Source organism: Grammomys surdaster, unplaced genomic scaffold, assembly GCF_004785775.1.
Source record: "Grammomys surdaster isolate TR1022 unplaced genomic scaffold, NIH_TR_1.0 255, whole genome shotgun sequence".
Lineage (NCBI taxonomy): Eukaryota > Metazoa > Chordata > Mammalia > Rodentia > Muridae > Grammomys > Grammomys surdaster.
The window spans coordinates 4,017,112-4,135,064 of NW_021604696.1; the positions used below are offsets into that span (position 1 = coordinate 4,017,112).

At 41.9% G+C, this 117,953-nt stretch overlaps 3 protein-coding genes across 6 annotated transcripts in view; all 3 read right to left on the minus strand.

Annotated features, from left to right (window-relative positions):
* Window positions 1-6,335: 6,335 nt before the first annotated feature.
* Window positions 6,336-17,434, minus strand: Bag2 (BCL2 associated athanogene 2). Its single transcript, XM_028775458.1, has 3 exons — window positions 17,322-17,434; window positions 8,732-8,841; window positions 6,336-7,657 (listed from the first exon to the last, which is right to left on the minus strand). Exons 1-3 carry the CDS (start codon window positions 17,432-17,434, stop codon window positions 7,248-7,250), a joined length of 633 nt encoding a protein of 210 aa, XP_028631291.1. The 3' UTR covers window positions 6,336-7,247.
* A 4,160-nt stretch (window positions 17,435-21,594) lies between these two features.
* Window positions 21,595-75,460, minus strand: Znf451 (zinc finger protein 451). 4 transcript variants are annotated; one of them, XM_028775367.1, is made up of 15 exons: window positions 75,206-75,460; window positions 74,604-74,687; window positions 65,530-65,610; window positions 47,623-47,748; window positions 46,033-46,144; window positions 45,177-45,327; window positions 44,390-44,516; window positions 42,418-42,571; window positions 41,724-41,871; window positions 39,058-40,643; window positions 36,333-36,473; window positions 34,027-34,157; window positions 32,927-33,113; window positions 29,026-29,091; window positions 21,595-22,262 (listed from the first exon to the last, which is right to left on the minus strand). In XM_028775367.1, exons 1-15 carry the CDS (start codon window positions 75,224-75,226, stop codon window positions 22,216-22,218), a joined length of 3,162 nt encoding a protein of 1,053 aa, XP_028631200.1. In that variant the 5' UTR covers window positions 75,227-75,460; the 3' UTR covers window positions 21,595-22,215. The 4 variants fall into 4 exon arrangements, with proteins under 4 accessions (XP_028631200.1, XP_028631202.1, XP_028631203.1 ...); XM_028775369.1 differs by lacking the exon at window positions 29,026-29,091 and having other exon boundaries at window positions 75,206-75,303; XM_028775370.1 differs by lacking the exons at window positions 65,530-65,610; window positions 74,604-74,687; window positions 75,206-75,460 and adding an exon at window positions 49,545-49,648.
* Window positions 75,461-107,830: 32,370 nt separating this feature from the next.
* Window positions 107,831-117,953, minus strand: part of Bend6 (BEN domain containing 6) — a 67,734-nt gene continuing 57,611 nt past the window's right edge. Inside the window, exon 7 of the mRNA XM_028775476.1 lies at window positions 107,831-109,176. The gene's annotated coding sequence lies outside the window, so the exon portion shown is untranslated. The remainder of the gene's footprint in view (window positions 109,177-117,953) is intronic.

Consider the following 117,953-nt stretch of genomic DNA (forward strand, 5'->3'; position numbering starts at 1 on the left):
TTTCTTCCCTGTCTACTGTCAATCACCTGTTAGACTGCAGCTCCCATGGGCAGCGGCTGGCCTTGGAGTCTGTTTCCCTGATGGTGCCCATGCCAGGGTTTTGTGTAGCTTAATGCTCTGCAGTTCATGAGTTAGCGGTTCTGTTGTGTGCACAGCACATGTCAAGGTACGGATATAATAGCTTCCTCTCTCACCCACTGGTCACTCTACCTGTTGGCCAATTTGGGTTTTGGTGTTTAGCCTCAGGATGAAGTTACTGGAGATGGGTAGCAGTCAGTTATAGCAGCACTGAGTTATAGGACGTTGACCTGCATGCTCAGGCTGTTTCTGTTCTAGTAAAAATGAGAGCAACCAAGGTACTGAATTCTCTATCTCACGCTACTAATAAATGATATGCACACGACAGGTGACTTGGGGGTGGATCAGTCACTGTGCTTTCCCTGATTTATACAGGTGTCTTTAATGCATCTGTTGGAAGTCACTTGGGCCAGAATTCAAGTTCCCTTAATGGTGGAGATGTCATCAACCTTAGACCTAACAAACAAAGGACCAAGAAAAGCAGAAATCCTTTCAGCAGCTGTAGCATACCCTAAACTGCTTTAGGGAGGAGAAGGCTGAATGCATCGTGCAGTTAAAGGTACCGTGTAGTTAAAGGCACCGTGTGCGGGGTGTGTCCTGCGTGTATCAGTGGGCCTCGCACCTCGCTCTGAAAGCTGACATTGTAATGTTGTTCTGCCACGCTTCTCAGAATGTAGACGGAGCCCTCTGCTGGAAAATTACTGCCCTGTGGACTCACTCTAGTTTTTTACCTTAGACGAAGCTTCTCCTGTTTTTGAAGAGAGACCATAGGAAATGTCAAAAACAGGTTTTGCTGAATTTTAAATGCTGAAAACAAAACCAACATGACTAACTACATTGGTAACCATTTTACCCTGATAGACCAAGGAGAGATGGCGAGCATTCTTGTTCGGAAACTGGTTGTCAAGCTTTTCTGGAATGTTCAATCTAAATGCTTAAAGAACATACTGAAGGGGAAACCCGGACTTTGTCAGACTGCCCCGGTGTGTGTGTTGTTAGAAGTACTCGTGCAATATCCGTGAGGTGTGGACTGTGGGGGGGTGTGCATGCAGACGCTTGGCTTGGACAGAAGGCCTGTGCCCTGGGAAAGGGTGTGCAGATTCTAATTAGTTCACTCGTACAACTATTGTGTATGTTTCTGGTCTCACATGAGACTTTGGGACACACTACAGAACGAACTTGGACGCAAGTGTACCGTGTGCCAAACACTACCCCTAATTTTTACAGTCCTTTCCTATTAGACTTTGTATTTATGGCATCTTGTAAAGGCAGTTCCTCTCCGACAGGTAGGTGAAGGGAATATAAACATCTGAGTGCTAGGTCCTGTCCCTCGTAGGATTTTCCAGAATCTTCTCCATGGTCACTGTAAGCACAGTGAGCTTGTGCCTGGTACACACAGCAGCCTGCAGCCACTCAGAAGACCCCATGGAGTGTGCACACTAGCTTCTGGCTGCTGACTTGAGACCAAACTCTGAACTTCGGAGATGAAGGGAACCGTCTTTGGTCCTGATGACAGATTTTCTGAAGCCCTGCAACTCAAAAGCATCCTTTTGTTTACATACTTGGTATAGCATTTTACGATTATTGCTTGAATTTTTCTGTGGCCTTTGGATCAGAAAGAAGCATCTGTAAAGAACTGACCCAGTATGTAAGTGAAGGTCAAAATGAGTTGGATACTAGCCTGCCAAAGAGAGAATGTCATGAATTCTATTAAAAACTCATTATTCTTAATCAGTAATTTTGCTTTGAAAGTATCAAAACCCATTTCCACAGTAGTGATTTTTTCTTGGAACATGTGCTATGAAGTCCTTTTCTTTTCTTTCTTCCTTTCTCCTTTCTTTCTTTCTTTCTTTCTTTTTTTAACTAAAATATAGAAATAGTTCCTGTATTTCTCTTGTCTTTTTTTTTACATTTACCCTCGTCGTCCCACCCCTCCTGCCCAGATTCCTGTTTTGTGCACAGAGGTCACTTGGCACCCTTGCTCCATGGTGGGCTGCATGCTTGCTTTTCACACTGCGCATCCCAAGCCATCCAGGTGAGCTGTGCAGTCAGCCTTAGCGCCCCCACTGCCGGGGTGAGGCGAGGGGCTGGGCTCCTCACGGTGGTGCCACTGTGAGTCACCAGTTTTCTCTTCAAATACAGACTCTTCAGTTTTTGCACAAAGTAAATTGGTTGGTAAATAAATCAGTTGCCACTTTTAGTGGCATTGGCAGAAAATTCATTCCTTATAGAACACCGTAGCTTTATGTACAGTCACTAAACGGGTGGTAAAAAGGTGTGTGCTGTGTCTCTATAAATAGTGTCTGGTGACCGCTGCAGTTTCCTTAATGTTTGTTATTTTGTCTCCGCGCTTGGAACCAAGGACCAAACCCAGGGCTAGGCAGACGCTCTGCCACTGAGCTAAATCCTCAACGCCTTCCTTAATATTTGTAACAGAAGTTTATGTGTTTTGTTTTACCCATCTCTTTTATGGAAGTGTTCATTACACATTTGAATTTTTACTTTGCATTACTGTGTTTTATACCTAACTTTAAAAGGTCTAAAATCAGCCACAAGTAATATTAATTTGTCAATACATTCAATTCTGAAATCTTCAAAAGTCACATTATCGGTTTCTTCTATGACTGTAATGCTGAAGAACTTTAATATGAAATTCTAGAGTCACCTTCTTGTTGATGAAGGCTGTCCAGGACTCTGGGCCATTGGATATTTTGTGCTCAGTTAACTTTTTTGCAGTATCACCAGTTTTTAGTGTCAGGCACATAGCTGTGGAATAATTGCCATATCTAAGAGTTCCTCAGGTTTCGTCCAGTCTCTGCCTATGAATGAAATAGATATAAAACAACCCAGATACGGCAGTTCAAATAAAAGCAGGTTGAACTGTTTCCTCTTGTCCATTCAAGGTGACAGTACACATGGAGATTTCAAATTCCAGCTAGCACTAACACAGAGAGGATGTGTGACCCCTTCCTTGCCGGGTGAAGTTGGGGGAATACTCCTGACTTGTGTAGGCAGTGCTGAGAACTCAGGTGTGGCCCTACTGTGCCTGCCACTAGGGACTGGGGTCTTTCGGAGGACATAGGATGAGAAGTTGGCCTGATGCAGCACCCTGAAGTGCTCTTGTAGTCTGAGATGTTACTTGCCTTTGGAGGATTCTGGTGGCTACTGTGAGGTGCCCTGGGAGCACCTCAGAGAAAATTGCTGCTGACTGGCTGCAGGGAGCCCCGGGGGTGGGGGGATAGGGGGAGTGGGAGAGGGAGCTTTGACCTCCACCGCCCTAGGTGAGCAGGTGGCTTTATTCACACTAACAGTTACTATGAACATCGTGTTGCTCTTAAGAGTTTCACATATAAAACCTAAAAAAAATCTGTCATACAAATGAAGTTATCTGCACACAGGTAAACAAAACCCCAGCAGGGTCTGAAATGCCCAGGCAGCCAACGCCCAGATGGCAGAATAATTCGGCCACAAGAGTTACTACTTTTCTGTTGTCTCTTGAAATACCTATAGTAAGATGTTGACAAATGGTATTTTAAAAATAAAAAAAAAAAAACTTTGGATCAAAGGAAAAATTTAACCCCTTCTATATTTTTGTTACTAATAATGCTTTTGTAAATCCAAATGGAAAACTACTTGTATGTATTCCTATTGAGTGGTACTTAACACCTTTGGGGTTAATCGAAAAATGTACTACTTGATTAAAATTTCCACAAAGATGAATTCCAGTAACCAAAAAAAAATAAACCATTTCAAAGCTAGAATTACTGTGTGTGGTGTGTGTGATATGAGCCAGCAGTGTGGGGCGGAATGGTCAAAGGAGCCAGGTGTGGGGCAGTGCTAGGCTATCCTTGGCTACAGAGTTCACTGGCATGTTCCACCTAGCTACTTTGAACACTGATGTGCTCACGGTCTGGGTGCCGGTTACTCCGTGTCACCTAATAGTCACGCTTTAAATGATTTTGCTACAAACACTTTCACTACTAGCCTTTAAAAGAGTCATGTTCTTGTTTTGAGGCTTTGGGTCTCCCATCTGTTATTGTACCTTCTGGTGTAAATTAACCATAGAGCTTACTTTAGTTCATTGTGTCAGACACCTCGTTCAGACACCCTCTCTCATTGATACCTCTCTCACAAACCAGCATCACCTCCTTATGGATGGGAGGGCAAGATCTCAACCACTCGCCCTCTGCTGGCCAAAAGGTGCCTTGGCTGTTCACACCGTCGTCCCTGCAGAACATTCTGCTCTGTCCGTTTCGTCTCATTTCCTTTTATAAACAAACAAAGAACAGCTAAGTTTAAACTCATTCATGTCCCTGATGCTACCCCCTGCACATCTGCAGCTAGCTGCTTCTACCTCATTTTGCATGCTTGGGTATTTGTATTGCCCAGCTTTTCAAAATAGCATCGTATAGACAGACTTGAGATGTATCAGCATTTGTCAAGAATTGGGCTTTTGAAAATGACCAATCGTGACACTCAAACCCCTCTGTGCTTTCAGTTCATCAACTACTCTGTTGCTGTAACAGCCGTGGCTGGTAAATTCTTTGCTGTTTTTCCAGTTTCAAAATGGAACTCAGGCTGGAGTGATGGTTCACTGCTTAAGCACACTGGCTGCTCTTGCAAAGGACCCCAGCTTGATTCCCTGAACCCACACAACTGTCTGTAATGTCAGTCCTAGGGGATCAGTGCGCTCCAAAGACACAGGCCTATACATTCAGGCAAAACACCCAGGCTCATAAGAGATAATAATGATCATGGAAAATGAAACTCCACAAGAGTTGACCACTTCTCACTACGTAGCCCTGACTAGCCTGGAACTCACTATGTAGACCAGGCTGACCTTCAACTCAGTATAGGTCTGCCTGTTTCTACCTCCTAAGTGCTGAGATTAAAGGCCTGTACCATCATACCCATGAGCCAATCACTTCTAGGGTGAAGTCTAAACACTTTAATGAGGGCATGGACCGACCTCCATTCTGTACTTCATGCTCCTGTGAACAATTTATATATATATATAAAATATATTGGATTTGGAGTGTTTGTTTATACTGTATTAGCTGCTCTAATGTAGACCCTGGAGCTGCCTCACACCCTCTACTCCTCCCCTCCCAGGGAGTCAGGCTTTCTCTGGAGCCCCTGCCCCTGCCCCTGCAGCCTGAGCCCGATGGAACTCTTGCTCCACCCCTCAAGGTCCCAAGAAGGCTGAGAACCACAGCTTAAGTGGTTAATTTGTGGTACAGTCTAGCATCTTCCCCACTGTGGCCCGAGCCTCCCCCGGCTCCCATTTGACAACCCCGGGGGACACGGAAGCCTAAAGACCACTCTGCGGATCGTAGATGAGTCTGCATGGGCTGCTCCCAGCATCTCTTGTAGGTCCTGCGAGCTCCCACACTACAGAGCCGTCCTTAACAGTAAAGGCAGAGAGCAGCTTCATAAGAGCAAGGTCTGTAGAGAGGAGTCTTGGGAAGCAGAACTAATGGGGCTAGCCGAAGACTGTCCTACAGTCACGTCGGGCAACTCACAACTGCCTGTAACTCCAACTCCAGGATATCGCATGCCTTCTTCTGGTCTCTGTGGGTATGGGTGTATACCACACACACACACACACACACACAGAGGGGGGGGAGAGAGAGGAGGGGGGGGGGGGATAGGCAGGGGGGGGGGGGGGGGGGGGGGGGGGGGGGGGGGGGGGGGGGGGGGGGGAGGGAATGAAAAATAATGCTGCAGGAAATACAAAGGTCAAGGAGGTGGGCAGACTTTGTGATGGAAACTCGGATGGGTACGGGGTGAGTGAACTGGAGAGCTGGGCATATCTTACCAGGGTGCAAGGGAATCAGACGCTGACGTTTGAGAACCTAAGGGAAATATGTGTACTCTTTTAAAGATTAAGAAGCTGGTGAAGGACCGGATGACAGGCATCAAGCCTGCTAGCCTCGGGTTGGGACAGCTTTCCATCGAGACTTAGCATTTCGGGACAGAAAGTTCAGCTCAGTAATGTCCACATGGATAACAGTCCATATAAGACTTTGTCTTTGGTATGAAAAATGTCAACGTCCCAATAGAAGTTGAGTTAGAAATGGTTCATTTCAATGTAGGAGGTCCGAGTAGCTGAGGGCTTGGTGCATCGCCAGCATATTTACTTTTAATTAGAACTCAGGAAGATGACCATGCTAGCCGGCCTTCTTAGGAAACAAGGGACCCATGAAATAGAGGGCTTTGTAGTCTGATGGTAGAAAAATGATGCCCAGTGCTAGAAGTTCAGCGAAATGGATTCTTTTAATTACTGAAGACAGTACAAATTGATATAACTTATAAAAGTTTAGAAATATGTTTCTAGGCCATGAAAATGTATATATCCTTTGGCCCGATGAACCCATTAATGGAATTTTATACAAAGAAGACCAAGAACCGAATAGAGCTCAGCGGACATAAGTATGTTGAAGTCACAGCAACAAATTGAAACCACCCAACTGTCCACAGAGAAGTGGCTGGGTAAGTGCTCCCGCTGCACACGCATGAGCTCAAGGCGGCACGTAAAGGCAGTCAGCCCTGGCCCTGGAGAGATGCCCTGCGGCACACAGGGTGGGGGGGGCCCAGAGCTTCACAGTGGTAAAATGAAGGCAGGCTCCTCATATTTCGTCATGCTTCCACGCACACCTAAAATTACATGGTATGAGCTGCATAGAGAAAACAGATGCCCAAAACATGGAGAACATGCAGGGTGAAGTTCTGATGTGTTTATCCTTCTAGGCACACTGTGGGTTGTGAGTACACTGCTCCAGGGCTGGGTGCTCTGTTCACACTGTGGTGTGAGTGCACTGCCCCAGGGTCTGGGTACCCTGTGCTGAAGTCAAGGAAAGGGCAGTGGTATTTTTGCTGCCCCTACCCGTTTTATTTCCCCCCACACACACTGCGCGTGCATCTTCAGAAGTTAGATATACAGTGCTAGAGTCCAGTTCAAGACGGGAACACTGTCCAAAACGTCAAAGTAGGTGACTGAAATACTCCTAGTGTTAAGTGTTATTGGTGTGTCTGCTGACACTGGAATACTTCCCAACTGAAATAATTACCAGTATCAATTAAGTGGTTATGCCTAACATAAAGACGGAGCTATTTAAAATAGTAGTTTTCTTTTCTACATCTTTTGTAAGGGCCTGTGGATTTGAAGGCTAGTTAAATTTGCTGTCGGTGTTTTGCAGGCTTTTGGAACCAACTCCTTTAGCATGCTCTAACAGTTTAATGGCCTTGTCGGAGTTGTCAATGTTCCTCAGCAGAGTCTCCAGGCGCCTCTTGATTTTCTTCTGATCCTCCAGAGCACAACCGATGACTATTGATTGAAATTTCTGATCAACCGGCCCAGGTGGCACCTCAGAGGAGCACGCACTGTAAAGTGACATTAAGTGGCTCTTGGCATTCCCCAGATCATCCAGGAACTTACTGACTACCTCGTCTATTATCTTCGTGGCGTGCTTTAAGGATTCCTCCTGCTGGGGGTTTCGGATCGTTTCCACTGAGACCTCAACAGTGAGGGTCCGGCCCATCAGACGGTTGGCAGTCAGGTTTAGTTCCTCTCTTTCTCCTAAACACGAAACATCAGTCAGTATGAGGCAGCAGTGTCGAGGCGTGCACTTGCACTATCTTTATTCTCTGCAAGCACATCTGTGAATTTTTCGAAAGGTAAGAGCCATAAATACTACAGCATATCAGCATAGCCAAGGAAGTGTTGGATTACAGAGCGGAGAATTCCTTCCCCGGAAGTCTTCACACAGAAAGGGCCAGCTATCATCCTGAGTCTGTATGTCCACACAAGCCAGAGGCACGGACAGCTGGGATGGAGTAAATACTGAGCAAGCACAGTTTAGTTAGGAGGATGGCTAGGGCTCATGGTGGGGGCACTAGGGGCTTGACGCTGCACATAGCCCGTGCATGTTTGCCAGAACACACTACCCACTGTCAGCCAAGAAGGAACAATGACAATAGAGGGCCAGTAGGCTCCCCAGCAAGTCCTGGCCTTCTCCCCTGCAGACATACTCAGGCTGACCCTGAGTGTGATCTTTGCCAGTGACCGGAAGCTGTGGTGGCCATGAACTCTGGGAACATTTCAAGATTTACACAAAACCATCAACAGCTCCTTTCTTTTCCCGTTCCAGAACTCTCTAACCCGTTGGTCTTTCATCACGCTGGTGAATAGACAGGCTGGGCAGGACCCATTGTGGATGGAGAGCATTTTGGGTCTGGGAGTTGAGCTGCTTATTTCCACGGCTCATTAGCCCACTCTCTCCAGATGCCTTCCTGCTCAGAGGACCGTGACAGTGCATTTGCCTGCCACACCTCAGATCGTCCTGATCCGTCTTTACTTTCACCTAGTCACTCAGCGTTTACTGTACCTGTAGTCCAGGACCTTGTAAAAGGCTGTGTTCCTGAGGTGAGCTGCAAGGCCATACTACCTGCCCGCCCTGCTGGAGCTCGCAGGCCTTCTCCCACCACCCCTGCCAGTGTGGGAAGCACACTAAAACGAAGATCACTGACAGACAGCGGAATGACAGCCGCAGCCGCCACTCCAGCTGCCATTAATGCTGAATGGGGCTAGGCACACCGAACGAAGACAGGCAAGCTTATCCCAGACTCCCTAGGCTCACAAGGCAGCCCTCACCGTCGCTGATCTGCCGCATGTCCTGGCTGTTCTGGATGCTGTGGATCATCTCCAGAAGGATTTCTTTCTCTTGTTCAACAGCAGTAGCTGCGTCTCTCAAAGCTTCAACCCTGTGTGAATTGGCAGAACAAGACGGTCATTATAGGGACAGTGTCCTTCCTGTTCATTTTCCTCAGCTGCCGTCTAAATCAGCTCAAGTATGAAGGACAGCAAGAGTGCTGTTTAAAAAAATGTATCACTCAGTTGCCAGGTGAGATGACACGTGCCTTTAATCGGAGGAAGGTGGACCTCTGAGTTTGGGGTCACCCCGGTCTACAGAGAGAATTCAAGGGCAGCCAGGGCTACCAGAGAAACCTTGTCTCAGAAGGAAGAAAAGTAAATGGTATAACTTTAAAAAAAAAATTTCTTCCCTGGGTGTTAATTGTTTTGTCAAAGGCAAGCCTAGAACTTGCAGCAATCCTCCTGACTCAGTGGTTGGGCCTCAGGCACGAGCTATTCTTTCTCGCTCCTGTTTGCTCAGCTGTTTCCTGTTGAGGGCAACGTTAGAGCCCATTTTCATTTATGTGGACTTGTTCTTTAAAAATCTGTGTTTGTTCTTTTGCATTTTGAATTTGTATCCGCCCCTCTCTCTCTCTCTGTCTCCCTCTTGATCTCTCTCCAACTTACTCTTCAGAACCACCTGGTTCCTGGGTATCGTTGCTGCGTTCTGTGTCTTGTGTAGATCGTCTGATTCTCTTCACTCTGACCACTCAGAGACAGCCACTCACGCTTACACTGAGCCGGAGTCTGTATGCTCAACACATTGACTCCTTACTGGTCAGACACAATAAGCCATAATCAACTGCCCTGTGAGCTTTGTTCAGGATGGCCCTCGACAAAGAGATACTGCCCCTGCCCCCCGAGATAAACTCATAACTGTATTACCCAGGGTGGCCCTGTGCTCTGTTTCAGTCTCAAGCTCTGGGATATCCTGCATATGTTAGCCTACCCAGTTAAGGGAGCCTCAATTTACTTAATTACAGATTTGTTGTTATGTGCCTGAGTGGTTTAGCTGCATGCATGCAAGTGCATTGTATATGTGCCTTCAGAGAGCAGACGAGGGCTTTGACTCCCCTGGAACTGGGGTTATGGATGGTTATGATAGGTGCTGGGAACCAAACCAGACCCTCTACAATGGCAGCCAGTGCTCTTAACCACTGAACCATCTCTCAAATCCTGTTGTTGTTGTTGTTGCTGTTGTTGTTGCTGCTGCTGCTGCTACTATTACTATTATTTTGCAACAGGATTTCCCAGCATGCTGCAGGCTAGCCTTCCTGCCTCTGATTCCTGAAGATAGGAAGAGTTTCTAGCCTACTGTGGCTTTGTGTGGAGTTTATACCTTTGAAGTTTTAGTTGCCTTTCTCATATTCTGGTCATAGTATTTTCCCATATTCTGTAATACTTTTACCTTCCTAGTATTTGTTAGTCCACCAAAATAGATTCTGGCATTATATCAGATCCTGTGCTACCTATACAAAGTGCACTTTTAAACCTCTCCCGTCAGTACACTGGCTATCCTCACGGCTCACCTGCTTTACAGCACTGTGGGCTCCATCCCCTGCAATAACTGGTAGAACAGCCTCCCCCAAAATCTTCTGTAAAGATAACATAGATATTTATTCCTCCATATAAACTGTACAAAGTTTGATTTCTTTTTTTAAAATGGGGGGAAATTTGACATCCTTTATGACAATGTAATTTAATTTACATCTTGTTTTCTTCAGTTTTTTTTTTTTAAGATTTATTTAATTTATGTGAGTACACAGTTGCTCTCCTTCAGATACACCAGAAGAGGGCTTCAGATCCCATTACAGATGGTTGTGAGCCACCATGTGGTTGCTAGAAATTGAACTTAGGACTTCTGGAAGAGCAATCAGTATTCTTAACCACTGAGCCATCTCTCCAGCCCTCGTTTTCTTCAGTTTTATATATTATTTATTAGCTTTTAAATATTCTTTACAGAAGCCTTATGGATTTCTGAGTGCTCTAGAGACCTGGTGGATATCGCTGCAGAAGACTGTAATTACACTTCTAGTCTGGTCAATTATTACCGCTTGAGACGTGCTGTTTTTGCGGGCTCAGCTTACAGCTGGCAGTATCGATAGCATTAAATACTAACAGTTGTCCTGTCGTGACTATCATTTCTTCTTAGATGATCATACCATCCTTAAATTAAAAAAAAAAACAACCTTTGTGTCTTTAATACAGTTGTCGTCTCTTTATGGCACTGACTGATGCCTTCTGGTTCTATACTAGACAGCTGCAGGGATGGGGTTTTTGCCTTTTCTCAAATTTACAGGGAAAGCCTCTTAAAGATTTTGGTGTAAAACCCGGATTATAACATAGAACACTTTATTCATTACTGCACACGCACACACACACACACTTATTGCATGCAGAGAACAAACCTAGGGCATTTGAATCATGAAAAGCAAAAGAAGAACATCTCACCTATGTAAGAGATTTCTCTCTCAAGGTCACTTTTCTTACAGGTTAAAGTGACCACATTTCCAGCTTTTGTAAAGAAATAGTGACAGATGACCTCAGAGCATGAGGCCACGGGCAGGCATTCTAACACAGACCACTGGCCATGGACCCCAGGACCCCCCCATTCTCATCCCCATCACCCACCTGTCAACCCCCAAAATAGCATGCAGCTATTAGGGGTGACACTGTGACACTCACGGCCTGTCTCTAAGAACCAGTAAAAGTAATTGTATGAACAAACCTGGCCACAACATAAGGCAGGGCAAGAGCTTCCCCCAGTTCCCCTGGATTACAGTACTGTCCTCCGGCAGATACATGAGCCCAGTAGGTACAAAGGAGGCCCAGCTGGCACGAGTGAGAGATGTCTATAATTAGAAACTCTAATTATGACTCCCGTGTTTAGAGAAATGATGCACAGATGCTCACAGACCAGATTCCATTCTAACACTCGAGCTCGTATTAAATGTGAGATGACTGAGGGATGAGGGCTGTTCTAAAAAGGGCTCGTTTACAGTAATCGGTTAAGGCAGTGAGTCTGTGGAGCTAACACAACAGATGAAAAGGGACACATCCTTGGGGGGGGGGAACACCTTTCATCTGTGTATAAAAAGGCTGTTTTGAGCTAGGGATAGGGCTTTGCCATACAGAATGCACTTCAGTTTGTAAAACCTTGGGTATGATGTCCAGCAGGGGTGGGGTGTGTGTGTTTGTGTGTGTGTGTGTGTGTGTGGAGAGAGAGAGAGAGAGAGAGAGAGAGAGAGAGAGAGAGAGAGAGAGAGAGAGAGAGAGCGCAAGCAAGTAGGCAAGCAAGCAACGGGGGCGGGGAGCATCAGAAAAACTTCTTTATACATAATACAAGTTGCCAGTGCGATACATATTTCTATTTACCATGGGTCTTTCATTTGCTGCTCTTACAGCTTTCTTCCTTATACATAGGATCTTTTAGCAAACCCTTTCCCCTGGGTAGAAACTGTTCACAGCTTCCCCCTTCCTTTCGGTTAAGGAGATTAATACCTCCTCTGGAGCTTGTTTTAATCATGGTTTCTATTGCTGTGATACATCACCATCACCAAAAGCAACCTGGGGAGGGAAGGGTTTGTTTTCCAGACTCTTCCATATCACAATTCATCACATCAGGAAGTTCCGGTGCTGAGACAGGGCAGGGACCTGGAGGCAGGAGCTGACGCAGAGGCCACAGGGCAGGGACCTGGAGGCAGGAGCTGACGCAGAGGCCGCAGGGAATGCTGCTTCCTTGCTTGCTCATTCACAGCTTGCTCAGCCTGACCCAGGACTCCCAGCCTAAGCATGGCACCACCCACAATGCACTGCTTTCTTACACACAGATCACTAATTAAAAAAAGAAAAGACCTAACGCAATTGGTCTAAACCTGTGGGTCACAGCCCCTCTAGGGATCAAACAACCCTTTCACAGGGGTCCTCTAAAACTATTGGAAAACACAGATTTATACGACATTTCATAACAGTAGCAAAACTAAGAGTCTATGTTTGTGGGGGTGGGAGGGTCACCACAACGTGAGGAATTGTATGAAAGGGTTCCAGCAGCATTAGGAAGGTGGAGATCTTGCCTACAGCTTGATTTTTTTTTTAAGATTTATTTATTTTATATATATGAGTATTCTATACACGTGTATACCCAAATGCCAGAAGAGGGCATCAGACCCCATTACAGATGGTTGTGAGCCACCACATGGTTGCTGGGAATTGAACTCAGGACCTAGGGAAGAGCAAGCAGTGCTCTTAACCTCTGAGCCATCTCTCCAGCTCCCTACAGCTTCATCTTAATAGAGGTATTTTCACAATGAGAGTCCCTTTTCTCACATGGCTGTAACTTGTGTCGTTTTCTTTAAAACTAGCCAGGACAACACTGTTTTGTTACACACACACACACACACACACACACACACACCTACCTCTTCTTTTTTGAGACAGGACCTCTTCCTGTAGCTCAAGCTAGCTTGGAATACACTTGAACTTTTCTGCTCTGTCTGCTTCTCCCTCCTGAGTGCTGGCATTACAAACATAGCCCATGCCTGGTTTGTCAGTCCTGGTGATGGAACCTAGAGCTTCATGCATACTAAGCCAGCATTCTTCATTGCTTGGCTTGTTTAAGACCATTGGCACTGTTTATCGACTATCGCTGTACTTAAAACTCGATTCACAAAATGTTACCGACGTAGCTTTCCTGTTGGTTTGCATTAGAGACTGAACCTTAAATACTGCCTGCCTCTCTATCACTTCTCCAGTAGTTGGGATAGACATATATAAACACAATTTCAATAAACTCAGGTGATGACTCTTCTCTTGTTGGCAGTTCTGAATGGACTAGGATCCAAGGAACAGCCAACATGTGTTACCTGTTCGAACTGGAAAAGAACACACCCTCACAATGCAGCTGACTGGGCGGAGCTTCTAGACAATTTCACAGCACCCTAAGCAGGCTTTGGCAGAGGCATTGTAGTAAGAATTTTCATAAGCATAAAACTGGAGCATCTCCGCCTGTCTCCCAGCCTGCAGGTGTCTCATGAGCCTGCCGTGGCGGTGGAAATATAAAATGTCAGGTGCGGGCAGTCGTCCCTAACCAGCAGCTCACAAAACTGCAAACCACCCACCAGCTGTGTGAGGAACTGACTTTGCAGAAATTTCCTTCCCCCGAGACACCAATGATAAGGAGATCTCTGCTGTGGCCGAACAAATGAAGCAAAGCAGGACTGGAGTTTAGCAAGGTGACTTGACTGACCGAACTGACTGAGAAATTCAGCATGAGTCAACCGATACATGTGATGTCAGCATGCGCTGGTTTCATGGCAGTCATCCTGTGCTTACTGTCATGAACGCAGGCTCATTTGCCAATGACAAAATCACATGCTTTCGTAAACAGGGAGGCGGCAGCCACTCATCTCCATGGATTTATGTGAAGGAAACTTTTTCTAAAACACAATCTTAAACTCATAGACCAGGCTCCATGTGAGACCCTGGACATCCGATACCGTCAGGAATTGGTTTTCCCAGTCACCAAAACGCTGTGTTTCATTCACACTCACTGTGAATAAACCACTGACTAGCAAGGCAAGGCACTAGTCCTAGTCCCTTATTCCCCCACCCCCACCCCCGCCATCCCCCTACAGCGTCTCCTGTATCCCAGGCTAACACAGAACTCACTGTGTAACCCAGGATGACCAAATCCTCATGACTCTAGGATTTGAACTATAGGCATGGACCACCATGCTGGTTTTCTGAAGCCAGAGATCAAACCTAGGGTGATGAACATGCTAGACAAACATCCTTCCAACCAAGTCCCATCACAGCCCAGAGTTCTCACTGCTAAAAGATAACGCCCTCCTCTCCCAGGGGTTTTGTAAAGATTCAGAATTACAGTGTACACAAAAAATGTTCTTTCTAAATTACAGACTGTTACTCCAAATTAAATATGGTGTCAACTTGCTTTGTGGGTTCTGGAACACTGGCACATCCTAACAGGAACCTTAAACAGTAAGAAACCAAAGTGTGGGGGTTGGGGGTGGCTCGTTTCCCTGGCCCCTGCTGGAATCATTTCCTGGCTGAGTGAACTGGAAAGGAGCTGGTCACTGTGCGATGGATCGGTTTGGGGAGATGCGTAAGCAGCCAGTCTCCCAAAGTCCTGCCACTCATTTATACCTCCTTGGCCAATGTCCAAACCCCAGCCCTCGAACAGCTTCCTTATGACCCACAGCTTCTAGAAGCTTCTCAATAACTGTCATGGTCTAGGTCTTCAGGGTTTACTGAATCAAAGGCTAAATTGATTTTCTTCTCTTTTTGTAAAATCATATTCATTCATATGTCAGCTGGACAGTTTGAAAAGTGATATTCAAGACCAGGACACATGGCGCTGATCTAAGCAGCCTGTCTTGCCATGTTCGTATGTGAAGCCCGCTGCACCGGACTGAGACACACTGTGAATAGCTGAGCTTCGGTTTCTCATCTGTGTAATACAGATAGTGGTAACTTCCACAGAGACTTGAGGCCTAGGCTACAGACAGATGCTAACGTGGATTATTTATAAACTAGGATAACCACTAAAAAGGAAGGTACTTAGCCTCGACAAGCACAGAATCCCCATAAACTAACTGGTCAGGAAAAACTGGAAAGGACAGGATTATCTTTTTAGAGAAAGTACCGTAGGAGAGGAGATGTAGTTAAAAAAAAAATTTTTTTTTATATGTAAGATGATGTAGTTAATATTATAAGCCATTGAAACAAATGACATCCGTTACCAGTTTGTAAAACAGGGCTAAACATTTCAAAGCATTTTAGACACCCCAGAGGTCGGTTCATCCTGAAGGAAGCAAAGCCTTTGGTGTGGTTTCAGTTTCACGAGGATACAGTGGTTTTTTTGCTGTTCACAGAACCCATTCAACTGAATGGAAGATGCGCACTGGCTACAAGCCAGTGATTTACAGTACCACTGCTCTCCTCAGACACTTACACTAAGAGAGCTGAGGGAAGTCACAGGAGCAGCATCTATTCTCTACCCATACTTAAAAAGTCTAATTTTGATAGTGTCGTGCTCTGTGGCACTGTCCAGGTGGCTTCTAAAAAGGGCCCTCAAACCTTAAGAGGCAGCATATCTCTCATTTCTTTGCACCTTCTGCCATAATTACTTCTAAGTGTGCATTACATTTTTAAGGGAGAAACAAGGCTTACAGAAATTTGCAGTTACTGGTAAAGGCCTCAAACCATTAAACATAGTAATAAACCCCCTTCAGCACAACTGTTAATCTTATTAATAAGTAATATAATTTAATCGCTTATGTACCCTAATCAGGATTCCTTTGATAGTAATCAGACATTAGAATGTAACACTATGCAAACCCCAGAATTTCAAGCGCCCCCCCCCCCCCAAGGAGGAGAGGGCGGACTCAGCACGTGGGCAGGATTAGAGTTTCAGAACAATGACTCAGCTTGAAGAAGAGTAACAACTTCCTGAAGCCTTTGAAGGGGAAAAAAAAAAATCGGAGCAGTTGAGCATATACTGTCAAAGGTCAGAGCCTACCTCACAGACCATTGCCCTCTCTTCAGAGGAGCTTTAGGGCTGAGGCCCTTTTCTCAGCGCAGGTCCCTTTGTCTCCCTCCGGGTTGGGGAACATAGGGTTGAGGCTTCTCTTGTGGCTACTCCACAGACTGTGAAAGTTTTTTTTATCATCTTCTGGCTCTAATAGCAATAGTAATAACAATGAACGCCTCACTTGTAGCAAACACTGCACTTCCCTGTGTTTGGTGGATGCAGGGAGCCAGATGAAGACACACAAGACTCTAAGATTTTGGCTCATATCCTCCTGCTTACGCAGAACCTGGAGAAAACTAGGGAACGGAGTGTGTTAGGGCGTCTTGATATGATTTTCATGGAACAACACCTGCACACAATCGAAACTTGCACGACTTTGGAGACGTTAACGTTCCCACCAGACACACAAGGGCGCCACCAGACACATAAGTGGTTAAAGCCAACCAAGTGTTCACAGCATTTGCTAGCAGTAGTCATGATTTAGAAATTGTACTACAAGGCTGTCCCCGTGACAGAATCTTAGGGAGAGTGTGACTCCAGCCTTTGGTGTTTTCAGGCCTGCGACTGGCACTTCCAAGGTGTCGGCCGTGTCTTCTAAATGCACAGCAAACAGGGACAGACTGCAGAGGGCACCGCACGTGCTTTGCTTAAGAGCATGAAAGATAGTATCCAACTTCGGTACCTCGCGCGGCCCCCCATCCCCCGGGAGTCTGATTCTCGCTGGTCCCCAGGAGGGGCAGTCCTGGATTTTTGTTTTCTCTTTACTCTCTGTTACTATGAAGTGATCTAGGGCCAAGAAACTTACTACAGTGTGTGGTGAGAGGGGGGACCACACCAACCTGCTGCCTCTCTCCTGGAAACAGGAAAGTTAAAGGCAGAGGAGGACACGGCAGAAGGTTCTGGAAGTTCTGCAAGCCGCACTGGCTCGCAGGTCCTCCGGCCCGGGGGAGGGGAGCCCACCCGGAGCGCGCCCCTGGCCGCGCGCGTCCCCGCCGCCCTCACCTGAGCTCCAGTTGGTCCAGACTCTCCAGCAGGCGGCTGGAGCGGTCGGCCATGGACGACGAGCGGCAGAAGCGGCCCTCGTGGGCCTTGGCGCTGATCTTCGCCTGGGCCATGAGCTCCGGGGGTCCTCGGCGTCCGCGGGCAGCAGTGGCGCGGGCCGCACGTCGCCGTCACCGCGGGCGCCGCTGACGCGGACGGCACCGCCCCCACCTCCCCACCCCCGAGGCCGCGCGGCCAAACAAGGGCAGGCGCGGGCGCAGCCGCCAGCAGCCAGGGTGGGGGACCCTGCCCCGGCGCACCGAGGGCCTCCGCCGGTCCACCCAGCACCCACGATTCACTGCAAGGATGGAGTGGGTGCAGCCCGTGACGTGGCGAGAGCAGGAGACAATCCAGTATGCCCTGAGGGCAGTCTCTACTAGTCCGACCTGTCCGGTGACCAGGCGGGCTCCGGAGAGGACAGGGAAAGCCTGGACCACAAGCTCCAAATAAGGAGAAGCCAAGTGCATCTGTGTTGTCTCGCCTTTCCTATGAAAGGATTATTACTTTCGCACATAACTTGTTTAAATCCTCTGCGGATGATATTCAATAGGCTCATATGGCAGAAGCTGTAGAGGTCAGTAGGGCTGAAATGCAAAGCCGCATCTACTTAAAGTTCTGTTTTGTCCTCTCAATGCACAGGGTACAGAAAATGGGAAACAAAGTTCATTTATATCCTTTACTCAGAACTCAAAGCCATTGGATACTGAACAGAGACAAGCCCTTTAAGTAAGGCTGGCTTCTAGTCCCGTCCCCCAACCCCCAACCCCACCCCGAACTCATCTTAATACCAATGAACGGTGGATTGATTATCTTGGTATCATTCAACACTGTCATCTAACGACACAACCGTGAAATCTGAACATTTTGTAGACTTGAAAGTCTGAGCTTGGACAGGTCTCAGGTCTAATGCTAACCTGAAGGCTGAGACAGGGTTGTGTAACTTGGGCCTGTGTGAATTCAAGGCTAGTCTGGGTAGCTTCAACAAGCGCCTTGTCAAAAGGAAAAATAAAAGGGGCTTCAGACATAGCTCTGTGGTATAGCATCTGCCTCTGTGCTTTGAATGAGATGCCCCCTCTGGCACTTGAACACTTGGTCCTCCGTCACTGAGAATTGCTCAAAGAAGTGTGTCACTGTGGGCAGGTTTGAAAAGACTCAAGAATATTCCTAGTGGAATATTCTGCTGCCATCACTGACCCAGACCCTCTGTATCTAAGCCCAATTAAACGGTTTCTTTAATAAGTTCCCTTGGTCATGGAGTTTTATCACAGCAGTAGGAAAGTAAAATAGCAGGTATCTTTAAATACGTTTGTCTTAATGTCTCACAAGTTGAGCACCCATAGAAGGCATTTCCAGACTAAATTGCTACAGGTATGTTCCTGTCTAAAGACGTGTCTATGCTCTTTTCCTTATATAAATTACGACCTTAAACTGAGCATGATTTGGAATGGGCAGGCTCCTTTATGAAAATATATGGGATCCCTGAAAAGAAAAATCCCTCAGTGCTTCTGGAAAGCTTTCCTCTTCCTGCTTGGTGCAGGTTGCAAATCTTTTGTCTTCTACTTCCCTGCTGTGCCTACTTTGGCTTCACAAGCAGGAGGGCAGATAATTTTCAGGCACCTAGCCTAAAATCACCCTGGACTCTTTCACTCTTGTACCCTAGATACAATCCATTAATAAGTACCAGTTCTATCCTCAGAATCCATCTTGACTGGACAATACACCATCATCTGGTCAGTCTTCACGGGGATGACCGCAGAGCCCCATCTGCTCTCTCAAGCATATGTCTTGCCTCTCCCATGGACCCTCAGTACAGTATTCAAACACAGTAGACTGTACCATAAACTTTCGAAAACCTCCAATAGCTCATCAGAGTAAACAAGGAAGCATCTCCCAAGGTCAGGGGCTACCTTGTTTGCTCTTCACATGCCTCTTTCCTTAGCCTCCTCCCAATCTCTGCTTAAGCTCACTATCAGTGAAAATGTTCCTGGATGTTAAAAATATCTTCTGAGTTGAGCACAGTGGTGCCTATCTGTAATCCCTGCAAGCTGGAGGCTAACCTGGGCTGTACAGCAAGACAGTGCCCCAGATGTGAGATTCCCAGAGCTGCAGGTAGGCTCAGTCCCATCCCTGTACGTTACCCTCCCTTCTCCAGTCGGCACATTATCCCTAACAGATACGGTTTTATCTGCTTACTTATCTAACACTGTCCATATAGCCCTCTCTCCACGTCTGAGCAGCAGAGGGACAGGAGCACTTAGGATCACAGTCACATCTCAGGTACTTCGAGAAGTTGCTGTCACATAGTAGATTCACAGTTGTTAGCATTCTAAGCTATGCCTCACAGTTACCTGGCAACAGCCAGGTAGGCCTGACCCACTACAAAAGGAGCTGCTTGCCCCCTCCTCCCTCTCTTATTTTCTCTTACTCTTGCTTTCTCTTCCCCTTTCTTTCCCCATTCCCTCCCCACCCCACCCCCCTTCTCTCTCCATGTGCTCATGGCCGGGCTCTCTCTCTCTCTCTCTCTCTCTCTCTCTCTCTCTCTCTCTCCCGTTCTCTCTCTCTCTCTCTCTCTCTCTCTCTCTCTCTCTCTCTCCCTTGGCTACCCTCTTAACTCCCCTCCCCATGCCCTTAATAAACTCTATTCTACCCAATACCGTCCTGTGGCTGGTCTATCAGGCAGAAGGGATGCTTTATCATGGACCTGCTGAGGCACACCCTTCCCCCATACCTGACTACACCTCCATAGAACATACTCCCCCTCTCTTTATCTTTTTATAAACACAACAGTAACTTGTGAAAAAAATGAATGATGGCATAAAAAAATCAGTATTATAAATATACTTGTGTTAGTAATCTACAACTTTGTTATTAATGACTTGTCTAAATTACAACGCAGTTTTATGTTTTAAATCACGTAGTGAGTAGAAATGCAGTGATAACATTACCTCTTCTTAGAAGCCTCAGTGAAATACTCCTTTCTTGTCAAACCACAATGTCCAGCGGTTGTCTATTACAGCCCAAGATGTTGTGCACGCCCTGTGAACTGCTGGAGTGAGTCCCTGACAGCCTGCAGTGAGTGCTGGGCACATGCTGAGCCACATACTTACCCCAGAAGCTCCCTAAGAAACCATCAGCATACACCATGCTCGGCTGAGCTCCAGTGCTTTAGTGGTGCTATTTAGCAAGCTCCTACAGATGTGTTTAAGGTCTGAGGAGTACCATTTATGGCCTTGACACCTTAACATAAAATGTCAAAGCAGCTTGGGATGTACAGTGACACCACCTTAAAGCCAAAAATAGGGGGCTGGAGAGAATGACTGCTCTTCCACAGGTTCTGAGTTTAATTCCCAGCAACTACATGGTGGCTCACACCCATCTGTAATGGGATCTGATGCCCTCCTCTGCTGTGTCTGAAGATAGCTACAGTGTTCTCATATACATAAAATAAGAAAACAAACACAGAACTATGAATAACAAATTCTGAAGTTATAATATCTAATAAAAAGTCTGTGGAGGGCTACTCAGAAAGTAGAAGAGTGACAGCCAGAGGCCATGCTAGGAGCCGTTCGCCTCCTGGAGAGCCCGAGGAAGGGACATGAAAAGACCAGACATTCGATTCCAGACTAAATTATCCAGTGTTGCAGAGAAAGGACAAAATTCAAGCCACATCTTTCTGTCTTAACCAAAAAGAAAAGCTTCATATTTAGAAATTTGTTACTTCGTCTTTCTGTGGCAGAGTCTCACCACAGAGTGGTCCTCCTGCCTCAGACTGAGTGCTGGAATCACAGGTATGCCTGGCTAGAGAAATATATTTAATATTGACAAATCATGTCTCAAATATTTTATATGACATTTCTGCCCAAATAACATGAAACCTACAAATCAAGGCAATATGAGATGCTGCTTCTCCCACTGATGTAAGGTTTTTACTCTCAATGAAGCCTCAATCCTTAAGAACTACATATACCATTCCAGATGTAACTCAATGAAGAACTAAACTAGACAGTCCACATAAAGCTGAATTTTTAAGGAGTTAGGAATTATTCCTGAGTAGACTAGACTTTAACATTATTTCTTCAAAAGTATATTTACAAAAAAATCAGATAATGATTAAAAAGGTTTGCATGAAATATAAAAAAAGAACTTATATTAAAGTAAGCTTAATTCTGTGTATATACTTTGATATTCCAAATCATACAAAAATCTGAAAGGGATAGAAAAGGTTTCATCTGAGTTGTTTTAAAGATGTTTTTATTGTAGCAACGTGCAACTGTAATCAGAGCAAGCATACAGCTGCATGATAGCACAGGGAACCTTGCTGACTTGAATCTGTTTCTGTGATCAATGTCCATTCCTCTCTTGTAATAATTATAAACAACGATCTCCAAGGTATATTATACATTAGGGTCACATAACACACAGAATTTCTGGAAAAAACTGAGTTATGGCACCTTTTATTTATATTCATTTTCATTCCTAAAAAAATAAAACAGAGCCATTTGTAAAGTACAGAAAAAGATGCAATGCTAAGGAGAGACAGAACTTACATACTTTTCCTTCTAGAAAATGACTGTAACCTAAATGCATGAATTCTAAGTTAGTTGGAGAAATGTGTCACCCATTATTAGACTATGATTTATGTTTCCATTGGTATGCGTTGTTCCTTCCATTCATTTTTTTATATTATAGCACAAAATACAAAGCAACATAGAGATTCTGAACATAGAAAAGAATAAGACGTGTTTTTGATAAATTTATCCTAGTAGATTTCTGGTCTCCTTTAGAAAACAAAGTCAAGAATTCATTTTCCTGAGTCTCTTCAAGGCCACTTGATGTTGTGTGGTAATATCTTTAATTACATTTCCTCAAGACTTCTTCTAATAGCTTCTTCTAATTCCACATCTGCATTTAAAAAAAGAAAAGATTTTAAAACAGGGCAGACAGCAGACAACTAATCCTGTGCTGTCTGAGTTTTATTAGCATATTTCTTTCCAAGTAGCAAACTTCCAATGCAGTAGAGTTCCTCAGTAAAGTCTCAGTATTCTGAAATAGCACTTACATGTTACTAACTTCAACACTGACCAATACCTTTATTTCCTAAAAGATTCATGACGATACATACAAGAAACGGAGACAGTGGGCTGGTGGGATGGCTCAGGGGTAAAGGCACCAGACACCAAGCCTAGTGAGCACAGGTCAACTCCCTGGACCCACATGGTAGGAGAGAAGCAACTGCCCCAAATTGTCCTCTGGCCTCCACAGGCAACACACAGTGGTATACATAGATACACAGTAAAGACAATGCAACATTAAAAAAATAGAATCCAGATGTAGTGGCATGAGCAGTTAACACCAGCACCTGAGAGGCAGAGACAGGTGGAGCTCTGTGAGCCTAGCAGCTAGGGCTACAACAGTAAGAGATCCCTCACCTGGTGGAGTTGGGGGTGATGACAAAGAGCGAGTCAATAAAAATAGGCAGATCTCTTGAGTTTAGGACCAGCCTGGTTACGTAGCATGTCCCAGGCTAGCCAAGGTTACAGATCCTGTCTTAAAACACAAAAGAAAAGGAACGAGGGGGGTGAAGGGAGGTAATGAAGGAGGGATGGAGAGGAGGGAAGAAGAGAAGGAGGGAGGGAGGGAGGGGGGGGGGCGGGGAGGTCCGGAGGGAGGGAGGGAGGGAGGGAGGGAGGGAGGGAGATAGAAACAGAAAGGTAATACTATGAACAACTATTAAATTTACTTTCTATTTGTCAACCATACCTCAATAAAGCTGGGGGAAGTGAGCTTAGATTTGTAGCATCTAAGGCAGAATGAGGCTCTCTGCTACATGGCATCTGAGAAGTGTGTGTGTGTGAGACTAATATTCACTAACTAACTGCATATCATATACCAGCAACAAGAATACAGTACTAGAAAGGTGGGGAGAGATCCGGTGAGTAATGTTACTGTCACAGGCATGAGGATGTGAGATTACATCCCCACGACCCACACAAAATGAGGGCATGATGGGATGAGCTTGCAGCCCCAGCACTGGGAAGCAGACAGAATGATAGTGTAGCCTAAAGAGCAATTTCAGTTCGGATTCAGTGAGATAGCCTGTCTCAAAAAACAAACACAAGCAAAAGAACGTGGAATATTAACCTCTGGCTTTGAGACATGCACACATAGGGACACCTGTGCGCGCTCGTGTGTGTGCACACACACACACACACACATACACACACACACAACAGGGGTGGGGGGTGGAGATGCAACAGTGAACAGGACAAGCATTCCTAGGTTACACACTGGTCTTTTCCTGTGTTCCCACTGGGACTTAGGCTAAGATCAAGAGGGTGGGACTATAAACTCACAGTAAGAATGTGGTATTACTGATACAGAGCAAAAGAACAGAAAAGCTGCCTCAGACACAGAACCATGAATATACAGGCAACTGACTATAACAAAAGTAAATAGGAAAATGCTCTTTTCAGTAAATGGAGGTAAATCAACTAATAGGCCATGTAGGAAAATAGGGATTTATCTCTATCTTAATGGAATAAAAAAAAATTCCCAATATACTATATAGATAATTATAAAAGCAAAAACAATGCAAGAAAATACACATTAATGATGTAATGACAATTCACAAAATCATGGCAAAGATCAGTAAGAGAAGCAAACTAAAATGATGTTTATCAATCAGAAGGTGCCATAGCTCTGTGGAGGCTAAGACAGAAGGATGTCCAGAGTGTGGGGAGTCTGAGGTCGGCCTGCATGGTACAGCGTGGTCCTGTCACAAAGCCAGCAGGCTAGGGAGAAGGATGCCTGGTGATTAGGAATTTATGTTGCTCTTTCCGAGGACCTGGCCGAGATTCCCAGCGTACACATGGTGCCTCACAACCATTGGTGCCTCACAACCATCCGTAACTTCAGTTCCAGGGGACCGGACATACTTCTGACTTCCAGAGGCAAGAGGCAGGCTTGTGATGCACATACATAAAATAAATTCTACAAACAAACAAACAAACAAACAAAAAAACCAAAAAACAAGAAAACGGAGACAGACTACATGGCACCATTCAATGAGCAAAAAAGGCAATCAGAGTCCAGAATGGGAGCAAATATTTGCCACCCACAAGATTAGTGCCCAGGAAAGGGGGAGGGGCGATATTAACCCATAAATGTCAAGTGGATCCACAGGAAAAAGATACTTGAAAGGGTGTCCAGAAAATGATATTTATGTAGTTAGGAAACATTTCTCACTGAGAGGTAGGGGTGGTGTGCCTAGGAAGCGTGAGGCCTTGGGTCTGATAGCTAGCACTGCATCCAGCACACAGTTATCTGACTAGTTAAGAATAAAAGCACTAAATGACCATGTGTGGTGGCTCATGCCTTTTATCCACTCAGGAGACTGAGGCAGGACTGACTGAGGTTCAAAGCCAGCATGGATAACATAGTAAGTTTCAGACTTGCCTAAACTGTAGCATGAGACACTGTCTCAAAACAAAACTAAAACCAAACAAATCCCTTTGATGATTGATTAGTCAGCGGGTTCAGATCGGCAAAAACAGGATATGTTGTCACAATTAGTAACAACTAACCCCACCACACTGGAAAATGTTTTATTAATACGTCAAATAAACCTCAGCAATACCTATCCTAAGTTCATATTCCCAGAAACAAGAGAGAACACAGAAAATCACTTCTGTCAAAATATATACAGAAATCAACTGTCAGCAAACAACAGGCAGATGTGGTGGATACATAAAATACTGTACACTTTAAAAATAAAGCACAACGGTATCCTAAACTACAGAGAATCTCTAAAAAAATGTTGATTAATCAATAAGACCCAACTGAAGTATAGTAGAAAAGCCCTGTAATGTCAACATTCAAGAGGCTGAGGCAGGAGGATCTTATGTTTGAGAACACTCTATAGAATGAGACCCCATGGCAAACAATCAAAATACTACAATAAAAAGAATAGCTAAAGTCCATACAAATGAACCCTGATCTACAATAGGCTGATACAAATTAAAACTACCAACTAACAGAGGAAGCAGGTGGGCACGGAGGCTTATGTCTCCATCCAGGACTTATGAGACTGAGGTGGCAGGCCTGCTGTGAGTCTGTGTGCATCCTGGGCTAGACAGTGATTTCTCACACAGCCTGGACCATACACAGTCTCTTAATACAGACTCTTAATAACATAAAAATTTTAAAGGCAATATTAGTGGAACAAATCCATCTTAAGTCCTGCAAGGCAGCAGAAAGCCATGAAAAGGTAGAAACAAGACAAAGCTGATCCCTGAAAGAAGAAAACTGCAGACACAGGGTCAACTTTACAGCTTTATTGTTTTGCCTTTCTAATCCATGTATATAAGATGGCTGGACTTTGAAACTAAAAAAATAGCTTAGAAATTAAGAGCCCTGACTGCTTTTCCAGAGGATCCAGGTTTGATTCCCAATACCCGTAGGTCCAGTTCCAGGGGATCTGAAACACTCTACTAGCCTCAGACACGCACGCGGTACACAGACATACATGCGGGCAAAATACTAATAGGCATAAAACAAAAAAATTTAAAAAGATGACTCCAGACTTCACTCTGAAGGACACACACTTAATGCCTTCAGGAATTAATAGATAGGGTTCTGGTCTTCCCGAAATGCTCGACCGTGTAGACTGGGAGTGAAAAGCAAGAGCCACAAAATAAGAATCCCTGAAGCTAAGTCCTTGGGAAACTTCTTAGTGCAACACACATGGAGAGTTCCCATATGTGTTGTAGGCCCAGAAAGATACCTTGGTGGGTGTGGTGAGCACTTGAGGGCCTAAGTTTTGACTCCTGGAGTCCACAAGAGTCCTCGACCATCACATGCATGCAGGGATGCACTCTCATCCTCCAACACATACACACGCCCACACACAACAAACCATCAGAGGGAAACCTAAAAGATGTAAGAAAGCGTAAGTGCTGACTATGGAATAGGGAAGAAGGAAAGATGACAGCATAAGAACGGGAGAGCATTGTGGGATTTTTACTGCCGCTCCTCACTGACCATACCCTGACTAGCAGTAAGTACTGTTAGGTAGACAGTAGTCTCTGCTCTCAGTGTGGGATCCTGGACCCAGATTTCAGAAAGAACACAGCAGACCTTACATATTAGTTTGTCTATTTTAATCCTTGGCTACCTGAAATGTTAATGAAATGTAACCAGTCATCTACGCCCCTAACTTAGAACCCTCTCGGGACAAAACATGGAGCATGCTCTGTGGGGCAGGGGGATGTGCTGTAAGCCAGAAATAATAGCCCGACACAGACTGCAACAAAATGTGATTTTTGCTCATACAATCAACCAATAAATCCTGGGAAGAAAACTCAGTGACAGGGTCTCTCTGGGAAGTTAGGGCACCCAAAGGTATCTGGTGTAAGAAAGATTTATAAAGCCATGCATGTGTCTGGACAGGGTATAAGATGGGAAGCCATATCAAGAGAGTTTCACCACTAACTCATCTGCAGGCTTGACATATACCTGGCAGGCTGGAGGGGTCTAGCACAAAGTAATCTGCAGAGAGAGGGAGAGGTGGGCTTTTAGTTCCTGGAATTCAGGAAAAACTAGTCAAAAAAAACCCAAACCACCAATTAGGAATATAGTTTGTAAAACTTAAATGGCTAGCTGCCTACTCTGTATCAAGAATGGAAGAGGTAACACTTGATTTCCAGTGGTTTCATTCTATCACTCCAGCACCATCAACAGCAAAAGAACATGAACACGAGAAAGTGTGAAGGAAGGGCCTGCCCACTGCTATACAGCCTCTAACGCAGGCAACTGGATCCAGTGTTTGCATAGCCATTGCATGTCACGTGGCTGTCTGGGTGGTCAGCATGTGGTACTGGTTCACGGAGAGCAACCATCACAGGAGGGAACAGCTTAGGTCACCCCAACAAAGCAAAAGCAAAAGCCACAAGCAAATTTACCTGCTTTTGACATGATCTGTCAACAGAGTGTTGGGAGAAATTAATTTAAGAGGATTCCTAAACTTTTTGAGTTCGCCTCAAACAGATCATGGTAATTATCCAGCCAGCAGGAAGATAGGCCCTGGAGAATCTAACAACTTAAGTTCTTACTATAACTTCATCTATCCAACAAGCTCATGCCTGTTGCTTACTGCTCATGCTCTGCTAGGTTCTGGTGAGCAAACAGATGAGCATGACCTTAACTCATCATCAGGGGCTCAGCAGAGATGAGAAGTTAACTATTCCAAGTGAACCTGGTCTGTACAGTCGAAGCTCTCACAGATAGCAGCTATAGCTCTGCCCACGACCAGAGAAATGTATCTGTGTATGTGGTGTTTACCTGTAACCTCAGCTACTAGGGAGACTGAGGCAGGAAGATTGAACTAAACAGCATGAAAGACAACCATCTCAGCCAAACAGATAAAAGCAAAACCAGTAAATCAAACAGAAATGACATTTGAGCTATTTATCACGTAGAGTAGCCGGTTCTCAACCTGCGGGTCATGACCCGTTTGGGTGCCAAACGACCCTTCCTCAAGGGTTGCCTAAGACCATCAGAAAGCAGATATTTGCAGTACAATTCATAGGAGTGGCAGAATTACAGCTAAGAAGTAGCAGGAAAATAATTTTATGGTTGGGGTCACCACAGCATGAGAAACCTATTAAAGGGTGGCAGCATCAGGAAGGGAGAAAACACTGTACAGAGGAAAAGGGAAGAAAAGGTGACTAGAGGAAAGTACAGGGATCGGATCCCTGCCTTGGCAGCGGACACTGTGGGCTGAATACTGGACAGAGGGCACCATCAGGAAATAAACAAATCAAACTGTCTCACCCGTGATTGTCTGTGGACATAATGCTGGCATTTCAATTTTTTTTTGTTTTTGTTTTTCAAGACAGGGTTTCTCTGTGTAGCCCTGGCTGTCCTGGAATTCTGTGGACCAGGCTGGCCTCAAACTCAGAAATCCGCCTGCCTCTGCCTCCCAAGTGCTGGGGTTAAAGGCGTGCACCACCACTGCCCAGCAGCATTTAAAATTTAGTGAAAATTTAAGGTATCTTTTTCTGGATTCTTTGATTTAGTAAATGTTTGAGACAGGGTCTCATGTAACCCAGACTAGCTTCCAGATTACTAGAGCGCCAAAGACGACCTTAAATGTCTGATTCTCCTGTCTCTGTTAACCTCCACATCTGGCTTTATGCAGCACACTGGACAAGCACTTCACCAACTGAGCTATGACCCCAGCACGTTACCTGAAATCCTTAATGATAATTCTTTCCCTAAACTAAGAACCATAAAAACATCAATGTCTTAACTATAAAACAGATTGCAAAAATAACAAAATGGGGGAGGTTCTGAAATATACTCAGTTATACACAATGCAAATTTACCAGGGTAGCCAGAAACTGACAAATCTCAAGCATCCCAATATATGGGTAGTTAAAATTTACAATTTTGATCAGCACTTCCTGGACATACTCAGAGGTTTTTAAATAAAGGTTGCAAAAACATGCTACTACGTTCTAGCCTTCGACAACTAGGTCTACTTTTCAATCATCTTACAGAAGGAAGTATGTTTAGAGGAAGGAACACTCAGACAGTGAAGGCACAGGGAGTTAAAGACAACATGACACACACTCCAGAGCGCCTGGGTGGCGGGATGCGCTCTTACCCTCCGTGGCCCTGAGCTCCTCGGTTGGAGAGCCTTTTACCCCCGAGCTGTCATCGCTGTCACACTCTGTGAGAGAGAAACGCAAAGACAGTTCTGAAAACCCTGTGTCCTGCACTTCAAACTCACAGCAATTCTCCTGCTCCAGGTGTAAACCACCATGCTTAGCCAAACAATGTATTTTCAAAGACTTTCCATACCGAGCTTATTCAGTAGTGCCCCATTGCTAGCCCAGCAGGGCTTGCTAATGATTATTATTTTCAAACCAGAGGCACTCATCGCTATAAAGAAGCAATAAAAAGCCTTAATTGATTGACAATAGCAATACCCGGCACAAAGTCACCTAGTGCCATAATGGCTTTCATAACGAACCTCAAGTTTCTATAAACTGCTATAATACACCAGGCATTGGGGGGAAAAATCATTTCTGGTATAACCAGTGACCTTGTTATTTACTTGGCTAATTACTTTTAATCGAAATTTAAATGAACATATATCAATGTGCCAACATACAACTGTATGTAAAAAAGACACGCACAGCACACAAATATATCATTGGGTCTGAATTAAAGCCAAAATAACTAAATATAACTAGTACTTGCCTCTGCAAAAGCACAGTAAAATACCAAGAATTAAGATTTTACTCACAATTTGAGTAAATTCTGTACTTCATTATAGTTTCTGCAGAAATTTATTTTGCTATTTAAGCATACTGCTTTAAATACTTCAAGCAACATCTTAGAGAAACATTTTATTTAGTTTTAAAAACAAAATCCAGTCTCTAGAGTACAGACATTAAAAACAGAGAAGGAGCTGATGAGACGGCTAGGCTGCTAACTCGGCTGCTCCTGGCACCTGCCACCACATCCTCCTGAGCACACGGGAGAGGAGAGCCGAAGCCTGCACATGGTTCTGTACCTCCACGGGTGCAAATGAGTATGAAAGTGCAATGAACAATGTTTGTTTTAACAGAGAACAAAGAAAAAAACGAAAAACCAATGAACAAAAAAACTACAAAAGAAAAAAAAATGTTCCTACAGTGTAACGCCTAGGCCAGCCAACAGAACACGTCCAGACTGACGCCAGCGCTCCGCCTCTTGGTGGAGGTCCTAATCTTGGTGCTGTTGGTGTGAACAGTGAACCAAGTGTAGCATACACTAGGCTGCAGAGCAGGTTCTTCTGCTTCAACCAACAGATCCGCACAAATTGAGAAAATCGTTAGCATTCTTCTCCTTTCAGTCCTCTGTACAGAATTAACTGGTCTATAAAGACCTGGATATAACTGATTAACGTAAGGCCTATTCTACAGGAATGACACTGCCTCAACTGTCTGCATGCTCACAGCACAGGGCAATATCTATATCCACTTTCTAAGATGGACTTCAAAGTCTCTGTATCTTTGGATCCACAGACACAAATTCCACTTAATACTTTGATCTTACTCATTTAAAGTTATGCCACAACCAAATGCATACAGCAAAGTCTTAGGTAGGTCCACATAGCAGACTGTTACAAAGTATCTGGTAACAATTATCTGTGGCAAACTCTTTCTCATTACTTCTCATTCTCAAGAGAGGACACTGGTAAGGTGGAGGTAAGGTGGATGGCCAGCCGGCCAGGGTTGCTACTGCACTTCTCAGAGCTGTAGGCTACGTACATACACCCTGAGATGCCTGAAAGACAGGGAGGATTAGTTTAATGGCTCAACACAGATCCTAGGGCATTTACAACGCTGACTGCTTTCCCAGACTGTGTTCAGTATCAGGTCCACTTTATTTCTGAGGCACTAGAACTCTCACAACTAATTTCTATCTTCTGACAAAAATAAATAGAAATTCCTTAACATTGCTTCAAAAAGAAAATCTAATATATACCTTTATGTAAACAAAATGCAGTATTTTTGTTCTATAGCAAAATACATCTCCTCTTCACTCTTAAAGCACATGGCTAGAGCCAATAAGTTACAGTGCATGTGAGTGAGTGGAGAATCCACCTCTATACGACGGAAGCTGGCTTGTAACAAGCAGGGTGGTACTGACGAAAAGACAAGCAGAGCCCATAGGTAGGTAACTAAATCTTCCTAAATCATTGCTTCCTCACCCATAAGGATTCAGAATCCAATATATCTAACCCTTAGCATATAAAAAAAGAGGACTGAAAGACATCAGAAGTTATTTAAATGTGTCTAAACTCTAAATGTTTGAACAAGACTATAAAAATTACAGCATATTGGTTGTAAAACAGTATGCCCTCAATAAAAGCCATTTTACTGAAAACTTTGGTGATAAGTATAATGTTCACCTCTGAAACATGAAACTTGGATTAAAGATTTCATAAAAGGACTTAGATGCCTGTGGGGAACCTCTGATTAAGTGGATGAAAATAAAAATTACAGAGTAGGAGAAAATATTGAGAACTGAAGCATGGTATAAAGAGGAAAGGATTTGCTTTCCTTTATAAACTTGCGTTTTGTGTACACATCAGGCAAAGCTGGACTCACAACTCTCTTTGGCTCTGCTTCCCTAGGGGTGGCTAATGGCCATGTGCCTCCACGCCCAGCTTCATTACTGCTTCAAAACGGATAGTTGAGTGCTAAGCATGGTGGCACATGACATTGAACCCTGCACTTCAGAGGTGGAGGCAAGAGTACCTGGAGCTCAAAGCCAGTTTGGGCCATGAGGGACTATTTTAAAATAGAAAAGAGAGAGGGAAAGTAAATGAAATCATAATTTGTAGAATCAACTGATCCACTGTAATTGCTGATTAGAGTAACATTCTTGTGCATTTTTACTAAAAATATAGTTTCAAATATATTAGAAGAAAACAGAAAGAAAAGAAAAATGCTAATCCATCTAGTAACACTCTGAGAAGTAGCCAGTTCTCTGTCACTGAGGCCATTTGCCAAAATCTTCAAATCTTTTTTCTTTTATTTATTTATTTTTTAAATTTGATACAGGTTTCATGTACCTCATTATTAGGACCTTTTTTTGGGTTGTTATCCTTAGAAACAGGGTCTCATTTTGTAAACAAAGCCCAAGGTGTCCTCCAACTCATAGCTCTCTTCCTTCTTCAGTCTCTGAACCACTAGAAAGACTAAGTGTGACTCACTAGAGCTGTGTATTACATTTAAATATCACTCTTATATTTTCTGTTTCATATCAGAAATTAGGGAAACCAAAACTACTTTCTTTTTCAAATACTGGGTGGTAAAACTGAACTCCTAACCGTGGACACACTTGGAGGTGGGTAGCCCAGTAAGCAAGCAGGGCAACAGAGTAGGAGGACCCCAACCCCTCCCCAGGACTGACAGGCTCATCAGCATTTCACTGTGTCCCAGGCAACCTCTCACATGGTCTCTACACTTGTTTTCTAGGGATTGCTTTCTTGTTTATCTACTAACATCTGAAGATAAATTTGCAATCTTATAAACAGTGATGATCTGAATTCTGAGCTTTAATATGTTTTATGACATTAATACATATTTTATACAAGTGGAAACTGATTTTTATCTATTAGAATAAATAAAGGCTGTGGAAAATTACTGTGATTAATCCTCATTCTAAAACACTAAAGAATGAAAGTAATAATACCAGGCATGACAGCATAGGGCTAGAATTTCAGCACTTGGGAGGAAGAGACAGGAGGATTAGGTGTTCAAGGCTAGCCTCTGCTATATCAGCTTCTTCCAGACAGAAGTTCAAGACTAGCCTGGGCTATAAGAGATCCTGCTCAAAGCAACAAACAAGATGTAAGTACATAAGAAAGGACAAGCAAGACAGACGGATAAAGGCACAAAGGTTTAGGAAACAGACAGCAGTTCACTAGCAGACAGCAGTTTATTGGTTTTCTCAGCAGTGAAATCTCCTCCTCTTGGGTGGTTTGCACCGTGCCGGCAGCTCCATACCTTTGGTAGTATCAGATATGCTATTTAACAAGGCACACATCATGTCTCCCTCTAAGTGGTGAGGGTTCAGTATATGAGCTGGCCTCTGGGTCTTCTTGAATTGATTCTCTAGCTCCAGAAAGCCCTGGTCTCCCGAGAGGATGGTGAAAGGAATTTGTTTGGGCAGTTGTTCATCTAGACGGCCAGCCTAAGGTAGAACAAATGACACAGGTTGTTACACATCTACAAGAGTTTCAAATCAAGTAGCATCTATGTCACAAAGAGCACATATCTAGGAAAGTATGTTATACTCATTCCCTAGTGAGCTTCGTAGTTGACATATGGCACCTATGTCAAAAGTCAAATGTAGGATGTCAACAATTACAAGACAACCTACAGAGGCAGCACTGAGGAAAAAGCAGCAGACAAACTACAGCTACACAGGAGGCACCTGCATGATGGAGGGACCTAAACGCCACCTACTCAAGAAAGAACACACAAACCCTCGCAGGAAACATGCTCAGAAGGCAAATTGTATGACTCAATCAAAGGAAGAAGGACTCTCCTGAGGCTGAAGCAGCAAGTGATACATTTGCAAAAGCATTCATTCACATGATCTGAGTGACACAGAAATGTTCACACAGAGGACTTAATATAAAGTGAGTCCTGGCTCAGTCAGTAGTTTCATGAAGTGATGGGCAGAGACAGAGGTAAATGCAAATTCTACCTAAGACAACAGCAGTTAATCCAGTGCCTCTCAATTTCAGATATGCAATGTAAAAGAATATTGTACACAGCAAGTACAGAACCATCTTGACTATTTACTCCACACATAACTAAGTTTGCTATATACAGATGAAGTCTTCTGGAGGACTGCCATAAAAAGCATAAAAAGTATGTGTGTGGTGGGGTCTTAACCAGACCATACAAGCAGTGTGCAGGACTTAACACACTAAGGTTTATATGAAATCAGCTCTGAATAATGATCTACGCTGCCATTACAGTCAAAAAGGCAAAAATCCAAATGCATCCTAGATTGCCATCACATCTTTAGTAACACACCTACTTACATGCAGACATATGGAGACTGACATCAGGTCTTTAATAAAACACCTACTTACATGCATACATATGGCAAAGTCAGCAGCATCTTTTCTTTTACTACAGCGAGGATGAAGAAAGAAGCATCCAATCCTGTTCAAGTAATTATAGACCTTACAGCTGAGTGGAGGCTTCCAATTGGTGTTTCCCCCTATTAATTTTAGAAAAAAAATATAAATGATAGTCAAGTAAGGAACAAAGAGACTGGGAACTTTATCAAGGTAAACTATAACCTCTATTTTTCTTCCTGAAAGTACGAAATTAATATGTGAGGGAACTGGCCTGCAGATGTAGCTCACTTATCAGAGTAGATGCCTAGAATGCACAAAGCCTGGGGTCTGACTCCAGCACCTCATAAACCAGGGCTGGGGTGCATAGGCATGCGGGGTGGAGACAGGGTGACCAAGAGTTCAGTTACAATGCCTACAGCTACAAGACATGCTGTCTCAGTCCTGAAACAGGCATCACCATCTTGTCACTTTACAATCTTGGGAACAGAGTCTGACTTCCTTTCATCTGCCTACACATGTAAAAGTTCATAGGGTGAGGGGTGGAGAGATGTCTCCATAGTTGCTGGCAACACTGGCTGCTCTTCCGGAGAACTGGGGTTTGATTCCCAGTACTCACAGGTAGCTCACAACTGTCTATAACCTGTCCAGGGAATCTGATACCGTCTCTTGGTCTCCATGAGCAGCTCATGCACAACATACAAAGAGGCAAAACATCCATTTGCATAAAAAATAACTTTTCTTAGAAGTTCATATGGATAGTGAGAAGAGTAAAAAACTAAAGTTAACATTCTTCTACTGGTGTCATTCTACATAAATTCGAAGTTTGGTAGGTTTTACAAATATGCCAAAGTCAGTGGTTAAGAAACAATACATACGCATTCTAAATATTTCTGTTTATATTCGAAGTTAGTGCTGCTCTTGCTCTCTGTCCTTCTCAGACTGGCTTCTCTTGTGTGTGCAAAAGTCAAATCAGACTCCTGAGTAGTCAGAGTGCTGAGGTAACTGCTGTTGAATGCTCAGCCCTAACTCCCTCCAATGCCCAGGAAACACAAGGAAAGAGGGGGCAGAAGAATGTAAGAGGCAGTGGACAGAGGTGTGCTCTGAAGCACAGTCTGTAGGACACAGCATGGCTGCTGAAACTGTGAACTCACGGTGACTGTGCTAACTTGCACAGGGTGGGCCTATCCACATTCCACAGTGGACGGCTGATGAGCTCACGGTTGCTGGAGGCAGTCACTGGCTTTAGTGATGCAGTCAGTGCTAAGACTACCCATGCTCACTAAGCAACCTCTCACCCACACTCATGCCAGCAAGAGACACATGAAAACAGAAGGTGGAAATTCTGTGAAGAAGGGGTTCAGGGGAGAAGTGAGATCACAATGGGGGTAAAAAGGACTATATATATGTATACATACATACATATATGAAATCAAGAATTTTTAAAAACTAAAAAGTATGACAGCAGAACTAGACTTAATAAAACATTAGTAAAACATTAGTTTGGCCAACTTTTCCAGATCAGTATGTTTCTATCTTTAATGCCAATCCTTACCTTTTTATGCCATTTCCTCTAAAAATGCATCCGATACTCACTACACTAAATCTCAGTAAATCAAAGTATTCTTTCCCTGTAGTCAGGCCAGTGGTTTAGAGAAGTATGTAGAGATGTGGTACTTCATAATGAACTAAAGAGGTAACTACAGCATACTGGAAATCACAACACTCCCATAGCTACAAGAACACAGTTCAAGAGGTAACACTATTTTCTAGTGATTCTATAACAAATACAAGTCTCTCAGCCTGCTTCCTTAAATTTTGTTTTTAAGTTATTGTTAAAATGTTAAACACATACAACTAGTAAAACACAATCCTCCCTACCTGCTTTCTTGCATTTTAAAAGCCTGACACATCATAGGTGTTGAATGACTCTTACTTCAATGTGTATCGACAGATACATCAATTTGGGGTTAGCAAACAGAGCTAATACCACAGAAATATGTTAACAACAGCAGCAAAATCCCTAGCTCCAGCTGTCCAGACAGCTCAGTGGGTAAAGGTGCTTGTCACCAAGGCTAATGACTTAAGAATGATCCCTGAAACCTACATAATGTAGGAAGAGAATCATTCCCACAGATTGTCCTCTGACCTCTACACACATAACAGGTAAAAAATAAACAAGTAACCTAGCAGAGTAGTGCACAATAGTAACACTCAAACTATGTTTCCATGTTCTATTCGGGAAGGTTCAAAGGATCCTTCTTAAGTGAATCACATCCTCAGAAGAGGTGCTTTAATGCTTTCCTTCTTAACCATACCTTGAAAGCCCCAAATAAACGTTCCTTGATTAAGATGCCCAGGTAGATGGCCAAAAAAGTTCGACCAGTTATCAAAATCTACAAAGACGATATGAGTCATGGTTCGCAGGTAGTCCACGTCTGGAAGCTCAACTTCTTCCTCTAAGGAAAACAAACAAACAAACAAACAAAATAACATGAATTCAGTAAGAATCATTAGATGTCCTAAATGCAAAACTGTCCATTGCTCCTACTGTCCATCTCCACTGAAACCTTTTCAAGGATCCAATCTGTACAGAGCCGTTTAGACTTAAGCCAAGTAGACACTTGATCCTATCCTTCTTAAGCTCTCTTCCCTTGACTGTAAAGCCTTTGTGGTTTTGATCTGAGACAGGAGGATCTTATTTATTTAGCCCAGAATGGACTCAAAATCACTATGCTCTCATGACTGGCCTTGAACTTCTGATTCTCCTCCTTTCACATCCTAAGTGCAGAGTCTGCAAGCATGCACGACCATGACTGGCTAAGGTTTTCTTTTTAAAGAACCATAAAAATTTGTTATTGAAAATAAAGTTACTTTTAACAAATTAATGTACTAGGTCAAATAGAAGTTCAAAATTTAAGACTAAATAGAATTTCACTATCCATAAATATTCAATGTGCATAAAAAGACTTGTGAACTTATATCAACACAGACATAAAAATAATCTAGTAGAATAATACAATGCATAGTAACAACATTCAAATTAGGTCCTAACATTCTGTCTAGGAAGGCTCAAAGGGAACTTGTAAAACCAATAAAGTAGAAGTACAAGGTAGGGCACACACTTTAACCCAAGATTCTTGAGGCAGGATGGAGGATCACAGTTTGAAGGCAGCCTGGGTGACATAATAAAACCCCACAAACATAATTTTCAAGATAATTTACCAAGAATGCTCTTTGTCATGAGAATCTGCTTTTCTCTAATAAATTTACTATTCTACTAATGAATCTCGATGGATTTATTAGTAGCTCTCTGGCTTGAGGATCAAATACCCAAGAAAGCATAAATAAGGGAACTTCAAAGGCCGATCCCACGGGTGCTAGAAAGAGGTGCTGGTAGACTTACACCCTATTTCTTGGTTCTCTCAGGTTCTCCTTTCATCTCCCATACTTCCCTTCTTACACAACCCCACTTTCAAGCTTTTCCACCATGACAGGGCCTTACAGTTTCTAGTGGTTCTCAGGCAAGCCTTGGGATATTTTTAAATGAGTAGTTTCTACCAGGACTAACAGAGAGCCCTTTAGTGTGTTACTATCATCCTCTCCTATCTCCAAGCCATGCTGCGTCTTCAGATTCTTAAATGCTACTGTCATTTTCTACTGAACACAGACAAACACAACATTCCCCAGAAGTAATGAGAAAACCACAGAAGAACATAAAACACTGGGGCTACTGTTTTACTTTTTTGGAACTAGAATTAACTAGACCATGAAAAGATTTAATGCTTTCTTACTGAAAACTGACAACTAAGCATCAAGACTTATGTACACTACAGATCAAACCTGTGAAGTCAATGGCCCATAGCCTGGAGTGGTGGTGCACACCTATAGTCCAAAGGCTGAGTTGGGAGGGTCACTTGAGCCCAAGAGTATGACAACAGTCTGAATAACAGTGTAAGACTCCATGTCAAAAAAATAGATGAATGGCAAGTAATCGAAGTCTAACTAGAGCCCAGCTTGCCAACCTCAGCTGCTGGGACTCCACACATGACTACTTTACACATGCCGCCAGCCAGCTCTGAGCCTAGCTACCTCCTGGTCCACCACCGGCTGTGTATCGCCAGGAGAGGCTGAGGGAAGGTGCTCTACTCTAGATAAACATCTTGGAGGCTAGCAGGTGCTGTAGCAGGGGCAAGAACCAAGGGGCTTCTTTGTTCCTCAGCTGAAACCAGGAGACTCTAGGTACAGGCCCATGGGGAGGGCTTTGCAGGCCTTACATCAGGCAACCACACGTAATGTGTAAGACCTGGTCTTAAAAAAACAAAACCAAAGCAAATAAAAATTTTAAACTTTAAAATTTATTTAAATTATGTATTTTTATTTGATGTTCATTGGTGTTTTGCCTGCATGTATGTCTGTGTGAAAGTGTCAAGTCCCCTGGAACTGGAGTCACAGACAGGTGTAAACTGCCATGTGGGTGCTGGGAATTAAACCTGGGTCCTCAGGAAGAGCAGGCAGTGCTCTTAACCACTGAGCCATCTCTCCAGCCCCAACTTTTTTTATTTGAAAACAAACAAACAAATGAGAACAAGACTGAAGAGATACAAAAGGATTTACCGGTAGCTGGTGATGCAGCTCAATGACAATGCATGTGCTTGGCATGCACAAAACTAAGCACAACACACACAGACAGACATAAACACACATTCACACACAAAGGGAACCTTCATAGTTTAAGGAAAATATGATTTTATGGTTCGGAATAACTCTCAAATCTTTTAGAAAAAGTATCACGACCTGTCATTTCTCAAAACTCTCATTTCTTTGTAAACAGAAAGAGATCTACTCTATTATTTAAAGACAGCATAAGCACAAATCCCTGAAAGCGCACACTGGCTGCTGTCATCAGTGATACTTCTGAGGTCATCAGCAGATGCTGCTGATGTCAGCACTCACTCAGCTTTTACTGGTGGGTCCATACATATGTATGTGCATACATTCTAGCGTGGGTGTGCTACACTTGCCCCCACTGAAGAGCCATACCTATGTTCTGGCACCGTGAGTCCTGCTCAGCTCCCTTTTCCACATCTGAATGTTTCTGACAGTTTGTCTGTTTCAGGTTTTTCTCAGCATGTGAAACACTAGCAGCAAGCTGGCACGTGCTTCCTCTGTCAGCCCCACCATGGGTCACAGCGGGTTTCTGGAAGGCAGCGTGCTTCCTGTGGAAGTGCTGCTGAGCACTCTCCGTGTTAAGAAACGCTTTGGTGCAGACGCCACACTTGATCACATACTGCTGCTCCTCATCGCTGCTCTCCTTTCTGTGCGCTTGACAGACGTGAGCAGTAATGTCGGCCACGTTCTGTGCTGTGGCTGAGCACGAGCTGCAGCGAAACCACAGCTTACCTTTCTCCAGCATGACTTGAAGACATCTGTCATAATCTTCCCTTCGGTTGACTTTACAGATATAAGTTTCATGACAGCCACAGCTTAGTAAATTACTGGTCTCTACTATCTTAAAATCGCTTTCAGTTTTAATTGAGGTTTTTGTTTTTTCTGACACAAACACATAATCTATACTGTGGTGCTCCTTATAGTGACTCAGAAATGCTTCTTCCTTGTTAAAAATGAGATCACAAAGCCCACAGAAGTACCTCATCTTGATCTCATTGTCATGCTCGTCCTGGCAATGTCGGGACAGAGTTTCCAGCTTATGGAACGTCTTCCTGCAGTGGGCACAGCTGTATCTATGAAACCGGTGGCTTGTCAAGGACATGCAGTGCTGCTTCACACACTCCTGGGAATCAAACATGTCCTCACAGATGCGGCACTGCCACCTGCCCCTGGGAGGACTGGTTGTCAGGCAGTGATCAACAGCAGCAATGGGTGAAGGTGGCTTGTCAGCATTCCAACGGCTCTCTGCAGAGGACGACGGCACGGCCTCCTCCTCTACCTCATCCGTCTCATAAAAATACCTATGCCCAGTATGAAACTCAGTAATGTGTGCCATGATGGCATCTTTCTTTATTAACTCCCTTCTGCAAGTCCGACACCAAAATAGAAAGTTATTTAAATGCGCCCCTCCATGAAACCGGCTCATGTGTAAACGCATGACCCCTGAATCTTCACAAACCTTTCCACAGACCACACACTTGTAACACATTGTGTTTGCTGAGAAAACATGCTTTTCTACTGCATCTTCACTTGGAAACCGCCGACTGCATTCACAGACCCAGGCTGTGACTGCTGAACTCTGACTCTGCACACGAGTCGTACCTCCATGGCTTTCAACTCCCAAGTTCACCTTCTTTGTTGGAATGACACAATCCTCTGCACTGGACTCTTTAATAGACAGAATTCGTTTAAGTGGTGAAATTTTTGGTTGACTGAATAAATGTAAATCACAAGGAGGCCTACTCCCTTCACTGATGTGGCAATAAAGCAAGACAGATTCTTCCATTGAGTTCGCAAGTGTGACTCTGTGTCCTGAATTCTTGTGACTTTGGGTGCTGGCTTCATCCATAAAGACCTGGAGGCAATCTGAGCAATAACCTCTTACTAGGAATTCTTTTGCAACCTGAGTAATGCTTTTCTCAGCTATAGCTACAGGTCCAGCATTTCGACAACGAACCCTAATTTGGATTTAAAAAACAAGTATAAGTTTTCTCTGCTTTGTATGACAAGAATTTTAAAATAACAATACAAATAAGCACTAAAAGTTATCTTTTCAATAATGCAGTTACCCTATCATCTTAAAGTACTTTTATATTACCCCTACTTTATTTTTCTCATCCACATACAAGAGTTAAAAGTAGAAGATTCAAAATATGAAGGCAAACTTCAGAAAACATCAACCAGTATCAAATGCACTGATATAGGGGCCTTGAAGCAAATTAGATTCGCAAGGTCATTCGAATATGTGAATGACCATTATACATTTCTAGATAATATTCCACTTTTTGTTGCTGTTTTCTGGTTTCATTGTAAGTTTTTTTAATTGATTAACTTACTTAACTGTATTTATTTATTTAACAAGTATGGCTGTTCTGTCTACATAGCTGTATACTTCTTGTGGATCCTGAGTTTTCAGAGTTATCTGACCCCTGCAATCGGAGGGGTCAGACCGTGGTGAGCTGCCATGTGGGTACTGAGAATTAAGCCCAGGCTTTCTGCAAGAGCAGCCATAACATGCTCTTAATCACTGACCATCTCTCCAGCCCATTTTGTTCCATTCCCCCTTTGTATGCAAGTTCACCGTGTAATGGAGGCTGGCCTTTAACTTGTGACCCTTCCGCAGCCTATAGTGGTAGGGTCATAGGTAGCCACCACAACTCCCAGAACTACTTGTTAATAGTTGATTAACTTATGTCAAGAATATGTCCCACCCACATTTCTTTTCTGCTAGAGAACAATTTTCATTAAGAACCGCATCACAATAGGCTGGACCATCTGAGAAGCTATCCACACGCATCGATAGGCTGGGGAGTCTGAGAAGCTGACTCACATGTAAGGACCCCTGCCTTTGGCTACACATCCCCATGCTTCCATCCACACTTCTCCCTGTGCCTCTCGCTTCTCTCTTTATGCTAGGTTTGTGCATCCTTATTCTAAAGGAGAGACACCTTGAATAGAAAATACTTGCTGAACCCTTGCACTAGTGAAGACATCACGAGGAGCTCCATCCAGCCTAAGACTAGAAGAGCTGTACAAACCTGAAATGAGCAGTGAGCTCCAAGTGGGAACGCAGAGTCTGGTGACAGGCCACACACTTAACCTGAAATGGAACATCTTTGCACAGAGAGACCAAAAGCTTCTTTGCAAAAGATGGAAATGATATTGGGCGGGCTGTTCCCTTATCATCTAAAAGACAAAATGAACCACAAATCGCAAAGTAATCTGAACAAACGGAAACCCAATCTCTCTCTTCCTTCCCTTCTTGATCTCATCAGTTAAGTAAAAGTGTACAGGAGACCATTTTTTAGACTTAAATATAAAGAATGCTTTCTCACGCAACTCCCCAGACCTCCCAGATGTAACAAAAACACTGTTCTGAATATGTGCTTTCCTTCCCAAGTTTCTTGTCATCCCTCAAATAGATAAGACATAGCTGGGTGCAGGTGGCTCATGTTTTTAATCTCATCACTCAGAAGGCTGAAAAAAACAGATCTCTGTGAGTTCAAGGCCAGCTAGAGCTACAAAGTAAGACCTTGTCTAAAAAGAAGGAAGGGGGTTTAAAACATACAGATACAAATAAGCATTTTTGAAAAATTAAGAATTTAAATAAAAACAGTTAATTTTTATGATTCTAAACTGAGAAGTATAGCTAACTTAGAAGAGTATTTTGAAAGGTATAAATTTGCCAATGTAACTCATTTACAAAGTTTTAGCAGCAATATATTGACATACCACCCAGTTTGAAGCTCTTATGGAAATGATTCTTTGCAGACATATGCTTCAAACACTCATCCTTGGTACTAAACAGAAGAAAGCAATGTGGACAAGCAAAACATTGAATAATCTGAGGAAGAAGGCTATTGTTATGTCCATCAGCTGCAGCTGCCTAAAATAAAAAGGAAAGCCATGTCACAACTAAAATCAGTATACAAAAGGACACAGTAAAAAAACAAAACAAAACAAAAAACTTTACAATTTCCAATTTATTATTTGGAAAATGTCATACCAATGTTACAACTAAAATCAATATTCTATATACTTTCTAAAAACTAATTTTAAAACTTCTAACTTTATTTAAATAATTTGGAAAATTTCATACCAATTTTTTACTTTTCTGAGTATAAATTACACAATTTCTACCGTAAGCTAGATACCATAGGTAAAATGTAACTTTTCCCTAAAAATCAATTTATAAGCATCTTTCTTTCACACTAAAGGACATTGTTCCTCTACACAGTTCTCGTTTCTGATACAGTTATGTATAGTATTCTATTAACACATAAAGGCGACCTCAGAACACAAGACTGATTAGAGCACACAGGGATGCACCACCATGCCTGGCTACATGTTTCCAAAAGTGGTCTAGAGCTTCCTCTACCCTAAAATTAAAATTTGTACATTTGTATGAATAGGTATGTGTGCTTGCTAGAAATTTACCTTCCTACTATCTGTCCTTATAGTAATAATCTTTAATGTATACTGTATCTTAAAGGTGCTACCAGTAAGACCAGGAACTCAGCAATAGGAAATTGACATTTGTACTGATAACATGTCGAAGGCACACACACTCAGATTCTGAACGTGTTTATCTGAACTGTCTCGACAACTCCAGGAGGTACTGTTCTCATCCCATCAAGGATCACCACTGCCACCACATCAACAAGTTACTCCTAACACCAACAAATCAGAGACTTAAAACTAGCTTCACATCGCCACTCTTCATTACTCCTCACACCCTCCTGATTGTGTTTTAACTTGATAAATTCCACAGGAGAAAAATCTAGGAGGACATTCTGAATTACATGATAAGAACAATAAGGAAATCTACAAGTTTCTCCTAATTTGAGAAACTCTTAAAAAATTTTTTTTTGTATTTTAAGACCTTTAAGTAAAGAAAACATTTTAGTTTGATTCCACATTATAAGCAGATCCAAAGTAAAAGCTCTTAAAGGATCTGCTCACTAGAATCAAAGTACAATTCTACATAACATGTTATTATACTGTGTCTACTTCAAAAGAATGGCAGGTTTGCAAGAATCATCAAAACTTGGGAGAAGGAATAGGAAGTAGAATGTACAGTAAGTTAAACCAGAAAGGTTCATCTTATCATGTTTCTGGTACACATACAAGGGACAGTGATATGTGATATGGCTTGAGTTTGATCCCTGGACACCATGTAAATCAGAGAGGAGAGAACCAACTGAATGTGAGGGCCGCAGAACCCGCTCGGTGGGTGAGCGAGTACAGTGTTCTTTCCAGGAGCAGGCGCGTCCTCAGCACCTACACTGCACAGCACACAAACACTTACAGCTTCAGCGCTAGAGCATCCAACACAGGTTTTTTTCTGAATTCTGTGAGTATATGCATGGGCACACATGAGTTAAAATAAGTTTTTAATAGGATAAGATGCAATTTCCTATCACTGACTGAAATTTCATTGACTGAAGTTATGAGCATGTTGAGTAAGGTTGTTTCAAACATCAACACCACAGAAGAGTTTAATGGTAATCTCGAGGACTGCTGGACTTTAGCTATGAAGCTTAAGTCTCCAAAGTAACCTGCACCCCAGTCATTTTATTTTCAATAATTAAATTTCTATCTTTATGTACATCATTAGCGACTGCAAGATTAAGAGCAACAGGAAAAACAAACCTACACAAGCTCCATGGTTCAAAGCACAGCTCCTCCCAGAGCACGCTCTTACCCTGGAGAGAAGATGATCCTTGTACTGCTGTTGAGTGACGAAATGCTCATAGCACACTGCACATGCAAGCGAATTGGCGAGGGGTCCATGTAACGTAATCGTGGGATCACATGGGGAGTGATCAAACCTATACACCGAGAGAAATCCAGTCAGGAGAGAAGTCAGGAGGACCTCTCTCCCAGGAGACAACCCAGTTTGCCTTGCTTGTGAAGCCGATCTACATGAACACACACACAAGCACATGATGCATTGTATGTCTCTCTGAGACATCTGTAAAGGAAAACGGCTGGAAGCCCCATCTTCCAGCTATCTGAAAAGGAGGCTACAAAGCCCTCTGCTTTCTCATGACCTACTAGAAAGCTCAGCAATCAGTACAATGAGACACAGCAGAGCATGTCACTGTAAAGACTGACTTACATGCTTTAGAAGGCCATGCTAGATTACATAGGATAGACACAGTATCTTCGAATGCTCTGTCTCCTCCAATTTACATTTATAGGCTGGATGTCTCTACAACTATTTCAACTGCACTAGAATGCTGAAAAACAACCTAAAATCTTACCCAGTTTTTTAGAAAACCTAAATATAAATTCCAAATAACACATCAAAATAGTAAAAAAACAAGTTGAGTTTTAAATCATAAGCTAAAACTACACTGGTAAAGGTATGTCACATTTCACTGAACAAAAATCACTGAGGACTGTTCGCACTTGAATGAGACCCTGGATTGGCTCTCCATGCCTAGATGACTAACCTTTAACCTTTGAATCCAGAGTGCCCTACTTACCTTTTCAAATGTCCCAACAGAAGGTGCCCATTGTCAAATTCCTTGTTACAGTGCATTATAGGACACAAAATTGGCTTCTCAGACCTCCGCATCCTGCCTCCACTTTGGAATGATCTTTTTGTTCCAGAATTAACTGCACTTGTTCTGAGTCCTACATCATCATAACACAAATTCCTAGGTTACTATCTCAGAGACTTGTGCACTGGGCTGATCATCAGAATAACAGAACGGTGGGAATGAGAGCAAAGCATCAAGGAGAGGGTCCCAGTTACAATCAGGTGTTCGCAATCTTAGACTCACAAACACAATCAGGCTCCCTTAAAGTAAACATCAATGGGAAAAACTCTTTCCCTTGAATTCTTACTGAATTCTTATTTAAGCTAAACTCTTCAACTGGTTGATCTAACTTCTAATAAATATCTAAAGAGCTCAGGAGCCAAAGAAGTCAACAGCAAAGCAGAACACTGGAAAACAGTATTATTAGTGACTAAGACTCTGTGTGTGTGTGTGTCTGTGTACACGCACGTACATGTTCAGATATGTGCACATAACATGTGGAGAAAGTCTTGGGTGTCGTTTAAGTGTCATCTCTTTGGGACTGTAGAGCTTTTGGGAAACAAGGTCTCTCCCTTGCCTGAGCTTGCTGAGCAGGCTAGGCTGGCGGGCCAGTGAGCCTTGGGACTCTCCTGTCTCTGTCTCCAGAGCACCAGGATTACAAACACATGCACTGTTGATGTGAGGTCCAGGGATCAAATCCTCAATGCTTGCATCAGACTGTCCATCCACCTGTCTACGCTCATAGCAATGGAATCAAACCCACACCCTCTGAACTGTGATGTGTGTGTCTAACAAATACCTGACATTTTTAGCCACTGGTCCACACACTGTCTTGCTGCTTCTGTTTCTGAATGTCCTTGAATAAATTCCAATTCTTGTAAACCATGAGCATGCTGAAAATCAATTGTTTCCTAAAGACAAGAAAAAATTCAGTTGATTTATGGTAGCTACTGTTTCTTGGGTGAAAAGATCTTGATTTATCAGTGATCAGAAAATACTGAATACTCTTTATCCCAAGAGCTCCACATGTAGATATTTTTAACCAAAGATTATACATCTGTCAAAATCAAGTTTTATGTACTGTACAAAGATGTTGAGCCCAGAGTTATTCGCTGGAAGTTGCTACATATTTACATCAACAACAGGAGGGTAGGTAAACTACAACGCAAACATCTGATGCAAGAGCATATATCTGTAGGTCACCAAATGATGCTCAACAGTAAGAACCAAATGAAGGAGTCGTCTCGAATTATGTGAACTGTATCAAAAAGGATAGTAACTAACTAAACACTATTAAGGCAATACTGGACTGTAAATATAGAGGATCACTTACATCTTTAAAATTTTAGGTTTTTTTCAAATTTAATAGATTTATATATATATATAAAAAAGCACTCAGTGAATACTTGTCTAATGAATACTATTAATATTAGGCCCTCAGTAGCATTTACTATATAGCAGCACAAAGTGTCTGTCACTACCTACACTGAGAGTTGGCCTGCACTTTGAACACAGTCACAGAGGAGACGTTTTTTGGCTTGCTCAGTGTGCAGCCTCCACTAGTACCTCTCACCCCTGCGGCTGCGGCGTCAGAGCACCCACATATAGTATGTGAATGAGCTTTGTAGCATCTAACACAACTTTAAACATAAAAAAGCTTCATTTACAAAACTCCATGTACAAATAAATACATTGTGACTCCTGAAAAGATGGATATATACTTAGCTCTTCCTATCCACACTTAATACATGTATGTGACCAACCATGTGCTACCATGTATTTAACTTCTTTCTTAGTCTCTAAACAATATAGAGTCATACCTATTGTGCAGCACTTAACATTGTATTGGGTATAATTAACCAGAGCCAGTGACTCTAGATTTTTCAAAACCTATTTAGCCATATAATGAGATTTTTTCCATAAGAAAGAGCGTGCAGGATAGTTTCATGTCAACTGACACAAGCTAGAGTCATCAGAGAGGAGGGAACCTTAAATGAGAACATGGCTCCCTCATCAGACCAGCTGTAGGACATTTTCTTAATTAGTGATTGATAGAGAAGGGCCCAGTCTATTGTGGGTGCTGCCATCCCTGGGCTGGTGGTCCTGGGTTCTACAAGAAAGCAGGCTGATCCTTGAGCACCAGGCCAATATCAGCCTTGTCTCAAAATGCAAGGTGGAGAGCCCAAGGGCAACCTCTCTTCCCCACAGGCATGCCCATGCACATACAAATTATAAAACACAGAAAGCCACAAACACCAAAAATAACTAGAAGACATTTTCTGTATGTCTTTAAGTAGAATAATTACTCAATTCTTTCTTTTTTGGAAATATCTTTACATCTTTAATACTTCTATACATTTAAAAAATATCGATTAAAACACACCCATACCCTGAATGCCCTATTCTTCTCTTCTTTTTGTTGTTTTTCCACTTCAACATGGCGGGCCAGGCGAGCTAATGTTAAAGCAACTTTATCCTTCTGATGGTCTATATAGTCTTTGCGTTTAAAATTCTCCTACAGTACAAACAAAACAGAAAAATTTTCATTTTATTTAATACAAAATTAGCACACAGCCAAAAAACATTCAGTTACCAGTTACTATATTCAAGAAACATTTACTTGTTAGAGTTCTAAAAATCTTAATGTGTGTGTGTGTGGGGGTGTCCTGTCTTTGTCTTCAGAGTATATTTTGTATTTTACTGTAATATTTTATAATTGACATGCTAACAGAAGACAAAAATAGAATCAAATAAAACACTCAATTAAGGGGCTAGAGATACTGCACAGTGGTTAAGAGCACTGGCTGCTCTCCTGGGTTTGATTCCCAGCACCACACTGTGGCTCACGACTGTCTGTAACTACAGTTCCACGGCATCTGATGCCCTCTTCTGGCCTCCAAGGGCATTAAGAAAGCCCCATTCTGTCTCTTCACACACACGCTCCCTCCCAACCTCCCCCACTCCTTCTGACTCCTTTCCTTCCCAATTTCTCCCTCTCCTGCTTTATCTTTTGTTCTTTGCCACTCACTAGGTCTTATTCTTAGTAATAAGGATTCTTATTTGATTCTTAGTAATAAAAAGGAACTCTGGCTTCCAATATTGAGGGTAGATTTGAGAGGCACTGCTGCAAACTTGGGGAAAATCTTAGTAAATGAAGCAAGCACACAGTGTAACTTTGAACCTTTCCAATTTTGAAGTTAGCAATTTGAAAATGAAAAAATATTTAAGTGTTTTCTCTGTAACTTAGGAAAAATAAGTATATGTGGCAGTTTAATAGTTACATGGCATCATCATCATCATCATCATCATCATGAACCAATCACAAATCTTCTGTTTGAGGGTCGGAAGAGCTAGCTAATACTGCAGACAGGGCACAATGGTAAGGCACTTACCCACCCAGAATTGCAAAACAAAATAAGGCAAGCTGCTGATTAAAGCCAGGTATGAGTGATGTTACCATTCTCTCAAGAATGCTAAATCCCATGTCTAGAGGTGCACAGCGAGGACTGGCCACTAGACCTTATTGGATTATACTCTTCTGTGCCTCTAGGACAGAACACTGACTCTGGAAAACACTGGTTAAAAGCTGACCCAGAGACCAAAGGGAATCCTATTCTGTACTGCAGCACAGCAGCTAATCCAAGGAATAAAACAACCTAGATACAAATTTTAAATTATCACAACGCTGGGGGAAGAAAACTCTGCATTAGCTTGTTAACAACTGAGATACTTTACTCTTCACTGTGGACTTGAATGGATTTGGAATCCCCATGGAAACATACCCCTGCATATGTCTACAAGGGTGTTTCCAGCCCTTCCTGTTAGGACTGTGACAGCTGTTTCATGTTCCTGACATCATGGACTGTGCATTCAACTAGAGAGCCAGACAAGCCTTCCCTTTAAGTTGCTTTGTACAGCAACGAGGAAAGTGGTCCAGCCCAATGTCAGAAAAAGTGTATAGTAGTGAGGGGTACGAGCAGAAAGCAAATACTGAATTCCAGAGCAGATAGATGGAAATTCTTAAATGTTTCCTGTAAAATTAAGGTAAATGAGCCACAATTTCTAAGGAATGGAAATGTTTGCCATTCACTAATGCCCAAATGCTATTGTGATTTAATTTATTGTGATTTAAGCCACAGACACAGATTATAACTCTTGGAACTTCCCATACAATGAGGCTTGGTTTGCCACTGGCTTACCAAGGCCACACTAAACTAGCTCTGAATCCATGTGAGAATGATAGGCTCTAAGATCTGTTTGAAACATTAGCAGCTGGAGCATCTCCAGGACCATCCATCTTGAAATACTCACCATGGTCACTTAGGACTAACTTCTGTGTAAGATACACAGTACAACTGGAGAGTCCACGTGGACAGCAAATGAGAAGACTCGGTAGAGCAGTGGGGTAAGCCAGGAAACCCTGAGGGAGGTCCTGGTGAGGAGTCTCTAGAAGCAGGGAGGTAAGCAACAGTACACCCTGCTCCCAGGACTCGGGATTAAAGGACGGCCCTGTGCTCCACCACCTAAGTAACATCTACCCCTCTCTCTTTACTCATCCTGAGACACAGCCTGAGCTGGCCTCAAATCCTCAAGCTTTCTACTTTAGACTCCTGAGAAACAGGCTTATCTGTATTTTTGACCAATCTGTTTCCTTCATATGCAGAACTGCATAGAACTAACAAAGGACAGTGCAAAGCCAAGAGGTTAAAAGGCAGACACATCTTTAGCCACTATGAAATTCTTAGACTTGCCTCTAAGAGGGTCTCCTAAAGGTTAGGTTGTCCTCAAACTTTCTATGTAGTTAAAGATGACTTGCTTCACTTGCCAAGTGCTGGGATTTCAGGTCTGAGCCACCATAACTGGTTTTTCTCTTTTAAACTTGGTTAAACATGTTCAAAATACCCTGTATCCTAGAAATGGCAATCAAATTTAGGATACTAGTTAAACCTGACTATTCTTGCCCATGAAGTTTAAGCAGGGACAGATGCCAGGATAACTTTTAATCTAAAGAACACCTGTAATCCTAACACTCCAGAGACAAAGGCAGGAAGATCTAGAATCCAAGACCAGTTTTGGCTACACTGTGAGTTTGAGAGTTTGAGATCGGTACAGGCTACATTAAGAACCCATAGTAGGGCTAGGTGGTAGTGGCACATGCTCAGCACTCAGGAGGCTGGGGTAGGCATATCTCTGAGTTTGAGGGTAGCCTGGTCTACAAAACAAGTTTCAGGACACTCAAGGCTAAAAAGAGAAACCCTATCTTGAAAAAAAAACTAAAAAGAGTCGAGTGCGATTAATTAGCAAGCATACATCTCTGAGTTCACTGGATAGCACCACAAACATCAAAAAGTTTATCCTTCAATACAGCTCTGCAAATCCACAAACAGAGTACAGGGTATAAATTTAGCTTTGCAACAAACTACCTACACTATCCTTTTCCTTTTATTGCAGATCAATAACCTTTTCACCAGAAACCAGTTTAGACTATAAACTTAAATTCTGCATTCTAATGGCAACAGACTCATTAATAATTAACTCCAATGAAAATTCTACCACTCTGACAAAAATCTCACCAAAAGGTTTATCTAATTTAATGCACAAGGATTCCCTAGAAATTATCAGAACCTGCAACACTGCTAGAAATTGTGACCTGCTATGCATGTAAACTATGCAATAAACAAAGTACGAGCATTAAATAGACTAGCCAATGAACTGACACAAAATCCTACAGATCAATAGTCATACTAAATTACATTTCTATCTTTTCTATTACATACATATATGTGAAAATAATCACAAAGGGTAAAATCTAGGAAAGTAGTGGAAATCTGTTGGTGAGTCTCTTACTTCCTTATTTCCTCATTTTCCCACAAGCAGTACATGCATTAAAATTGGTACCAAGCCTACAAATGATCAAGAGTAAATAAAGGCAAAGTGTGTTAAAGCTCTTAACCTTTTGTTGTTTGGAAATATCCTTGAGGTAAAATGGTTGGATTACAACTTCCCCACATACAACAGAAGCGTATTAATGAGTCTAGGTGTAGTGGTGCACACGTGGTAGCCCCAGCTACTTGACTAGTGGTGAGAAGCACGCCTAAGACCATGCCTTGGATATCAAACTGAGTGATACAGGAGGTACATGAAAAAAACAAGGTAAGTGACTTCCACATAGTAGGCTGGCTTATTGGCTCCTGTTGAGAAAAGATTGTCACAGTTTTGAGACCAAGTACCATTATCATTTTAAAGCAAAAACTATTCGGCCAACACCAATTAGAATTATTTTTATTTACTTAAATATGTGTCTTTCTAGTATACGTTGGTTTTTAAAGAGACTGGTTCCCACTATGATCTCCATGTAAGTCCCCACACTCCTAGCTCTACTGTAAAAGTATCTCTTATTCACCTGGAGTAATTGTTGTCTCTGAGGCTCACTGCCTCTGTCTGCTAACCCAGGCCTAGTGCAGGAAGCTTCTAGCCTCTGTACAATCTTATCTAGGCCTAGAATGTCTTCAGCCTTGACACTTACTGCTGAATAAGCTCATTCTTCCTTGTTCTTTCTGAGCTCTGGCTGGCTGGTCAACTCGGCTATTGTGGCTCAAAGACCTCTTCACACTGATACAATCTGGCTTTTCTCTCTAAGCCTCTCTTAAATTGCTCTGCTTTGCAGCAAACTACCCTTGACAGTCTGTTCTAATCTTCTGGCTCCTGCTCATTCTCTAGCTCCTTCTCTCTTCACCTGTGTCTAGCTTGTTCTCTCTGCAACCTGTTTTTGTACAACTGTCCCCATAAAACTGCCTCCTTCCTCCTGTTCTCCCTCCACAATTCTCTCTCATAGCCTCCCCTTCCTCCCTCTTCTCATGAGAGTTGGGTATAGCATATTCTAACAAATCTTTCTGATTCGTCACTTTGACTGCATTAACCACCTAACTATCACAGGAGATTGGGAAGATTCCCTAAAACAAAGGCATTAATAATTCAGAGCCTTTGTCACTACCATTCTAAAGCTCCAAGTTCAGTTTGTAACCCCAAAGTTCTGGGGACCAGAAGCCCCTTTTTGCCCAATTTATGATTTAAACCTCATCCCAAAGAAAACAGTTTGAAAGGCAGCAAGTTTTCTCAAGAATTTTATATCAAATACAGATAAAGCAGGAGATAAGCACAATGCAGTACAATATATATATTCACGATCCCCAGCAATAATTCTGAAACCAAGAAACCCTTGTTACAAAGCCATCTCCCTTACACTCCAGTTGTTCACAAATACAAAGTACACATATTATCTGCTTTATATAAACAACGTCAAAAACACACATGCAGATATACCCCATTCTGTTCTATATACCACTAAGGAAGTCGGCAACACCAAACTTGTTAAATAAGATTCTATCCGTTTTGTCTTTTGAGCAAACTGTTAGTATCTTTCTATTATCTTTTTTCTAATGACAGACCCTCTTAGCACAGGAAACACATGTATGTTCAGTTTATACAACTTTGGGATTTAAGGAGGACTTTCTAACTATCGTGAATATGTAAAATTGTGATAAAGGAGAGCTACTTCTCAACCCTGAGTGCCACTATGATGCCTCTGACAGAGAAAAGGAAAGATGGGGAGAAAGCAAGCCAGGAAGAAAAGACAGAGGAGAGTATGCAGGATAGGCACACTCTTGCCAATGATTCCCACACTCAGGAGGCTGAAGCAGAAGGACCACTGCAGACCTGAGGTTAGCCTGGGCTATAATGTGGACCCTGTCTCAAAAAGGAAAAAGGGCTTGGAATGTATGAACTGGTAAGGTGCTTACCTGCTTATCTGCAATGAACAAAGCCCAGGTTTAAGCCTCAGCACAGCATAAACCAAGCATGGTTCCTCTAGTCCGTTACCCTAGCACTCAAGAGGTGGAGGCAGGAGAATAAAAAAATTCTAGATCATCCTCAGCTATACAGTGTGCTCAAAGCCAGCATGGGCTACAAGAGATTCTGTATCAGGAAAAAGTAATAATAATAAAAAGAAGGAGGAAGAAGAAGAGGAGAAAGAGGAAGAAGAAGAGGAGGAAGAAGAGAAGGAGGAAGAGGAGGAGGAGGGGGAGGAGGAGGAGGAGGAAGAGGAGGAGGAGGAAACAACGGTTGGTAAAAAGTGGTTGGGGCTACCAGAATTACCACTAGCACCAGGTTTACAGTTCCTATAAAAGACTCACAGATGTCAATTACAACAGTCTTACAAATGTTCATTTTCTCTTCTCCAAGTCTACTGGAAACTTCCTAAGTCAACACTAAGAGATGTTAGCCACATGCAGCTGCTCTGAGGAAGGTGCTGGCTGAGGAAGGTGCTGGCTGAAGGAACCCTGTGGAGCTGTAGTCATGATGGACAACCACACTCTTTGTCTCCAGTGCTTTTGCTCCAATAGCCCTAAATTCTCTCTCATGGTTTACGCTGCTGGAAAGGCAATGCTAAGGTCTTTCTTTGAGCTTAAATTGTTTTAGATGTCCACAGCAGACAGAGTATAAAACAATTTCTGGACTACTTCCATAACCTCCATTGAAACACTACTTTGAGCCTTAAGAACCAAAACATTTTTATGTGTAACTTACCCTTTCCATAGTTTAGCTTCCTCCATTTCTGTCCCCTAACAGCTGTTCTTAACAATTCTTGGCCAGGCACACTCAAGGCCATCTCGCCTGTGCATGAATCAGTTCTTCCACCTAAAGGAATGGCTGGCTGGCGCTCTCTCTCTCTCTCTCTCTCTCTCTCTCTCTCTCTCTCTCCAGCAGACCAACTACACTGACATCTCCGAAGCCAGTTGGTAGAAAAGCTCTCTGACCTCTCTAACTGGCCTTTTCCTCCAACATCACCACAGGCTTTCCTCGGAATTAAGTAGTTTCTACACTGCACTGGTATTTGGCTTGCTCAAGAGAATACCTGGTACTCTCTTGGTTTTAGTTTTGAGACAGGGTTCCCGTGAGACCATAACCAGTCCTCAGTATATACCCATGCCTTTCTCTGCCCTTGCCTGCACACAATGGGTACTGAAGGCTGACTACTGGTGGGCTGCCTATGCCCAATGGATGACCTCATACAGTGGGAAATGTTTTTAAAGAACCATTAAGTTGGAGGTGGCAGGAAGGCTCAGAATAACAGGAGGGAGTTGGGTAAATAGGATCAAGATACATGATATGCATGTAAAAAAAAATCTTAAAAAAAAAAAAAGTATTCATCCATTTTTATCCAATATCATCCCAGTCATAGAAATTCTAAGACTGTGGAACATCAAAATTAGTTATAAAATTAAATCTGCATTGGGCTTTAGTGTTTTTCCAAGTATTCCAGTTATTACTTTATACTTATTTATTTTACTTTGAGACAAGGTCTTTCTATGTAGCTCTGGTTGTCCTGGAACTCACTATGCAGAGCTGCCTGTAACTGCCTCCCAGTGCTGGCATGTAAAGGTATCTGCCACCACTCGCAGTTTGTACCTACCTTAAAGTAGGGAAACAGGCTGAGACAGTAGATGACTTGCTAACACTGAGGTCAAAGCTTTTAATGTTTTAAAAATCAATCCTTTGCACCATTCCACCTTTGTTTCAACAAACAGAAATGGTACAAAAAGCAGGCAGTAAGAATTATGGCCAGAACAACCGGTTATGCTAGTAGTCTATGAGTGCCTTGTTGAACAGAAGCCTTGAGCACTGTAAGAACAGCCTTAGTCCAGAACAAGGACACCTCAACAGAAGAGCGAGGAAGACGCGGCTCATCTGACAAATACCAAGTAACAAGAGTGCATGTACAGCCACAGACAGAAAAAGATTTGCCTACAAAGACATGGCAGCACCTGCCCTGAGGCCTGGGGGAGTCTACATCAACATGGAGGCACACCACTTGAATAAATCACTTAATGACTCGTAAGTAAGCTTCTTGTCCACATCTGCAGAGATGAAGGTGTGGGTAAAGAATACTTAGTACACACAGGATACATCCTTTCTCTCCCTTTCTTCCCGGACAGGAAGGTGACAATTAAACTCAATGCAATCAAAATCAAGGAGATCCAACACACAGAGCTATTTCAGGTCATTAAAGAACTATCAACACACACAAGCACACACACATTCTGTGCTAAGAAGCTGAATGAGGCTATTTACATAGTAACTGTATTTTACTTAGCAAGGAATGGGCTGCATTCCAAACAGAAAAACTGCCACTAGGAAAAAGTATTTTGTTATTGTTGATTTTCTATTGTTTCTTGAAACAGCATTTCACTATGTAACCTTGGATGACCTAGAACTGATCATGTGGACCAAGCTGGCCAGAGAGAGCTACCTGCATCTGCCTCCAGAATGCTGTGAGTTAAAGGTATGGGCCACCACACCTAGCTAGCAATCAAATATTTTCTCAAACAAGACTTAGAATCCCAGCACTTGGAAGCTGGAGGACTGTACCAAGTCCTAAGCCAGTCTGGGTGATACAATGAGACCAAAACACATGATGGATGAAAACACATCCACCACTCCACACAAAGCAACAAGAATACAACTTGTATCTTAAAGACTGGGGTCATTTCACTCCACCATTATTCAGGGCAATGTTGCCTCACTAACGGAGAGAGATGGAAAGGGTCCACAAGCATGACAGTTACTTAACACAAACTGCATTTTAAATCCAAGGAGTGTGAATCAGCTCTCACAGACAAAAGCGGGAGTTCTAACTGTCCCTTCAAAGTGAATGCTGTGATAGTCACTCTTCCAGGTAATACAAGAAAACAAGAGGCACAGAATATAGTTCATGGGAAAGGAGCATATGAGAAGCTAGCCTTGTAAAAGGACTAAGAGAGCCTCTAATAGAAACACTTAAGACATCTGCAATAAAATCAAAACAAAAATCACCAAATATACCAACATTTACTTTTACGTATACCAAAGAGATGAGTCAAGGATATCAGACATACTATAATACTGGAAAACAAGGCCTGGGGTCTTCAAAGTTCTAAGAGAAACCCGAGAACTCTGACCTCGAAGCACCCAATATACCATCTGCACTAGCTCCCTCAAAACAACTAGTAAAGCCCTTAAAACCCAAAGATTGGTTAACTTTAAGGAGCAAAATATTAGAGCTATGCTATAAATTAATTGCATGATACTAAATTCAACTGTATTAGTATATACAGAATACATCTGTGAAAACTACACAATGGCTCACTCCTGTAACCCCAGGACTTAAGAAAGTGAGGTGGACTCATTTTGAATTCAGAGCCAACCTAGACTAGAGACACTGTATCAAAAGACAAAACCAACAGCAGTGACAACAAAATAAATAAATAAAAATACATTTGAACATTAAATGAGTTATTAAAAATAATTAAAGTTCAACAGTCAGATATCACTTCTGAGACTGGATTGGCTACACGATTTTTTTCTTTCCTTTTTGAGACAAGGTCTCATGTCAACCATAAAAACCATGAGTCTAATGTAAGTCTGATCCTCCTGCACCTACATCCTAAGTGCTAGGTTTACAGACATTTATCACCATTACTGGTTTATGCGATTTGAGCCCAGAGCTTTCTGGACATTAGGCAAGAACTATCCCCAAAGAACTATATTCATAGGCCCTGTATATTTTTAAGGATTTTAGGGAAAACTAAAAACATTCTTTTCACAAATGCTTATGACTACTAAGCATACAAATTAAATGACATTTAAACATACAAATTCATATCAAAGGCTTGGCTAGTAGGACATAGTGGCTCACACTTGAATTCCAGCATTTAGGAACACAAAGTAAGATTGGTGGGGTGTTTGGGGAAGAAAAGAGGAGAGAGGGAGAGGGAAACTTGAACAAGCAAGCAAGGAAGAGGTGGGGAAATGGCTCAATAGATAAAGTGCTTGCCTCATAAGTATGAGGACCCCAGTACTGCAATACCTATGTAAAATATGGGGCACAGCTGTATGCATCTGTAACCCAGTATGAAGTGGAGATGGGGTAGGAAATTCTTGGACCTCCCTGGCTAAACAGTCTAGCCAACCCTGTGAACTCACTGTTCAGTAAAAGACCCTGTCTTAAACAAAGAAACAAAAAAACCATGCCAAGTATATAAAGAAAACAACTGATATCAACCTCTGGTCTCTACATGCTATGTACACATCCTATACGCAGACATATTCCACCACCCACCACACACACACATAACATTTCTGTTAAGTATATAATGGTAAAATTAAAAATATCAACATCAACAAGATTAAGGGAGAATCAGACTTCCCAGAAGGAAAAGGATTTTGATCTGAGGAAAGACAGATCAAAATCACAAACCCTCACCAAGAGGATGGGACTAAAAGCCCAGCATGATGCTACACCCCTGAAGTCCCTGCCCCCAGGAGCAGACATGAAAATCATGTTTGGGGCAGCTTGAGAAGCTACATAAAGCTCCACTCAAGACATAACTGAATTGAGATCACCTCTATATCCTACGGGAAATGAACACAAGCTCCAGTAGTAAGATCTCAATGTTCCAAGTGTCACAAAAGTGCATTATAATAAAGTAAAATAAATAATGACACAGGAGTACAAAAATGGGGCTCCAGTAATAAGAGAAAAAATTTAATAAAACAGCATTCTCAAAAATCATTCAGAAAGGGAAACTCCATACATCTTAATGGTTTATAAAACTGGTTAAATATGAAAAGAAAGATTTGCATTCAATACAATAGTCAACATTTACTTACTGGTAACTTTCTCCTTTAAAATTTAAGTGAAAAGAACTGACTAGTTTGTATGTCCACTAAAAACCATACAGAACCAATCTGACCAATTGAATGACATGCATAAGATATACCCACAGTGACAATCAGGTATTGGTCTAGCCACCAACATTAAGTACATAAGGGTAAATTTCAAAAAACAGGAACTAGACAGTGCAAGACCGGGGCAAAATATGCCTCACATTAGAGAAAACAAGTTTTTTGTTATTGCAATCTTCTACTTCTAAAGAGATCTAACCCATAATTTCAAGCCTTCAGCAGAATCCCAATTAACCTCAAGAACGATGAATGTGCTGCTAACCTCTCTGTTCACTCTTCTCAGTATCCAATTCTACATCGAGAGGGAATTCTGACCTCTGTCTTTTCAACCTCCTTGCTTACAATACCTGAGAGGTATATATCCTGGATGTATCAGGGCCCTTAAGGACACTATCAATCAGGTCACTTAGGTATAATGCAGTAAAGTAGCCTGAAAGAGTATACACTGCCCTCAAAATGACATTTTGAAGGCTAAGTAAATAAATGTAATTGTACTGATAAAGAAGCTGCCAGTTTAAAAAGGAAAAAAAAAAACAGTAATTACACTGCTAAGGAAACTGCCACGGACTACTATTTATAAATATACAGTGCCACCAACGTCACTGTTTTAATGTCCTTGCTTCTTCTGTCCCAGGAAACACATCCATTTAGCAGATATAAGTAGTGTTGCTATGGCTATGAACAAGGTTAGATACGAGACAGATGACTCAATCAGAAAAATCTAGAACATGCAAAGAAAAAAAAAAGCTACTTTTATGGCTAGAAAGCAGAACCAATCACTAAAACCTAAAAAGAACTTCTGTGATGTTAAGAGGGAAATTTATTCTATAACCTTCTGAATTAGTAACAGTGTTATAAAGAAAACAAATTAGCATTCAGAAGGAGTACATTTAAATAGTGCAATTGTACAGATAATAAAGATAATAAACTAAGAGTAAATCACTGTACAGAAGTCACATAAATACCACATCAAAGGTTAGGTCTTAAACATAAGAGTAAAATTTAAAAAGGCACTTTATATAACAATAAATGGAAATAGTATTTCCCTATATATAATAACTACAAAAAATCATATTGTCTCCAAATACATCTTATATCTAGTCAAGAAATGACACTCTGAATGAAAGGAAAAACCAAATCATTAAATTAACTAGTCAAGGTGTCTAGAAAAGCACATGGTAGTCTCACTCAAAAGCAACCTAAGAGGAATTCTGATGCAGGCTCTGCGCACGGCAGACACAATCTAAATATCCATCTGGGTACATCTCAATGCTATCTTCTACTGGGGCTGTCTACTGGGGTGTCTCACTAGACCAAGTACCAGCTTTTACCCTTACATCATCATCATTCAAGTATGTCAGATTAGAGAGAGGAAGAGAGAGAAACAAACAGGTGAAGGATACTGGAATATTACTGAGTCAAGTAACTAGAGGTAAGGGTTCCTACACTACCACATTGCCCACAGCGACTCAGCTGCCAAGCACTTCTATTAGGTTGTCTGACTGATCACCAATTTGGTGATTTCCTGACACTTTTCACTTTCAGAAAAACACAATTCTTTGGAGTTGCTTGGGTTTATCAATTAGTGGTCACGCAATGTTACTTTCCCTTCATTAATGAACCACATAAACATCTAAGACAAGAGTAGTGCTGTCTTGAAAAATACTTAGAGTTGTACAATAATGTCAAAATTATTAAAGTGCTAAATTTTATGTGCTTTTAAGTTGCTGTTTACTATAAAGCAGGGATTGGTACAAATAAATTAGGTGAGTGTGCCAAAACAGTTTCAGAGAACATATCTCCAAGCATTACTGATTTTGTTTTGTTTTTAAACAAGAGTATCTCATAAATCATATGTGATATGTAGCATCTAATTCAGGGTAAGATGGAAAAGAACAAATGAGCTGAAACAGCCCCAACTGGTCAAAACACTGCACAAAGCCATGTGCACACTTGCCCCAGTGAAGTCTGGGTGGCTACCCCTTTCTCAGAGGACACCTACAGTTATGCACTAAAGTCTACCCTTTGTACAGCATTGATTACAAGCTACAAAAGTCTGTTTTTCTGGAGTTTGTCTGAGAGACATTTTAGAGACCCCTGGTAAAATTTTGTGGACAATATTAACTTATTAGGTAAATACTAACTCTAGATACAACTCAGTTAAATTTGCTAAACGATCTTGATAAACTAGTTCAGGTTTGGTCTACAAATAACACAAACAGGACTAATACAGACCCTAAAATTATCTGACAAAGTAACATCTTCCATGGTAGGAAACTCGTGCCTTTGATCTATATGGCACAAATGAAAAGCAGCAGCCTGGCTTCGTGGCACATGCCTTTACTTCCAGCACTCAGGAGGCAGAGACAAGCAGATCTCTATGGGTTCAAGGCCAGCCTGGTCTACTTATCAAGTTCCAGACCTGCTCGGCGTATGTAGTAAGACCCTGTCTCAAAAATAAAAAAAGAAGAAATGTAGGTTAAGTAGGCTGCTGAATATGAGTATGAAAGTAGGAAGAGTTTTCTAATGAATTACAAAGGGTGAGCATCACAGAAAATGTCAACCGCTATGATAAACAGAAACCACATAAACCCTTAAGACAGTGCTATATTCCAATAATAGTATACCTCATACATTTTGATCAAGCAGATTAAAAAACTAAGAAAAAGCAGATGTTTAAACAACCAAGAGATCACAGAATTACATATGTGAAAAAATTATTTTTTGGGTGCCAAGTTACATTAAGTTAAGTGTTCAGACCTCCTCAAACTTGACAGTTTCTCTACTTTAAGTCATGCTATGAAGACAGGGACATAGGGACTGGTATATTATACAGCATTGCCTTGAGATTAAAGAGATGATACTGTGGGACATTAATATAACTGAGGTATCTGCTGCCAGCTCCAAAAAGGTGGAGTTATTATTGGGAGCAAAATGTTAAGTCATCTCAGAGTGAGTCCAATTAGATTACATGACAAATTAACCACTTAACCAAGAATATGTCACTGAAGTCTTGATTCCAGCCTTTTAAGAACTCAATAAAAAGTATTATTATCTAGATATCCAGAAACAGCTGTGTATCTTGAAAACACTTAGTCACACTTTATATCTCAAGGATTTTGCAACGAAGTCTAGACTAATGGCATCCCTCTTTATTTCAAGAAAGATCAGATTGTCAGGCATGTTTGAAATTCTTGCTCTTAAAGAGTTCACATTTGCATGCCTGGTGATAGAAATAATATCCTGTATTTCCAGGGCCACGATGATGCATTTGTCTATTGTGAGAATGTAATGCACTATCAAGCTCAAAAGAACCAACTGCTTAGAAGACAGGTTTAAGAAGGCCATCTCATTGAAAGGCCATATTAGAGAGACTTCTATGCCTGAGTCTCACGGGTGGTTCGTATGAGAGCTTGTTAAGTCAAAGACTAGTAGAATTGATGACAACGAGATATCTCACATGCAGCGTTAGGAGTAGTGATGGTGTGGTACCCCATCATAGTCAGGATGAAGACAGTTTATCTTTTCTACAAGATAAATGCTTGCAAGATGATGCTACAGGTATTTTTTTTTCCGTATTTTTTCCATATTGAGTCCAAAAGTAGACCTGTGACATTTAGTCACCCCAGTTATAAGTACACTGGATTTGGCAAAATTTTTAATGAATTCCAGCAGACACATAGCTTCAAGACTAATTCTGAAGTCTCACAGAGCTTAATAGTATGGACTATGGTGAGTTGATCATCCTAACACAGGGACTGTATGTAACAGATCTATCATTTTTTGATGACCCATCAAGCTGAAGCTTGAAGTTCCAGAAGCAATGATGACCTAAAATGAAGGTTTTACACTTCAGTCTTAGTAAACACTGATCTAGTAGCAAATTGTTTCCAGATCCAAAACTCTGCTAGTCCTCAGTTTACCAACAAGATTTTCCTGAGGCATGAATCTATGTATTTCTTTTAATTCCAGAAGATTCCTGAGTACCCTTCTCTGGACTTAGTTTGGACCAAAATACTGTGTAAATCTCTATCCAACACTCCTTAGAGCAAAGTCTCCATTTGGCCAATAAAGCTTAAGTCTTTTTATAGATACTTCATTCTCAAAGTCTAGAACTCAAACATCAGCTGGGATTATTCCAGATATGCACTCATTTTTTTGAGATGACCTTCAACCTGGGGAAGAACAGGTAAAATAGGATCTTGGAAGGCTAATCTGCTTAACATCCAGAGTCAGAGTATTAGTTCTTATACCCATGTCGTTCTGGAGAGTCTCCTTTTTTTCTATATCTATAGGGGTGATTGCGGGGTTTGTACCAATCTCCTTTGGAATACCCTCTGTTGTGATAATGTGCTTTCTGATCATGACTATAAAAGTATCGATGCTGAGTATAGTATTTATTGTGATCCTTATATTCATTTTCTTTAATACTATTGTCTTCTGCAACAATAGCATTCACATCTTGTCCAAAAAGAGATGTACCATCAAAGGGCAAGTGTAAAATCTTCTCCTGGGTTTTCTTAGTGAGAGATGTGAGTCGGAGCCAGGCCTGTCTTCTATAGTCTACTGCCATGGCCATAACTCTGACTACAGAGTCCATTATGTCCCTAGTGGTACAGAGCTGCCAAAGTCCTGCATCCATGCCATCAGATATTATACATCTTGCTTTCCCTCGATCAAACTCTGGGTCGTGAACCAGATCTTCCATGTCTTCCCAGAGTTTACGTTGATACTGGGTCATATAGGCCATGTAGCTAGCAGCCCGGGCTGCAATAGAAGCAGCATGGTAGAACCTACAACCCATGACCTCCATTTCTTTTGAGGTAGAGTCTAAAGGAGATGTTGTGTTTCCTCTCTTGCTATGTTCTAATACATCTATGATGGGTCCCTCAGCTGGTGGGTTTGGCTGGAAAGGAGAGGTGTCCTTGGCCACAGGATAAACCCTGTGTCCCATGAAGGAAGAAGGATGGCAATCAGCAGGGTCTTTAAAAACTTCAGTGGTGGCAATTCTCAAAAGTGGATGCAGTGGAGGAACCAAGCGCTTTTTAGATGTCATCCAATCAGGCTTGCCCTCACAGGTTTCGGCTTCAGACTGGAACGTCACCCTCTTTATAACACCCCTTTGTTCCATTCTCTTCAAAAGACCTGTGAAACTGGACTGCATGGGGTCAGATGGCTGCCCTTTGTCATCAGCTGATGGAGATTTGCAGTCAGCCTCTTCTTCAACTGTCGATAAACCGTCCTCCTTAGAGCTGGAGATATCCCACGGAACTGACGAGCTCTCACTTGGCCTAGAATGATGAAATCTGAAACAACTCCTGGACTGCAGATCACGTATGACTCGGGACATCTCAGCCACTTGTGTCTGGAGATACAGGATAGCATCTTGTCCACTCTGTGAAGCTGAAGACATCGTGCCTGGTAAATCCTCTTTGACCTCAGAAAAAGATTCCTGGGGGACCAGAAGTGATGCTGAAGGCAGAGTCTGATTACTTTGTGATTTAAGTGTCTCTTTTTCAGAGACACTAACATCAGAATTACTCTGATCATTTTTCTGGTTCTCCAATGTGTTCTCAACAGAAGAAGGTTGAGAAACTATTCTTTGTGGACTGTTGGCACAACTCCCAGAGGAGGAGCTGCTGTCTCCAATGGGAAGAGGAACACTGCAGCTAGAGCACATTTCTGGGCGATGATTCTCAGAGGATGGCACCTTAGATTCAGGCATTCTCTGGGTTATCCACATGAACAAGAAAACCAAGGAAGAAAAAAAATATGCTTTTAATATGTTAACTTTCAAGTGCAGAGATGCATGTCCAGTAAGTAGAATTCAAATTTTATATTATTAAACATAAGAATGGCAGATACAATCCACTATAGGTCGGCAAAAGATAAAAGAAGTCGAATACACAGGATTCATTACCCTCAACCCCATAAAAACTATAGGCATTAATGTTGGATTCTGTATTAAAAAATCATGATTAAAAATAAGATCATTTGGGGGCTGGGGAGATGATTCAGTATGTAAAGTGTTTGTCGCGCAAATATGAGGACCTGAGTTTAGATCCCCAGTACCCAAATAAAAGTAGGCACGCTACTGCAAATCTGTAGTTGTAGCACTGCGGAGGTGGACACAGGCAAATCCCAAAATTCACTAGGCAGACCATCTAGTCAATCAGTGAGTTCCAGGTTCAATGAGAGCTCCTCAAAAATAAAGTAAGGTAACGACCAACTGAAGACCGCTGATGTCAGCTTGTGGCCCTCATGTGCTTGCTCACATGTGCCCCCACACCTGCACACATCCATACAAACATACGCGCCACACAAACAAACCAACCTCAGTCCACAGTAGTCCTATCCTAGTCTGCTGCCTGATCCCAAGCTACAGTAAGATGATAAGGTGAAGGCTACTGTAATAACAACTAACAAAAGAAAAAACCTACTCAATATAGAAAGGGCAGCAAGTGGAAGAAAATGATGGCAGAGAAAACTTGAACAAAGTCCTATTGAAATGCAAAAAAAAAACCAAAACAACAACAACAAAAACCTTTTAGAACTCCTTCAGTTGGGGCCATTTTAAATTTTGTTAAAAATTATTAACTGTCCATGAATAAACTTCCAGTTGTACCTCTCTGCCTTACATTTTGTTGTTAATGAACTTTCATGTTTGTTACTTTATTTCCTCCTCACAACAACCTGTGAAGTAGGACTTACTTTCTTCTGAACTGCAAAAACAAAATAAAGCAGCCCAGCCCTGAGCTAACACAGTGAGGGGTAAGTCTCAAACTGAGGCACACTGATCACACATCCAAGTCTCAAGTCCCATAGCACAGAACAAGAAGGTTCCTGGACACCATGAGCAAGAACCAGGAGTTCTCTGATCCATCAAGAAAAGTCCATCAGCAGAAACGCTTGCCAAGTCAGGAACAAACGGAAACCAACCCTGCTGCAAAGGGCTCAAGGAATTCAACCCCCACAGTGAGGCACTGGTGTTAAAGTCAGTCCTACAGAGCAAGCCCCATGCACTGGTTCTAAGAATGGAGAGAGAAAAGGTCAAATGGAAAGAAGACTGGAGTCACTTCTCAGCTAAAGACTCCACACTCCTTCTTCTAAAAGATCTTCACACACCCTTTCTCCCAAGAAACATTTTCTGTAGCCACATAGTTCCAAAGTAAAAAAAAAAAAAAAAAAATATATCAGTTCTAAGGGTACCAAATGTATTATAGCAAAGAGGGAAGATGGGGTGAGCAACAAGCTTGCACTTTTTATTATATTCCCTTTTATCAATTATTACTTCCCGGTGTTTATATTTTCCTGCAAAATTTAAGTAAAAGCTGCTAGAGGCAAAATACTCATGGAGCTACTGGTGCTGGCCCATCCTAAAGAGCAATGAGCATTCTTTACAGCATTCTCTATGCTCTTAAACACACCTCTACTGCTTTCCGAGCTCTTCAGGACAATATAGGCCTCTTAACTGACACCAGAGAAAAAGTGAAATCAAATTTAATGTACTTACCTCACTGTGAGAGGTACTAGGCTCTTCATCATCACTGCTGACAAGATCAATATATTCAAGAACGGGTCTTAACGGTCCTTCCTATAAAAGAAATTGAGGAAATTCAGATCATGAACATCATTTAAACCAAAACCAGCATTTTAAACAATGTTCTTTGGTGGGATTGGATCTGAGAAGGAAGACATACAAGCAGCAGGGAGAAAAAAACAAAAACAAAGAAGAGTAAACTATTCAGAGTACATACAGTTTTTAAAAAGCTGACTGAGGCCAGGCAGTGGTGGCGCACGCCTTTAATCCCAGCACTTGAGAGGCAGAGGCAGGTGGATTTCTGAGTTCGAGGCCAGCCTGGTCTACAGAGTGAGTTCTAGGACAGCCAGGGCAACACAGAGAAATCCTGTCTCAAAAAACCTGTGGGGCATGCTGTGGTGTTAAGCAGTTTAGTAGATGAGGCAGGAGAACTACAAGTTCAAGACTAGCTGGGCTATTGCACAGCAAGAACCAGACTATCCTGGCCTGCAAAATAAGACAAAATCTTTAAAAAGAAAAAAAAAAAGTTAAATGCCAAACCCTACGGACACAAATACTATGACCCAGTGCATTTCAGCAAGGATGTATCAACAGTTTATTAAGACATCCAAATTTGTGAACATCAGAGTATACAGATCAAAACTTGGAGATCTTTGACCAATAGCTTAGCTTCATCTCCCAAAACTTAAAAAGAGTAAACCATCAAACCTAGATTATTCTCCAATATTCTTCCTATTCTTACACCAGGCTTAAAAGCTTAGATCTCATTCTACAGGCAAAGGAGAATTAACAAATAATATAATGACAAGAATAACTTACTAATATAAGAATACCACAGATTATAATACCTGGTAAAGCAAAATGAATAATGAGTACAGACACAAAGTAATGTGCAGCCAACACTGGTGGTAGTAAGAGAGAAGTGCACCTGAAACAGTCTAGAGGTCATAGGGAAAAAAGTGACCGATCTTATCCCAAAGAACGAAACCCAAACAAAAAACAAAATCAAGGAATCAAAGCAGCTCAAGTAACTAGAAATATACCTGCATAAAGCACCAATGGTATACAAAGGTGCCTGGCCAACAACATGCAGGCCTGTAACATTTGATCGTGAGATCTAAGAGCTGACCCGCAATGCCCCCCATCCCACTACTGCTGCATGTGGGCAAAAGCGCTGCACACCAAGACTAGACAGTGAGTTACTTACCAAGTACAATCTGTAATGATGTTTGAAGGAGAAATGCTATATAAAGCACTGAGCACATAAACCATACAGTTAAAAAACAAAAAAAAGGCAGAGAGAGCAAAGTAAAGACAGAAAACAGAAACAACAAAAACTTCTAAAATCTAAGATATGACTGAAATATGTCTGTGTTGTCAGCACTGGGGGTTAGCAAAGAAGTTCAAGGCCAGGCTGGGGTACAAGCGAGACCCTGTCTCAGAATGGTAAAATCAGTATACTGGAAACAAAAGTGGGATGGGGACAAAAGGAGAAAACACCACTGATGGTTTCCTAGACTAGAGAAGGATGGTTGTTAGAAACAAGATCTAGCTCATGATTCTCTTCTTCCAGATAGCCTGTTTCTCTCTTAGGTTTTAACAAACCAGAAACTACCATCCTCCTGGATAATGAACCAGACATCAAGGTAAAACCAGAAAACAAAACAGAGACCATGGAATGTAATAAAGGAACCAGGATTTTTGCTCAAGCTGTTAAGATAAAAGTTCAGGAGGAAAAAAGAAAAAGAAACATAGCAACAATCAGGTGGTCAGCAGAGCCACATGTAGCATTTTCTTTAAAACTAAAGCCTGCTCTTGGTTCCGATACTGTTCCATCACACAGTCAAGAAACAAGTAGACAAGCTGAAAATGTAACTGATTTTACCATTGGTCTAGTCACCATAATTTGGATTCCTCAAGCAATGTTATTTAGAAATTTGTTAAAGGCCGGGCGGTGGTGGCGCACGCCTTTAATCCCAGCACTTGGGAGGCAGAGGCAGGCGGATTTCTGAGTTCGAGGCCAGCCTGGTCTACAGAGTGAGTTCCAGGACAGCCCGGGCTACACAGAAGAGAGATTCTGTCTTGAAAAACCAAAGAAAAAGAAAAACAAACAAACAAAAAAAAAACAACAAAAAAAAGAAATTTGTTAAAATGTATTATTTTATTTCATTTGGTTGTTTCTTTGTTTCTAACATATGGTCTATGTAGCCTGGGCTGGCCTGGCCTGGAACTTCTTTATGCAGCCCATTCTGGCCTCAAATTCACAGCTGCTCTCTGCCTCTGGAGTACTGAGACCACAGACATTACAGCTGTGTGTCATCTAGCCTGGCTTTTAGGAACTTAACACTATACACAGAAATAGTCACTCAAAAAAGTCACTAGGTAATCAGAAGCACAGAGGCAGGGCCAGAATTTCCATAAAGTGAGTAATGAAAACGGAAGATGGTCTTGGCTTACACCTATAATCCTAGTGCTGGAGAGGCAGGATAGTTCTAGGCTAACCGAGTTACAATATTTAGGTAACTGCAGGCCAGCTGGACACTACACAACTATTTCAAGGAAAAAACAAAAAAACAAAAAACTGGGTGTGAACAGCAAAGGCCTTTAATATAGGACAACTGCTACAAATTCAAGGCCAGGACTAAAGAGCAGCCTGCAAAGGACTGGTGGTGTAGCCTGGTGGTAGAGTGCTTAACATGCACAAGGCCCTCGGGTCCAAGCCCCAGGACTAAGGAAAATAAAGAGATGTTATGTGTAGTAGTATACGTCTATTATCCCGGCATTCAGGAGGCAGAGGCAAGAGTTACCAAGACCAGCCCCTGCAAAATGCTAGCTCAAATATAAAGAATTTAAACATTTTAAAAATGTAATTAAATATATATATAAGATGCCACATGAATACAAACAGATAAAGCAAGACTACCAGAATTTTACTACTGAATCATTTCACTGACATGCAACAGCTGTTGAATTACAAAAAAAAAAAAATCTCATATGATTTATAGTAATTAAGACAAAAGATTGAACAATAACCAGGACAGAAGAAAACAAAATAAAGGTGAACTTTTTTTTTTAACTGACTTACAAGTAACAGAATGACACAAGAAAAATGTGATACAAATTTTGATTTTTCCTTGGCAGGATTGAGAAGCCCCGCTCCTCCTCCTGAGCAGCAGGACTCCATGGTCTGGAAAAGGGAACGGAATACCAGCATTTATCACTCCCTGCTTCCTGCCTGTGGACACAGACTAACTGGTACTTCTCCATTTCTGCCACAATTCTGGAAGTTGCTTCTTGCCAAGTATTTGGCCACAGCAATGAGAGCATAATTGATACAGAGGACATTAGAAAATGAAAGCACTACTTATGAGCATGCCAAAGGAAGATACTTAAAGTACTCTCAACAAGTTTTCACTGCAGATACACAATGATTAGCAGTAATCCTCCTGCCTCAGCCTCCTGAAGGCTGATTACAAGTATGTACCACAACATCCTCGCTTTGTCTTGAGACAGGATCTCAATCCCTGCAATGCCCAGGCCAACCAGGGTTTCTCTTATATTGTTTAAAGCAGTAACTACCCTCATTTACCCTAAGTGCTTGGATTCTAGGCTCTCATCAAGTCTAACTTCCCTTTTATCTTTATTTAAAACACTGTCTGCCATATTGAACAAGGAATCACAGCATTTAGTTCCCCATTTGTGCCACTTTTAATCGATACTATTTACTGAGCCCCATACCAGGCTCTCTAAGTTTTCCAATTATATCATCCAAATTCCTTAACAGCTTTACAGAGACTCTCCATTACTGAAATTATACTAGTTTACAGATAATAAAACTGAATGACACACATATAATTGGTTGTGCAGTCACTGTAATTCAGAGGTACTTCACAGTATTAATCAAATTTTTAAAAGTTGTTGCTTATTACCCAACTTTTCAAGTTAATGTGGTCCTTCATTCAGTAAAAAGCAAAAATCAGGCTATACAGAGAAACTCTGTCTCAAAAAACCAACAACGACAAAAAAACAAAAATCATAACAAAAACCCTACTACTGCCTGATTTATGAATATTTCATAATGTTGCCCAATCAAGTAGGTTACTAATTCCCTAAGCAATGTTCATAATACAAACATGAAGAAAAAGACTATCTCCTACCTAAATATTTTACTACTATATTTATAATGACAACCTCTACGTGCACTTAGACTACCAATTAGTACATCAGTCTTATCCCTTCTCGTATCAATAACAAAGGATTCAACTCAAAATGCCATTACAATTTAGCAGCAGAGGCTCACACAGAACACATTTAGAAACACGTGGGTATATTCTAAGTTTTAGAATATATGCTTTTAATGTGATAAACCATTTGCATTCCTGTAATTAAAATGTCAATTCTAAAAATGAAAACCACCAACCTTTTTATTTAGAAAAAGATGTAAATACATTAAAATACCACTCACAAGTGTTTTACTTCAAAAAGAAAAAAAGAAAAAAAAAAAAGGTCAGGGTGGCATCTTCCTTGCGCAGTCCTGCCGAGTTCAAAGCTTATGGTTTCCCACCGCCTACTCTTTGGTTCAAATATACCACATCTAAGATCTGTGTCACATGGCCCAGCTTTCTCCAAAATCACACATGCTGCTGTTCTTTCATCTTACATCTTCTCTTTCTCTTTCTGTGCAGAATGCCATTTTAAACACCCAAATATCTGGGGATACAGAACCAAGCAGAGGGCCCTAAAGTCAGCCCTGCTACCCCAAAACTCAATACAGATAACCAGCTACTACTGCACTAGTAAACTAATAACAGTCTTTGGCCTGTTCGGTGTGTGTTGTGTGACGGTTATGCATTCGTGTGTGAACAGACACACTGCTGTTGAAGGTATGCACAGCCAGAGGACACCTGCCAGCAGGCCTCACACTGCAGAGGCGGCGCTCTCCTTTCTGCTGCTGCACAGGTTCCTCCACTCACTCCCTGTGAATGTGGGACTAGACGCTTGCCATCACACCTGTTTGATTTATTTGCTTGCTACAGGATTTTTCTGTGTAGCCTTGGCTGTCCTGGAACACACTCTGTAGAGCAGTAGAGCAGATCAGGCTGGCCTCCAACTCAGAGATCTGCCTGCCTCTGCCTCCCACACACTGCGATTGTAGGTTCCAAGGATAGAATTGAGGTCAAGTGCTGTCACTCACTAAGCCTTTTCTCTGGACCGTTAATTAATTAATTAATTAAGTACTCTTTGCTTTTTATAAAAACAAATTCCTATTGGAGCCATTTTCTTCTCCCATATCCTTGCTGCACCCTTGCTTGTTACTGACACAATATCACGTGTAACTAACTCCAGCTCCAGGAGTACAAGCCCCCCTTTTTCTAGTCTCTACACCTATACACATAACACAGCTACATGCATGCATGCACGCACATACACACATACTCATAAATAAGTTAAATATACTATTTTTTAATAATGCTTTCTACATGCATCCATCCTTTCATTGTAGTGAGAAGGATTAATATTCAACATGGGTTGATTGGGTTAGATCATGTTAGGTTCCCACCAGTTTATATGCCTTTATATCTAAAGTGTCACTGTGAACAATATTGTTAGCAGTTACTCAGCTCAAATTTTTTTTTTTTTTTTTTTGGTTTGGTTTGGTTTTTCGAGACAGGGTTTCTCTGTGTAGCCCTGGCTGTCCTGGAACTCACCCTGTAGACCAGGCTAGCCTCGAACTCTCTAAGAAATCCGCCTGCCTCTCTGCCTCCCAAGTGCTGGGATTAAAGGCGTGCGCCACCACCGCCCGGCTTCAAAAAATTTTAGAACTAAAAAAGTTGTAATGTTTTTTACAATTATTTCAAAAGAAAACGTAAGACACAAGTTGAATAAAGGGTCATATTACCACATAGAAAATGTAACTAAGAGGCAGAGACATAAAGTTCTTATCAGTGCTAAGTTACTCTCCTTCTTGATTTAGCCGCTGTCCTAATTTGCTGTCCTGTTGCTGTGATTTGAAACATCATCACCAAGTCAATCTGGGGAGGGAGGGGTTAGCTCATCTTATCCTTCTAGGTCACAGCCCAGTTCTAAGGGAGTCAAAGCAGGAAAGGAGCAGGAGCCCTGCTTACAGAACCGAGCTCTTTCTCTGGCTCACAGACACGCCCATTAAACAATCTGGATAATTCTCCAACTGAGGCTCCTTCTTCTTAGTTGACCCTAGTTTAAGTTGACAATTAAAAACTAACCAGTATGGGGTAAGGGGATAACATATGAAATTGAAAATTAAAATAAAACAAAACAAAAAAAATGTGTTACGTTTCTACAAGGCAAGTAAGTAAGCAGGCACCTAGACTTGCTGTACTGTCTTACAGAGAAGCTACCTCCTTAATGTGACTCATGTGAGGTCCGCACGGTGACATATTAAATAATGGCTGTCATAGAGAATGCTTATATTAATAAATAAGTATATCAAAATAAAAAAAAATTTTTAAAAATTTTAAAAATTAAAAAAAAAAAACAAAAAAAAAACAACTAACCAGTACAAGTACCATTTATAAAAACGTTGAGAAGACTGGAGAGATGGCTCAGCATTTAAGAGCACTTATTGCTCTTACAGAGAAACCTACACTGTGTTTCCAGAACCCACCTGGCAGTTTACATCTGGGTCCTAACAACTACACTGTGGCTCACAACCATTCATAACTCCTGCTCTCAGGGGATCAGAGGCCCTCTTCTGATCTCTGTGGGCACTATACATACATGTGATGCTATACGTACATACAGATAAAACAGTCATACACATAAATACATCTTCAATTTTTTTAACTTATTACCTTTGAAAATATCTAGGGCCCGTAAAAACTATGTATGTCCCTGCATAGTTCAATAGAGTTAAAAGGATTCATATCTATATCACTCCTTTCAGCATGCTATGTCTGGCTTCAGTCTATGTTTGTGAGACACAGAAAGTCTCTTGTCCAAATAGTAGTTTACTCTTGCACAACTCTGTCGTCCATATAATTTTGTTATAAATTACAAGTTAATAATCAGAACCAAGTAAACCAAGAAGTTATACTATAATGTAGCTTGCATCGTGACAACTTGTGCAGAAACCAGGTTTTCATCTTTACTAGGCAGGAACTACCAGAGGGACAGAATGTGTTACAAGAGCTCATACTTCTGTCTTGGGATCTATTGGTTGTGATGGCACAGCAGTACTGCTTATTAGATAAGGTTTCACTACAACACAGCAAGCCTACAACTTCTTAAGTAAAGCTCAGCCTGCATTCCAATCAGGATCCTTCTACCATGACCTCCCCAGTGCTAGGATTCTAAATGTATCTTAAAATAAAAGTAAGCTATCACTAATTATCTTTAAGTGATAGCCCTTACACACATATGCAGTTTTATATATTATATATTTTTGATTCTTTTTTTTTAAAGATGTATTTATTTACTTTATGTATGATGAGTACACCATTGCTCTCTTAGACACACCAGAAGAGGGCAGCTGATCCCATTATAGATGGCTGTGAGCCACCATGTGGTGGCTGGGAACTGAACTCAGGACCTCTGAAGAACAGTTACTGCTCTTAACCACTGAGCCATCTCTCTAGCCCCATTCTTGATTCTTGATGCTAAGATAGATACACTTTTATAGTTAAAATAAAATTTAAATATTACTTTTAAAACTCAGAACAATAGACACCTGAATTAACTAGATACAGACTATACTAGTATTTTACTTCACAAGAATTATGACCAAAAAATTTACTTTTTGAATCTTACTCTTTCCATAGTCTGTCAGTTTCTCGAAAGGCCATATTGTATAATGAAGACTTACTCCTGCCTTTTGCATGAAACATCAAAGTAAATATTCTGTTTACAAATATACGTATGTGATTCATGAACAATTCAAAATATTTGTCTTAAGGTGTTATAAAAAACCTTTACCATACATATGTTTGTTGGAGGAGTAGTACTAATTACCAAAATTCTCCTTTCTCCAAAATACTTGTATTAGGAAGACACAATGTATCCCCAAACCTAACTTCAGAGCCTCAAAGTTTAAAATGAAAAAGACAGAGTCCAGTAGGAAACTGCCAAGAAAACGATTTGATGAAGGACTCCCCTCCCAACTCCACTAACACACCATTCCCAACAGGCTGGCACAATGGTGGGAAGGCTGATCTATAGTAAGTACTAGTCTACAGTTGGTCATGATGCCCACAAATACAGGCTGACCAATGAGAACGGCAGAGCTTTAGTGCCAAGCTTGGCTAACTATAGCATTTCAGGAGAGCTGTATAAAGCAGGGATGCTCTCTGGCTACATCCTACTTAAGAAGAACTGATGTACAAATTAGCTACTACAGGTGAAAAAGCACCCGAAACCATTTCTCATCCTTCTCACTATCACTTTAGGACAGGCTGGGAGATCCCAATGTCCAGCATTGTATTTCAAAACAATACCTTGGCTCTAGCCTGGATTTCTGATTCAACAGATCTGGAGTGGGCCCAGATCTTACAGCTTCCACTTAATGCTGGAGAACTACTGTCCCCAAAGGAATAAACTCAGAAAAACACAGCAGTGCTCCAGGTGACACAGGCCTCCTCATTGTGACCAACAATTGTTCTGTGCTGTAACAAGATGACCTCAGAAGTTAGGAGAGTCCTCAGCTATTAGAAGATACATCACACGAACATGCAGTGTTCTTTATAAGTCTTACTTCCTACCTCCTGGCATTAACTAGTACTTCGTGTCTTCATTTGTGTACAGATAGTAAGTTAAGCCCTGGGAGGTGCCAGGAAGTGCAAAACAATTCTTCATTCCACCCACTTTGTGATGCCTACTGCAATTTTTGACGTATCCCCTTCAGCCATGCATCGAGGTATCCCTTCAGGTAAAAGTACCCTGCACCATGTGTGTCAGCTATTCAACATTCATGACTATCTGTTGAGTGATGACTGCCTGCCTGGTGGGGTTTAATCATACAATGGCTTACCACACTTTCACTCCACCAAACCGCGATTGTCAGTCTCTCTACTTACACTAACAAACTGAATGTCATCTTCATTTTCATCCGTTGTTGACTCTGATGCCTCGGGCCCAGCTGGTGGGACAGATTCTATTATCTATAAACAAAAGCCAAAACACGCTTATCTATTCAGTCACAAGATCGCAGGAAAAAATTCTTCCCCCAAAAGGAACGAGTGAAGACAAAAGCCCCTGCGGGGAAGCAGCAGAAAAAAAAGCACAAATCCGGCTCAGGGAACTGCATGGAGGAGGCCGGGTTTGCTAAGGCGTCTCGGAGCTGCAGAGACCCAGCCTCCCAAGCGAGCTACCACCATTCCCCTCCCCGCCTCTAGGTACAGATGCAGGCTCTATAAACCTCCGGGATCGGGGATACAGGCTACAAATACAAGGCCTGCCTGCTTCCAATCCCCTCTCACCCTCGGGGCTGCGGCTGCTGCAGCTAGGGCGGCCAGGGGCTGGGGGCGGCCGGACCGCCATTGTTGAGGGCTCCACGCAGACGTGCACCAGGCCCGGAGGCCCCGCAGTCGCCCGAGGCCGCGGCCCGAAACTGAGAAGACAAACCAAACCCTTCGAGGTCTGGCTCGGCGGAGCCAAGGCCCGGGCCGCCGCCACTCACCTCCGGCCCTGGGTCTCCCATTTCTCCCACGGCCTGTCAGCACCACGCTCCCGCCGCCGCTGCTGTTCCCGACGCCGCCGCCACGACTTCCCTCTCGCCCTGCGCCGCGCGACCCACCCTGCGTGAACGCCCACGCAGCTAACGCCTCAGGCCGCGGGGACGCCGAGCTGCCGGACCCCAAGCGCGGCCTCACTGCCGCTAGCCTCCAGCGCCGCTTTGTACGCTCCCCGCCTTCCTCCCGCCCTGCGAGGGATTCTGGGAGTTGTAGTTTCCGCCTGCCTTGAGGCTGCAGACCTCCTGTCGCGGAAAGCTGGCGAGGACCTGGAGCTCGACGCTCACCTGCCTCTCCGGAAGATGGCAGGAAGGGGTGGCAAGGGTCTCAATGTAGTTTTGAGTCCAAGCCAAATCTCGTTCTGCTGTCGCTTTTAACTTGAGAGACGCTGACACGGAAAGAGCTCCATTGGCAACAAGCGATGCGGATGAAAACATGGAAGACTCTTTCCTCCCAATTACATCTTGGCAAAGGTGGCAAGAGCTTATATATATGGCGTTCCTGAGAGGTCATTAATTCTTGCAGAAATCTCACAAAGTGGCTTCCTTGTCCACAGATTACCAGACTGCGCATGGTTCCTGCAAACTAAAAGAAGCATTACTGGTTAGGTCCCAGAGGGCTGCCGCTAGTCTTTCATATTTCTCCCTTGCTCTTTTCAGGCTAGGTTGAGTTGATAGGTTAATTTACTTTGAGAGTGAGACACAGAGGTGTGGGCAAAAGAAGACCAGTGGGACACAGACTTGGTAATGACAGTTAACTCTTTCAGACCTTTAGTGATCATACTGCTATGGAAAGCAAAACTCTGTGGTCTGTTTCGGGCCAGAAGGATGGATGGATGGATGGATGGATGGATGGATGGATGGATGGATGGATGGACAGACAGACGTACAGCACTTGAGCTATTCAATCTCTCTCATGTCTTCTTTCAATCTCCCAGTACTAGCAAGTATTCCATCCCACTAAAGGCCCAGAGAGAGGAGCAAAAGGTAAAGCTGGAGTCCAGAGTTCAGCCGGAAAGTAAATACATCTAAAGCCTGTAATTTTTCAAGATAATCTCAGGCTCTTATAAAATAAAACTGAACTTATGAAAACAGAAGTTGACTGGTTCATCAGTCAAAACAACTATGGCACTTAATATTTTCTCAAATAATGACTTAGAACAAAAAGCCTTTTTAAAAAGATATGTAGTCAGTGGTTAGTAAGATTTTTAAAAAATTTAAGAAAGAAAATTAAGTCTGTGGTGCCTGCTGTTGTTTACCCAGATACAAAAATATCATCTAATTGCCTATGCCTTAGAAATTATTGTTTAATAGTTTATCTCCTGCCTTACTACAAAGTGCTTTCTAACATCTATTGCTTTCTGTCTAATACATTTGCAATTTATATAGGCCAACTGAGAACTAAAGATTCAGCCTATGCATTTTCAAAAACTATATTTGTGTAAATTGAGTATCTCTAAACTCAAGTGTGTAGACCAGACTGTGAGAAAGTAAGTCCAACGGAACATTTAATTGGTTTCTTGTAGGAATTGGTGGGTAAAACACACGGAAAACATGAGGCATTTGAGACTAAAGCAGGAAAGTGGTCATACTTCCTATCTGTTAGCTATAGTTGCAGTGACTTACCCTGAGGTTATGTCACAGGTTGGTTTAGAAAAGAAAACATTAAAAAATGTCTGGCTAGTGTTTGAGGCTTCAGTGTCTTGCACCTTACTTTTTTTTTCTTTTTTGAAAAATAAGGTTTCATCTTGGTCAGGAGAACAGGTAATTTCTTAGAGTTTGTCAGCTATTGGAGCAAGCCTATTTTAAAGTGACTGAAATTAGACACATAAAGGACTATCTTATAGGTGTTTTAGAAGCACCAGGTCTTCCAACTGAACAAAGTCAGGATGAGGTTAAATTGTGATACCCTCTACAAATGGTATTCTATTGACCAGTGGTTCTTAACCTGTGACTTGCTCATGACCCCTTTGGGAATCATATATCAGATATGCTGTACATCAGATGTTTATATTATGATTCATAGCAGTAGCAAAATTGCAGTTGTGAAACAGCAACAAAGTAATTTTATGGTTGGGGGGCACCACAACATGAGGAACTCAATTTAAGTATCACAGCATTAGGAAGGTTGAGAACCACTGCTATAGACTAATGTAGCTCTATTGAAAATGTTTACTGACAATTTGCCTGCTTATTTTTCGAAAAATGAGCAGAAGAAACATTAAATAAATAGAATCTTGCCAGACTTTCAAACAAACCATGTCCATAATAGAAAACCTACATAAATATTAATGCTGATTTTTTTTCTAGCACAGTGTTTAATAAGAACATGCTTCGAAGCTACCTAACAGAAGGTTAAATCACAACATGTTGTATTTAGCAAAGAAGAATTAAAAACATTATGAACAAAAGTTGGGAATCTTTTTTAACACAGTAAGAAGGTCATGGGTCAAGCAGTTCTATAGTCAGTCAGTCATGTCTGAGAGTGGAAAATTAGTTCTGTTACTAGAGGCTCCACTCTTTGTTTACTTGAAAGAAAGAATTAAGTTGATAGATAAACAGAAGTTAATTTACCAAACAAAGCATACACTCCAGAGAAAAATGGGTCATCCCAAAGGAAGGAAAACAACCTAGTAGGTTCTGAGTTGCAAAGTTTAAAGACATTTTCATGAATATTTATGAGATGGGTGACATAGTTTGAGGAAAAAGAGAACACCCCCACCAGCCCCACCCCGCCCAAGTCACGGTGCACTGAATCTCACTGCTACATCATTTCTTCCACAGTCCTGTAGAAAAGCCCACTATCAGCAATAAAAACCACAAGGTAAGTGTTGTTCAGATGAAGTCAGAGTCTTCTGAGGATTTGGGGACTTCCTTAGTCATCTGTGAAGGCAGTTGGGAAAAGTACATCGGCCTTCTAGCCTCTGAAGTAGGAACAACCTACCTACCACTCTGAAATGTCATTCTGAATATCAGGAGACAGAGCTACTGAAACTCAGGGACAGATTACTGGGCTAGCCAGCATCTAACTCCTTGCCTGGCCAGCACCCTTCTTTTCACAAGGAATATCACCCCCATAACGGGAGGAATGTAATTCTATAAGGGAAGAAGGACCCAGAAACCTTTTTCCTTTAGTAACTTTTTCAGGTTGAAAAAGGTGGACCCTCCTCATAGGGGTCCAGCCTCCTTGCTGTGTATGTTGGAAGAGCACTCAAAACTGGTTAAGTGGAGGATGGCAGCCTGTTGGTATAAATAACAGATGTATTTGTTGACTGGAGAACCCCAGTATGGTCCAGCTAGCCCAACAAACTTTCCCTCATATTACAGCAAATGCATTATAAATTTTAGAATAGGTGGCAATGTCACTTTGTTGGACCCTAAGATCCAAACCAGGAAGACTCGCTCCCACAGAAACACTCACAGACAGGGACAGGGGGTTCTATGCAAAAGCAAGAGGTTTATTGATCCAGGGCACTGGGGTTTCCCCCGCATGCAGGCTAGAGGAACCCTGAGCTAAAGCTAAGAGCAATTTTTATACAGTTTTAACAGGGCTCACAAGGGCAGTCTTACAATCACCTCTTAGACAATGCTTAACCAAAAAGGCTGACCACAAACAGCCACTCCCACGCCTGGTTACCTGGCAACATATATTTGCCCCTTATGACAATGAGTGTTAGCTAAGTCTATCTTACGATAGCTCCTGTTTACCCAGGTTTATTGTGCTAAGGGCCCAGCTTCCTGATAACATTTTATTTCTCTTATCTTGGGTCCCTCTCCTGGAATGTGTGTGTAAGTCTTTGGAACATGCTTCTCCCAGGATGTGTCTCTGGAAAAGTTGATTTTTAAGTTTAGGCTGAGACCTGAGATTCTTTCACCTTGAAGAGCATTCTTTTGGTATCTCAAAACTTAAATGTGATAACTAATGATATTCTTTCTCATAATTGACATTACATTACATGATAAAGACATCAAGCAAAGAACAGAAATCTGTACAAATACATCCTTAAAATGGCAGAAACACCCATATCAATTATAATCCTCATTTCTGCAACTCTTCACATGGCCTTAGCTGTATTTATAACTGCTTTCCTCTACTACCTATTCTGTGTTTTTCTCCAACCTTGACAAGCCTTTCAGCGAGTCTTTGCTCTTTTTCCCAAAGGAGTGACGCATACCTTCAATACTGAAGTGTGTGCCCTTGGTCATTCTGCCTGGAGTAAATTGTTGTAGTGTCCCATTGATTTTAATCATAGGACAAGATAGCACTGAGACCGCCTAAAGGATCTCCAGACATGATGTCTTACCTCGATCCACTTCTTAGTAATCTGGATCAATAACCCTGCCTAACTGTTATTCCTCTTGGTCTGTTGGTTTAAGGGCATCAGAAACCCAAAGTAGTGGCTAAGGGAAAGTCTGAGCTTTCACCTCAATGGATTATTTGTTATGGCCCCTGGTGTTAGACTTCAGCCCGAAGCTTAGAACAGATAACACCAGACCAAACGGTTCCAAGGGGGGAGGGTTATTCAGGAGATAGGGCAAAGATGGGGGAAGAGAAATGGGAGAAGATGGCAGAGAAAGAGGAGAGAGAGAGAGGAGGAAGAGAGAGGAAGAAGAGAAGCAGAGGCCAGCCATGACCACATGGAGAGAGGGGGAAGGGAAGGAGAAAGAGGGGTGAGGGGACAGAGAGAAGCTAGAGGCAAGAGAGCAAGAGAGAGAGGAGAAGGCAAGCAGCGCCTTTTATAGTGGGCAGGCCTACCTGGCTATTGCCAGGTAACTGTGGGGAGAAGCATACCTGTCTGTTGCCAGTGATAGTGAATGGAACTATTCCCTTTTCCACCCTTGATTCCTGGACCCAGGGATCCTAGCTATGAGAGATACCGCAACACATATTAGATGCTGATTCTAAGCCTTCTGGAAATCTGCCTTCTGGAAAACCTTTTTTCAGCTCTCCAGGCTGCTGTGGCACTGCGTTCTCTAAAGGCCATTCCATTATTCTTCCAGGATAGTGTAGAATATAATAAGACCGTCGGACTCTATGAGTATGGGATCATTGTCACACTTCTCTGGCTGTGAAGTGAGTGTCTTGGTTAGAAGCAATACTATGTTGTTACAGGGTATTTAATTATTGTACATAGAAAACTTAATTGTTAGCAACATATAAAAGCCTAAATAGATATTTGCTTCGTTGGGTGCAGTTAGGTGTGTCCAGTAGAAGTGCAGTTTGGGTGTGCCTCTAAAAGCCTCCATAGATAAGAATGCTAAAGAAGGAAAAGTTCCTGCTATTTTAAGGCAAATTGTTTGGGGGGGGGGATTGCCTTGTGGTTTTTGCTCTATGACCAGAGGCAAAGTCAACTAGATGGCCTTGATCTACCCCATTGTGAAGGTGAAATGGTTCAGCCCTTACTGATCTGGCTCAGAGCCTGTTTAGGGAAGGAGCTAGAGACATTTTATCTGAGCAATTGGACTTATGATAGAACAGGTGCGCTCTCTCTCTCTCTCTCTCTCTCTCCCTCCCCCTCTCCCACTTTCACCCTCTCTGTCCCCCCCTTTCCCTTTCCCCTTCTCCCCCCTCCTCTCTGTCCTCTTTCCCCCTCCTCTCTGTCCTCTGGCACCTTGTGCACCTCTCCTCCCTTCCCCCTCCCCACTTCTCCCCAGTCAGAGATTGGGTTTTCAGGAACAACAGAAAAGCACCTGGCAGGACACAAGTAAAACAAAAGTTACTTCACTGAGCTAGCAGGTTTTATGTGTCCTGTATCTTTATTGGTATAAATGTGGGATAATTTAAATAGTTACATTGTGCGGAACACCATAACAATGGATAAGGCATTCTGTAAGACCCTAGATGGTGGGTTTGGCAGGAAAGACAAATCCATAACCAGAATAAGGATCTACTCCACTAAGGACAAAGTGTTCTTTTGATGGATGAAGTGGTCCAATGTAGTCAACCTCCCTCCAGGGAATGCTACCTATATCTGTGACTCTGTTGCTCTCTACCGTTGGAAGATCTGGTACCTAAGTAGTCAGATCAGCCTTGGTGACTGGAAGTGACATTATAAGTGTACACTTGGCAGCATTAACAGGAATAGAAAGCACTGGGACTAGAACAACTTCTTCGTGTAACTTGCTTGTGCCTGCAGGGCTCAATTCTGTATACACCTCTTCTACTTGATAATACATTGCTGCTGTGCACACCTTACTGTTTGTCTTGGTGGGTCAGATAATACATCACAATGTCCCAGGATCTAATCTGAGAGAGGTGAGTTGATATCTAGACCGCTTAATGATTTGAAGTTGAATTTCTTTTGTCCTGGCAGAAATGAACCTGCTTATTCATTTAAGGGGGTGAGGTTGGAAAGTGTAGAACAAGGTAAGTTTTCCTGTAGGGATTAGGAGTGACAACTGTGCCATGTGCATCTAAACAAAGATTGCAGATCTGGCAATGAGAACAGGTGAATACCAGGAAGCCCTAAAGGAGGGGAAATTACGTTCACCAGGAGATACAGAAAGAAGACAGAAGACTTTTTTATTTTCCTAGACACCTTCACGAGGCAGGAGAGAATCCAGATGGGAGGCTGCTTTGCAGAAGTTCAGTGGAGGCTGAGATTTGTAGGAAGGAGTAGTTATGGCATATGTTTCAAAGATGGCTACTGTACAAGCAATATAGGTTGAGCCCCAGGATGGGTAGGACAAACCCGTTGATGATGGAGTTGTTTTGCAGAAGAGATTGTTATCACTATTAGGAAAGCAGCCCCTTGGTGGGACGCAAGCAGTGGTGTCTAAAAGGAGGCTCTTTACAGTTAGTCGGTTATAGACACACTAAGGAGCTGGCTCTTGGGGTTGAAGGGAGAGTGTAAAGGCGACTCTTTTGTTACTCCAATGGGGCCCTTGTGTATTTTCCTTGGAGTACTTTTTTTTGGAAAATAGAATTATATCCTGCACAGGTGAACATAGTAATTGGATGGGTTGGCAGCTATTGGAGCCTTATAAATAAATCCTGATTCATTTTTCCTTAGTAGTTCAAAACCTGACAAATTTCAAGGAAAGCATAAGTAATTATCTTGATTAAACATATTTGTTTTTTAACCCAGTTTAAGAGCTATTCTATATATTAAGAGAACTTCACTAATTTTTTTAAAAAATGTTTTTATTAATTCTTTAAAAATGTCATACCATGTATTTTGATCATAATCATCTCCTCCAACTTCCACCTTCAGCTCTGTACCCTTCTGTCTCAGTTAGGATTTCACTGCTGTGAACAGACACCATGACCAAGGCAACTCTTATAAGGACAACATTAAACTGGGGCTGGCTTACAGGTTCAGAGGTTCAGTTCATTATTGTCAAGGCAGGAACTGAAGAGGTCAGCTCAGGAACTTTGGAACACTGGTCCTTCCGGAAAGGAGAGGCTAACTAACATTCCTGGTCAGCTCAGGAACTTTGGAAAAGTCAGGAGACACTTGGCCCTCCAGAAGGGAGAGGCTAATTAACATTTCTCAGACTACAGGGAAGAGAAGTGACCTTCAGGTCGGGGAGGCCCAGAGCACATAGACATATTCCTCATGTCGGACCAACCCTTGCCACCTACAGACAAGGGAGGCCCTTGCCACCTTATTTGTTAAAGACCAATCAGTTTAAATGTCACACTGTTCTGCCGCTCATAGCGTGCCTAGTTGCTGGTTCTTTAGAAACTGTATAAAAGCTCACTGAACAAGCTGTGCAGCGTCACTGCCTCTCCTTCAGGTGTAGGATGACCCCAACACATTGGAACAATAAATTCCTCTTGCTTTTTGCATCGATTCCTGGCTCCACATGGTTCATTCATGGGGTCCCCAGTAAGCTAAGGCTTTCCAGAGTCTTACAGAACACACCAGTGTCCAGGCAAGTATGATACTGGAGGAGGTGAGAGTTCATCTTCATCTAAAGGCTGCTAGGATAACACTGGGTTCCAGGCAGCTAGGTTGAGAATTTTAAAGCCCACGTCCACAGCTACTCACTTCCTCCCACAAAGCCACACCTACTCCAACAAGGCCACGCCTCCAAATAGTGCCATTCTGTGGACCAAGTACATTCAAACCACCACACCATCCAACTTCCTGTACTCTCTCTCTCTCTTTTTTTTAAGTCCACCAAGTCCAACTTTGGTTGCCCAAATACTCTTGCGTGTGGGTTCAACCCCAAGAGCATGGTCAACCTCCCAGGATTCACACTCTTAAAGAAAACTGACTCTCCCTTTCCCAGCAATTATGAATAATTACCAATAGCTTCTGAGCTAAGGATAGAACTTCATGCCCACCCTCCACTTCCCACCTCCCACTTCCATGCTGGGATTTTGTCTAGTTTGAGCTTACATGGATCTTGTGCATGCTGTCTCAGCCATCCAATTCATATGTGTAACTGGGCTGTTACATCTGGAAAACACTATTGCCTTATGGTCAGACACCTCCTTTGGCTCTTACAATCTTTCTGCCCCATCTTCTATCATGATCACTGAATCCTGGGGGGAAGGGATGTGAGACTGATGTCCCATTTCAGGACTAAGCACTCTTATTTACTGCACATTGACCAGGTTGTTGGGTCTCCATTAATCACCATCCACTACTAAATAAATAAATAAATAAATAAATAAATAAATAAATAAAGCAAGCTCTGTTGAAAGTTGAGAAATGTAGTGATCTACAGATCTAGTGATAAGACATTCAGAGTTAATTACATTCTATGTTTATTCCTCAGAACAGAAGTAGGTTCTCCCTTAGAGTCTAAGACCTATGTAGCCCAGGTTATTGGCCCTGATAGTACTACAGTCAGGTGTCGGTTGGTTTGTTCTTGTGATTCAGTCTCCTTAAATCCAATCAGAAAGTGTTTGCTTATTCAGATGTGATTCATCCACTTTTGTAACAGTGGGCTTATCTTGCCAGGCAGATTGTCACTGGAATTTACAAGGCTCCCATCTGTGAAAGAACAAAGATTCTTTTTCTCCTCTAGCTGGCATGCATAGCACCTTCCAGCACTATGAAAGCAAGACAGTAGGGGTGAAGCTTCCAGGTCAGTACCAGCTTGAATTCTCCATGTTCTATGACTCAAGCATGTACTGTCTCTTGCCATAGTGTCATTATTCCCTTTTCCTCTTTCATGTCACTACTTTCTTTCTCTTGTTCTTGTTCTTCTGACCTCTAAGAATTTTCAGATGAAACAAATATATCTACAACTCAAAGCTAGGGTCCACACAAGAAAAAAAATTGACATCTGTCTTTTCGGGTTTTGGGTTACATCAGTCAGGATGACTGCTTCAAGTTCATGTACCTGCTATTTTTTTAAAGTATTAATAATTTATTTTTCTTAATATCAGAATAAGATTTAAGATTTATTGTGTAAATGTATAACTTTTTTTTTTTTTTTTTGGTTTTTCGAGACAGGGTTTCCTGGAACTCACTCTGTAGACCAGGCTGGCCTCGAACTCAGAAATCCGCCTGTCTCTGCCTCCCAAGTGCTGGGATTAAAGGCGTGCACCACCACTGCCCGGCAACTCTTTTTTTTAAATCTGTTATCATTATTACCAATTGATACACATCTCAGTAGTTTCCATTTCCTGGTTATTGCGAACGGAGCATAGATGAACAAATATCTCTGTAACAGGATACAGAATCCTACTGGGCATACGCCCAAGAGTGGTGTGGTTGAATCATGTAGTAGATCTAATTCTAACCTTGGAATTTGTGCACTGATTTTCATAGAGGCTACAGCAGTTTACACGACTACCAGCAATGGATGAGTGTTTCCTGTTCTTCACATCCATTCAAGCATCTCCAGGTGTTTTTTTTCTTTAACTTGGAGAATATGGTGTATGAATACTATATTCACCTCATTTCCATTCGTCTCTACCTCCCCGAGGTTCCCTGTGCCCCCCATACTCCTCTCAAATTCATGACCTTTTCTTTAATTATTGTTATACACACACTCACAACACTACCACCACCACCACCACCACTACCAGCACCACCACCACCACCAACAACAACAACAACCCTCAACACCAAAACAGTCCATTTGGTGAGTCTTACGTCTATGTACTTAGGGCTCATCATTTGTAGATGTGTTTGTTTATTGTTTGTTGTTGTTTTCTTAGCCATTCTAACTGGTATACGACAGCATCTTAAATTAGTTTTGACTCCCATTTCCTGGGCTAAGGATGTTGAACATTTTAAAAAATATTTCTTGAACATTTGCATTTCATCTTTTGAGAACTTTTCACTCGGTGCCTTCCCCCAATCTTTAATTGGGTTATTCATTTTCTTGGTTAGATTTTTGAGTTCTTTATATATTCTACGTACAGATATCTTGCCAGATGTATAACTGGTCAAGTTTTTTTCCTGTACTGTAGGCTGCCCCCTCACTGCAATGGTGCTGGTCCTTTGTTGTACAGAGGTTCTCTCTCATACTTTGGTCCTGTTTCTCAACTGTTGGTTTTAAGACTTGCCCTACAGAGGTCCTGTTCACAAAGTCCATTTCTGTGCCTATAAAGTTCAAACATATTCCTTCCTCTGCCCATCTATTAGGCAAAAGGTATCAAGTCTTATACTGAGGCCCTTGATACATGTATAGTTGAATTTTATGCAGAGTGACCAATAAAGACCTACTTTAATTCTTCTGCTTTAACCAGCACCATTTATTGAAGATGGTGTCTTCTTTTCCTCAGGGCATAGTTTGGCCTTTATATGAAAAATTAGGTGACCAAAGATGGGTGGACTTATGTCTGGGTCCTCAGTTACATTCCATTGATCAATGTGCCTTTTTTTTTCTGCCAATACCATGCTGTTTTTAGTCCTATATCGCTGTAGTATAACTCAAAATCATTGATGGTGATACCTCTAGACGTTCTTTTATTGTTCAGAATTGTTTTGGTTATCCTGAGTTTTTATGTATGTCTGTTTCCATGTGAAGTTTAAAAATATTTTAAAATTTGTGTGAAGAGCTGAATTTGAATTTTGATGGGGATTGCATTAAATCTGTAGATTGCTTTTGATGGGATGATCACTTTCACACTATTAATCTTATGATTCTATGAGCACAGGAGGTCTTTCCACCTCTGATATCTTTGTCAATTTCATTCTTCAGTGTCTTAAAGTATCACAAGACTTTAACTTTCTTGATTAGATTTGTTCCAAGATTTTTTTTTGAGGCAATTATGAATGGATTGTTTCCTTGATTTCATTCTCAGAGTGTTTGGTGTTAGTACATAGGAAGGCTACTGGTTTTAGTGTATTTGTTTTGAATCCTGCTACTTGCTGAGTGGGTTTATTAGCTGTAGGAGTTTTCAGGTAGAGGCTTTAGGGTCTTTTATGTGTAGAATCATCATATAGAATCAAAGCATCATATGAGGATGCTTTGGATTCTTCCTTTGTTAAGTGTCTCTCCTTTATCTCCTTGTTGGTGTAGGTAAGGACAGAAGTGGGGAGAATAGGCATCTGTGCTTTGTTCACAATTTTAGTAATGCTTTAAGATATTCTGCAATTAGCATGATACTGTTGTGGGAATTGCCACATACTGCTTTTATTAATGTGATATATGTCTTTATGTCCTTTTATTCTCCGCTAATTTTATCATGAATAGATGTTGTATTTGTCAAGGGACTCTTCTGTTCTAATGAGATGATTATGTGCTTTCTGTCCTTGATTCTCTTCAAAATTAATTTTTAAAATGCTATGTGCATGGGTGTTTAGTCTGTATGTATGTCTGTGAACCACTTGCATGCCTGATAGCTGAGGAGGCCAGAAAATCGTATCAAATCCCCTGGAACTGAAGATACAGATAACTGTGAACCACCATGTATGTAGTAGGAATTGAATATGGGTCCTCTAAAAGAGTAATCAGTACTCTTAATCACAGAGCCTTCTGTCCGATCCCCTTCATTCTGTTTACGTGGTAGATCACATTTCTCGGTTTATATATGTTAGATAACCCCTGCATCTGTGGGATAAAGCTGACTTGATCAAAGTGCATAATCTTTTTGATGTGCTCTTGAATTCAATTTGCAAGTATTTTATTGAAAAGTTTTACATTTATGTTCATTAGAGAAATTGTCCCATAATTTATTTCATTTGTTGGATCTTGGTCTGATCTTGATATCATGGTAATACTGACTTCAAAAAGAATTTGGAATTGTTCCCTCCTCTTCTGTTTTATGGATTAATTTGAGGAGTGTTGGGTTTAGTACTTCTTTGAAGGTCTACTTGAATTCATTTCTTTTTCCGTCTGGTCTGGGATGGTTTCTTACCTAGAAGATTTTAAATTATGGTTTCTATCTCATTGGTTATTATGGATCTATTTATATTATTTACTTTGACTTGATTTTTTCTTTGGAAGGTCTGAGCCATAAATCCATTCATTTCTTTTATATTTTTCAACTTTGTAGAATACAGGTTTTTAAAGTAAGTTCTCATCTTTCTCTGAATTTTCTCAGTGTCTTACTTCCATTTCCTAGAAAGATATTTTTTCCCATCCTTTTACTCTAAGGTAGTATCTATTATTGATGGTGAGATATCTTTCTTGGAGACACCAAAAAGATGGATCTTGTTTTCTAACCCAAGCTGTTGGTATATGTGTCTTTATTAGGGAATTGAGACCATTAATATTGAGAGTAATTATTGAAAAATGTGTATTAGTTACTGATTGCCTTAGTTACTTTTCTATTGCTGTAAAGAGACACCAAGACCAAGGCAACTTATACAACAAAGCATTTAATTGTGGGGCTTGCTTACAGTTTCAGAGAATGAGTTCATGAGCATCGTAGCAGGAAGAGAACATGACAGTAGGCACACATGGCCCTCGAACAGTAGCTGAGAGCTTACATGTTAAGACAAAAACTACGAGGCAGAGAGCAAACAGGAATGACATTGGGCTTTTGAAACCTTAAAGCCCACCCTCTGTGGCACACCTCCTCCATCAAGGTCAGACTGCTTCCAACACAATCACGTCTCTTAATCCTTCTCAAACAGTTCCACCAACTGCAGACCTAGCATTCAAACATATGAACCTATTGGGGCAATTCTCATTCAAACCACCATACTGTTAATTTGTTGTGGTGGTGGTATTTTCTTATAGCTCTTTTGAAACTACTGTTCTGTAATTTTTAGGTATTTTCTGTGCTGTTGTGGGAGGGTTAAAACTTCTCTTCAGACTTAAGTATTCGTTCTGGTATCCTCTGTAGAGCTGGCTTAGTGGCCATAAATTTCTTAAATTTCTTTTTATTGTTTTTTTATTGTTATTGCAACTGTTGTTAGCTTTGTTGGGTATGACAGTTTAGATTGGTTCCTCTGGCTTTTAAGAACTTGTAGAACTTAAGGGTCCTTCTGGTTTTGAAAGTCTCCACTGGCCGGGCGGTGGTGGCGCACGCCTTTTATCCCAGCACTTGGGAGGCAGAGGCAGGTGAATTTCTGAGTTCGAGGCCAGCCTGGTCTACAGAGTGAGTTCCAGGACAGCCAGGACTACACAGAGAAACCCTGTCTCGAAAAACCAAAAAAAAAAAAAGAAAGAAAGAAAGAAAGAAAGAGAGAGAGAGAGAGAGAGAGAGAGAGAGAGAAAGAAAGAAAGAAAAGAAAGAAAGTCTCCACTGAAAAGTCAGGTACTATTCTGATGGACTTGCCTTTATATGTGACTTTTCTTCCACTCTCAATATCCTTTCTTTGTTCTGTGCATTAGTGTTTTGATTATTTTGTGATGTGATGAATTTCCTTTTTGATCCGGGCTATCTGGTGTTCTCTATGCTTCTTGAAACTTGATAGACATACATGTCTTTCCTTAGATTAGGGAAGTTCTCTTTTATAATATTGTTGAAAATACTTTCTGTGCACTTGACCACAGTCTCTTCTTCTTCAATACTTATGATCCATAGATTTTATGGTGTTCTAGATTTCTTATACATTGCAGTTCTGTTTTGTTATTTGTTTGTTTTTTGACTTAACATTTTCTCTGATGAGGTGATCCAGTTCCTCTATCTTGTCTTTAAGACCGGATAGTTTCTCTTCCACTTGATCCAGTCAATCGATGAGACTTTTCTGGCCATTATATTTGATTTTCTAGATTCTTCTAGATTTCCTAGGTTTTTGAATTTTGTTTCAGTTTGGTTTTTCTTCAAATATTCTGTCTCTTTATTAAAATCTATTCTCATATCTTAAATTTGCTTTCTTTACTTCATTCAACTGTTTGTATACTTCTTTATATACCGTACTCTGGAACTTAAACACATTTTCTTTTGAGTTCCTTGAAAATATTTATAATTGTTATTTTGAAATCACTGTTTTATACATCAACTAAGTGGCTTTTCTCATTGAATATTACAAGTTACTAGTTTTGGGGGATAATACTGTTCAGGTTTATTCATGTTGTTTGTGCTTTTGCTCTATGACCTAAGCATCTGGCGTTGGGTCATTGGTGATATGCCTTGGTATGGATAACTAGTCTCACCTTTTTTGAGTAGGTGTTTGTATCTCTGTTTGCTGTCACTTGTTAATTGAATGGCCAACTGAATTGTGCTTAGCATTTCAGTCTTGGGGCAACTCTGTTGATGTGTGAATGGATTTCAGAAATGGTCTCAAATCAGGTAAGAATAGGTGTTACTTCTGAGTCCAGATACAAGCTTTCTATCGCTAGAAGATGCTTGCTCCAATCATTAGAAGTCTGTGGAGGGCTCCCTGGTTTCTACAAGGTGGTCCTTGGGTGACAGGGGCTGGGGTCACAGTGGGAGTGGGTGGGGATCATTGGAGGTGCCGCATAGGACACCATACTATCTTCAGGTGGATGTGAGTTGGGTGGAAAACAGGTTGGAATCTTCTAACAACAGTTGGAAACACAGGATACCATGTTCTTTCTTAGTGTCCTGCTGAATGAGATGGCTGGTGAGTGGGTATATACTGGCTCTAGGAGTTCCTACTTGGGGTTTGGCTCACAGGACCCAACACAGTCCCCAGGAGCAGGACAGTGGGTAGAGTGGCTGATGAGTGATTAAATATCTCTGAGGAGATCCCTATCCAAGGCCTGGCCCACAGGATGCTATGCAATCCCTTGGTAGTGTGGTGGTTGGGGAGTCTGATGGAAAGGCAGGAAGATTGGCTCTTTGGGGGTTCCTGCTGGAGATCAGGCTCACAGGATTACCTCAAGGCCTCCAGGAAGCAGTGTAGTGGATGATAAACCAGTTATTTTTAACAAAGGATTTTATTCTAGTTTTATTTCAGTTCACTGAATTTTGATTTTAGGAATTTTAACAAAATTTTATATATTATACATATATATGTACATATAACTATTATATATGTGTGTGTATATAGTATGTGTATATGTATATAATCTCTAACTTCATTCTCCACAGACCTTTTATGACTTATTTATACTTTCTGCAATGTGCTTAAGCATCCTGATTTGGCCTTCATTGTTCCTTTTCTGTTTTGGAAAACCCCAATCATTTTACCCTAGGATAAAACCTTATTTTGTCATACATAATTCTTATCTCAAAAAGTCTTTTATCACAACATTCCTTATCAAATATATATCCTCATACTTAGATTTTTCCTACTTGCTATTTCCCCTTAATTTTATTTCCTTTATGAGATAGTTTTATAATATCATGATAAAGCAACATAACTTATCAAATTATGTAAAATAAAGTTGAGTCCAAATTACATTTATAACAAATTAAGGTTACCTCGTCTTTAGAGTAAATTATCTGTTTTTGAGTAGGAGAGTCAAAGAGGAGGTCTAACAAATTAAGACTACCTGACCATGCATTATTAATTACAAGGTTACATCTATTGCCAGTCCAGGCAGATTTTATTGTTGCTTGAATTTCTTCAAAATTTCAAAATGCTTTTTTTTTTTTCGAGACAGGGCTTTTTTTTAAGAAAAAAAAGATTTTTCTTTTGGCTTCTCACGACTTTGGGAGTTACGGAATGTAACCTTCCAGCAAGAGCAGAACAAGATTACAAACCTTCCGGCAACCTTGAATAGTAAAACTATGTCAATATAAACAAAAGCAAAAGAGAGATAAGATACAGGGAGAGCAAATCTGTGCCTGCTAACCTTGTAATCACTTGCTGTTACCAAAGCAGGGCTGGGAAAGAGAGTAAATGATTTGTTTTTGAGTAGGGGAGTCAAAGAGGAGAAAAGAGAACATGTCCAGTACTATAGACTGGATAAGACACTCATTGTTTGGGCCAGAGTTGACGGGCTGGACCCAGAGCATTTGTATTGAAACAGGTCAGACATGAAGAAGGGGTCCTGGAGCCAAATGGTGCCAAATCATATAGCAAACATTTTAAAAATAACAGAGTGAAAATATAATTAAATTAAAATGCTACATTAGAAAACCCTGATGAAAGCCGGGCAGTGGTGGCGCACGCCTTTAATCCCAGCACTTGGGAGGCAGAGGCAGGCGGATTTCTGAGTTCGAAGCCAGCCTGGTCTACAGAGTGAGTTCCAGGGCAGCCAGGGCTACACAGAGAAACCCTCTCTCGACCCCCCCCCCCCAAAAAAAAAGAGAATTAAATTGGAATTGTAGGGACTATGAATTTGGGAGGCAGTGGAAGGATCATGGGAGTACTTAGAGGAGGGGGAAGGAAGAATGATGTAGATCCTATATATGAAGTTTTCAATAAAATAAAATAAAAACCAATAAACAGACAAACCTTTATTTACCCAGACTGGTCAAAAACCAGAAGACTCAAATTTTACAAGATCAGAAAGAAACAGGCCTCATTTATATCACCCTTGCCAAAATGATTGTTAGAGGATGCATGATGAATGGTTGTATACAAACAACTTAAATCAGATAAAATGGAAAATTGCATAGAAAGCCAGAAACCACCAAAAGCCACGGGAGAAAACGTAAGAATTCTGGGGGAGCTGGTGGACTACAGGTTCCTTTAGTGTGAGTATGAATGAGGAGAGTCTGGCTAACAAAGATAAACAAGGTAACAAAGAATCAGGATAAAGAGAGACCAGAAAGAAGATCATCAGGGATCAACAGAGAGGCAATAGCATGGCCACGCCCACAAAGAATTCCGAAGAGGACACAAAGAAATCTAGCAAGTATCTTGCAACTCCCTGGGAAAGAGGCCCAGAAACAGCAGGGGTTTGATAAGCCAGATGGCCTTGGTGAAGACAATCAGAAATTCCTAGCCATATCAGGAACTCAGGAGTTATTGAAAGACTTAAACCCAGAGTGTGGGTTTATTCTTATCAGGAATCCACGAGTTACTCCCCAGATCACAGAGAGCTATAGCCACTCAGCATTTTGAGAGAAGGCCTATTGTTTGAGGCTAAGTAATTCTGGGAACCTGAAAAGAGCAGTCAAGTCAGGGAACCTGAGGACTATTGCTTCACGTGGATGCTGGGAACCGAACCTGGATCCTCTGCAAAAGTTCCCAGCACTGAGCTCTCTCTGGCCACTAGGATTACTTTTCTATGCCTTGCTGTCTAATTTTTAGCATGGAATAAATGCATTAGTCATTAATTCTGAGTCACCAATAATGCATTGATGTCTCTTGAAGGAGAAAACTAAAACACTTTCCTTTGGAATCATCTAACCAAGAGTGGGTCCAGACTTGAATTTTCTTTTGCATGTCCCTGTGTCTTTATCCTTTGTCTGTCTGTTGCATGACTCTAAATGTGTGCCTGCATCTGTGTCTGTGTGTATCTGTGTGATATATAGAAACTTGTCTGAAAAAATTAAAATAATAGGAAGTTTGGGAAAATGAAGCTCAGTTAGTCAATACTTGATATAGTGAAAATAGGTCCAGCACATAGAACCAATCAGAAGGAGGAATGCCAAGGACAGAGGTCCCAGCTGAAGAAGACATCAAGGATGCAAGAAGAAATGACTCAAGCAGTAAAGTGCCTGCCACGCAAATCTGAGGACCCAAGAACTCCATATAAAAATGTCAGGTTCCAAAGTGTACATTTGTAACCTCAGCTCTTGGGGACAGAGTCAGACAGATCCTTTGAGCTCTGTGCCCATGTAGCTTAGACAGTGAGTGAGCTCTGGGTTCAGGAAGAGTGGCCGTTATGAAACATAAGGTAGACAGGACAGTGGTTAAGGAATAAACCCAACATTGACCTCTGGCTTCCTCACTGGTTTACATGTACCCCACATGTATGTGCACACACAGGCACACTGTGGTCACATATGCACGAGTACATTTTTAAAAGCATGGACACAACGTTCGAGAACACTGATATGATGACTAAGCCAAACCTAAGAATGTGTAGGAAGGAACTGAAATAACCCATGAAGACATAGGAAATCTGCTCAGTGAAATGGTGACAGAAAAGTCCCCAAATTTAGGGCATCAGCAGACGGCTTTGTCAGTAAAGGACTGCTGAACGAGCATGGAGACCCAAGTTCAGATCCTAACATTCACAAGGGAAGCCAAGAGTGGCAGCACACACAGTGTCGGGGAGGCTGAGCTAGATGGGTCCTTGGAGTTTGTCTGCCAGGTAGCATAGTTGAAACAGTGAACAAGAAACTATCTCAAAGAATAAGATGTAGAGTGACTGAGGGAGACACCCAACATTGACCTATGACTTTGATGTGCATGTACACACACATACATACACACATACACACATACATGAACGAGAGGGGGGGAAGAGGAGGAGGACAGGGAGGGGGAGTGGAAGAAGGGGAGGGGAAGAGGGATAGGGACTTTTCTAAGTCTAGAGAAGTAATAGTCATTCAGCACAAGATTCATTTAAAGCCCAAATAACTGCCAGAGAAAAATCCCTCAATGACATGCTATAGTCAAGGTGTCAAAAACACAAAGCAAAGAAATAATATAGACACAACACCAACTCACCTTCAAAGATAAATGCCACGTATTTCATCACAAACCAGGAAAACATGAAAAGTGTATTTGTAGCCATCAAAATAAATAGCTCCCAAGAAATGTGGCTGAATCCAAAATGGATGGAGAAATAAAGACATCTCAAGCTCAACCTAAGTCAGTTCATGAACTTCAAGACAGCACTGCAGAATATTATACACAGAGGAAAAAAGATGAAAGATGAAAGTCTACATACAAGAGCACAGGAAAAGATTTTCATGAAAGAAATTTAAAAAGAGAGAAATCCAATACAATAAACCAAAAAGCCAGCCGGGCGATGGTGGCGCACGCCTTTAATCCCAGCACTTGGGAGGCAGAGGCAGGCAGATTTCTGAGTTCGAGAGTTTGAGGCTAGCCTGGTCTACAGAGTGAGTTCCAGGGCAGCCAGGGCTACATAGAGAAACCCTGTCTCAAAAAAACAAAAACAAAACAAACAAACAAACAAAAAACCAGAAAGCCCATAATACTAATAGGAAAGGACATATAGAACAAATAGTAGCCCGATTTATAATTGTTTGGATGAGAAATGCCCCTCCATAGGTTCAGGTATTTGAACATGCAGTCCTCACTTGACACCGTTTGGGAGGTGATACAATGTTGCTAGGGTAACTGTGTCACTGCAGACTGGCTTCGGGAGTTCACCGCCTTGCCACACACTGTGTACTAGTCTATGTGTCCCAGGAATGGGCATGAATAGTTGCCAATGGATATTTGTCTCTAGCAATGGTGGTCATGGAACATAAGGTGAGTCTCTGGCCAGACAAAGAAAAACAAAGAAAGCAAGGTTACATGCACGCCATGCTTAGCAGACTGGATCAGCCAAGTGAGTCAGGGAAACTCAAAACAAGGCTTCAGATGGAGCCTAGCATGAGCCTCCAAAAATGTCAGTGGCACTTGACACTGATATCCTTAGTCTGAAGAGTTCTGCTAAGCTTTTGGGAACCTCATCTCCACCAAATATAAGCTGAAGTGAGAATTTTGGTTCCTTTAAACACGCAGAGATATTCTAAGAATAGGTTTTCATTTTAATTCCCGGTGCGGGGTATGAGGCTGTTTCAGACTGTCTGCAGCAGCTGAGCATGATTTGCCTCGTGCTCTAGCAGAGGTGTGAATTTGCCAGCTGCAGATAGTTTCTGCCAGTGTGTAACATTTGGAAGTCTGGGTTCTCTTCAGTGGCTATATAAATGCTAGGGACCCAAGAGCTGTGAATTGTTGCTGTTGGTGGGTTGTTGATTGGTTGATTGCTGTTGGTTGCAGTTTGTCAAGTAGTCACAAGCAAAGAAGAAACAAGAACAAGGAGAAATAGATATATCCTGACGGCAAAGATCAAACTTACGCCAAAGAATTCGATGCCCCTAATCAGTATGAAATAGTCTAACAATAATGTTATCCTATTTTCCTCTATCTTTTCTCTCTCCTATCTAGTGTTGGGGGCAGAAGAAAAAAGAACCCACAAAGTAGCCAAAGGCCAGCTTCAATAACTAGTAGGGTTTAGCTAGTTTAAAGCAGAGTTTGGGATTTTTTTTTTTTTGTTTTTTTTGTTTTTTTTGTTTTGGTTTTTCCGAGACAGGGTTTCTCTGTGTAGCCCTGGCTGTCCTGGAACTCACTCTGGTAGACCAGGCTGGCCTCGAACTCTCGAACTCAGAGATACGCCTGCCTCTGCCTCCCAAGTGCTGGGATTATAGGCGTGCGCCACCACCGCCCGGCTGAGTTTGGGATTTTATTAAACATATTTAATGAATGTCTTAGCAGGAGAGTTGTGAGAAACAAAGGCACTCAAGGGGAAGATAACGCACACTGAACAGTGAGTCTGGACTTCTCAAGAGGGTGATCTTTACAAACGGGAATTCCTTTAAAGATTTAAAAATTATATATGTTCACATGTATGTGTGTGTGCATGTGATGTGTATGTATATGTTTAGTGTGTGTGTGTACATGCATGTGATATATGTGTTTGGTGTGTGTGTGTGTATGTGTGTGCATATGCACGCAAGTGATGTGTACACAACTGATGTGTACCAATGGAAGTCATAAAAAGGCAGTGGATACCCGGAACTGGATTTACAGGTGTTTGAGAACTGTGGGTGCTGGGATCTTAACTTGGGTCCTTTGCAGAAGCATCAAAAACACCCTTAACCCCTGAACCATCCCCCCCTCCCAACTCCTAAATGAGAACTTAGTAGAGTATGGGCTCTCTTTTTTCTCTGGCTTTTATCTTTTTTTTTTTTTTTTTTTTTGGTTTTTTGAGACAGAGTCTCTCTGTGTAGCCCTGGCTGTCCTGGAACTCACTCTGTAGACCAGGCTAGCCTCGAACTCAGAAATCCGCCTGCCTCTGCCTCCCAAGTGCTGGGATTAAAGGTGTGCGCCACCACCGCCAGGCTCTGGCTTTTATCTTAAAGCAGTCTATAACATTGGTTTATTTTAGGATGACTGTTAGAAGACAAGGAAGGAGCGAGATCAGAGGACAGATGAATAGGGGAGTAAGACTTTTTAAATTGTTTGGGTGTAGTGACACACACCTTTAATCCTAGCACTTGGGAGTCAGAGGCAAGTGGATCTCTGTGAGTTCAAAGCCAGCCCTGGTCTACAGAGTGAGTGTCAGGACAGCCAGGGCTACACAGAGAAACCCTGTCTCAAAAAGCCCCCACCAAAAAAAAAATTGTTAAATTTTTCAATCCATCCACTGTTTTGACACACCTTATATTTTTCTTATTAATTTCCTACTTACTTTCAATGTCTCCTTTTAACTTCTGTCTTCTAGTAATGCTCTTGCAGCCTAGTTCTTGCACCTACATATCCGAGGCACACACACCTCTCTGAATGCTGTCTCTAACAGCTTAGGACCCTTCTTGCCTCGGGCTACAGGCACATCCATCTCTGATCAATTTAATAAGTCTTTCATCCCCTAGCAACCATCCAGCCTAGATAGTTTTTATTCAAACAATCCCAGCCATGTCCAATACGGGATACAGGGGTGAGTGTGGGTGCTGGTTTTAGATACACGTGCAACAAAGACAAAACTGACCCCCAAGTGAACATTTAGGGATGATCCCACAATCACTATCTTATACATAATTTGGTATGTGTATGATTAGAATCATGCGGATTATGGGAAGGGGCCTGTACAATAAAAAAAATATAATTATTTGTCCCAATCAGTCAAATCAATCAGTCAAGAGAAGCATCCTCACTGTGCTCTTTGGTAATGAAGCTCTGCCTTCTCTGACATGCCAACAAGGACCTGTGAGCCCAAGAACACCTTCCTTCTTGTGTCCTGCTGTTCTTTTCTAGTGTAGCTTCTTTCTCAACTGCCCTATTGCTTTGCTTCTGAATAAAGTTTCCTCGCTGCTTTGAAGTCTGTGTGGGCCTTTATTTCAGTTCTTTGACTAAGACACCAAAAGTTTGGAAGCATCTGGCCTTCACTCAGACCAGTAACGTCAGGGCCCAGTCATGCTGCAAAAGAATCTGTCCCGATCTGATCTATAGCTTCAGTGTTCCCATTCACAGGTATCTATGTGTGAATATATACATATGCATGTATTTATGTGTCTATATATAGATATATAGACACATAAAGACACACACGCACGCACGCACGCACGCACGCATTTACTTATTCAAGTTCATGCAGCCCAGGTTAGCCTCAAGCTTTCAATTCTCCTTCCCTAACTTTCTACATGCTTGGAGTACAGATGTCTGCCACAACGCTTGAAGTGATAGTTAATCTTGTTTGAGAACTTGCCTGGATTTGGAATCGACTAAGGAACCAGCCTCTGGGACTGCCTTTAAAGAGGCTTTCTTGATTAGGTTACTTGAGGGAAGAGCCACATTAATATATGGCTGTACCTGATGGCGTGTGTACCTCCAACACACCCACAACCCCCACACCCACCTATATACCTACCCACAGTCCACTCCCCCACACCCATGTACACACACACACACACACACAAACACACACACATACACACTCTCTCACATATACCCACACAGACACATGCACATACACACCTTCACATATACCTACATAGTCATATGCATACATATACACCTACATACCTACCCATAGTCAACATCCCACCCCCACCTATACAACTGCCCACAGCCCATACCCCACCCCCACACTCCCACATACACACCTGCCCCCAAACACACCCTCACATACACCCACACAGACACATACACACACATACCCCATGTACACACACACACACACACACACACACACACACATCTCAGGCCCAATGATTTTACTTAATCATTCTTATCTTTCGCTGGTGAATGGGGCTGCTGCTGCTGTCATTTCTTTCTCTGATATGATAACTCAGCTTCTTTGGGTTTCCGATGTGGACAAAAGACCAATGGCTCTCCAGAAGTCCTCTAGGCCTTTGGCTCCAGACTGGGAATGGTGATGCACCAGGCCTCATGGACAAAGTAGTAATGGTTCTCAGCTCTCCAGTGATGTTGACAGAGCGATGTTGAACAACTTAGACTATACTGTGTAAGTCAGTCTAACAAGCAAGTCCCTTCATTCTCTCTGTTTTGTTCCCTTACAGAATTCTGACTATATACTTTGAATTCTCTTCATATCACACACAGCTCTGTTTTTGTTTTGTTTTGTTTTTGAGAGAAGGTCTCTCTGTGAAGTGACAACTGGCTTATATCTCACTATGTAGACCGGCCTGGTATTGGATTTGTGATTGGATTTCTTTCTGCCTCTGTCTATCCAGTGCTGTGATGGATTACAAGTGTATACTATAAATGTTGCTTTTATTTCCTCTGATGAACTGACAAGATGAGAGCTCTATACGAGCTGTGTGAATTCATGGCTTGGGCTGAGCCCAGAGTGTTTCCTTCTCTGTACTAATCATCCCTAGGCCTAGACCTGGAAGCTTCTAGCCTATGTACAATCTAATCTTCCAAGATGACTGATTCGATCAGACATCTCTTGGCTTCTGGCTGAATTGCTCTGCCTGGCCTCATATTAACTTTGGCAGAATGGTCGAATCTTCTGGCTCATTCTGTCTTCATCTGTGTCTAGACAGTTCTCTCTGTAACCTGGCTCTGTAAAAACTGTCCCAGTAAAACTACCATACACACAAACACACATACACACACACACACACACACACACACGTACACACTACACCACATACCACATATCACATACCATACACTGCACTGTTTTTCTCTCTTGCTGCTCTTCAGTTGCCTCTCCTATCTTCTTCTTCCTTCCAACTTCTTGTGAGAGTTGGGCATATTTTATCTCTGACTCATTCTGTCAAATCTTTCTCTGATTCATCATTTTGTCTGCCCCTCAATTAGATGTCACTCAAATATGGCTTCTTCTGTAGCAGCATATTTTCCCCACAAGTTGGGAGGAGCTAAGGTGGGAGGAGTAAGGAGAGGAAGAGGAGGGGTAGAGAGAGGAAGAAGAGGAAGGAAGAGGGGGAGCTAGGGAGGCAGAGATTTGGGACAATGGAGAACCATGCCTGGATTGAGAGCAGTCCTGGGTAGCAACTTATATCTAGGTCAGTTAATTGGGAAACACCTCCAATTTTGTGGGCATATTGTTATTGAACATTACCAAACATATAAAGCCTTTGGATAATCTAAGCATTAGAGTCTCATAACTACCAGGCCCTTGATGGCAGGATGGTCTGATCTCAGTCCAGCCTTGTGGAGACAGTGTGGAAGATTGGCAGAGCCATCTCCCACACTGGTGTCTTGTGGGTGGCAGGAACAGTGCACCATGGTGTGAGTGTATGGGACAGAAAGCCCTCTGACCACACTGTAGTGGGACTAAAGAACAGAAAAGCTGGGACTTAGTACTGTTGGACCCTAAGATTCAACCCAGGGGACACCCTTCTGCAGAAACACTCACGGACAGGGGATTCGATGCAAAAGCAAGAGGTTTATTGATAACCAGTGCACTGGGGTTCCCCCCCCCACACACACACACAGGCTAGAGGAACCCCGAGCTAAAGCTAAGAGCAGTTTTTATATGAATTTTCAGAGTTTACAAGGGCAATTTTACAATCACCTCTTAGACAATAACCACAAAGGCTGACCTCAAATAACTGTTCCCATGCCTGGTTTCTAGGTAACTCAGATTTTCACATTATCTTATAACAATGAGTGTTAGCTAAGTAGCTCCTGTTTACCCAGGTTTATTATGCTAAGGCCCTAGCTTCCTGATAACCTTTAATCCTCTTATCTTGGGACCTTCTCCTGGAATGTGTGTGTAAGTCCTTAGAATGTGCTTTTCCCAGGGTGTGTCTCTGGGGAAGTTAATTTTAAAGTTTAAACTGAGACCTGAGATTTCTTCAATTTTAAGTTTAAACTGAGACCTGAGATTCCTTCAGTACCTCCTTCAAGGACATGCCAGAATGACATAACTTCTTCCAACTGGGATCCACCTCTTTAAGATCTCACCACCTGCCACTGGCACTGTAGGCTGAGGAGAAAACCTTCAAAGTGTGGACCTATGGTGAAATAGTTCAGGCCCAGTTGTGAATGCTTTTCTCTGCTCCCCATACCCACTCACTAAAATACCAGGATTGCCTCCTCAAATTCAAGATTTTATTTTTACTCCTTTGTTACAAAGTATCTATGTGTCTTTCATAAGGCCCTAGACTCCAGTTATCTCCCATTATCCCACAGAGCCAAGAGTTTGTAAGAGAAAGATGTTTTCCCAAACAACCAGAATTAAAATTGAATCTCCTCAGCTTTCTTTATACAGGTTTTCCCCTGTTCTCCAGCCCCAGCTAGAAGAACAATGCATCTTCTCCTATCAGGAAAAATGTCATCTCAAGCATACTCAGTAAAAATGACATCACTACAGGGACATCTCAGTGTGGGGAACAGTCTCATTATGGAACAATAATCAAACTAAGGGACATAGAACTGGGAGAAGTAACAGAGGTGAGTGCTGTCAGCTACTGTAAAGTATCTTCTGCCACAAAGATTAAACATTGTTACAGCACTGATAGTCTGGAAAGCAGGTAAATAGCAACAGCACATCTCTAAAAAGTGGTTGCAAGTCTTAGACAATTGAGTCAGCTAAAAATGGGTACAGAAGAGAAACCTGGAAAGGACTCTGGCCCTTCCCCATCTGCAATGTTCAGCTGACTTAGAAGTCTGGCCAGCAGTCATCAGCTAACTATGAGCAGTGCGTGCTTTTGCTTGAGTGGCTTCCTTCATGCTTATATTATTTACTATGATATCCTGTTGGCCACCTCCAAAGTAGAGCTGCAATCCAGACATAGCATGACTCAGGATGTGCTACATAAAAATGAGCTGATTATTGCACACCCGCAAAGGTATAAAGATCAGACACTGTACAATACTTGTGACAATTGGTGATTAGAACAAAATTTAAAATACGTACAAAAATGTCCACTAGATCAGACGATTTACAAACATGAGGGAAGGCCGGCCTCACAGGCTCTAAAACCTTACCTATGTAGTATTGACACACAGTAGGGCAGTTTGTCATGACTTGAGGTAATGCAGCCCATTGATAGAGGAGCTGAAGTTCTTAATGATTGAATGAGGGTACAGAAAAGGCAAGATATACTTTATAATCAGGATGAATATGTTTAGTATAAAAACAGTCTTTTAAATTCAAAATTATTAAAGGCCAATCTAGGACTAGCTGTGGGCATAGGTGAACCAGGCTGTAAAGTGCTCATTAGCCACAGGGTGGCATTAACATTCTGTAAGTCAATCAACAATCTCCATTGATCAGATTTCTTTTTAATTACAAAAAACAAAACAGTATTCCAGGAGGGGAAAAGAGGGCTCTATGTGCCCATTCTCCAACTGTTTCCTGACTAACTGGTGCAGAGTCTGTAACTTTTCTTTAGAAAGAGACCATGAAGTATTCAGACAGGCTCAACAGATTTCCATGTATTTTTTAAAAAAGATTTATTTATTATGTATACAGAAGTCCACCTGCATGTATCCCTGAGGGTCAGAAGAGAGCACTAGGTCTCATTTCAGATGGTTGTGAGACACCATGTGGTTGCTGGGACTTGAACTCTGGCAGAGCAGTCAGTGTTCTTAATCTCTGAGCCATCTCTCCAGCCCTCCATGTCATTTTTATAGGTAGTGTATTTTCCATGGCCCTTATGAAAATCCCAATCCATGTTTATGATTTTGTCCTGGTGAGAATATACATTCAATAACCCTTTGAACCTCTCTTCCTAGTCCTTTCCCTGTTCTATATCATGTTCTTTTCATTAGCCAATGTGTTTGTGAAGAATAGGTAGCATTGGAAGTGGGGATATTGATCCCTGAAATAGTTTCTTGTAGAAAGTCTCTTCCCCAAAGATTACTTGGAACAGGAGTAACATGGGCTGTGGGACTGCCATTATGCATTCTGGACCTAGACATTGTAACACTGTAGCACTTTGTTTAATCTCCTCAACCCCAACCCAATTGGGGTTGAATTTACCTCCATACCAGGCTGCTCTTCTTTGGTTATTGTTTGATTTCAGACCCCAGGACAAGGGGCTAAGGTGCTTATTTTACATGCCAAAGCAGATCTAGCCTCCAGGTTCTCCCAACATCCTCCAGTCCCTACCGGGCATACCTGAACTTTCCAGCCCAGGGGCTGGGCTGCCCTTCCCCCAGAGGCTCTTCCCTATATAGCCCAGATAATTTGGCCTCTCTCTTCTTGTCTATCTCCTCTCTCTCTATGTACACATTTCTTCCCCTACCTCCATGTCAACTCCCCTGGCCTCAGTCCTGGGGGCCAGTGAACTCACCTGAAAGCAGCTTCCCAATAAACCCTGCCTTTAATATACTCTAATCTGGTTTGAGTTGGTTTATTTCACCAGTGGAGAAATAACTTATCAGCTATAATAGACACATCAGCTCCACAGTCAGTTTTTCCTGTAAAAGTTTTTCCTCTTATTTTTAAACTCAATAATGGTTTATCATTTTTCCTCAGTATGGTGCGCACAGCTACAGTTTTATCTATACCACCAAATCCTCCCTCAGAAGTGCATTGTTCCATGAAAGGACTACATAAGCTAATAATAACAACTGCATTTTTTTCTCCTGATCATGACTGCAATCTCCCCTATATAAATCTCTGTAGGAGGAGCTAAGGTAGGAGGAGTAAGGAGAGGAAGAGGAGGAGTTGGGAGAGGAAGAGAAAAAAGGAAGAGGAGGAGCTAGAGACGGCAGAGATGTAGGAGGATGGAGAACCACACAGGTATGGAGAGCACTTGTGGGGAACAACTTATAAACTTATAATTATGTTAGCTAATTGGGATACAACTCTCTTTGTATGGACTTCTTGTTATTAAACATTATCAAATATATAAAGCCTTTGATTAATCTATAAGAATTAGAGTCTCATTCTCTTACTGGGCCCGCATGGGTGGCGGAATGGTCTGGGCAATGCCCTGCCTTTCAGAGACAGCGTGGAAGATTGGCAGAGCCATCTCTCTCACTGGCATCTAGTGGGTGGCAGGGCTGGTGTTTCTGGTGGGCCGGTTCTAGCTGCAGCGTGCACGTGGCCGAGAAACATGGTGCCAGGCTGGGCTAGGCAGAGCCGCTGCAGCTTAGATAGTCGGATGAACCAGAGGCCAGTTTTAAATAATTACTTCAACGAATCTCCATCTATGACTCCTGTATGAACTATGATTCCTTTCATGGGTAAACCCCTGTGACCCAATAAAAGTCCAACTGTCTCAGGATCATAGGTCCCCAGGATCCTGTATAACTTAGGATATCGAAGGGCTGAAATGGGCAAGGACTATCAACAGCAGCACTTCCTTGAGCAGCAGCTTGTAAAACAAGAATAGACCGGTTACAATCTGAAGCTGGTGCAAATATTATTTCTGGATTAAACCCTCTAATTCTGTGTGGCTTATGGGGGGAGGGCCTGATCCATTTTCCTGTTGTTGACTGGTATTGTTATTGTTGCTAGGCAATGTATTGCCATTCTTATTATATTTAGATTACCATTTCTTAGTTCAATGTTTTCCTATCTTGCCTTCAGGGAATAAGCCAGGAGCTCCTTGATTCCGAGCATCCGTTTGTTGTAAGGGCAATGTACATTGTTTAAGTGGCCAGGTCAGCAGTAACTGAATCATTTTACTGACATCTCCCTTTGAACAGCATATATCTCTAAAGCAGCTATTTTTGCTCTATGTTTATAGTTTCCCACATTTCTACATAACTCCAGAAAATCCCTAACATTTCCTGTCTCTCTCTCTGAAGTCTGATTAATCCTTGGCAGTCTCCATTGGCATTATCAAAAGCCAGCTGTTTTAATAATAACTCTTGAATTTGTTCTCCTTTTACTTGCATCTCAATGGCATCTTTGAATCTCCCTGTGAAATCTGCACGAGGGTCAGAGGGACCTTGCATAATTTTTGTATCACTAGACCTGAACTCAGATTCCCTATTGCTTTTCATCCAAGCAGCCATGGCTGTGTTCCTAACATGTGGGAAGGATGCAGGCATACTAGCAACATATGCTGATACCGTATTATGTTGATACCCATCTACCAGTCCCTGTCAGCATTTCCTACATGACATTTCCAGGATCTCCCCCTTGGTCCTCGTTGTCAAGCTTTTCACAAGCTTCATCTGTAAGCCACATTTGCTATTGAAGAAATTGGGCCATTACATTAAAAACCATATGGCCAACACTGTGCATCATTGCCTCAACCAAAAAGAGATTCGTAACAATACGGAGCACTAGGTCCGTAAGAAACACAAACCGTCTTAAAATCTTTCATTATATTTACGTCTAATCCCTGATAAACATTTTGATTTTGCAGAAATTGCCCTGGAAATACCAAGTGCAGCTCATGAGGCTGGGGAGGCACTGATAATGGATTCCTCTTCTCTGTCGTGCCCTACCTTGTGAATTTAGCATTTTCATGGCCTTTCTAAATCCTCATCAGGAAGTCGAGGAATTCAGTATTAGATTGATCATTAGATTCCTCATTCCCTGCTTCAGGGTCATTTCCAGGCAATGGTGACTTATATTTAAAGGAGGCTCCAGAAAGGGAGCCTCAGGAACTGAGGCGTAGATGTCATGGAGTTCATTATGGAGTTGATTTTCCTTTCTGGTCTTCCTGAATAAGGACTATCTCCTCCCCCCCCTTTTCTTTCTCTCCTTTACTTCTTTCTCTCTCTCTCTCTCTCTCTCTCTCTCTCTCTCTCTCTCTCTCTCTTTCTCTCTCTCTCTGCCTCTCTCTCTCTTTCTTCAATCACCCTGTTTATATCCATTCAAGGAATTAGTGCTTATGACTAATGTCCATCCTTCCTTAAGTATTTTAATAACAGTTTGACCTAATGCCCAAGTAACTCAAAATTGAACAGGCGTAAGCCTTTTCAATACTCTTTTGAACTCTGCCTCATACTTCTTCACCTAAACTTCCTTCTTTAGGAAACCAGGGCTTACAATCATAAACAACCTGCATGCAGTCTAATAGTGGTGATTTTGATACGTGTGTTCCTCCTTTCTTTAGAAATGATGCAAAAATGTAACATAAGGCAACACCTTCCCTGGTTTCTGACCCATTTTTCTCACCCACCTCCTTCTGTGAGGGTCCCAACTCGGTTACCTTATAGTTGACTTCGGGTTCCTGTTCGGGTATCACACCAGAGGTAGTGGGACCTGGGAGTGTGGAGCTGATAAATAAGGTGGCCTAATATCTCATGCAATAGCCAACTTTATTTAGAGCATCAGACAATTTATACTCTGAGGGTAAAGAAGACTTACCTGAGTAAATTTCTCATGAGTTCAAGCTGTATACAACTACAAGGACAAACTGCATGTGGCCAAAACATGCTTTAAAGAGGTATATGAAGGATATTTAAACGTTTAATTGAATAACAACAGCCAGCAATAATGAGTAATCTGAAGTAAACTCATTCCTATTGGCTACACCTGGTAGGAACAGGCAAACACGATTCCATGATTGGAAGAAGCTGAGGTCACAGGACTCTTGTTTTCTTGAGCATCCAGACTTCTCTTCAAATGGCTCCATTCCTAGACCACATTCTGACCATGGACTACAACTATAAGTTGAAATTAACTCTTGCCTCCTCTAGTTGTTTCTGGTGGTAGTGTTTTATCACATCAAAAGAAACCCTAAGACAGATATTGGTATTGGGTTCGTAAAATACTGCTCTAACAGGCCTAACCACGTTAGGGGGGGGATTTTTGAAAGATTTCAGAGCTTTGGACTGAAAAAGCTGTTAGTGCTCCAAGCTTAATGGACTGTCGTGGGAACCCGGAAGATAAGGCTGAGAATTACACAGGAACGGAGACCTGGCTTGTGCAGTCTAAGAGTGTGAGAGTCCTTCAAAGACTTTATGAGTCACTTCTGTGATAGTTTGAAGTAGGATTGTGTGGTTCTGGTCAGTTGGGGCTGAGGAATTGTCTGTGATTAACAAAGGACCAGAACCACCAAACTGATACCTTTGCTTTGCTTGGACAATTGATGCTACTTAGCTGGAGGTAAGAAGTCAGTGATTAAGAAGAGACCAGCATCATCGAGGATCACAAATCTTAGAGTATCCATACATACAAGCTGTGGACCAGTGGGACCAAGGCTGAACCTTGTTCTGGAAGCCAAACTTGGTAATCTGCAAGAGTCTCTCAGGTGGTACTGGTTTTGAAGGGGTGAAGGGGTCATCACTGTGACCAACATGGATTAGTCCTGGAAGCCTGACTGGGGCCACAAATGAATGAAGAAGGGACAGACACACGTACGGAAAAGCTGGGATCAATGTGTGTATGTGTGTGCGGTGTTTGCTCTGATAGAGCAGAGCCAACAACCTAGAACCTCATTATGTTTATCCCGCAGAGTGCATTGTGGAAGGATAACAGTGAACCTCAGCGTGTTTATTATGTGGTCTCAGGTTGCAGTCACCTGAGAAGAATAAGCTGCAGTGGCTAGTTTTTGTTTTGTTTTGTGTTTTGCACATAATGGCTCATAAACACTGTATTTGTGTTAGAGGAAAGCTTTGCCATGCCTTTTAGCCTCACTAGTAGGAAGGCTGGCAGAGATTCCTGTCAATAACACATATTTTCTCAGGACCTCACACACTCTTTACACACTCAGGACTTCACAGTCTCCTCACACACTCAGGACCCACACTCCTTACACATTCAGAAATTCACACATACCTTACACACTCAGGACTTCACACAGTCCTTACACACATCCAGGACTCATACATTCCTTATGCTCTCAGGACTCACACACTCCTTACACACTCAGGACTCACACACTCCTTACACACTCAGGAATCACATACTTCTTACACACTCAGGACTCACACACTCCTTACACACTCGGGACTTACACACTTCTTACACACTCAGGACACACACACTTCTTACACTCTCGGGACTCACACACTCCTTACACACTCAGGACTTACACACTCCTTACACACTCAGGACTCACACACTCCTTGCACACTCAGGACTCACACACTCCTTACACACTCAGGACTCACACACTCCTTACACACTCACAGCTTCCTCTGCTCCCCACAGTGTCATGGAAGGCAGCTGAGGCTTGGCACCATAAGAGGTCAGGAGAGACTCTTGATGAAGAAGTGAATGTTTCAATGTGTTGAAGAAGCCACTACCTAGAAAAAAAAATTTTTTTTGCCATGAATAGAATACATTATGAAACAAAATGAACAATAAGAAAGCACATTAGTTTTCAATGGAGTTAAATTTTATTTAATTAAAAGTAGCAAATGTTACATAATTTACTTCATCGTGAGTATGTATTTTGTACAATTGCACTGTTATATCACGTAGCCTTTACAGAGGAATCCCTGGGTCCACTGCACTGCACTTTAGAAATCCCCCTTTCCAAGTTTCAACGTCACTTTACGCACTCAAGAAGCATAGCTTCACTGGGCAGTGGTGACACACACCACTAATCCCAGAACTTTGGAGGCAGGGGCAAGTAGATCTCTGAGTGTGAGGTCAGCCTGGTCTACAGAGTGAGTTCCAGGATAACCAGGGCTACACAGAGAAATCCTGTCTTGGAGGAGAAAGGAAGGAGGGAGAGAAAAAGAGAAAGGCATAGCTTCTAATTGCAAAGTTGTCAGGGGATCTTTTATCAAGTGAAAAGTTTTTGAAGAATATTTTACTTTCTGTTGATTTACAAAATGGCATTTTCCATGCCATTATTAAACTGGTAATAATTTTTTTCCAGTTAATTTTTCTTCTGCTACAGTGGAAACAAACAGGTTAAAAATAAGCAGTTTAACATCACAGTTGATCAGGCATGATGTCATGTCCTCCGTGCACTTCAGGTGATATGTTTACTATTACACATCTGAATCTAGTGTGTTCTGGACAATGGCTATTGAGGGATGTGTCTTCCTCACAGACTAGGAGACTATTATAAAAATCAGTGCATGGGATTAACAAACAAAAATGGGAGTTTAGACTTTCAGGAGTGTGTTGGGAATAGTTGCATGAGGAAAAGACATTTATATTTTTGTTGTTTTTTCCATAATCTTATTTCACACGTGTTTAGATCACACAATAACTCAGTTGCCTTAACGTTAAGTGATCATCACTTGGTTAGACACGGTTATCGTCGCTTAGGCGTGCTCTATTCCTTTTGTATTGGAAGACATGTATTATTTCAATCGTATTTTTACCAAACACGTGCTTGCTGAAGCCCCTCCCCACCAAATAAAAATCATAACGGGATGTCACTGATAGCAATAATTTGAATTGTTTGTTGAAGACAAAGACTGATCTGCAGTGTGGATGTTTTTGTTGCTATGATAAGAGCTGATATCATCGTAAGTGAAAGATGCATATTTCCAAAGAAACCGTGTCGCATGCTTGTGTGACAGACATGCCCTGGTTTGATGCATCACTGTTAATCAGGATGAACTCTGCATGCAGCTTCTTCAGCCGGTCTGTTGCTCCCCCAGGAAAGCCATGGCTACTACAGCCGGTCCTTGATGTGCCTCAGGTTCTCCAGCAAAATCCAATGGTTGACGTAAAACCAAGCATGTTTTATTTTAAGATACCTGTAAAATAGAAAAGCAGACTTCTAAGAGGTGCAAATTTATATAAAAGGAAAGAACTATTGCTATTAAGATGTCCCACAAATTGCTTTGTAATTTAGAGGAATCCCGGCATAAAAACAGTTGAAGTATTTTATATTAATTTTTTATTTGAGACCATTTTTATTTTATTTACTAACTTTAATTAATTTTTATTTTTTTATTTTCAAATTTTTTATTTGAAGCAATTAATTTTATTAGCTAAATTTTAAAGCAAGGTAAAATGCCCCTACCCCACGTCAATCAAGCATTTGAAAAATTATCAACTGTCTGTATAACATTCTTCAGTGGTGTTTATTGGTTGCTTATTGGTTAGCAGTTCCTCAAACCTGGTTTACCTCACCCAAAACCCAGAAGAGAGAGAAGCAGGGAGGTGACCTTCAAAGCTTCCCTTCCCTTCTCCTCCTCCAAATCCAATTCCCCAGTCTCATTCCCAGCTCTGTAGCAGACCATCTGCTGTGGCCTCCCTTGCTCTCTCTCCCATCTCCAGCAGATCGCACAGACCTTCTCCTACAGGCTATCTCACAGCATCAGCCTCCAGCTCCCCCAGGCACTCCGTGGGAACCCGCTGACCTCTGCCTGAGAAGCTGGTAGACCAACTTCAGATCTTTATTCTCCTTCTCCATATCAACCCCCAAGTCTAATTCCCAGTTCTGTAGCAGACTCCCGTGGCCTCTCCTCCTCCTCTGCCCCCATTCCCAGGGGACTAAGTCGATCCTAGTGGAACGGCTGGTTTTCCTCAGAGCGCTTCTATTCCATTGTAAGTGTTACAGCTCTGAGGGAAAAAAGGTTTTCCCAATGCAAGTGTTACAGCTTTGAAGGGAAAGGAATCCTGGAAATCTAGAGCGAGGAATACCACAGTCACACTGTATGTCAAACCTCACACACACAAGAGATTTATTGGGAAAGACACAAGACGGGAGGCGGTGGGAGGGTTGGGGGGAGGAGGCTGCCTCTGCTCTGGAAGAAGCAGCAAAGAACTGAGCTGAACTCAGACTTTCTATAGATAGGGTTTCTTGGGGGCAGTGTTTTCCAGGGTAGGGATTGGTGAGCTTGGGGTCTTAAGGGTGGGGCCTGACTACTCCGGCACCTCAAGTGGATTACAACTACCTTTAATGTCAGCTCTCAATATAAGAAACGCATTCTAGTCAGAGTCCCCAGAGGCTACACCCGCAGGATCTCAGAAGCATGCCCTATCAGGCAACCCACAACCATCACACACTCTCCTACGACCAGAAAAGGTCTCAGAAACCAAGAAACATAACGCCCACTCAACAAAGACAAGACCAAATAGCATCACCTAGAATTACAATCATCACAAACCCAGATGGCTAGACTCCAGTGTAAAAAGACAATCAATTATAGCCAGGACACTATGTCTTCCCTATAGCCCAACAATCCCACCACAGCAGGCCCTGAATATTCCAACATAAAAGGCTGTCTTAAAATAGCCTATTTGAACAACAGAAAAATCAACAATCATTGGTCATTGACATATTTTTATATCAATGGTCCCAATTCCCTAATAAGTAGGTATATTAACAGAATGGATATGACAACAGAATTCATCTTTCTTCCTCATCCAAGAGAAACACACCCAAACTTCAAGGATAAACATTGGATAAAGATTTGAAAAAGATATTCCAAGTAAATGAACCCAGGAAGGAAGCTGGTGTAGCCATTTTAATATGTAACAAAATAAAACTTCAAAACAAAACTAACCAGAGAAGATGGGGAAGGACACAACATACTGATCAAAGGAGAAATCCACCAAGGGAGTATTTCAATTCTTAATATCTGTGCACTGAACACAGGGCATCCATGTTCATAAAAAGAGACACTACTGCAGCTTAAATCATGTATTGATCCTGACAGAGTGAGAGTGGGAGACATCAACACTCCATGCTCAACAATGCACAGGTTATGCAGAAAAAAACTAAACAGAGAAATGCTGAAGCCAACTAACACCATAAACCAAACAGACCTAACAGATACTGATAGAATATTTCACCCAAACACAAAATAATTTACCCTCTTCTTAGTAGCTCTTGGAATTTACTCCAGAATTGGCCACATATTTGGACACAAAGCAAGTCTCAATAGATACAAGAACATTGAAATAACAGCCTTCATCTTATCAACCACTACTGGAAGAAAGCTGAAGAACAACAGAAACAACAGAAAGCTTATGAACTCATGAAAACTAAACAACTCTCAATTGAATGAAAAATGGGTCAAGACGGAAATTAAGACAAAACTAAAACACAATGAAGGCAGTTCTAAGAGGTCTGGTCATTGCAGCAAGTATCTATATTAAAAGGAGAGACCTCATACTAGTCCCTTAACAGCACATCCACAAGCTCCAAAACAAAAAGAAGAAATCACAGCCAAGAGAAGTAGACAGAGATATGAAAACTCAGGGATGAAATCAAGATGATAAAAAAAAAAGGCAAGAATCAATGACACAAAGTTAGTTCTTTGAGGAACTCAAGAATATTGACAAACCCATATCCAAATTTACAAAATTAGAGACAGATGAGGGAAACATAACAGGCACTGAGGAAGTCCAGAGAGTTGTAAGAACATACTTTAAAAATCTGTACTTCACCAAATTTGAAAATCTAAAAGAAATGGAGAATTTTCTCCCTCTACCACCTACCTAAGTTAAATCAGGATTAGATATCAGTTTAAACAGATCTAAAACTTCCAGGGAAATAGAAGCAGTCATTAAAAGTCTCTTAAACAAAAAAGGTCTAGGGCCAGATAGTTTTAGTGCAGAATTCTATTAGACTTTCAAAGAAGAGTTAACCCCAATACTCCTCAAATTAATCAAAAAAATAGAAATCGAAGGAACAAAAACAAATTCTTCTTATGAGGCCATAAATACTCTGATACCCAAACCACATAAAGACCCAACGAAGAAAGAGAATTACAGACCAATTTCCCTTATGAACATGGACACAGACATTCTCAATAAAATACCTGCAAAAATGGAATTCAAAAACACATCAAAAAAGGATCCACCATGCTCATTCCAGGCTTCATCCCAGAGATGTGGGAGTAGTTCAACATACATGAACTGGTAAATGTAATCCATCATATAAACAGATGGAAAAACAAAGACCACATAAACATGTCATTAGATGAAGAAAGGGCCCGTGACAAAATCCAACACCCATTCATGATAAAAGTTCTGGAGAAACTAGGGATACAAGGGCCATAGCTCAGCATAATAAAGGCAGTTTACATCAAGCCTATAGCAAACACCAACTTAAATGGAGAGAAACTCAAAGCAATTCTATTAAAATCAGGAACAAGACAAGGTTGGCTACTCTCTCCATACCTATTCTATAAAGTAGTGGAGTCTTGGTTAGACCAATAAGATAACTGGAAAAGATCCATGGGATACAGATAGGTAAGGAAGAAATCAAAATATCTTTATTTGCAAATGATATGTTAGTATACTTAAACAGCCCTAAAACGGAAACTCCTATAGCTGACAAATGTTTTCAGCAAATTAGCAAGATACAAAATTAGTACACAATACCAGGACTTGGGAAGCAGAGGCAATAGAAGCCCTGTGCATTCAAGGCCAGCTTGGCCTAGAGAATGAGTTCCAGGACATACAGGGCTACATAGAAAAACCTGGTTTCAAAACCAGGTTCCCACCCAACCCTGCCAAATTAACACAGAAAAAGCAGTAGCTTTCCTGTATACAAATGACAGAGAATGAAATCAGGGAAACACCTTTCACAATAGCCTTAAGAATACAGAATATCATAGAGTAACTTTATTCAAGCAAGCAAAAGACTTGATTAAAAGTCTTTATGAGGGCTGGAGAGATGGCTCAGCGGTTAAGAGCACTGACTGCTCTTCCAGGGGTCCTGAGTTCAAATCCCAGCAACCACATGGTGGCTCACAACCATCCATAATGAGATTGGATGCCCTCTTCTGGTGTGTCTGAAGACAGCTACAGTATATTCATAAATAAATAAATAAATCTTTAAAAAAAAAGTCTTTATGATTAAAAAAAGAAAGACACCAAAAAAGATATTAAAGGAGATACCAGAAAATGGAAAGATCTTACATGCTCCTTGATCAGTAGGAATAATATTGTGCAAATGGCTATCCCACTTAAAGCAATCTACAGATTCAATACATTCTCTGTAGCGGGAAGTATTTGAAAAAGTGGCTTGGCTAGCTCCCTGGCCGCTGCCAAGTTCCTGCTCTAAGTTCCCATTCTAACAGTGGCACCAGCTTGCCAGGAGTGCTGGCCTGGGATCCACGAAAAGTTGGCATGGCTGTTGCCTCTGCCAATCATCTCCATGGAGTCCATGCCCCAATACCACCACCCCCATGCAGTAGATATAACAATTCTAGTACCCGGTAGAAATGAGACTCTTAATGCTTAAAGATTATCCAATGGATTATATATCAGCAAATACTCAATACACAAGATGCCCACACAATTGGAATTGCTACCCAATATCTAACCTTTTGACATGGTTTCACTACCCGAGACTCCTAGAGACACAGATGTCTCCCACCATTTTTCCTCTCCTTCCCCTTCTCCTCCCTCTTCTTTCTCCTTTCTTCCTCCTCCCAACTCCTCACCCCACCTCTCTCTTCTACTGCCCAATCAAAGAGCTCTATTGTAAATACAATGGGCAGGAAAGGTTCCTGCAACAATTCTCCACCAAAATTCAAACACAACTCTACACAGAACTTGAAAGTACAATTTTCAGCTTCATATGGAAACAGACACACACACACACACACACACACACACACACACACAGAGAGAGAGAGAGAGAGAGAGAGAGAGAGAGAGAGAGAGAGAGAGAGAGAGAACAGGATAACTAAAACAATCCTAAATGATAAAAGGGCTGCTGGAGGCACAACTACCCCCAATCTCAAATTGTACTACAAAGCCATAGTAATAAAAACATCGTAATACTTACATAAAGACAGATACATTGATCAATAGAATTGAAGACCTATAAATACACCCACACGCCAATGATATGCTATTTTGATAAAGCCAGAAATGCAAACTGAGTAAAAGACAGCATCTTCAACAAGTGGTGCTGGTCTAACTGGATGTCTGTGTACAAAGGAAAGCAAATAGATCCGTATTTATCACCCTACACAAAACTCAAGTCCAAGTAGATCAAAGACCTTGACATACAACCAGACACACTGGACCTGATAGAAGAGAAAGTGAGAAATAGCCTTGAACTCATTGGCAATGGAAAAAATTTTATGAACAGAACACTATTAGCACAGGCACTAAGAACAGATAACATTTAATAAATGGGACTTCATGAGTCTGAGAGGCTTCTGTATGCCAAAGGACACCATCACTGGGACAAAGTAGCAGACTACAGGATGGGAAAAGATTTTTACCAGTTATCCACCTGATAGAGAGCTAGCACCAAGAGCATCAGAAGTTCAAGGTGATGCCTGACTATACCCTAAGTTTGAGGCTAGCTAGGTCTACATCATGTCTTGCATCAGAAAACAAAAGCAAAAGCAACGGAACAATATCCTCAAACTGTTTCAATATTCCACCTCAAAGCACCATCTGTTGAAGAGATGCTCTGTTTTCCAATGCATGTTTTTGACACCATTGCTAGTCAAAGATCACTAGTCAAATGGTTCTAACCAAGAAGACAAATAACCACAAAGGCTGGTAGGGATGTTGGGAACAGGGAACTCTGCCCCTGATGGTGGGAGTGTGAACTGCTGCCATTACGGAAAGCAGCATGAAGAGTCCACAAAAGCTAAAATGTAGAACACCTGTCTGTTCCAGCTACAGCAGCTCTGGGAATGCACCTGAAGGATTCTAAGTTAGCACTCCATGGAGGGACTTGTACATCTTTTGTGTGGTTGAACTATTTGCAATAGTTACAACATGGAGGCAGCCTAGGTGGCCATCAGCAGGTGTCTTGATAAATAAAATGTTGTACACATATGTTTTGTTTTGTTTTGCTTTTGTTTTGTTTTGGTTTGGTTTGGTTTTTTCGAGACAGGGTTTCTCTATGTAGTCCTGGCTGTCCTGGAACTCACTCTGTAGACCAGGCTGGCCTCGAACTCAGAAATCTGCCTGCCTCTGCCTCCCAAGTGCTGGGATTAAAGGCGTGTGCCACCACCGCCCGGCAATTGTTGTACACATATGTAAGCTCTGTTCAGCTGGAAAGAAGAGTGAACCTGTGGCACTGGCAGAAAAACTGAAACTGGAGATCATTATGATTTACAAAATAAGAGACGTGAAAGGCAGTGCTTGTTTTTATGCAGAATCCAGATCTAAATTCACAGATGTGCATGTTTATGTGGGACATGGAGATAGGGTACTGTAATCTGGGAGGTAGACTTGGAAAGAGGTAGAGAATGAGAGGGTAATAGAATATGTGTCACTAAAGCAGGAAGGAGAGTGTTTGTGGGGTAAAGGGGGGCACAGCAGGATGCTGGGAGGGGCTAGGTGGAAAGACGGTGAAGAGCTAAGAACACTGGTATGAAAATGTCACAATTAAGACTCATTTCTTTGTATGCTCATCACAAAATTAACATTTTAAAACACAGAAAAAGTTGAGGTTCATGAAATCAAGTGGCTTTCCAAAGTTGACAGAACAGATTTTCCAACCAAATACCCTGTCTCCACATCAATAGTTGTGATGGGTGATTTTATGCATCAGCCACAGCATACCTAATATCTGTTAAATTTCTGCTTAGGTGCTTCCTTGAGTGTATTTTAACTTTTTAAAATCATTGCTTGAGTGAAACAGAATATCTCCTACTATATGTGTGTGGCCTCTTTCCAAACAGTTGCAAACCTTAAAGAGTGAAGTCCTTTGAGGAAGAAGAAATATTGCCTCTAGACGACTTTCAGCACTGACTCCAGCATCCAGTCTTCTCCGGCCTGTACCTGGCCAGCCTGCATTTCCAGCTTGCCATTCCTACTGAATGAACACATATCTCAAGAGGCTCTCTCCTCCCCTGCTCTCTCTACATTTAGATACTATTTATACACATCCTATGGGCTCTGTTTTTCAAGAGAGTTCCGTGCTACAGTTTGTTACACAATGTTGCCCATGCTGCTGTTTTCTCACTGGGTGGGGGTGGTGGAACCTTCCTGAGGTGGGGCTTACTGGAGGGAGGTTAAGCCATTGTGGTCACCACTCTTGGAAGGGACCCACTGTTCAGTATTGCATGAATGGGCTGTTTGAGAAGAGTCTAGTCCTGGATCTCTGGTTTCCTGTGTTGTATGTGCTCCCACTACTGAAGTGTGCTCCCACTACTGAAGCAACCTCCACTGTGAGGTCCCAACCAAAGTGCACACATAGCACACAGATTTTAGAATATCATCTTATAAAATCATGAGCTGAAGAGAACTCCTTGTGCACTTCAGTCCCTACGCATTATTCTTACTGTAACAGGATCCCAGACTTTAGCCCACCAAGACCTTAGCACAACTGACTCCAAGACGGAAATACCATTCAGTATCCCCATGATTTTAGCACAACTGACTCCATGATAGATGGACCATTCAGCCTGTATAACTGAGCATGTAGACAGCGCCACCTGCCAATATGAAAATGAAGATCTAATCCATCAAAGTAGTTCTGGGAAAGTCTCTTAATGTACTAACCTTGCCTTTTGGCTTCTGTAGTTCTGCTTCTTGTTAACTGAAGCCTGTCAACTCAGGACAAGGCTTTGTGCTTAACAGCTCACCTCAAGAAAGGCTTGGGGCTACACTGGGATCCTGAATACCAGTATAGTTGAGGTTTTGGTGGGTACCCCAGAACAGTTACAGTAATTGAAATAGACTAATACAAAAAGAAAAACCCGGTACTACTGCTGTCTGCTGGTCCCTGGTCATATGGCTGTGGCGATTCATTCCAAGTTCTTCAGGTTTTAGTGTCACTGTTTCCAAAATAATAAAATCACATTGGACTAGGGTTTCTTAACTTCAGTGGTGATGTGAGTGGATCTTCACTGGGTAGGATGAGGGTTGAGAGATTTTCCTGTGAATTTCAGGCTGTTCAGTGGCACTGTTGGCCGTGAGATGCCAGGAGTGGTACCCAGGTGTAAAACCCAAAAGATCTCTAGACATTTCAAAACATCTGCTGATGGGAGCAAGAGGGCAAAAGAACCATTGACCCTCTTTCTAAGCAACATTGTATGACATCATTTGTTATAACATACGCATAAGAAATATTCTGTTAGAGACAGACAGCTTTGAGAATTTCAGGAGAAGGCTCCTAGGTATTCAGCTCAATGATCTAGAGGCGATAGCCTAAGACCCTGCAATCCTTATAAATCAAACTTTCTTTAGCTCATGTAAGAAACAGATGAGAACTAGTCAAAGACCATGAAGACTGGAATCTGTGAGCTCTAGCAAGGTACGAGCCGGCAGCTAGAGGCCAGGTGTGGGATGAGAACAATCACGTTCTTTTAAAAGGAAGAGAGAATTTAGCTCTTCCTCTCCAAGAAAGGAAGCTTAGATGGAAAGCAGCTGTCCTTTCAGCCATTATCATCTGATCATCAGCCAATGACAACCCGTACTCTGTACTGGGAGCCAGGCATAGCCACACAGAGGATGGCAGGGTTGCTAGGCTCTGAGTGCCTAGGAATTACAGGCTTATGAACCTCTGTTGACAAGAATGCATATATGTATATGTGCAAGATACATATATATTTATATATATGTGATATATATCACATATATATTTATATATATA

What these genes read in the sequence shown, in the direction of transcription:
- Bag2 (XM_028775458.1), bottom strand. Translation starts at nt 17,434, where the DNA reads ATGGCCCAGGCGAAGATCAGCGCCAAGGCCCACGAGGGCCGCTTCTGC. An exon ending in CTGGACCAACTGGAGCTCAG is followed by an intron (nt 8,842 to 17,321) that starts GTGAGGGCGGCG and finishes CAATTCACACAG; the next exon opens with GGTTGAAGCTTTGAGAGACG. An exon ending in CATGCGGCAGATCAGCGACG is followed by an intron (nt 7,658 to 8,731) that starts GTGAGGGCTGCC and finishes TTTCGTGTTTAG; the next exon opens with GAGAAAGAGAGGAACTAAAC.
- Znf451 (XM_028775367.1), bottom strand. Translation starts at nt 75,226, where the DNA reads ATGGGAGACCCAGGGCCGGAG. An exon ending in CTAGTACCTCTCACAGTGAG is followed by an intron (nt 47,749 to 65,529) that starts GTAAGTACATTA and finishes TTTGTACTGTAG; the next exon opens with GAGAATTTTAAACGCAAAGA. An exon ending in CTCACGGTGCCAGAACATAG is followed by an intron (nt 36,474 to 39,057) that starts GTATGGCTCTTC and finishes TGTTTTCCTTAG; the next exon opens with AGGAAGAAGTTGAGCTTCCA.